The 144,179-nt window shown below is 36.9% G+C and overlaps 3 protein-coding genes across 7 annotated transcripts; 2 read left to right on the top strand and 1 right to left on the bottom strand.

The window, feature by feature from the left end:
• The first annotated feature begins 26,377 nt into the window (after window positions 1–26,377).
• Window positions 26,378–125,331, top strand: LOC136765490 (carbohydrate sulfotransferase 9-like). 2 transcript variants are annotated; one of them, XM_066719591.1, is made up of 3 exons: window positions 26,378–26,561; window positions 117,514–117,551; window positions 123,671–125,331. In XM_066719591.1, the coding sequence occupies exon 3, from the start codon at window positions 123,707–123,709 to the stop codon at window positions 124,730–124,732; it is 1,026 nt and encodes a 341-aa protein (XP_066575688.1). In that variant the 5' UTR covers window positions 26,378–26,561; window positions 117,514–117,551; window positions 123,671–123,706; the 3' UTR covers window positions 124,733–125,331. The 2 variants fall into 2 exon arrangements, with proteins under 2 accessions (XP_066575688.1, XP_066575687.1); XM_066719590.1 differs by lacking the exon at window positions 26,378–26,561 and adding an exon at window positions 84,350–84,437.
• On the bottom strand, window positions 50,500–52,192 carry LOC136712349 (E3 SUMO-protein ligase ZBED1). The gene is made up of 3 exons (XM_066688883.1): window positions 51,724–52,192; window positions 50,992–51,620; window positions 50,500–50,892 (listed from the first exon to the last, which is right to left on the bottom strand). Exons 1-3 carry the CDS (start codon window positions 52,190–52,192, stop codon window positions 50,500–50,502), a joined length of 1,491 nt encoding a protein of 496 aa, XP_066544980.1.
• A 1,203-nt stretch (window positions 125,332–126,534) lies between the features above and the next one.
• Window positions 126,535–134,077, top strand: aqp4 (aquaporin 4). 4 transcript variants are annotated; one of them, XM_066719586.1, is made up of 5 exons: window positions 126,535–126,650; window positions 129,601–130,015; window positions 130,417–130,581; window positions 131,221–131,301; window positions 133,159–134,077. In XM_066719586.1, the coding sequence occupies exons 1-5, from the start codon at window positions 126,556–126,558 to the stop codon at window positions 133,429–133,431; spliced, it is 1,029 nt and encodes a 342-aa protein (XP_066575683.1). In that variant the 5' UTR covers window positions 126,535–126,555; the 3' UTR covers window positions 133,432–134,077. The 4 variants fall into 4 exon arrangements, with proteins under 4 accessions (XP_066575683.1, XP_066575684.1, XP_066575686.1 ...); XM_066719587.1 differs by lacking the exon at window positions 126,535–126,650 and adding an exon at window positions 128,055–128,188; XM_066719589.1 differs by lacking the exon at window positions 126,535–126,650 and adding an exon at window positions 128,095–128,442.
• Window positions 134,078–144,179: the final 10,102 nt, after the last annotated feature.

The raw sequence follows: 144,179 nt of genomic DNA, 5'->3' as shown, positions 1-144,179 counted from the left end.
CAAAAGCCAGTATCAGTTTTAAATTATGTATTAATATACATTACATTTTAAAAAGAGGAACTAATGATCATGTGAAACTGTCCAAGGAAAATGTATCTGAGTAACAAAAAAATGTTCCCCTATTAGAAGAATGAGGCCAAAAATGCTTCTGAGACTTAGCTCTTGTGGCAGAAAGGTTTCTAGCTAGTACTTGTAGTAGAACATTCATTTTTAATTAGGGGGCGGCAAGTCCCTTCACACTTGAAAGAAACAGCAAACCAATTACCTTTGCACCTACAGGGGAAGGCTAATGTATTCTTTTTTTAGTATATTAATATTTAGAATTAAAACAAAGACCAAACAAATCTTCATCATCTATGCATTATGATCAGTATCTAATTGATACTGCATCATTGCTGATTTAACAGATGAATCACCTCCCTTCAAAAGAGGAATATGTGCAACATTTGCCTTTTTTATATTTATGGTCAGGCTGAGGTAGTGATTTATTTAATTTATCATATTTAGTTTTGAGCTAATGTACCTAAGCTGTGTAGATGCACATTCAGGCAAAAGGCACTTTACAGCATTATATTAATTAATGATTGTTAAGGAAAAGAAGGCTTTTTACACAAAAACGTACATATGTATGTATGTATGTATGTACAAATTACAAATATTAAAAATGTATATAGCAATGTTATATATGTAAACAGAATATCTTTAGAAAAATACATACCATAATGAGTTATACAGTGTATTACTTTATTTGCTTGTATTGAAAAATATTAAGAATACTGAATGTACAATTGCATTTTCTTAGGTTATATATATATATATATATATATATATATGTCATAATAAAATATTCAGAAGACATCAAAAAATGTATTAGGCCCTGCTAAATTAGGGAGTAAATTAAAATTACTTGATTAACCACATTTTTCATCCAAAATCTCATGTCAATCAAGTCACTCCAGCTAAACTGATAATTAAGTAATCAACACATCAGACACAGGCCACTTATAAAATATAACTCCTCATCATAGCTGTGGCCAATGATGCATTTAAATACTTCCTGAATTCATAATATGCAGGGGTATGCTTCAGATAGTTGTGTGATCAGAGTATTTGGATTTAACTGCTTTTTTAAGATGGGTTTAGAGCCAGCAATATGACTTGTCCAAGCAAAACAAAGACCTATGACATAAATTACTAAAAATAAAAATCTGTAGTTTACAACCCCAATTGTGAACTGATGTCAGTGATTAATTGTAATGAGGTTTGGCTTTACTCACTTGACTGAGGGAAGTATGGTCTGGCAGCCGTGTCCAGACTGTTGAACCCCTCCCCCCCCCCCCACACACCCCCTCCCCCACACACACACACACACACCTTTTCAGAGAATGAGCCAAGGAGTTGCTGTAGAGGCACATCCTGGGCAGGTGGTGGGATGTAAATGGGGTATTTATACTTTTTTGGGTGGAAGTGAGTGATCCGAATCAGAGATGTCTACTAACAAAATTGTATTATGAATTATTATTATTATTAAAGAGCCATGTGGACTACTGTACCTCTAATGCAGAATTTATGTGCATAATTTATGGTGTGCTTGTGTATCTGATCTGTTGTATGATTGGTGAGCTTCTGTGGTCCAACGACTAAGTGATTTGATCATGGGGTCTGGAATTCCTTATTGAACTGTGGAAGAGGTGGCTCCAATTTGGACGAAGTAGCCGGAGAATTGTTTGTCGATGAAACCAGCTTGGCTGAGAACTTGACAAAGATGATGATGGAACCAGTGCCGAGTTATTATATGTCTGTTTTTAATCAATGCACAGGGTGCGGATGTGGCTCCTTGGGAGAAATGGAGTTGCAAGAAGGAGGTGAGAGGTTCATATGGACTGAGAGTTGAGTTTAGCTTGAAATAGGGAATTCATTAACCTTTTCCTGATGGGTCTTGTGGTGGGTACAGCACATACATACCATTTGCCCATCAGAGCTTACACATCAAGTCAAGTTTGTTGAAGGTGTTCAAGGTCATCTTCTGGGAGTTAAATTTCAGCCAGAGATCACTCACCCTGTCACACCCTCTCAGAGTGGAGCTGAAGAAACACTGGGACACACCAAGCATCCCCACCACCCCACACAGGCCACCTCCTGTGGTAGTATCCCACCAAACCCAACAGGGATCTCACCTGGGCTTTTGTTGTAGCAGCTGGCTGGTCCAATAAAGCCTGGACCTTAGACACAAGTGGCTTTACTTTTCCTTTGCCCATAATAAACCCTAAGTATTTTATTTCCTCATTTCCAAAAGCACACTTTGCAGTGTTTGCAGTGAGCCCCGCCTCCCTCCAAGATTGAAGGATGGCTGTCAGTCTATCAAGGTGTTCCCTCCAGGTGGAGCTGTAAATATACGCTGCAGCGTATGATCGATGTGGGAGTAACACCTTGTCCGTCAATCTCTGAAAGACCAAACAACATTGGTGCAGAATTGGAGAAGACCTTCTTTCTTTCGACTCCTCAGTCAACGGAATGTGCCAATACCCTTTCGTCAGGTCCAGAGATAAAATAAAACAAGCCCGTCCCACATGCTCCAAGAGTTTGTCTACCCAAGGCATGGGATATGCATAAAACTTTCAGACAGCTTTCACTCTCCGGAAGTCAATACACAGCTGCAAAATGCCATCAGGTTTATTTGACGGTCACAATCGGACTGCACCATTCACTCTGTGAAGGCTGTATCACCCCAAACTAGAGCATATTCTCCACTTTTCGGGACCCTGTATGCTTGCAATCTCACCCTGGAGTGATAATAGCATGTTTAATAATGTGAGTTCTACCGTGCACCTCAGTAAACCCATCACTAAACTACACCTGAGTGTAGAGCCCAGGCCAAGAAAAATGATACAGGAGGTGCTCCTGAGTTTTTTACACCTCTAAATGCCCTAAACAAAGGAGATCATGTGCTAGTTGTATGATCTCTGTTCAAAAAGTTTCAGGAACAACCAATTATATATATGATCCACCATCCCATTTGCCTAGGTCACTCTGTAAAGCATGTGCTCAGCTAAAATAAAGTGTGGAAATGTCTTATTTTCAGCCTTCCCCTCAATATACCTGACTTGTTCCCTAGCATATTTCAGAGTTTGGTCATTCCGTTGTTCTAATGCCTAGTCAATGTTTCTGTTCCAAAATTCAGGCACGTGGAGTGGAGGAGTAGTATTGACCTTCATGCCTCCACCAGCATCAACCCTTGTCCCCCAGGTCACACTGCACAGCAACTCACTTACTATTCCGTTTCACACACTGACTTACAATATGATTCGACCCCCCCTTAAACGCATTAATGTCCCTTCCAGATGCTCCGCCCGGTGCTCATACTTTGTTTAACGTGGACGTAACCGAGGATTAAACATGTCGGATTGAAGTGGAAAAATGTCTCAAATTGTTTTACAGGCTCCTGCTTGTGTTGCTGACTTGAAACCTCAGCCACATCTTTACGTAATACAGTGAAAGAAGTCTCACCCCAGCAACACAGGGTACAGCAACGCTTTAGCCACAGCCACTTAAACATCTGCTGTGCGACCACCAGTAGTGCTCCTAGCTTTAGTAGTAGGGAGTGCTCTGGTTTTCCCATGTATATAGGAGATATCCACTTTATACTGTGGCTCCCAGCGTACCCCTTCTAATACGTCACGCTGATTAAATGTTGGTGCACACCTGGAATCCACAAGTCACAGGTCTGTTTTACATTGTTTAAGCTGAAATAATATGGAGACTGTGGAGTAAGGAAAGAGGTCTGATACACAAAGGTGAATGAGAGGGCTGAAATGAGAGGTGGAGGCGGTGAATTCCAAGCATCTTGGGAAACCAAAGAAGGATAGTAGGAACAAAGCTTGTAGAGTTTTGTCAGTGACAGGTGAGTGGTATCCGTTTCTGCAGTGCGTTGTTCGTCTGTTTTGATGGGCAGGAGAGAATGGCCAAGAGGTGTTTCTGATTTTTTATTCCATTAAGGAGAAGGTTTAATTGGGTGAGACATTAATAGGCTTGGTGGGCCTCATAGCAATTTATAAAGTTATTGCTTGATAAATGTACTTTAGCAGAAGAAACTCTATACTCTCTAACATTTACTTTAACAGAAGAATTGTCATGTTAAACTGATGTAGGATGATATTGTTAGTGAATTGAATGAAGGAAGGGGTGTGGAATGATTGGGATTGAGTGGACTGGCAATAGGATATCATTTGTAAGATAGGTGAGGTGCTTTTACACTTGCGTAGCAGACTGGTTAAGGGAGTCTGCTTAAGGATAAATAAATGTGTGGTGACCTGAGCAATCATTTATGTGTACCGACTGAGCTGCTGTGGTGCATGATGACCATAGTTTGTTTTGAAATTAGATCCCCCCCAAAAAAGAAGCTGCGAGAAAGCCAGCATAGTGCTGCTGGGGTAAGGGGGAGGGTGGAGAGTAGAGAGAGCATGAAAGGGGCCAGCATAAGAGACATTTCTAGGCATAAGTGGCATAAGAAGCTGGTTAGGGTCCCCAGCTGCTAAGGGGCCCACTAGCAAAAAAGAAATAAATTGAAGATATATTCAATCATGTTCTATAATTGATTTTCAAAAAAGATCACTGTTATCAGTTTTCAAAGAATTTACAGCTTTTGTTTATGATTAAGTTGTTCCCAGGGGCAATATGTAATAATTTATGCACTGGAAACCTTAACGGTTTGGGTGTGGCAGATAAGAAAGAAAAAAAATCTTCTAGGATTGGGATATGACCAAATTATAATGTCGGAAAAAAGACCAATAACATACCAATCTGGGGGAAAAAAGTGTAAAAAAAACAAGCACAAGAGACAAGTAGTGTAATATTATTTGGTTAGGCTATGTTTTGATTTTATTGCTGTACAGGAGCTCAGTAGCTTGCTTGCATACTGTCTAAAATAACTGTTTTAACGATGATGACATTAAATGTGTAGCTAAACCAGATGGCTGGCTGTATGGGATTTTTTTCTGGTTACTTTAACTGCACAGTCCATGTTCACCTTACCTGGCACCAAATAGCATTTTATTGTAACATGGTGGCTGTGTATTTGCGAAGTTTTACATTGAATAGGATCTGCAAGAGGATTGTTCAACTCTTTTTTTTATGCTTTACTGCTACTGCAGCATCAATGATCAAGTTAGTTAATTAGCTAGAAGGTTAACATCAGGAAATGGGATTTGGCAATTGTAGCTTGGTGTAGATAAGCGGTTCTCAAACTGTGGGGCACGCCTCCCAAGGGGGGCGCAAGAGTGTGTCAAGGAAGGCTTGAGCTAGTTTAGATATGTTTAATATATATATATAATTTTTTTTTAAGTATTATATTCTAAAATAACTTTAATAAAAAAATAACACAGACAAACAAAGCTGGGAAGCACACACCCCTCCCAGTGGTAAGGTAGGAATAATGAATATTATACTGAATTAATCTATCATTGGTTTGTGTCATGTTTCTTAAATGGTTGTAAAGTTGTATTTTAGTTGTTTCCATTTCTACTGTTTCTGATTTCAAAATGTATACTTCTGCAACTCATACTGATCTCTATATCGATCACATCCCTACTTTTTTATTCATGATTTTGCAAAATATTGTATTGTTTTAGTAAACTATGAGGAGGCACAGTCATTTTTTGTCATTGCTCAGGGAGGCTCATTTTGACAAAGTTTGAGAACCCCTGGTTTAGATATACTTATTTAAACCTGCAAAGTGTGTAATAAATATCAGTAAGGACCTCAGTTGTCTGACAGACTTCAGACTACACATGATGGGGTGCTGATGACTATGACTAAATGGGGCAAAAATGTATAAACCACCAAATGTATGTTGTTGTAAAAAATGTGATTGGGGAAAAAAGTGAGGGGGGGGGGCAAATCAAATCCTGCTTAGTGCCCCCAAAAGGCTAGAAATGTTCAGAGAGCCAGTGAGAGAAGTTGGGGGAATTCGGTAGAAATCACAGTGTGATTAGTTGTAGTGTTGGATATGGGCCCACCCCCCCCAGAATGGCCCACACCGAGCAGCAAACTGGTTGGAACAGCGGGCAGAGTGGAGGAAAGTTGTGTTGGGCAGGATAACGTAAGAAATCCAAGAGAGGCGTAAAAGGTACAGGACAGGAGCAGAATGGCAGTTTGATGGATGGGTGGGGTGGAGGGCAGTCCTGGGTCCTAGTAAGAAATGGAGGAGGGGAGAGAATTACATAATTAGAAAATCAAATAATTGGTAGGGGGTTCTACTTCTCAGAGCACCTGGAAAGAATTGTCAATTATAGATTTGAGTGGATGAGACGCAACTTGGCTTTCAGGTGAGAAATTAAGTTCTTGGAAAGGTCCATTATTGGAAATGGGTAAAATATTGACCCCTTTACCAAAACCTTAACTCTAACCTCACCCCAAAAACCTAAAACCCTGAACCTAGACATTAACCGACTTCTTTACCCAAACCCTAACCCTGTTCTACAAACCCCAATCCTAAACTCAGGCCCCAAAACACTCATTCCAAACCCCAACCTCATCACACAAACCCAAACCCCAAAACCAAGGCCTCTGACCTTGCCACCCTAACCCTAAACCTAACCCCACCCTACAAATCCAATCCTTAAACCCAGGACCAACATCTTATCACACACCCCTACCCCAACCCCCCAAACATGCCCCATAAAATAACCTTAACATCATACCCCTTAACAAAACCTTTCCCCCTTTCTTATTTTAATATATATTTATTTATATTGTTTGATATATGTATATACACGTTTTAAAGGATACAAAAATACCATCACAATCTGGAAGTTCCAGTGCACTTGGGGGAGTTGGACTAATCAACCCTAACTCCTTCCTATAAACACAATCTTTAAACCAAATTTTGTTTCCCCTGCCAGAAAAACTAAAATCCTAAGCCCAAAGCAGACCCTAGAATGACAACTTTCTATAAAACCTAACCACAGGATCCCAAGCAAACGTCATGTAACATTTCATCAAAGATCTGTAAAACAAGATCAACTCCAACCACCCTGGTTTGCAGACTGGTGGCTGGAGAGTTACAGCCACCAACACAGCGATAACATTATCTTCTACAAAATTTAAAACAGAACAGATGGCACCGCACAAGATACCAGGACCCTGAAGAATTACAAAAAAAACTACAAGGGTAGGACTTTGACTCTTACTGAATTACAGAACAAAGACTATTTTTAGATTTAGGATTTTTGCATGCTTTTATTTATTTTAAAACACTGTAATGGATTGTCCCATTTAACAACTTAAGTATTCTTTTAAAATTGTTTTAATTGATTTTAAATTATCTTTTTAAACAAATGTTTTTAGGATTTCTTGACAAAATCAAAGTAAAATAAAATATTGTCTTTTATCACACGTTGTCTCGCCACATCCACAATATAAATGGACAGAATACAAATTGTACGAATGTTTTACAGAATTATACAAATCACCCACCATTTAGATATAACAATCAATGCCATTTACAAAAACCACTTACCCATAGGATTTCAAAAACAGACAAAAGCACTAGGACAATACATTACACCAGCCATCCCTACACTAGACACACTGGAACTACTAACAGCAAATGCAATAAACTGGATCCACACAAATCTACAAATACTACAAATACATTACAAAAACACATTGAACACACTATTACAAGACATCTAACAATACAAAGGGACAGATTGGAGGGATAAATTGGACCAAGCTATCATATGGTCAAAACTAAATTATGGAAATAGACTAAAACAGGAAACCAAACATAAAACCAAAGACCAGCTCGAAACACACTTAGCCAACCAAACACAAGCCACACAATCAGACAAACAGACACACAAAACACTAACATACTACAAGGAAACCCTCTTAGCCACCCCAGAACATAAGCAACATACACAAGTGCCCAGAATAAACAGACTTTACAGTAATGTGGTAGTTCCAACTTCACAATGCATTCACTCATCCCCAGTAGAAGAAAGCCCTACACCCACAAGATTACCATACCCAAGTCCCCTACCTCCCCGAACTATAGCCAAACCTAGACACACTATAGTACCAGTTCAGATTCACCACCTCACACCCCCAAAAATAACAACCCCAACTAACATTCCCACAGCAGATTCAAGCAACATAGACTCAGACCATTAAAACAAAAAAAACTAAAACATAATCATCAAACCAGCAAACAAAGGGGGCAAAATTGTCTTAATGGATAAAACACAATATTTACTAAAATCATATAGACAACACAACACAGAATATTTCCAACTACAAGAACCCATTTATTGACAAAATCAAGCCCACATATGAGACCTCTTACAGACACTCAAACACAAACAATACATCAACAACAAACACATACAATATCTACAGGGCAGCAATGCACCCAGACCCAGACAATTCTACTTATTACCAAAAATCCCAAAAACCCAACTACATGGACCATCGCACATCAAATTCCAATAGATAGAACCATAGTTTCAGATTGCAATAGTGAAACATATTAAATTGCAGAATACATAGACAATTTCCTAAAGCCCATTTCCCAAAAACACTCCAGTTAAATTAAGGAGACTTATGATTACATTAATAAAATTAAAAACATAACACTACCACAGGATACCTGGCTTTTCACCATAGATGTCACAAACCTATACACCAACATAGACACAACAACAGGATGAAAAACAATTTTAAAATGGTTTTAACAATATCCAGATAACAACAGGCCGCACCGTCAAATTCTACAACTATTACAAATTAGTTTAGAATGTAATGACTTTGAATTTAATAATGAACACTTTCTCTAAATAAAAGGCACAGCAATGGGCAAGCGGTTTGCACCAGCCTACACTAACATCTAAATGGCGATTGGGAACAAATGATCATCATGAAACAATGCACTCTGTTAAACACTCATTATTACAGATATATTGATGATATCAACAGAATTCAACACATTCATCCATAAACTCAAACACCATCACCCCAACATTACAGTAACAAGCACTATCCACGAGACCCAAATTAATTTCAGTTTTCGATCACCAACACAGTAGACAGCAAAGTTTTTTTCAAAGAAACTGACATGCATGCACTATTACACAAACATAGCTTTCACCCTAAGCACACGTTCAGAGGTTTCATCAAATCACAATTGTTAGGATTTCACCGTATCTGCACAGAACATACAGAGTTTAAAAAAGCTACCAGAACACTATTTAAGGATACCATAAAAACACCAAGTTTACACCATCTTTTAATCTACAGCAAATGAACAACAATATTCAGCCAGGCATCTCACACACTCAAAACGTTGTATACCTTACCCAATGTAAAACCTGCAATCTAATGTACATTGGAGAAACTAAAAACTATATTACCACAAGAATCTCCCAACACTTCTACAATATCAGGAAACAAAAGGACACAATTACACACATAATCCAACACTTTATACAATCAAAAAAAACTGCATCAACAAATCAAACATTTGATGTCCCTGAATGCTGTGGGGACTTGAATACAGCAAATACATGCAAGAAAGTATGGAGCCTTGTGTTGATCTAGATATAAATACATTGATTTGACAGAGACTGCTGTGTAAGCAGCTGGTATATCATTCATTTTTAGTTTTCTGTTTACTGCACCTTTTATAGTCATTGTTTTGCCCTGATCCAACATCCTCTAGTGCCTCCTGCCTCAAATACTATAGAACTGTTTTGTTCTCTCTTAAGCTTTTCTGTATGTTTTAAATTGAAAAGATTGGAAAAAAGATTGAAAAGTTTTAAACTCATAGCACTGCAAACACTCAACCCAATATATCATATCCACACTGAAAATTCTGTTGTTGAGCTTAACTTTTAAACACAGTCCCATCCACCGAACACAATTTTGGCATATGACAAAAAAGTTTCACAGAACCTAATATTTCAATATCTCTAGCTTCACCCCCTGCAGTCACGTTACAGCTGAGAAATGGTTGTCTACAAACACTTGCATGCTCCTTTACTGTATTCTATATTTATACTGCAAAGGTGAGAGTGATAGTTCTGCTATTATTGGAGCATTTTATCAGGCTTTATTTTATACTAGGGCCACTTATAGAAATCCTGCTGATGTATTTTCTTCCTGTTTGTCGGGGCAGATATGATTCAGAGAAAGCTTCAACATTCATACCAGCTCTGTGATATAGAACGGTATTTACTTCAAAGAGAAAAAACATTACATTTAAAGAGTTTATAGTCATTAGTAATATATGAATCAGTAGTTTTTAGACTTTATCCCTTCCTTGCTTATTAGATGTAATGGGCCATACACCACGTTATTTAACTCAATTCAATGTTTATTCATGTCTTCTTAAAATAACTTTCCAGCCACAGGGCACTGTCAGTGCTCAGCATGCCTTTCATCAGGACCTCCTGTTATTTTAAAATATAGACATTAATGTTGAATTGAGTTACATAACTCGTGGAGTGTAGCATTTTTTTGTAAAATTATAATTATTGGGGGTTGTAATATATGATGATATGTTATTGGATCTGTCATTTGAGTACCAGCTGCAAAGCATCTTTTCTGTTCTGTGGGGAAGTAGTATATACAGACATTGTGGGGAAGTATGCTGTTGAAGAGGACTGTAGCTTGGGCATCCCATACCTGAGATGACCTGCCTGTAGATAACTTGGGATCACTCAGTTCAGGGACTGTAAGTTGCATCCAGTTGCATCAAACCCTTATGACAGTATATGTTTTCAAGGATGCTTTCAATTAATTATAATACATGGATTGTGTATGCCAGGGAGTTTCTATTTCTTCATTAATATTTCTTACTAACCCAGTCCATGAATTTATGTGGAAGCAATTCTTGTTTAAAAGGATCTGACTTTATTTTTTTGCCCCAGCAGGAGAGCTATCCACATTCATACTGGTACTGCATCAGTAGTGAGATTTAATAACCTTGGTAAAACCCTCCATCGTCTAATCTGACCTGCCCTCCGAATTAACCCCAATAACTTCCCCGGGGATCTTTGCTGTTAAGTGAAGTAGCATGTTTATGTTCTACCAACCACGATAACCTTGATATACCCCAGTTGCCATCCGGGAGGTGGTGATACTTCAGTTGTTCTAAAAGTTCCCTGTGGGATTCCCATCCATTTGTTAAGCTCTGAGGCTTTTGTTACTCGATTAATGGTGTGACTGGTAGTCGTTGCTGTACAGTCATAGTAATAGTACTGTTAAAGGACAGGGGCTGCATTAGAAGTGATAGTGATAAGGGTAATAGTGTGTAATTACCACAATGGTGGTGTTCCCAAGATCAGAGGATCATATTCTAGCAGCTTCTTTTTCAGTTTCAGTGGAGTACCAATGACGTTGGTGTGATTGGCTGAGCGGACGAGGCTTAGAACTTACAGTTGTTTGTTTGTTTGTTTGTTTGTTTAGAATATAAATATGACTTTCTCATAACCTCCCTGGATTCATTTTAATTCCAGTCATTGAAATGCTATCCTTTCTGCAACCCTGATAATCTGAATGAAGCTGATGAGCTTTGAGTAATCCGCATTACTTCTTGAGCATTGAGCCTCAATGAAGCTTATTATGTATGTTTATGCATGTAGAAAATCCTGCCCACCCTGTACAAATGAGGCCGATGGGACTCTGTATGGAGGGCACAGAGTAAATCTTTGAACACAGCCATTATGCATAGATGTTTTTCTTAGCAGAATATAATATAATTAGAAGTTTTTGACCTTATCTTTCTCCCCCGTGCATAAAAAGAAACTGTCTTCCATTATAGGGGTGTAATGGGGGAATTTCTAGCTTTTATTTACACATTATTCTGTTTAATGTATAGCTGTCTAGCAAAAAGATTGCAGAGGTGTAGAAAGGAAAAGAAAACATATTTTTATGACAGCAATATGATTTGATATCAGTATATACAGCTTTTAAAAATAATGGACCTGTTACATGTATCAGTATATATAATAATATTTACACTGATATATGACATTTCACCAATATATTTACAAAATATTTTATAATATATGATATTTCAATGCATATGCAGTGAACACAAATTATTATATTAAAATCCTTAAAAGCTCATTTTAAGTGCTCCAGTATCATATCTATTTTTCAAAAATACAGAATAATGACAAAACACTTTGGAGTTAAAGGTGTTAATTGAAGTGGAAATGTAAAGAATACCAAGCTTGCCATCTACGGTGTTGTGGCCGTCACTTGTCACACAATTTCAATTAGGGTAAACTTGATTCTCAGAACTTGACAACTTTGGTTATTGTGCTTTTGCCTGTATGAACCTACTCAATTTGTTTAAAAAATATCTCTCAGTACAATAACTGTTCATAATGCATTACACTGTCCTTGGGAGAGCTAAACTGCTAAACTGCTTACTTAAAATAATTAATTCAGTTGGGTGTAAAAATAATTGTCAGAAAGCCTCTGACCTGACAAGACAGTTCACCTACATTTTAGTCAGACAAATGAGCACCACAGATGGGAGATGTTTGTAAACTGATGTTCTGTCCCTTAAAACAAATTGTTGCAAAATTGAATAATTATTTGTTATTTGTCTCACAAATGGTTGTATTCAGAGCTGTTTTAGACATCCAAAAAGTGTGTTTAATTAATTGATCTGTATATATTAATCATCAAACCAACAACTCTGATTAAGGATTAACCTTTTATAACATTATAATTTTTTTCTTATCATTTGTAATATACCATGTTTCACGAATTCTGAATGAACAAGGAGAAAACATCTAAATATAACAATAAAATGTCACTAAAATAATTAATTATAGTATAAACTGTTTTAATAATTATGTTAAATAAGATTTTGTGTGGATTTATTGAGTAAAGAAGCAGGGGTTTATGCTTTATATTTTTATACTAAGATTATGTAAACTGGAGTTCTTTACCAGCAAGTGTTTGAAGAATATTAGCGAATTATAGCATGGTGGGTTTACAATAATTGTCCAATTAGTATGTAAAACAAACATAGAAATATGACTTTGAAGAGAATCACACTATTTTTAATAATTGATTGTAACTATATTGAACAATGATAATTGTGTTTATACTGCTCATACAGTTCAGTCATACTCTATGTGTTCATGAGCATGTTTTCAGTAGTATAACGCCATGATTGCACGATGCTGGGCTTTTGACATGGGCGGGGTCTAGGGAAACAGATGCAGATCGTGCAAAGGGGATGATTGATTTTGTATAGTGAAGGGGTGTGAATGAACACAAAACAAACTGAAACAAAAGCCCTTGGTGGAGTCTACCTCACTTCTTGCCGTCCCTCTCTATACAAAACACTAACAAAGTGAGACAAACAGAGCCAAGCAAACAGTCTGAGACAAAATCCCAAATGTCCATAAGCAAAGGTGAGCACCATGTAGTCCCTTGTGCAGCAGACTCCTAGGGCTCTGCACCTTCCTCCCAGGTAGAGGATTGATTTATTTCTCTCTGGCACTCTTCTTTCCTCCTCACCTTCGAGATCCTAATCCCCAACAACCAGGATGTGTTTGTTTCCTGCTTTTAATCAGAACCTGGGCCAATCCTAGGAGCCCTGGAGGTCATGTGCTCCCACAAGATGAATACAGTACAGTAGTATAACCCATTTTTTCATCAGTTTTATTTTAAATGTGTGTGTATATACTGCATTCATTATGTTCCTCCATTCATTGATCCAGGTTTTATATATATATATATATATATATATATATATATATATATACACACACACAGACGGGTGGCAGATTAAAGGAAAAACCTGGATAAATGAGTGGAGGAACATAATGAATGCAGATGCCTCCAAACAGGTGCACTGCATGATACAATTAAGCAATTAACATCCTATCATGCTCTGTGGCATGTATACAAATGTTGAGCAGGTCCAGTTGACCTCGATTTTGGATCAAGATGGCAAAGGAAAGGATCTAAGTGACTTTGAAAGAGGGGTCATTATTGGGGTACGAATGACAGGAGACTGCTGAGCTGGCTAGTGTTCTCAACAAGTGGGCGAGTGCATGTGTGGGACACCAAGAGAACGATAGAGGCCTGACTCTGACTACTTGACCCCTACAGTGAGGGGGTCTGGAGGCTCTGTTATGCTGTGGGGGGCATTTTCCTGGCATGGTTTGGGTCCACTTTTCTCCTTAGAGGGAAGGGTCACTGCAAATCATTACAAAGTTATTCTGAGTGATCATCTTTATTCTATGGTGAAACATTTCTATCCTGATGGGAGTGGTCTCTTCCAGGATGACAATGCCCCCATCCACAGGCCTGTTCCATCCCTCCAGTAGAGTCCAGAGACTCGTAGAATCTATGCCAAGGCACATTGAAGCTGTTCTGGTGGCTTGTGGTGGCCCAACACCTTACTGAGACACTTTATATATATAGACAGGCTCTTTCCAAACAGTTTCTCCAGTTAAAATTGACTGAAATGCATGACAATATACTGGAGCATCTATGTATATATGTATAATACATGTAAATTTAACAACATGCACGTACATATTTAGATTTTTTAAGACAAACTAACACCTATTTAAAACCTGCAATGTCTGTCATGACATGAATCATGATATAAAACAATACAAAATAAAAAAACTGTCCTCAAAGAGTTTTTTGCCCACATTACTTTAATTACCAAATGCCACTTACCAGAATCAAAGAATCCCCTACTGTGAAAGTGTGTAAAACTGCCTCCTATCCCTTCACTTAACAGTCTGCTCTGCTCTCTCTGATTTTACTTTAATTTAATTGGGATTTATTTTAATCCCAGTGACACCAGAGGTGGCCAATTATATTCAAGAGATGTTCGCTATCATTATTTTGAGAAAAAAAGCCCCTTATACTATATTTACTTTTTATATATTGTGATTTTTTTTTCTAAATAGGTAACATGAAACACTTTATATGTTTGATAATGCCACCTCTTGACAGTGCATGGAAAAAGCAGTTTATATTATTAAACAAATAAATGATTCTATGACTTTTCTTCTATATTGATGTTCTTGGATGTAAGAGATAAAGCAATAGTTAAAACGTTCAAACTAACTGATTTCACAGCTAGATGATGTCAAGTCCCTGATTCAAGAGAGGTCAAGACTATTCATACCTGTATAAAACATGCTTCAAGACCAGCCTTAAATTGTTTAAGTATGTGTTTATTGAAATGAAGCATAGTATAGAGTACATACTTTTGTGAGCAATGAAAGGTAAAGTATGCAGAAAGTCTCTAACAGTTTGTGCTTCTACCATCTGTCTCTTTAATTTGGCTGTCTCATTTAATATCTGGATGGTGCTTTCATTCTTACCTGTGTGTAGACGTATTCTCATTATCAGCTCTGGGACTTCCCTCTGGTCCATTGCTGATTCGCTTTCATGCCACCTGTAATTAGAAAGGAAAAAAAGTGTAACATGCACTCAGATAAGTGATGGCTGTATAGCTGAGAGAAATCTAACTTCATTTGCACCTCCAGTTTCATTTTCCCAAGAGATCTTCCAGAGACAATTTACATCTCATTTTAATCATGACACTTTACCTGAGAAATGGAAAACATGGTCTAAAAATAAAAGGTTTAAATAAAATGTGGGAGATGAATGATTCTATGTTATACCTAAACTGAAACATAACATGAAAACATAGAGCTCTTTTAATTGTAATGCATTACATTAAATTTCAGTTTTATGCATCAAATATTTATACTTAACCCAACTGCTGATTTTCTGCTCATCATGGTTGGAGACCTGGACTCAACCATGTTGGTCAGATGGTTGACCAAAGAGAGTTTGAACCCTGGACATTGGTGTAACTTAACCCAAGACTCGAGGGAAAGCTTTCTTTCAAGAATTAGGTTTTGGTGTAAATCACAGTTTCAACTTTATTTAAGAAAAAATATATAGAAATATACGCAAACACAAAATTAAAACTAATTTGTGCTTTGAAGTGGTAATGTAATCACAAATCACAATCCACTCACTTAACTGTGCCAGAAAGTCCCTCAGATTTATGCTATGCTGGCTAATAACATACGCATTTAATAACAGTTGATTTTCTTCTGAAACAGAAACCTTTCATCAGACTTAAAAATGGATGACCATACAGTACAGCATAGCAGGCAATAATGATTAAAAGAAAAATGAAGTGCTCTTGGAAAGTAATATTTCACATAAGAATAATAGGACCTAGGAAGTGCTAGCTGTGCATACTTGGTACAACTGACTGATCCTCAAGTCTTTTAAAGTTCCCTGTTATACTTTCCTTGTTAAATCCCTAGATAACCCTATAACCCACAGGTTTAAAATGTCTTTAAGTTCATAGTATCTTTTTCTTCCACAGAAATGTTCTGAAATTCTGCCTGTGCTGAATGTACAAAACCGAAGCCATGTTATCAGTTATGAAACCCAGAGGAAGCCTGGGGCAAGTGTGGCTTACAATGTGGTTGTCTGATCCAGAGGGAGTGCAGATGCATTTTACAGAGAGAACAAGGGAGACAGATGAGGATAATTTGCAAAGAATGTTACAAAAAATTGAACTGTTCTGAGAATAAATGGATTGGGCTTTTGGAGGACTGCATTGTGGCTATGGTCCTGATTTAGGAATTAAGTCACCAGGACTTGCGGACAAGGATCTGTGTACTGTCTGTGTAACAGGGCTCATCATGTTTTTAAGCGTGTTACACTGAAGTCACACCCCTGAGTCTTCAAGGCTGCCCATGGTTTGGAAACAGGATTTGGCGATTCATGTTTCTTTGAGCTGTGCAGCTCAGACTCTAAGGCTTTGGTAGTAGAAGTAGAAATACATTATTTTTAAATCACCAGTATTTCAGTCTGCTTTGAAGAATACAAATAAACAGGCTATATTTATTTATGTATGTGTAATGAGGTTCATAGTGTACATGAGCTTGTTACAAGTGACGTAAGCGCTCTGTAAAATCAGTACAGTGACAAGACTCCCACATCGGGAGACCCAGTCTTTTGGTGTAGCACACTTATTGCTCTTCTAGTTGTAGCTGCTGCAGCAGGAGCTCGGACCAACATCGTCTACATTGGTACTGTGACTGGGATTTACATCAGACTGATTTTTATCAGTCGCTGATGTTGCTGCAGACATTTAAGGAGTTTCCATAGCCGGTGTGGTGGGAGCTTCCCGCTCAGAATTCGATCCATGTCGCACAGACACTCCTCTGAGCGCTCCGCACCGCACAACTCCACCCAGTAGAGTGATAAGGCCAAAACACCAGGTCTCTCGATGAGGGAAACTTATCACTGTACTGATTTAGAGAGGGGTTATGTCACCTGTAATGAGCTCATGTACACTATGAGCCCCGTTACTTATGTATGCATTATGTATTCACTTTCATTCATTTATTTATTCATAGTTTTTATGTTATCAATATGCATTACATTTGTAATTGCTACTGAGTTCATACTGGTTTCCTCTACTAAATTGAAGTGACATGCTAAGCCCAAAACATTGTCTGCAGCCCTTTTCCATGACCCTCTCGCTAAAGATTTATGCCTTGATTTATTTCAATAGATAGATAGAGACAGATAACTTATACTGACTGATTCCTTTTATTAGAGAATTATACACACACCATTTACATATAACTCCATTGAGCACATAGCTATACTTGATACTTGATAGGAACTATAGCAGTAGTTCCCAACCCTGGTCCTGGTTTTTGTTCCAACCAAGCTCCCAATTACTTAATTGAACTACTAATTTCCTTTAAGAAATAAATACAAAATATTCAAAAGCATGTCTCTGCAGAGATCTTGTTACAAAGCTTTACTTTCTTTCAAAGATATACTGCAGCACTGAAATTGTCATCTCTAATTATGTATTTATTGAAAAACAAAATACATTACTGTTACATTACTACTCTGTTATTCCGAAAGCAGATGTTGAAAACAGTTAGACTTGTTCTTTATGGAACCTGTGCTCTGATTTGTTTTGAATATTTTGTGCAGACAACATAGTTTAAAGAGAAACCCTTAAGACATTCCATTCACTTGACCAAAGTTCAATCACAAGCTTGTCATAACATGTAGAAACTCAAATGTCAGGCCTTTTTTCGGATGACGGTGTTGATGTTACCTAACCTACCTGTTGAAGTATACATGCTGGTAAATGCTTTTCACATTTTAAATGATTATTCAGATTTTTCTGTTATTGTTTATTTTGCTTTAATTATAAATTATATAGTTAATTATATAATCTTGTCCATAAAATAAAATAAATAAAATAAACTAATAATTTAAATATTTCAAACCTGCACACACTGGTTATTTCACACTGTCTTATAAAACAAAATAGTAGTGAATACACTCTCCTGCAGCAGATTTAGGTATGTTCCTAATCTACTATTATGTTTCTTTTATAGTCTTTAGCACTGAATGGCATGCTTTTACTGGTTCCTATGGCCTTACATGAATGCATAACTCTTACCCATATCTTATAAACAGTCACACTAATTCCTTTTCAGTTTATTCCTTCAGAATTATCTTGTTTTTAATCTGTAGCAATTTGGGTAGACCCACAGTTAGTTAGAACATATAGCAATTGGATGTTTTATGTTAATATACACCAGTGTTTATTTTGGTTATGTACATCCTACTATGAGGGAACACATTGCATTACACAAAAGTGTATATAAATACAATACAACAGCTGATATGTTTTACTGGTCTTTTACCTCAGTAACTCTTACTATTATGTCTTTTAATATAAATGCACATAATTTATATGGATTTATGAGGAGTGGTTACCATGGCTCCACAGACCCACACTTGCTGGCAGCCTTTTGTTCCGCAGAAGCTTTTTCCTTGGAAGCTTGCCATCAAGTGTCATTAAAATTGCTTTTACAAATTAGACTGCTTGATGCTAGCCAAGTTTGCCCCAGTTGTTTCTTGTAACTTGACTAATGGGTTTGATGTGTCCATGCAGACAAAGTTTGCCCCAAAAGTCTCTTGTAACTTGGCCCTTGGGTTGATAGCTTTACTTTAGATGACTGAGCTCTTTTTGTAATTTGGCGTGTTTTCACTCTGAGAGGGTGTTTTGATACAGATAGATATTATATTTTTGATGTGTAATTATCAAGTAGTTGAATGTCAATTAATTATCAATTGTCTATTTAATATTAAACTGGGCACACAATCCGTAGCGTTAACATATTTATAAACAAATTGACCAAATTAAGCAAATCATATAAATGGAATCAAGGACTTAAAGAATTTTAAGATTAAAATATTACTTAGAAAAATTTGAAAGAAGAGAAAGAAATAATGTAATTATGTTAGAAAAGTGAAATTAATCTAACCATGAACATTTATAAGACATGAGCAAGTGATGTTATAGTATAAGTCTGAAATGTATTAAAAGATAGGAGAGTCATGGGCTCCCTGACATTATTGGTATATTTACTCAGGTTTACTATTTGGCCTTTTCATGCCCTATAAAAGATATCACCATGTAATATAATTTGGCTTGATTTCTATATATACACATCCCTTGAGTAATACTTCTGTCAATAGACCTGGGAACTATTACACACATCTAATCAAACATTTATCTATTCTTATTTATTTTGTTTGCATTACTACAGAACTCACATTTTTTATAATCATAAAATGAATAGAATATTTGTCATAACAACTTCCTGTTGTCAGATTGTCCTGTTGCAGAGATGCGTATACTGAGAAATGCATACTTGTTTGAAGATTGCATTGTGAATCAAGGGAAATTAATTATTGTATTCTTCTGGGTATTCCTATCTTCTATGGATGGTTTAGCTTTCTGTTTAATGAATACAAGTGATGGCATGAAGCCAGAATATAAAATCTCTAGCAATAGTATCTCAATAGCAAATTATTATTGGAATGTGAACACTTTTGGGATCTTTTTTAAATAAAAAAAATGAAGAAATGTCTAACACTAAATTGGATAATGTATGCATTTTGGACTAAGTATTCTGTAAAATTATAAATAAAAACGATTACATTTTGTTTTGGGGAAAGCATGGCAGTATAATATATTTTTTGAAACAAAACACAATTTAAATTTAATTAAACCAAACCAGCTGATAACATCAGATAAATTATGGAATAAAGTTGGGCGATTTGATTTGCATTATTTGAAAATATGTATAACATTTACATACTTTATTATTTGATAGAATATTTCTTAACAGATTTATTAAGATAATTTTAGAATACTGTACATTGGCCAGACACACCATATGCACAATGATTAATTCCTGATTTTAGGATGTAATTAAAAACAAAACAGTTAATTGAAGAAATAAAATTAACTGCAATGCTGTAAAATTATAATAGGTGGCTATTTCTATGCTTAAAAAGTTACACTATGGATAACAAGTCATTATACTGTAGAGCTACAGTGCAGATCTTCAGCAGATTGTATATGTAAACTTTATGGTAAATGTTCCAAAAGTTCATGACATTTTGAATCATTATTTATTTGTTTTATTAATTATAATAATAATTATTAATGTTGTTGTTGTTGTTGTTGTTGTATGTGCTGTTGATTGAAACAACAAGAGTATCATCTCTTCAGCTGGGTAAAATAAAGTACAGCGGGGCATTACATGTATAAACTTCATGACCGTGAGTTTCGATTGTATTTGTAAGATCTGCTGCACTTTCTTTCTTTGTAACAGATGCGTATGGCATTTTGTTTTAATTCTGAAGCTTGCATGTTTGACTTATTTTTAATAGTTATTTTGAACCATCAAAGAAGTGTGACATTTTCATTTTAAAACTGAAATATATGTGTGTTCTTTGCCAATAATGCAATATTCAGCAAACTGCAAACTATGAAGTGTGTTATTATATAAAAAGGTAATACAGTTTTGCCCTGAAGCATCAAATTTAAAGTCACAGCTTAAGCCTTTTCTTAAGCAAAATTATTTTCAAATAATTTTTAAAAAGTGTTTACATTCACTTTTTTATGATTCTAAACATATGTATTCCCCTGCATGTTTCAAAAACACATAGAATTATATATTAATCTTAATGGATAAACTTCTACCAATTACCTTAAAAGTGTCAGTATTTTATATTATCTACAAAGAAACAAATAATGTCAATGGATATATCAGACTGATTAGTATGGAGCATTATAAGGATCAAAATTAAATCTTCAATTAATAAATCAATTAATAAATCAATTCATTAATTTATTGCGCTGTTTGCCAAGTGATCTTTCAATTTCATTTGGCAAACGAACTTCTTTTTAATGCTTGTCAATCACCCGAGGGGGCGTGTTTGTCCTTCTGTAAGCACCAATCGCACGCAGGGGGCGGGTCCTCTCGATGGCGCTGTGATTGTGGGCGGGGCTGCGGGACGACTAGTGTTGACAATATTTAACAGAGTCCGTTTTGACCCGTGATAAGTGCTTTAAAGTCTCCTAAGTTAATGTCCAAAAAGCATATGTAATATAGTGCTGTAACCCATACATATTTTTCTCAATGTATACATTTATTTTAAATGAATTGCAATAATTCAGTCATATAGACTACACCTAATTAGGACAGTTGTGTGCGTTAGGAGGGACTTTACTGTGTATGTGCTGGTGTAGTGGTTAAGAAACAGCTGAACTTGAGGTTGTGTCCTAATTAGTTTGAAGTGTGAGATTCACAACAAGACAACTGTTAATTAAACACACACAGAAAACAGAAACATTAAGTGCTCCATCAAAACTGTAATATTAATTACAGTACAGGAGTTTGGACAACTCCCAAGTAATGCTAGAAAGTAAATAGAAATGAATTGGCCTAAACCCACTTGGCCTACAAGGGAACAACAGCCTAGTGGTGAGCCCCCTCCCCCTCTCCTATTTGACGGACTCAAGCAGCTGCTATCAAGGAAGTGATCGAGGATGGGGAGATGGGAAGCAGAGCATTCTGGGAAGTGGTGCTTCTTACCTGATGCTTGTGTCTGGTGGAACAGGTTTGTTCTTCCTGCTGGACTTTAATTTAAAAAAGCTATTACATACAAAAAATATGCACTTTTTTAATTATACATTTGTATAAATATAACAATGTATATGCTTGATTGAAAATGCCCTATAGGCTGTGTTTTGCTGGCACTGTACTGTGAATGTTTCTTATCAAAATACCTCTTTGTGTGCTGTTCAGTCCAAATTATCTCCAAGAACTTATTTACATCTGCACTCTCCTATTAAGCTCATTACATAGCATTTCAAAACCTATAACATCAGCGCATCCACTTAAAAATGTGCATAGTAAATGGTCATCTTGGAAAACGAATCCACCACCATGACAGCAAGAAAAGGACACAAGCTGACGCTTGAAGATATCGTCTCAGTAGAATGCAACCATGGCATGACCCTGACAATTGTGAAAATTTGTTCTGCCTGTCATAGTGCTGCCACGCCTTATCAATCATGAAAACTATTGCAGAACGGTGATAATATTCTCTGACCTATACCATACCTTGCCATGCTCAGCCTCGGACCTCTAGTATGAACCTTGACTCACTTATTAATATCAAGAATATAAAGGTTTGTGTGTCTGCTGGACCACAGTCCTTCTTGTAGGACATCTTCACCAGTCTACTTGTGCTTGTGCCTCTGTATAAGTTTTATTCCAGTTTGATGCATGGCTCAGTTGAAAGTGAATCATATTTTGTGAATATACATTAATAAATAATAAATAATTGATGCATACATTCATTCAAATCGTGAATTTGTTAAATGTATTATGCCTTGAATTGCACTGTATTATTGCATTTTGTATTGTGCTTATATTTTGTAATTCACCCTGGACAAGGGCATCTGCTAAGAAATTAATAATAATAATAATAATAATAATAATAATAATAATAATAATAATACACACACATACATAATAATTATTAATTATACATTTAAATTAAATGCATACAAAAGTAATACTACTTAAAATTGGGGGCCTGAATGAAACCAAATCAATATATAATGGATTGCAGCATAATGCATTTTGTTACAAGTAGTAGTAGTGCTCTGAAAAACAGTAAAGAATACACTGCCCTTTTTATATAATACAGCTGTATAAAACACTGCTTTAAAATTAATAAAAGCAGCATGTCTTTGGAGATTGTCATCACACACATCAGTCAGTTACTACTGCAGAACAATTTACTTCCTACACACTTTCTGTTGGTTTACCTTGCATTGTTTTCTTGTGAATTCATAATGTAAATTATTTTGAATGAAGGCAAATATTTGGATTTTTAATGATGTATTCTTCTGCAGAAAAATGTGTAGTTCATTTGAATATCAAGACTGTACGTCATGAAAATGAATGTTCCAGTGCCACAAAACAAGTGATTAGACGGCATATCATTTTGTTCTTGTTTGAAACTAAATTTTAGGATGGTATCCGTTATCTTATTAAGCAAATGAGTGTGATTTTCTTGAAAGATAAGTACATAAGAACATAAGAAAGTTTACAATCGAGAAAGAGGCCATTCGACCCATCGTGCTCGTTTGGTGTCCATTAATAACTAAGTGATCCAAGGATCCTATCCAGTCTATTTTTAAATGTTCCCAACTTTTGGTCGATGCCTTTCATGATTTTGAAGACTTGAATCAAGTCACCACGTAGTCTCCTAACTTAACTCTTTACTACCTAGGGTATGTTGCCACTGAGATAACTGAATACAATATAATGTATACATTAGAGATTACAACAATCATATATGTTTAAATACATTTCTATGATTCTGCACTAATCTACACATTATTGTATTGTATTAAGCATATATATATATATATGTATATATATAGTGAGGGAAAAAAGTATTTGATCCCCTGCTGATTTTGTACGTTTGCCCACTGACAAATAAATGATCAGTCTATAATTTTAATGGTAGGTGTATTTTAACAGTGAGAGACAGAATAACAACAAAAAAAATCCAGAAAAATGCATTTCAAAAAAGTTATAAATTGATTTGCATGTTAATGAGGGAAATAAGTATTTGATCCCCTATCAATCAGCAAGATTTCTGGCTCCCAGGTGTCTTTTATACAGGTAACGAGCTGAGATTAGGAGGACTCTCTTAAAGGGAGTGCTCCTAATCTCAGCTCGTTACCTGTATAAAAGACACCTGTCCACAGAAGCAATCAATCAATCAGATTCCAAACTCTCCACCATGGCCAAGACCAAAGAGCTGTCCAAGGATGTCAGGGACAAGATTGTAGACCTACACAAGGCTGGAATGGGCTACAAGACCATCGCCAAGCAGCTTGGTGAGAAGGTGACAACAGTTGGTGTGATTATTCGCAAATGGAAGAAACACAAAATATCTGTCAGTCTCCCTTGGTCTGGGGCTCCATGCAAGATCTCACCTCGTGGAGTTTCAATGATCATGAGAACGGTGAGGAATCAGCCCAGAACTACACAGGAGGATCTTGTTAATGATCTCAAGGCAGCTGGGACCATAGTCACCAAGAAAACAATTGGTAACGCACTACGCCGTGAAGGACTGAAATCCTGCAGCGCCCGCAAGGTCCCCCTGCTCAAGAAAGCACATGTACCGCCCGTCTGAAGTTTGCCAATGAACATCTGAATGATTCAGAGGAGAACTGGGTGAAAGTGTTGTGGTCAGATGAGACCAAAATCGAGCTCTTTGGCATCAACTCAACTCGCCGTGTTTGGAGGAGGAGGAATGACCCCAAGAACACCATCCCCACCGTCAAACATGGAGGTGGAAACATTATGCTTTGGGGGTGTTTTTCTGCTAAGGGGACAGGACAACTGCACCGCATCAAAGGGACGATGGACGGGGCCATGTACCATCAAATCTTGGGTGAGAACCTCCTTCCCTCAGCCAGGGCATTGAAATGGGTCGTGGATGGGTATTCCAGCATGACAATGACCCAAAACACACAGCCAAGGCAACAAAGGAGTGGCTCGAGAAGAAGCACATTAAGGTCCTGGAGTGGCCTAGCCAGTCTCCAGACCTTAATCCCATAGAAAATCTGTGGAGGGAGCTGAAGGTTCGAGTTGCCAAACGTCAGCCTCGAAACCTTAATGACTTGGAGAGGATCTGCAAAGAGGAGTGGGACAAAATCCCTCCTGAGATGTGTGCAAACCTGGTGGCCAACTACAAGAAACGTCTGACCTCTGTGATTGCCAACAAGGGTTTTGCCACCAAGTACTAAGTCGAAGGGGTCAAATACTTATTTCCCTCATTAACATGCAAATCAATTTATAACTTTTTTTAAATGCTTTTTTCTGGATTTTTTTGTTGTTATTCTGTCTCTCACTGTTAAAATACACCTACCATTAAAATTATAGACTGATCATTTCTTCGTCAGTGGGCAAATGTACAAAACTCAGCAGGGGATCAAATACGTTTTTCCCTCACTGTGTATATATATATATATATATATATATATATATATATATATATAGTATTTATATGAAGTACTTTTAAAAAGCTTCCTAGTGCATTACATATTTCTCTGAATATTTATCTCAGTCATAAAATACAGAAATACTTTCCAAGATATATCATAATTAATTACACTTATCTGTCTATCATAAATCCTCACCCCTGCTCTCGGGTTAAATCAACACTTCAACAGACCTGCCAATAGCATATCCCCAATGTGTTACATTATGGCAGCTTTTTGTTGGCCACAAATTTCTTGTGTCTCGCCTAATGGAAATGTGCCATCAAGAAAAGCATATTGGCACAACATTACGATTGGGAACTGGTTAAAAAAACTAGATACAATCCAAGCTGTGGTTTTGGAGGGCAACATGGCTTCAGGTTTTAATTCCACCTGTTCCTCCTAATTACTTAATTGAACCAACTATTGATTTAATTGAAATATAGGCAGGGCTATAGCTTCTGTTTCCCAAGATGTGTGAATCCCACTCCATTTTAGTGATTTGAGCTATCTTTAAATGAATCATTGAAAGTCACCATATTAATTGGGTTTACATATGTCTGTGCTTTTGCAGTTTATTGGCTTGTGTGGTCAGCATAATGTAAATTAAAAGGAGACATTTAAAAAATAAGTAATCCCATCCAGTTTATTTTAGTCTAACATCTAAAAATATTTTTAAGGTGTCTGAAAATCTTGTAGGTATATGATATATGTTAGGATGTTCTTAAATGCATTTAGTTATCTGATATGTAGGCTTGCCATTTATAATACAAACATAACTGAAGTTATGAAAAGTGGGAAACTCCTCCTTTACTTTGCTATTTGGTATGTGTGGGAGGGTTCAAAACAAAGGGACCTCTACTCTTTCCTTATCCTCAAGAGGCAAGGGCGCACCGCATATAAAGAAAAGGAAACCTCTAACGCACACAAAAGGGCAGCTGACAGTCACTTGATGAAACCTGACCGTCACTTTTTGCGGCATTGCAGTGCCAGGAGGGATGTCGAGCGGCTCCTGTGAAACGTCAGAGGCAAAACTTTCAAAGTGCCTGTGTCGTTAATTGAACAGGAAGCTGTACCTGTAAGTGTCCGTCCTCAGTATTTTTACTTTGTATTGATAAAAACGCGTTTGAATCTCAGTAGGCTGAAGTAAATACAATGAAAGTTTCCATATGCGAAGCGAATATTTTCAAATCATCCGATTTTTTTGTTTAAACTGTAGTGTATTCCTCTGCATCATGGTTCACGTTGTAGATATTTCGACAAACTTGTAATAATACGCATTGCAACTGCAAAAATAGGTCTACTCTTTATTCAGAGTTTGTTTCCATCAATTACAACATGATTTCTTTAACTTCATGTGCCCCATTTATTTATTTACTGACTATAAATTAGGAGTCCTATATTTTCTTGAATGAACTTTAAAACAACCCTTATACATGTATTGGTGTGTTATTGAGTGATTGCGTAGTGTTCCTGTTGTTTCTGTAGGGAGGATTTGTATTTTTTTTTTAAATTCAAGTTATGTAATGTAATGCTTCATAATGAGAAGCAATAGGAGTGAAATCATGGCGCATTTTTGTAGAATTTATACAAATGGAAAGACGATTTAAGTCATTGAAAAATATACATGGGAAAATTGAATCAGAAACATTGGAAGGTACTGAGAAGTACAGAGTTATTATTGCATTTGTTAAGAAAGTAAGAACACAGCAACCATCACTGCCTGCAGCCAAAAGTATAAGTATGTTGAGGAGTCCCTCATGGTGATGGTTAATTTCAGCTTGTTGTATTGGTCCAATAAAATGAAAGTACTCTGGCTATCATGCTGTGGTTCCCAACTGCAGTTTCATTAATTCCTTCTAGGCTTGCAGAATAATTGGTGGTGGAGCAATGTTCCAGCAAGATAATGAACCTGCTGCTCTGTACATTAGAGCAACATAATGCTCTGGAGGAATGTCGGAGAGTCTTTGTACAATATTATCCATGTATTATGCCACAAAAAAGTTATAAGGCAATACATTAAATGTCATCTTGAAATGCAAGCATCTGTTTTTAAAGTGATCTGGGATAAATGAATCAATTTAAGCTCATAGCAACCATAAAAAAAGATCTATAAAATCTCAAAGACAAAATCTATACAGAATAACTGTTACCCAAGTTGCCCTTGGCAACACATGCCTTTTTAACATGTTTCAGTTTTTTGGAGCAGCTCCTACGTTAATATACTGTAAATAAATCCAGAGGGATGCAGGGGATTTTTATTTTAAACCAGGAAATTAATTTGAAGTTTCTCAGTTCCTGGCTATACTGTTGTTAGATCTATAGCTAAAAGACAAAATAATGATTGAGGATGTATAATGGTAAGGCAGTCTTTGACAATGAGAAGTTATTTCCATTCTGTATCCTTATGGTCAGTTTTGTACATAGAGGATTTACATTTTTATTTTGAGCTTGACCAAGATTTTTAAATCTAATTTGTGTTTAATATATAATGTGTTGTGATGCTGTGCCAGGCCGCATGGTAAGAACTGCCATGCACTTCTTGAGACCCTGGGGGAGGTGAATTACCGAGGGAACACCTGATTGAATATTCCCTCTGTGAATGTCTCCCCTCCTTGATAAAACAGGAAGCAAAAGGCTTCCTATTGAGCAGAGCCTGTGACCAAGAGAGAAAAGCATTTGGATCATGGTAATGGACTCCATTTGTGGATAACGGACTTTGGTTTTGGAATATGGACTTTATTGATTGACAGTGTTTTGTCATATTTGTGTTTATTCTTAGTTGTATATGTAGGACCTGTGTACGTGTTGGACTTGAAAAAGAGTTGGTTTAAGAGCACCAGCACATTGTATAATAAATATGTTTTCCCCTACATCCATGCCTCTTTGAACCATGCCTTACAAGATACTATGTCCAAACCCACATGGTGTCACCATATATACAGTGGCTCTCAAAAGTATTCACCCCCCTTGGACGTTTTATTGTGTTACAACATGAAATCAGAATAGATTTAATCAGGAGTTTTTGGATAAGAAAATAACAGAAAATGTCCATAATGTCAAAGTGAAAAATCCTGGAAGAAGACATGCTTAAGTCTGCAAGAGACCTGGGATTTGGGAGAAGATTAATCTTCCAGGAGGACAATGACCCCAAACATACTGCCAAAGCCATATTGGAGTGGTTTAAAAACAAAAAGGTCAATGTCCTGGAGTGGCCCAGTTAAAGCCCAGACCTCAATCCCATTGAGAATATTATTTATTACAAAATATCAGAGCAATACAAAGTGCATTAATACAGTGTAATACAGTATAATACAATAATAAAGTGCAGTTCAGGCATAATACATTTTACAAATTTAGAATTTACACAAGTGTATACAAGATACAGTAACAATATATAAGGTCTTACATCCTAGATTGTAGAAGCTGATAAGTGCAGACAAGATGTTAAGTCAAAGTTAAGAACTAAGGGAGAGGGAGCAGAGGGGAAATCAAAATAAACAATACAATTGCTAGTAATGCAAAGGCAAGAATATGACAAAACGTTGTACAAGAGCAATCTTACAGGAGAATGAATGACAAAATTACAAGTACAGTCTGAAAAGATGTATCTTGAATAATTGCCGGAAGGAGGTCAGAAACTCTGCTGTTTTGACTTCAGTGGGAAGGTCGTTCCACCACTTAAGGGCCAGGGATGAGAAGGAGCGGCTCTGGAGCAAGGGGAGTGGAGAGTTACTCTTCTGGCCCCAGAAGACCGCAATGGTCTGGAGGGGATGTATGGAGAGATGAGTGTCTGAAGGTCACTTGGTGCACTATGGTTGAGACAGTGGTAGGTGAGGGTCAATGTCTTGAACTGAATGCGTGCCGGTATCGGAAGCCAGTGGAGGGAGCAGAGCAGTGGAGTAGCGTGTGCGAATTGGGGCAGAGAGAATATCAGACGAGCCTCAGAGTTCTGGATGAGCTGTAGCGGCGGGTAGTAGATGCAGGCAGGCCGGCCAGGAGGGAGTTGTAGTAGTCCAGGCAGGAGAGGACCAGTGACTGGACGAGTCGAGTAGTCAGTGAGGAAGGGACGGATCTGGCATATGTTGCTCAGGAAGAATCTACAGGTGCGTGTCACTGTGGTGATGTGCTGGGTGTAGGAGAGCGCAGGATCGAGGGTGACTCCTAGATTTTTTGCGGAAGTAGAAGGAGAGAGTGTGGTGGATTCCAAGGGGGTCGAGATGGGGAGGTCAGCAGAAGATGAGGAAGAGTGGGGGAAAAACAGGGGATCCGATTTGGAGAGTCTGAAAGAGGTGAGAATGAAGAAAAGGAAGCTTGATCGGTGTGCGACTTGGGCACGATGGGAGAGGAGGAGGGACTGTTGAAAAGCTTGCGGATGTCTGTGATCTTGGAGGAGAAGAAGGAGGCAAAATCATCAGCAGAGAGAGGAAGTAGGAGAGGGGAGAAGAGGGAGGAGAAGGTGAAGTAGTGGAATATAGAATATGTAAAAAGAGTTGAAAATTGCTGTTCACCAAAGGTCCCCATCCAACTTGATGGAGCTTGAGCTATTTTGCAAAGAAGACTGGGCAAACATTGCTGTGTCCAGATGTGCAAAGCTGGTAGAGACTTATCCACATAGACACATCGCTGTATTTGCTGCCAAAGATGCCTCTACCAAAAATTGACCGAAGGGGGTACTTATGCATTCTGTTATTTTCTATTTTCTATTTTTAATTAATTTAAAACAATTTGCAGATTCTATTTTTCACTTTGACATTATGGACATTTTCTGTGTTGATCAGTGGCAAGAACTCCTGATTACATTCCTGATTTCATGTTGTAACACAATGAAATATGGAAAAGTCCAAGGGGGTGAATACTTTTGAAAGCCGCTGTATATATATATATATATATATATATATATATATATATATATAATATAATATAATTCTACTAATACTGTACTATAATACATACTTCAACATTTTTTTTTTCATCATCATAACAAATGTTTGATAAAGAACTACTTTGACAGGGAATACAGCTATTGTTTGGAATTTCAGAATGCCTAGCCTAGCCTACTAGTCAATTCAAGAATAATTTATGTTTCTGGTGTTTAAGTTTGTTTCAATTCTTTACCTTTTATATAACCTACATCAAAGCAACTATTAAAAAAATGGATGTGCACTTACCAATCAAGTTTAAGTAAACAAGTGACAGCAGTTTTATGATCAAACAATGAAGAGGATTTTAATTTTCTTTATTATGACCACATATCCTGATCTCTTGAGCCCTGATCAGTAGTTTGCATACTTAAAATGCACAGAGCTGTTCTATATTTCAGATTTTCAAAGGTACTTTGTTGTACATTTAAATCGAAAACAAGTAGTAAATAAATAATAGTAAGCAGGAGTCATTTTGCAGATTGCATTTTTTTTTTTGTAAATCTGGTTCCTATTTCTGTTTTGGGTAATGTATGTAACCATTTTAAATATTTTTACAGGATTATATTAAATAAATGTTCTCATATCAAACAGTTGCCAGCTAGTTTTCTAAACATTTCCAAAGTTGTTGGTAGTTTCTATGGATTCATTTATGTTTTGCAAGGTAAGGTACAATACAAACATAGGCACAAAAATATTATAATGGCCAACAAGATAACATAGCCTATGCAAAATGCACATTGTGATTTCAAGTTTTGTGTTTTTGGATTTATAGTAATAGTTATTCTTAATATTGGACAAACACCATTAATTTTCTATACAGTTAAAGCACAAGGGGGTCAGTTACATTAAGCAGACCATTATTTGGACCTTATTTAACCTCTTAAAGTACTCTTAAATTCAAAATTTTAACCCCAGTATTCAGTTTGTATGAAAACTGAATTATGATTATGGTAATGTTAGGCCTGTATAATTCTACCTTGTATAACTATATTAGGTTGCAGGATTTTTGTTTTTATTATTATTTCATGTTATGTTTAAAACAATATTTAGAAATATTTGTACGCAGCATTTTAAACCAAATTATTCAAAAGCTTCATTGTTCAATTTATTTATATTTTAAGAACATAAGAAAACATAAGAACATAAGAAAGTTTACAAACGAGAGGAGGCCATTCGACCCATCGTGCTCGTTTGGTGTCCATTAATAAGTAAGTGATCTAAGGATCCTATCCAGTCTGTTTTTAAATGATCCCAAATTTTCAGCTTCAACCACATCGCTGGGCAGTATATATCTTGATATTTCTTGTTCTTATCCAATCAAGCTACAAAATAAGACCCAAAGACATTCAAACTACAAGTATTTCGTTAATCATTAAATATGCAAAACTAACAAATACCACATGCAGGCTGTCATGGTAAATACAGTGAGGGAAAAAAGTATTTGATCCCCTGCTGATTTTGTACGTTTGCCCACTGATAAAGAAATGATCAGTCTATAATTTTAATGGTAGGTGTATTTTAACAGTGAGAGACAGAATAACAACAAAAAAATCCATAAAAACACATTTCAAAAAAGTTATAAATTGATTGGCATGTTGATGAGGTAAATAAGTATTTGATCCCCTATCAATCAGCAAGATTTCTGGCTCCCAGGTGTCTTTTATACAGGTAACGAGCTGAGATTAGGAGCACTCTCTTAAAGGGAGTGCTCCTAACCTCTGCTCGTTACCTGTATAAAAGACACCTGTCCACAGAAGCAATCAATCAATCAGATTCCAAACTCTCCACCATGGCCAAGACCAAAGAGCTGTCCAAGGATGTCAGGGACAAGATTGTAGACCTACACAAGGCTGGAATGGGCTACAAGACCATCGCCAAGCAGCTTGGTGAGAAGGTGACAACAGTTGGTGTGATTATTCGCAAATGGAAGAAACACAAAATATCTGTCAGTCTCCCTCGGTCTGGGGCTCCATGCAAGATCTCACCTTGTGGAGTTTCAATGATCATGAGAACGGTGAGGAATCAGCCCAGAACTACACGGGAGGATCTTGTTAATGATCTCAAGGAAGCTGGGACCATAGTCACCAAGAAAACAATTGGTAACACACTACGCCGTGAAGGACTGAAATCCTGCAGTGCCCGCAAGGTCCCCCTGCTCAAGAAAGCACATGTACAGGCCCGTCTGAAGTTTGCCAATGAACATCTGAATGATTCAGAGGAGAACTGGGTGAAAGTGTTGTGGTCAGATGAGACTAAAATCGAGCTCTTTGGCATCAACTCAACTCGCCGTGTTTGGAGGAGGAGGAATGACCCCAAGAACACCATCCCCACCGTCAAACATGGAGGTGGAAACATTATGCTTTGGGGGTGTTTTTCTGCTAAGGGGACAGGACAACTGCACCGCATCAAAGGGACGATGGATGGGGCCATGTACCATCAAATCTTGGGTGAGAACCTCCTTCCCTCAGCCAGGGCATTGAAAATGGGTCATGGATGGATATTCCAGCATGACAATAACCCAAAACACACAGCCAAGGCAACAAAGGAGTGGCTCAAGAAGAAGCACATTAAGGTCCTGGAGTGGCCTAGCCAGTCTCCAGACCTTAATCCCATAGAAAATCTGTGGAGGGAGCTGAAGGTTCGAGTTGCCAAACGTCAGCCTCGAAACCTTAATCACTTGGAGAGGATCTGCAAAGAGGAGTGGGACAAAATCCCTCCTGAGATGTGTGCAAACCTGGTGGCCAACTACAAGAAACGTCTGACCTCTGTGATTGCCAACAAAGGTTTTGCCACCAAGTACTAAGTCGAAGGGGTCAAATACTTATTTCCCTCATTAACATGCAAATCAATTTATAACTTTTTTGAAATGCATTTTTCTGGATTTTTTTGTTGTTATTCTGTCTCTCACTGTTAAAATACACCTACCATTAAAATTATAGACTGATCATTTCTTTGTCAGTGGGCAAACGTACAAAATCAGCAGGGGATCAAATACTTTTTTCCCTCACTATTTAAAGTAAATAAGCAAATAACAATGTCACTACTTTAGTACATATAAAGATTCCCCATGCACTTTTGCACAGATTCATTGTCAGTTGTCAAGATTATGGTCAATTAATTCTCTTCCTGAATGATTCCCTGCCCAGAATTTTACATTTGAACTTTACGTGAAACCTAAAATAAATCTAGTGTCAAGGTCAGTTGTGTAGAAATATGGGTTTTACTCAGAATCAGTGATATATAGTCTTCCCCTAGAAACACTGCTTGTTCTTTTATTGATCTTCAGCTGTCAATAAATCATAACAAACAAGCTCAAGTTACTACAGATTTCTTCTTGCTGAGGTGGGTTTTGTGAACTCAACACAAGCAACACGTAGAATGACAACAGAGTGCAATATTAGCCCAAATATAATGCATAATTTAATATAGGCAATCTTATTAATAAAATATACATTCTTGAATTTCTTGTAGTAAGTAAAATCTCTACACTTTTTTTGGATGTCTTTTTATGCAGATGAATCATAATGGAACTTAAACACTGTATAATAGATTAAGGGGAAAATCAACCTTTATTATACAATCTAGTATTTACCATTTCCTCATAAAACCAGACCTTTCATGTCTTAAATTCCATGAATGTGTTTCCCGTATAACAATCAACAAGCAAGTATTGCCATTTATTATATTCTTGTGTTCCCTGGTGTACTTGTTTGCTGATGTGACTTATAAACACCTCAAGCTTGCTTTTCAAATTAACCTTAGTTAAGGCTATATATAGGAAAGACAAATATATTTTTCATTTTGAAAATATGAATGTGGTTATCATGAAATGGTTATGTTTTACCAGGGTATAATAAACAACTATATACTTGTGGGGAAGTAATTAACTAACATTATTATGAATAACCGTTAGTCTCCTTTGATGTTACAGCAAACTTGGAAAATTGCATTTGCTCCAGAGGTGAAGACATAAACCGATTGCTAAATTAAAAGGAGGACAAACTGCTCTAAAGGGATAGTCACTGCGATTTCATAGAGAATGTTCTCAGAACTGGGGAGATTCACAGGTTCGCTCTGTCACCTAGGCATAATGGGTTAAGATAAAGTAGTGAATTTTAAATGGTAAATACAAATGAAAGTAGCTAAAGGCAACTGATTACATTTCCCTTTATTGATCTCTAATCCTCACACCTTTCAATCCACTTTCCACAACTGAATTTTCAAAGACCAATGTGAACAGCTTAGTCAAGATTACATCTTTTTGTCTGACTTTCCTCTTTTAATACTTTCAGTGTGTCGGTGAGAATCTCAAAGGCTGTGAATTTACTTCATATTGTTTACTCCGGAATTTATATTAACTGTATTACTTTTATTTCAGTGGAATCAAAGCGTTTTCCCTAGTCAGTGAATAGAGGCTTTCATATTCCTTCAGTCAGCTAATAGGTACATTACTCCATAGTTACATACATTATGCTCCATAGTTAGGAATCTTAGTGGATATCGTCTGTGGATTTTTTTCTCCTCCTTCAACCTTTCTGACCTTAGTTTACAGTTGAAAAAAAACTAAATCTAAAGCAGGCTGCAAGTTTCAGGAAGGAATTTTTTATTATTATTATTTTTATTTCAACAATTTCCATTTGACTCATTTTTATAGGAATCCTACTTGAGTATTTTGTTGTTTAAATCTATAGGCAAGATATATAGGGGATATTGACTCTTCCATTTAAGCCTATGATTGGTTGGGGTAAGCATCTTTCAGTTTCGCCTAGATTGTTTAGAATTCCTCCTACATGGCTCTAAGTTGAGAGAGATTTTATATTTTTTGTTTTCCCATACCAGTTCATTCAAACAAATGAAAAGTTAAAGAACTAAATACATTCCATAGTACTTTGACCATTTGCTTTAAAGAAACAAAAACAATAAACAGTATTATAAATTGCTGAAATATCTAATTTTGCACATAGCTCATTGGAATCCTTAGGTCAGTGTTTCCCAAATCCTGGTCCTAGTAGATCACTTATCATTCAGTAGACCACTCTTGATCACTAATCACAGATTCTTTAATTGGCTTGGTATATTACAATATATAATTGAGGTGAGCTGTTTCATGGATCAGGTGTCTGGAACTGAACCAGCTGAGCCATTAATAATTTACAAGTCATATTAAGGGAGTGTTTTCTACAATATAATTAACACCTGTGTCTGTTCATTAATTGGTAACCTTGGTTAAGAGTTGTTCAGACATGTTTAAGAGAACGGAAGTTTATTAAAAGTTGAGGACTAACTACACATTATTCTGTTTGCTTAGGGTCTTGACAACAACATGCCTAGAGCAGAGTGTTCCTGAATCCAAGGACTGGGAGCAGAACAAAGGCTAACAAAAAACTAATTAAGAAAATGATTAAATAAAGGGCTAAGTAATTCATAGCAATTAGGAGTTTGGTTGGAATGAATACCAGGAGATGCAGGGGTCTCTCGAGAATAGACCAGGGGGTTAAACTCGCATCAAGGGCTTACACCTTAGCTCTCAATTACTTAATAGGTATATTAAGAAGTGTAAGTTAGCTTGAATCTAATGTGTTTTATACATAGTCACCTGCATAAGGCCTAGAAAAACATGATATCCGTCCAGCGAATCGAATTATTACTTTAATTAAATAAGTGTGAGCAAATACCATGTGACATTTGTAGACAGGGATTTGCTCCCTTATTGAAGATTAGCACAATAAACCCCTCATCTTTCACAAAAAAAGTGTATAAATACAGTATTTGTATACCATAGTAACAGGCTCAGAGATATTAAAGATTCAGATAATGAGCCCATTAGTAACAGGAAGCATAAGGGTTTTAGCACTGTTTTATTTCCCCTCTCTCTTTTCTCATTAAGATACAGATTTTTTTTCTCATTAAAAAGTAGCACATGAAAATATGCATCAGGTTTTAGATGACCTCAGTTGTCCTTGGCAACTCAGTTCACTGATGGGAAGTGAAAGTCTCAGAGGTCTGGGACTGGTCACAAGTGCACCTCTCTGAGTACTGGTCCTGACCAGAACCAGAATGTTTCAATGCTCTTATCTGCACAGGGGGTGAATTGATGGCATCTCAACCAATTTAACAAAACAAAACATAATGTTGAGCAAGTTTAAACCATTCAGTGACTTAATTTACATGTGTGCTATATTCTACATCCTTTAGTATTCCTAATATTAGTATTGTGGGCAATTCTTCTGAATATATGTGTCTCCATACAAATGTAATATAATAGGGTTTACACTCAGATGGGAACATTAGGATTGTTGCCATTGATAACACTGTGTAACAGGGGCTATTATTCCCCACAAACTTTGCTTTGTGACCAGGATAGTGATATTTTGAAATGTACCTATATCCAATGAGAAACCGGGCGAATTTGTGTCTTTTCGTTCACATAAAGTCAGAAAAAAACAACATATGAATCCAAATTAACATGTATTTATACTAAAGTAATACAAAAATGACTACAAAAGATTTAGAAGTGAGTAGTTTTTCACTGTAAATGAACGAAAAGAGACAAATTCGCCCGTTTTCACATTGGAAATAGGTACATTTCAAAATATCACTGGGCTGGTCACAAAAGCAAAGTTTGTGGGGAATAATAGCCATTTTTTATACTTTTGAGGCATAAGCAATTAGGAAATAACACTTACTACCCAGGAACAAAAATTGAAACTATTTGAAAAAAAGGTATTTCCATGGCCTAATAATTCACCAGTAATCCACTGTTGTGGGTAGCCTATTAGCTATGTTATTCTGAACACTTGTTCTGAATCTACTGTTTAGTTATTCAAATCTGGAAATATTAGACACTATGCTTTTAATCATTTGATGTGTATGGAAATGCACAACAAGAACAAACGCTATTTTGTATTATGATTAATAATAATCATCACTACCATCATTATTATTATTACTTAGGAGATGCAATTATTATCCAAGGTGACTTGTTTTTAGCAATGATTAACATGCATTGTTCTACATTTATAAAATATTAATTGGGTAACCACATTACTGTAAAAAGGAGTCTAACATTAACATGGAGAAAATGTATGAATATGGGAGATTGAGAGATTTAAAAGTGTAATAATTATAGATGCATTTTAAGGTGGACCAACAATACTACTACTAAAAAAAATATTTTAAAATAAATCACAATTTAAATAATGCATGTTTTTTTCTAGCAGATATTCTGCGGAAAAACAGTTATTTGATTAATCTATGGCATGTAATTCCCAATTGCACCCTCTTGAAATCTTTAAACCTAAGAATTTTGAGCTTCAATTTTATTTAGAGACGAGTAAAAAATGTGCAGTCTTAAGTGGCTTACTAAGATTTTCCCCCTTTCAATCAGTTGCATTTTTGATGAGAATAAAATATATAAATATATATACATAAACAGTATGTTTGATCATAATTTGCAGGTCAGGTTGATCACAGAAAAATACAATTATGTTTTGCTTGTTTTCAAAAAGATCATGCAAGAAATGCTAAATACGAATGGCTTTTATTAAGTCTTTTTGCTCAAATACTCAGCATGAAGCCTGTTATGCCGTTAAAATCCATTTCAATAGTGTAATGTTTATTGCAGTAAGCATACCTGCATTTGAATTTCAATGCTGCCAATAACACCGTTCCAGATAGCAATCAGTATGTTTGTCACAGTTTTATGTGAACTGCCAGCATGTTAGCATTTTGGATTCTTAAAGCACAGTAGGGATTATCATGGTACAATAAATCCCAGAGATAAGAGAGCTTAATGCAAGTGAGATTGTGAGTATAATCTTGGATGAATCGGGGCAATACTAAGTGCTGTCAGGTCTTTCCAAAAGGTTTCTGGCAGGAAGTTAAAGTGTATTCTCTAAGCTGCTAATGCCTGTTAGTCTCCCTTTTATCAAGTCGGTTGCAAGTTTTATGGGTCCTTTTTAACTTTAAAGTTTGTCACAAAAATGTCTTTGGTCACTTTGAAGATCCCTCTTTTTTTGAGGGTACAGCATATATGAATAGCTTTTTCTCCATATCCTGTTTTTCTATAATTTTAAATAAGTTGCTTTCAGTATTTTCTTCAGTCATCATTTTGAATGGACATTTAAGCTGAATTTACATGAACAACACTTAAATAAATTGCAAAACTCTATCATAGCGACACATAGTTTTTACATTTTTTAAACTCATCCTACACAAAACAGTTTGAAATGTACTGGAATTATCATTACATTCTTGGAATCCGTGTTTTGACCTACTACCCCTGTCATATGCATCTTTGTACATCAATGTAAGCAATAAAATATATATATATATATATTTGATTACATCATTTTTTAATGATTTAATATTATAATAAGGAGAACTGGATGCATTCTGAATGACATTATTTCTAATTTTACAAAAAGAAAATGTAGTGACAAAGTGGGTTGCATGTGCAGAAACATTGTAGTAAATACATATTGCATCTTGAAAGTTTTTGTTCAAAAGCTGTCAAAGTAGTTTTGAATTACAGGTAGATAAAATGTCATTTTAGGAAGCTCTCCTGTTAATTCAGTTATTAAAAAACGTTTAGTTTTAGCAATGGTAGATTGTTTAAAAAATGTTTTAAGAAATATATATATATATATAATTTCTTAAAACATTTTTTAAACAATCATATATATATATATATATATATATATTAAAGCATTATGGACTATGATTAAATCCTACCATCCATATTTTACTTTCAGCTACCTGCATGTGAAGAAATGTCTACTGATTTCATGACACAGTTTCTAAATCCAATTACCATCTCGGTGTCATGAATCCAAAGTCAGTGTTTCTTTCCATACTGATACTGGGAGTTTTTGGCCTTCTCTGTTTCATGTATCTGCAAGCCAAAATTCAAGAGACTCATAAAGGTAGGATAATATTTAGCTATACCTTATTATATGTTGTGTGTTAATGCTTATTTTTCAATGACAAAGTGCACGAGAAAGTATTTTTCTGTCTGAAATGTTGCATCCAAAGAAATGACATATAGTAGGATTACCCGTGTGTGTATGTGTATATATATATATAAATATATATAATTCAAGACACATAATAGCATGTCATTGTTATTGAAAAATTAACATGTTTAAACAGGACTGAAGCTATTGTGTTCAATATTAATTTTAGCAGGAACACTGAATTAGAACGCACACAAGACATCTCTCCAGTGTAGGTCAAGCAATTGTAAGGTTGAAATGGAATTGATCCATACACTAAGGCACATTTTCATAATGTAGTATAGTTCACAAACGATAGGTGTAAAAAAATATGGAAACAATTATTTTATAGTCACAATCAACCAAATGTAAGTAAGAGTGTATACTGTATTTTAAATGGTCTGGAATTTTTATATAATTTACTTTTTCACTTCTGTTTTGAAATTACTAGTTAATCTTACAAAATGCAACATATATTCATCATAAAATACATAGTTATATATTTGTAATAAAATTAAACATTAAGCACTAATTCATAAGGATACTTCAGACAAACATCAAAGGTTTGGCTTCTGAATGTAAAATGGTAATAAGAATGCAGTGAGTGAAACATTCATTGTCATTCTTACTGGTGTGAGTGTGTTCCACATTCATGGATTTTGTTGTGTTACAACCTGAAATGCTGATGCATTTAAATATGATTTTGTTCCCCCATTGATTTACCCAACCTACTCCACATTTTTTATGTTTAACCTTCAATAAGTTCAGGTACAATTGCCTTCAATTGCCAAAATTCACACAATAAGTTGAATGGAGCCCATCTATGTGCAATAAAAATGCTGCACATGATTTCAGATTAAATACACCTGTCTCTGTAAGGTTCCACAGGTGGGTAGTGCATTCAAAACAAAGATACTACCATGAAGACTTTCAGAAGAACTCCGGGATAAAGCTGTGGAAAGGCACATATCAGGTGAAGGGTATAGAAAGAATTCAGAGGCACTGAATATCCCTTAAAGCACAGTCAATTTGACCATTAAGAAGTGGAAGGTATACAGCACCACCTAGAATCTGCTTAGAGCAGGCCACCCGCCCCAACTGAGCATCCATGTAAGAAGGGCATTGGTCAGAGAAGCCACCAAGAGGCCAATGACAACATCTGCATTCCATGGATGAGATTGGAAAAAACTGTCCATGTCTCCACAATAGCTCAGGTAATCCCTAAATCTGGCCTGTATGGAAGTGTGGCAAGAAGGAAGCTATTTCTTAAAAAAGCTCATGTAAAATCCTGCTTGGAATTTACAGAAAGATGTGGTAATGGATTTGGTGGTCTGATTAAACAAAAAATGGAACTATTTTATCTAAAAGCAAAGCTTTATGTCTGGCATTAACTGAACACAGTACATCACCCAGATAACACCATTCCTACTGTGAAGCATGTTGGTGGCAGAATCGTGTTATGGGGGTGCTTTGCATCAGCAGACACTGGGAAGCTTGTCAGTGTAGAGGGCAAAATGGATGGATCTAAATATAGGCAAATCCTTGAGGAAAACCTGCTTCAGACTGTAAAAGATCTAAGACTGGGACGGACATTTACCTTTCAGCAGGACAATGGCTTAAAAACAAGAAAGTGAATGTCCTACAGTGGCCCAGTCCAAACTCTAATCTGATTAAGAATCTGTGGCAAGACTTGAAGATTGCTGTCAAGCAATGATCCCCATTTAACTTGACAGAGCTTGAAAATTTTTGCTAAGAAGAATGGACAAATATTGCACAAACTGCACACCTGGTAGAGACTTACCCCAAGAGACTCACAGCTGTAATTGCTGCCAAAGGTGGTTCTACAAAATATATTGAAATATTGACCCAGCGGGGGGTGGGGGGTTGAATACTTCACTAACCAAGACATTTATTTTTCATTAACTGTTCTTTCAGAATAAAAATTATTTTCACCGCTTCAAAGTGTTGAGTAGGTTGTATAAATCAAAGGACAACAAATCCCTTTGGTTAGGTTGTGACACAACAAAATGTGAAAAATTTCAAGGAGGATGAATACTTCCGTTTGTGTGTGTGTGTGTGTTTAGTAATTCATTATAAAATATATATTATAATGAATCAGCCTTTGATGATCCTCTTTCCTACTGTTTTGATTTTCTTGTGCATGTCCAACAAAATAAACAATAATACATTTACCACATTTTGAACTTTTTATGAATCTACAGCAGATGTTAATGTTTTATGTATGTGTGAAGTCAGAGTGTCCAGATGTGGCCAGAAACCTTAAAATAGGGACAACTCACTTGTGGCAATCCCTCAAATTACCCCAATTGTGCAGTCTCCCATGTGAAGTCACAGCAGTGGCTTTGCAGTTAGTCTGGTTTCGCAAGAGACTGTAGATAGAGATATATATTTACTTATTCGTAATTTAAACTCAATCTTTATTGAAATCTAATGTGTATAACCTTTTTGTGAGTAATTAAATATAGATTATTAGAAAGAATGAACAGGTTCTTTAGATTGTATGTAAATAAACTCCCATCTATCAGTGATAGAAACATTTTCTTTGAAACAATTTTCTATTAAGTAAATAATTAAAAATTACTGAATGGGTATTTATTCTCATAACAGTATTTTAATTGTAAGTTAGGAAGCTTTTGTAGTTTTCCATTATTAAATTGCACACAAAGTAAGCTTTGATGTAAATATCAAATGTTGAAAGCGTTTTTATTTTTCCACTGAGGATTATTTAATTCTGTTGAATTAGCTTCTTTTAAGTTTTTTAAATAAAATATAGATTTCACACACCCCTAATGACAATGCCTCAATGCATACAGTATATTTCAAAGAATCAGGAAAGATTGTGTTTTGCTCAATGTTGCCGTCTGCCTAGAAAAATCAGGACAATTTTTTGTATTGGCCTGTACATTTAGGTAAATATTTTGCTGTGCAGTTCTGAATTGGAAAGTGAAACTGACTGCTCTTAAGTAACTACTCAATAGGTGGTAATTTTCAGAAACTGTATTTTTAAATGTCCATGTCTACCTACTAATTTAGAAGAGAATGAGTCCAATGAACTTTCATGTTCATGTTACCATGACTTCTCCAGCACTTTTAATTATGTGAGATTTTTTTGATATTGATATTGATTTTTCTTAATGTATGAATACACTGAGAACATGTATGTTTGTGTATAACATCTTGAAACATCTGTATATCTTAATATATGACAATCTATATCCAAATGGAATAAACACAATATGATAGTCCAGGTTGTATTTTCATGCTAGAATAACTGCACTTCAGCCGTAAGGCATGGTGTTTTACTGTGCCCTTGGGCATGTTTTATTGCTTATTTAGTTTCGATCCTGCTCATACTGTATGCTGTTATAGGAGCAATATATATTTTTTCAATTGAATAGATTGTCTGAAATAGGCCTGGAATAAATCACAACTTTTTGCTCACCCCACTAATTGCGGATTCTAAAAATGTCACTTGATAGTGGCTTTCTGTTTGCCAGAGGCCTCTTACATCTACCCATTGGGAAGCCACCATCGAATGAGTGTAGAATCTGTTCATGTAGTATAGGCTGTAATCCTGTATATAGTACACACTTCTATTTATTTAGTGTGAAACCTTGCAGAACAAAATATAATTCATGGAATAAAGTAAACCTGTTATTTACAACAGAACTGCATTTTGTGGCATTCAGTCCTGACAAAAGTCTGTGCTATACCTGCATGGAAAAACTATATAATAGTTATTACAATTGTGATTTACTACTTGGATTTTTCAAGTGTTTTATTTTCTGAAGCATTTTTTAAGTCATACCATGTCTACAGAATATTGTGGTGCACGCCAAGACAGCAGTTGATAGAAGTAGCAGTCATAGTTGTACTAGAACAGAATTTGAATATTGCTACAGACAATATTTATACTTTGGAAGTTATTTTCATATTGGGCAACTGCACTAGGTTTTATTTTTTAATAGATTTTTTTTTACTTTAAAGTAGAGGCCTTTGTTTATTTCGTCCATGTCAAACTGTCCATGTATCATATATGTGTGAAGGACAGAATTCGCATAAACTATTATGTATATGAAAGTATATTAAGCTTCCCAGGAGAAATGTAAACATAATATATTTTCTTCTACTCAAAATGTGCTTCAATTTTAGCACATATTATAGGCAATATGTCACACAGGGTAGACAGTATATCATGGTCTACTTTGCTAATGTGCCACAAATGTATGCTTTTTTCAAAGTCTTGAACTCCTCTCCTTCCATCTTTTCTTATATTATATCAGTTGGGTTAACAAAAGGTGACTGAATGTCAGTACATTGAATTCAAGGAGTGTTGTTTGTCTTTATAATTTAAATAGTTTGACTATTTGTTACTATTGAAAATTGGAATGATATTGCTTGTTATAAAAACCTTTTAATTTGTACTATGTTTCCCTGTTTGTGCATTAATCTGTAATGAGGGTTAATATGACAATCAGATGCTTATTTTGTTATCTGACATAGCTGAATTTTGAATTTTCATTAGGAGCAGGTTGCTCTAAAAGTAACATATTTATGGGTTTACAAGTTAATGGTAATCCATGGCATTTTCTTATTGGATTCAATATATTTTAGACAAACTGAATGAATGACCTTAATAAAAGCACAGGGCATAATACATAAAGGAAAGTAAAAGAGTATTGAACTAAGATACAGCAATGTAAATCATTGGGCCGTTTTCCTAAAAGTAAAGCTATTATGAAATAAAGGATTTCTAAAGGTAGTATAGAAATAAACAACATCAGAAATGATATCTGCAAGGACATCCGTCTTAATTCCCTATACTCCATCTCAGATGGTTTTGGCAGTTTAATCTAAATCTATCAAGAAAAAACAAAAACAAAAATCCTCTTGTGCTATTGAAATCCATGTAGCTTATATCTGTCATAGAAAATTATACAAGATCATCTGTATTTTGATGCATAGCTTTCTTTTATTTACATTTTAAAATTATATATTTGCATAGTAGTCCTGTCGTGGGCCAATCAATTGCACCTACTTTTTAATAAAAAGGGAATTACACAATAGTGGTATTCATCATTTTCTCACTGTGCTTTGGCTGCATCTTTCAAGAAATGCATTGATATACAGAACCAAATCAATAATTTGACCTACCCCTGAATCAGATTACAATACCCCCTCACATTTTTATTCAATAGCAGTGTAAAGTGATTTCTGAGATCAAATTTAAATGATTAGGTACAATTTTGTATGTTAGAATTCATATGGAGGTCAATGTTTTGATTTGGTCTCTGCCTTAGTACAGTGAAAAATGTGTCACATTGTGCAGCACATACATTCATATATAACATCTAAAATTGTAAATTTCTTAAATACCAATGCAGATTAGAAAATCTTAAATTATAACAATATAAGTTACAATTTGTAATAAAAATAACAACAGTTTATGCTTATAAACAGCCATTCAAGTAATGCAGGTGTAACAAAAGTAACTTCAACCTCTGGTATTTTGGCTTGGAGTTAAAACAGGATCTTGACTGCTCAAGTCTTGTGCGATACAAGTATGCTTCCATTTCCATTCCATTTTAAAGCTTTATGAGAAAGTGATTGAACCTGTACTTGAAGACGCACTGTCTAAAGGTCTGAAGGTGTGTGCTGGCATCTCAGTCAAGGCTGTTGAAGTGTTTTTCAAATGCATATAAACTCAACCAATGAAGCTGTAGAGTCTCACTGAATTTTCTGAACACTAATGTATTTGTGAGCATTGTACGTTTGTGACCAAGGATGTACACGTGCAATTGAGAATAAGGAAATAACAGTTATTGCAGAAAAGGAAAAGTCTTTAAATCATTTTTACTGAAAATGTCAGGTCATTCTTTTTCCATGAGGCTAAAAGCACTAAAATAAGAAGGTACCTGACAAGATGATTGAATGTAATAGGTTTCTTTTGGAGATTCAATAGACATATAAAATAAAATCATTGGAAAACTTGAGATATTTATAAGATATCATAATTGTACAGCCTTTTTGTTTAATCTTGACTAAGAAAAATAGCTTTAATATTGATTCTCAAGGGCAGATTGAATGGTAAAGCAGAGCTATCCTAAGACTCCCACCAAGACTCAGTCCTCAATTATAATTTGTGCAGAAGACCACATCATCTTGCAGATGCATTCAGAAGGAAGCTGTATGTCATTTTTTGGTCTATAAAATGCCAGAAGACTTTTCTAAGTAAACAGTATTATGTATTATGCCTTTCATAAAAAAATATATTGTCATGTAATGCATTTCACTGTTGTAACCAGCAATATTTCATATTGGGATGTAATGGTCCTGCATTCATAACTGCTTGTGTTTAATCTTATGTTGTTTTTGAACTGTATACTGTTTTCGTGACTTCAGCCCGCACCTTCTTTGCACACTGCTTGTCCAAAGCGCGGACATTAGTCATCCCCACAACGGTAGGACTCTAATTCAGCTCTGGCAAGCTATAGGGGTCACCGATATGCGACAAGCAACCAATTCTGGTTACAGCTGGCCATGACAAAGCCCATATTTGAACCAGTTTAAACCTGTGCTTTATCAGTAGAGCCAATTGAGAGCCCAATATATATTTTTATTTGTATTTTGTGTGTGCTGCAGGCTCTTGTGCACAGTGTACTGATGAAGAAAATGGTTTACACAATGTTACTTAAAATATGTCACTTGTTTACAGGTTGTGCAACCAGAAACAAATACTGTCCTTTGGGATATTCTACCTTTTTAATATTATTTTTTACTGCTTTAAACAGAATGTAGAGAGTTAAATAATTATTCAAAATATGACTAATTTCAATTTTGCTAGGTGGTTTTGATATCTAAATGTATAACTTTTTTCAAATTAATTTATTTACATTATACCATTCAGAGGAACTTTCTGTAGAAAAAAATTGTAAAAATGGTCACAGTTACTGACTAACAGCCAGAATTGATAACTATAATGTGTGACTCTAATAAGTGACATGTCCAAGTGGACAGTGCTGTTCATACTTCACCCCAAACATGCTGAGATGTATAACAATATTACACACTCCTTGCAAGTTTCCCAGTATGTAGGCTAGATATGGGCAGATACTATAAGCATAATAACTTCTTTTAGGTCTTGAAATGATTATGTATTATATATATATATTTCCTTCTCCAAAATGATTTTATATTCACAATCCTGAAAGCATTGAAGACATGAAATATAATATAATTTGTATTGCATAATGCTTTTACAAGGAAAGAACATTATATTTTACAGAAATTACTTCAATGAAGCATGAAAGCAAAAAAAAAAAAAAAAAAACATTAAATATTCCCTAAGATGGAAATGTATCAGTTGGAGCATAAAAAAAATGAAAATCAATTCTGTCTTTATACTAATAATAAGTGTAATATACGAAGTGTGCAGTGGCAAGTCAGAAATACGGATGTTTCACGTTATTTCATACGGATTAAAAATAATCGCTAATACACTGCCAATGAGTAAATTTTGGTTGTCTATCCTGGATACAGCACACAGTTTATAAGTGTCATAGCTGTCAGCATCTTGTCATTCTGTCAAACTGCAGCTGAATCTCTGAGAGTGGTTTTCAGTTTCAAAGCTGTAGCTTTTATTCTGTCTAGTTATGTTGACAGGGCATTTATGAGGATCAGCGGGATGTCCGTGTGATACGTCCTCGATGCGAGCCAGTCCATAGAAGACAGTAGGACCCTCTGTCAGGATGCGATGAAGGTGGAATAAGCATCCTTTATGCTAGTCATACTTTCTGTAATGACATCCAGGAACATTAGGTGCATTAAATGAATGCATTGGAGCAACATGCTTGGTCTTTTGACAACTGTTTTGTAATGTGTGTAGTTATTGTGTGCATAGTTTATACTGCCACTTCATCAGTGTAACTTATCTCATGTCATGTTTTTTCTAAATCTATTTTGGAAATATCCAAATAGCTAAAATTTCTAAATACTTAATTTAAATGCTTAAAAATGCTTTGGCTAGTGGTCTGTTTTAAAATCCCATTACAGGATTACTTACATCATGACTTTTATGCAATAGTGTGAGAACCATGCTATTACAAGGTGAAAACATTCAAATTCAGAGTTCCTTTGTGCATCAAAAATGTTCATTATTCTATTTTATGGACCAAAAAGCAGACACAAAGCATTAAACCTTAGCTTAATATGACATGGAGGCATTAGAGTGCTGTGTTCTGAATGGAAAATCGAAGCATAACATTGATACACAAGGAAACTGAAGTTGTGAAATATGGTCTGCTGTAACCACTAAGACCAGAAATGGCTGATTTAGTGTTTACTAAATTCAAGCCAGTACAAATAGAAACACTTAAGTTGCATGATGAATTACATAATTCTAAAATTAAATGTTAATGTTTTTCTTAGAACATATGTATTAGAGCCATCTGTTCTTAAAAAAATAAAATAAAAATAAAAACAATGTTTGCCTCTGATATCTGTCAATAGAGGGCACCACTGTCACCACCTCATTATGACAAAACATCATAGTATTGTATTCCACTGATAATTGGCAAACTCTCTCAAAATTCTCTATATTATTGTATATCTTCACTATATGAATAGTTTGGTTGTAGAAGGAATATTCTTACTAGTTTACAGTTTTTCATTGGAACAAGTGATGTTCTTAAATTAATGTTCTTAATTTTAATTGACAAGACAAACAACTCTTGACACTAGTCTAATGTGAAAAAAACGGTGTTAGACAATCTTTATAATGAAAGCTACTGTGATTCTGTTTTTGCCAAAGAGGAGAGAACCCCTGCTGGGTCCCCTGTACAACACATATGGACTAGACTATGTCACAGTTCATGGGAACTGTAGCTTCATATGATCAGTATTGTTACTATAAATATAACTGTTTTGAAAGCCTTATATTTTATAGATATTTAATTTGAAACCTGCTCTTTTATTGAATGTAGATGATGAATGCCTATAGGGATTTCGGAATGATGATCAAATTATATATATATTTCTACTGCACAAATCCAAACTACCCTAGTACAAAATGCAGATCAGCAAGCTGATACCTCCATCCCAATTACTTGCTTCATACATATCTCTATAGAGTCAGGAGCACTTTAACCACATAAAATATTATGAAGCAACCTAAATAGCCTCTCAGTGATAGGAGCCATAATCATAATTAAAATGTAATGGCCATTGAAAGAGATGGGAATGTTAAACTTTGAAAACATTGAGTGGTACTAAGTGAAGGGATGGAATAATGCAAGCTGACAGACTGTGAAAGATTTTTATTTAGCAGGATCGGTACTGGTTTGCCCAAAGGCAAATGAGATGAAAATAAAGGCAGCACCTGTGTCTCACTGACAAATGTATCTCAGCATAAAAGTGTGAAGTGTCTTGCAAATGAATGGTCCTTATTGCATCTTTACAAACTGTTTTTATACATTGTATACAGTACTTACCCTAGTTGGGTAGTAAGTAGAATGCACAACAAGAAAAAGCTAAAAAAAAATAAAAACAGAAAACAATTCCTAGGGATGAGACTGTATGTGCAACTATGTTTTTCAGTATAGTTTGTGTATGGCAAGCCGACTTATCATTTAGAGATATCTTTAATTAATTTAGAGAGATATTTAATTCATTTAAAGATATCTTCTTATATTTAAGATCTCTTTAAATGCTTTACAAATATGTGCAAATATTTCAAGATATCTCTAAATCATTTAAATAGATCTGCAAGTAATTTAGAGATCTGCAAATTACTTCCTATATGTAGCCCAAGATTATCAATTCCTGTTCACTTGTTCATTAATTTCTATGAGGCCTGAAGCTCCCATGAGAAAGGTACCATGAAATGTCCCTGTCAGGACTCAAACATAAGTTCATTCTGATTGGCCGTGAGGAACTGAATTACCATTGGCTCTCATTCACGCCCTGCTATTGGCTGCACCTTCTGTTTTAAATGTTTTTGGTGGATTCTGCTACATCATTAGACTGCAAGTGGGTAGACGAAGATTATAAACTTTCGTTTTAGACAAAAGTAGTTAATTATATACATTTGTAATCATGCTAAAATCACTAGCATGAGTACACACACACCAACATACACTTTGTATATTATCCTTCCTTAAACTACATCGAATATTACTGCTTTAATACTGAATGTAAAATTAATTTTAAAAACCCATGTGACATCTAAGTCAGAGTAAAGTTAAAATTAGAAACATAAAACCGTTTACAAACAAGAGGCCATTGGACCCACTGTTTGCTCATTGGTGTCCACCAATAATTTAATGATACGAGGGTCAAATAAATTAAAGGAGAATGCATTTTTTTAAGAGTTGGACCAAATAAACATTACAGAAACACAAATGTATAACAGTATCCCTGTCAGGACAAAGTGTGTTACAATATCCCTGTCAGGACAAAGTGGGTTACAATATCCCTGCTAGGACAATGCATAATACTATAACGATAAATAGTTACAGATATAGATGTGTGTGTATGTACACACACTACATGATACACACACATACATATATTGTGTTTGATTTAGTTTATATTTGATTTAGTATTGCACACCATTTACATTGTCCATAGCGGCTTTGGGAGGAAAATGGAAGAACAGGAGAAAACACAGGGAGAACATGCAGACTCCACACAGACATTTACAAGTAATGCTAAACACTAGGGCTGAATGATTTTGGAAAATAAGCTAATTGTGATTTTTTTACCAATATTGCGTTAGCGATTTTAATATGCAATTATTTTTTAAGCTCTTTATCTTCTGTATTATTCAACAAAGATGAGCAATAAATAACTGTAAAAATAAAAAAAGGAAAAAATAAAATAAACAACAAATATCTGCCTGTACCTCTTTGAAAGTATTTTGGTAAATCAAAGTTAAATGTAATATAAACATGTGCATTGTACTTTTTAATTAAATCTTAAAAGAAAAAGAAACACTGTCTGAACATATCTGATCCAGTCAGTATCAGAAACAGTATGGCACTGCCAGCCATAGTGATCCTACTGTATGGTTCTCAGTAGCTCACAGGTTTTTTGCGAGGAAAACCAGCATATCGACTTTTGCTGGTTTTAAAGACAAGCGAGTGCAAGTCACTATATTCCCTCCGGTGCTAAACAGATGCTCTGAGGGGGAACTTGTGGCTGGTACACAAAGATACTTGCGGGCTATCTTGCACAGTTTTGGAAAGTTGATCTTGTGCACCTTCCACCAGGCCAAGGGATCGTCCTCTCCATCAATGACAGGGGTCAACAGGTAACTGTTTAACTCTGCTTCCACAACATCTTCAAGTTGCACAGGCAACGCAGAAGAGGCCACACTGGTTTTGAAAAGGCTGCCAAGAGACTTCTTTGCCTTTTCCCCGGAGGTCTGTGCACTTTGAGGCTTCTGTATGGTTTCAGTACGAGATCTCTTCTCCTGCCAGATGGAAAAAAAATCACATTAGTTGTGCAGTTGAATTACATATAAATATGTATGTTTGTGGAAGTATCATTCAAGGACATAATTATTATTAACCTGGTTATATGTACATCTTGCTGATTCTTGCATTTCCGTCTTCAGTCGGGTCTTAATGGCAGGGATGTTGTCTGCGCTGAAGAACCTAGGGTCCATGAATGACACAGCATCCAAAAGCTCCTGGGTGTAGGGGCCACTATATTTGTCATTGAGATATGCCAGGACCTTGGTTTTAATCGAACTAGTCAGGTCAGTGTCCTCAGCATCTTCAGCCAGGACTGATGTGGCCAGAAGGTGGACAACTGGCTTGAGGTAAGAGATGCTCACATACTCCTCTCCAGAAAGAGCATCTGTAAATTCTAGGAGAGAATGCAGTGCCTTCTGACAAGACTCCAACACTTCAATATCCTGCCAGGTTGGGATGAGGGAGCGTGCATATCGGTCACCTGACAATACATGGGATATAGCTTTGGCCTGTTCCAGTACACTGGCAATCATCTTTTCTTTGGTTCCCCATCCTGTTGGGCACTCAGTTATGAGGGTGTGCTCAGGAAGTTTGAGCTCCCTCTGTGCCTCAGTTATTGCTGCCTTCTTCTTCAAACTGTGGGAGAAGTGCTGCACCAGCTTCTTGCACAGCCCTATTGCTCTTGACACTGATGATGACACTCTGTCATCTTTGATCGCATTTTCTGGAAAAATAAATACATAAAAATTGTGTAATTAATACAATTTGAGTTGTGTGATACAAGGCTATCACTATTAACACACACAGTCATACACACACAAACTTACCAATGGCAAGATGTAACCTGTGCCCGAAACACTGGAGCCTGGTCCATTCATTAAGCTGTGCTGCCTTCACCATATTTGCTGCGTTATACGTCGTAATGCAGACAAGTTTCTCTTTGTGGAGATCCCAGCTGGCAAGCCCCTCTCTCAGGCCGGCTGCAATATTTTCCTCGGTGTGGTCGTCTGGGAAGTAGGCAGTTTGAAGGCAGTGAGCTTTGAGGTCGAAGTCTTCAGTAATAAAATGCACCGTAAGACTCTGATAGGACTCCGCTGTACGGCTTGACCACATGTCACTTGTAGCAGCGAAAAACTCCTTTGTTTTCAGCTCCTCCGCAACTCTCTGTTTGCATTTTTTGTGTAGCTCCAGTATGGCGACCTGGCTAAAATATATGCGGGAGAGCATGCTGTACCACTTATCCAGTGTATTTATCAAAGTCGTGAACCCAGGCTTGGTCACCGTACTGAGGGGCATCATATCTTTCGCGATGAACTGCTGCTTACTGCTATGTTACTGCTTGAGTAATTTCCATGTGCCGTTTTGAAGTATGTGAATATAGAGTTAGGCTTTGAAACATTTCGGTCAGTGATCCCTGTCGGGTGGTATTTGGCTTATTTGACACACTGGTGTTCGGCATTTTAGCCATGCAACTACCGTACATGGCTTTGTGTTGTTTTTTTTAAGTGCTGAATCAGGTTAGTAGTGTTGCTCCGTGAGAAAGCAACGTTAGCAAGGCAGGTTTTGCACAATACTTGACACTGTGCAGCATCTTCTTTTTTAAAGCCACAATATTCCCACACAACTGCCTTGTGGGGGGGGGGGTGTATTTTGATAGAGCATTCTAGCCCTGAGTTGGAGCTCTGATCTAAAGAAGACTTCTCCCCCAAATCGGCCCATGAACTGTTCTACGTCAAAGTGACAGATTTGGGAGTCGGCTCACCTAGAATGGGCCAAATGGCTTAGAATCCCTGCTGTGAAAATGTCTGGGGAATATGGCATGGAGGTAATAAAACCCTTTGAAGCAGGTGAGAGCCGAAATCCCGAAACAGAGCTACAAACCCAGGCCAACTGGGATTTCAAAAAGATGGCATGGACTGACATCAGGCATAAATCGAGTCTCCTCCAATAGGAGACTGGGGGCTGAAACCGGAGTCCAACCTCGCACACTCAAGAACCAATCGCCTATGACCTAAAAGGACATAACAAGGTAACGCACAGCACTTTCTCTCGCTCTCTCACCTGAACGGGTAACTTGCTGCCACAACTCAACTTGTAGCTCTGTTGCCAGAACCGGAACTGGAAACTAACTAAGTCTTTACCGGCAACAGAAGAGTTTAACTGGGAGAAGGAGATTGATCTGTATGAAGAAGAACTTTATTAAGTAAAGAACTTTAGAAACTGCGCCTGCCCGCCTGTGCCCACCTGATCAGTGGAGTTCATACAGCTGGACAATTGACTAAGTCGACTGTAATACAGAAGTGTTCAATCATTTAAATAGCTGTTGAGTCTTAAGAAACTTGACCCTTGGAAACGAAGGGGCCCTGCTTTCCTCAAAGACTTTGTCTTCAAGTAACTATGGTGGAAAACCCTGCTTGCTAAGAGGACATCCTGTGCACAACCTTGGAGCCTTCAAACCAGTGGAAAATCTGTTTGGAAAAGACTCTACTTTCGCGAAACCCCAACTCCCAGAAGCATCGACTCGGGAAGTTATTGGACAAAGCCGAACCGGACTGCCTTTGTTCCAAACCACACGGACCTCGTCCCACTCCGTGGAACCTCGTGCCATGTGCTTTTATCTGATCCCAAAGGCAGAGGGGCCTCTCTGCGATGAAGTTCAGATAAGTTTAACAGTTTGGAGTTTATTATTCATGACATTTGAGAAATCAATTAGAAATGTAATTCTGTGAGTCATAAACTTTACAATGGGTAATATAATTTAGTATTTTCTTAAATATAAATGAGTGCTGCATTAAACTGTTTTGTTTGACAATTTTAGAAATAAAACCTGTCAACGCCGAGAAATACCTTCTCATTCCTGTTTAACTGTTTAGTCTGAAATTGACACACGTTAATAGACACTAGATTATAGGTGGCCCTGCCTATCCTTAATCATTGAACAGTAATCAATTAGGGAGAATTGTGGTAGCAAGGAATGATAGAATCTTTCTCGGCACCCAAACGTAAATGAGACTGATATATATAACGAGAAGTTATTTGACATAAATACTAACCTGCATAGTTACATTTGATGTCCGACTAACAATACTAATGAGAGACTCACCTTCGTCTTACTAACCGGTATTGTAGTCAATGTGTTTGTAATTTTGTGTAACGTTTTGTGTGTCATCATATGCGATTCCATGTTCTTTGATTTGGTCATGGAAGTCATTTGTCTCTGATTTGTTGATCTTGTGTGAATTTGAATTAGTTTTTCCCTTTTTGTATAACTAGTGTAGTGCTACATTTTATCTTTGTTTTTAATACATTTGAGAATTTATATTTTTGGAATTGGTGTCTGCGTCCAATTATTGCAGAGATTGAGTTCTACAAGATTGTAGGATTTTTGATAAGGTGATACTTAAATTCACTTCTTTAACTGAAATGTATAAGTGTACCTTACGCTACAACACTAAAGTTTCTGTAGTGTCAGGTTCTGTCGAGCCTGAGGCCAATGTACAACAAGTCAAGGTACAGTGTAGCGTGCCTCTCTCGCGTGTCATGTGTCCAAAGTGAAATTGCAGCCTTTGCGGTTAAAAAATCTTTTATCATATTGCGATATTATCGCAAATGCAATTAATCGTTCATCCCTACTAAACACACATGGAATAAACCGTTTACAACGTTAGGTATCAGTTACTGCAGACCTGCAGAAAATATTGCAAACTGCAAGTTTTTGTTTCTGGTTGAAAGCTTCCATCTGAAGCAAGTCAAAAATATAATTCATCAGAGAAACTTTGGATGTTACATTCCCCAGATGATAGCTAATCGCTGTTTATTTTTTGTAGGTTATTTTAAAGCAGTAATATTCAATGTAGTTTAATGAAGGACAATATACAAAGTGTATGTTGGTGTGTGCAATCATGCTAGTAATTTTAGCATGGTTACAAATGTACATAATTAACTACTTTTGTCTAAAATGGCAGTTTAAAATCTTCGTCTATCCGCTAGCAGTCAAATGATGTAGCAGAATCCACCAAAAACATTTAAAACAGAAGGTTATTCAAGCAGCCAATAGCGGGTCATGAATAAGAGCCAATCATAATTCAGTTCCTCCTGGCCAATCAGAATGAAATGATGTTTGAGTCCTGGCAGGGACATTTCATGGTACCTTTCTCATGCAAGCGTATCGGATTGAGGAAACAAGAAGTGATAATCTCAGCCAACATACAGGAAGTCATTTGAAGGTCTCTCATTGACTTGCAGATATCTTAAAATGAACAGGAAGTAATTTGGAGATATCAAAATCATTTAGAGATCTTTAAAAAGCATCTTAATTAGATATCTGTATTGGTTTAAAGATATCTAAAGTTCAATTCAAGATATCTTGAAAGAATTTAGAGATCTCAAAATATTTAGAAATATCTCAATGCATTTCAATATATCTTTAAATGATAATTTGGCTTGCCATAGTGTGTGTGGTTCTTAAGAATCTAACTGAGAATGAGTGAAATCAATTGCATAGGCCCTCATTTGATGATTTACAGTTAAAATGACTATTGAATAATAAAAAATACCCTCCATAGAGGTCTGTTTTTTAAAGGTGTAGAAAGTATGGATTGTCCACTACAGGAAATGTCTTGAAGATTAGAATTCATAAAAAAACACTATACAGTGCAATGGCACTCTAAGGAAACAAAGAAGCAGTGAAGGACGCACCTTACCCGGGGACCCATATGCACTACATGCATACATCTAAAAATGATATTCACAACAATGAACATGCATTACCATCAAACATGGAACAAAAATTATGATTTTAACTGTAAACTCCAAAGTTGCAGTAATGGCTTGCAGCTATTTACAATGCACTTCCGAGTCCATGATCTCTCTGAGGATCTCATCTGGCCGTGTCTGCCTCTGTGCTCAATTTGGTCTGGCACAGCACTCAGGGCACAAAGCCAACTTGCTACGGTATATATACACATGCATTTAAGGTGGAATTAAGAGGAAAATTTAGAACAAAAAGAAGAACTGAAGGGCCTCAGTTGTGTTTGATATAACCAGATATATAGGGACTGGTCCTACAAGTGGTACACTCGCACACAAGTTTTGTCCCGTCAGGTTATGCTGTGCGTGCACAAATAATGACTTTATGGTCTGATACATTTCTTGGGACTAATAGTAGTTACTAAACCTGTCTAAGAGTGCTGAGGTTTGGGGAATTGCTTAAAGGTGGTGGACAGCTATGATTAATGCCTCCCCTATTTGTTTATTCAAAAGGTTGAGGTGAGGTGTAAGGAAAGAAAAGTCATTTGTGCCCACTACACATGACAGCTAGCTTGCTGACCTCTAACATTTGATACTACTGGACAACTATGTATTGACTATAAATCTGCAATTCTGAGGCACAAAAATATATGCTTGCCTGAGTGGATTTTTATTGGAAAATGTAGGTGTTCACCAGACCATTCTGATGCCTTTCTCAGCATTTGTTGTAAGAATATTTTATTTTACATTAGTGTTCCTTTTGTTTGCCAGAGCTGCCTAAATATGGACAAAGTTAATGCATGGGTAGCTTCTATCCTTTCTCGTGTTAAGCACTTGGGTATGACTGATGTGGTTCCATTTGTGAGCAATTTATCAAGCTACTCAAAGTGTTAATCTCTCTGGAGCCTTAGGTACTGGTACTTGACACAGAGTTGTGTTGCACTAGCTGGTTTCATATGTGTTATCCTAATACCGCATTTTAAAATCAGAGATCATAATTGGAGTCTTGACCTATCTGAAAATGTTCTTTTGACTTTGTGTTAGAAGAGCACAGGTGTGTGTGCCAAAATTCAAGGACAAGGGTGTTTTTTTGTTGTTGTTTTTTTTGTGGCTTGAGCAATATGTCATAAGTAAAAATAGAACATATATGGAAACTAATACATTGGCCTTACCTATGAATCAGAAACAGCGGATGGAAGTGAGGTGTGATAAATATTTTAAAATGTTGATATTTATTTTCTGAATTGTTCTCTTACAACTATAATGCCACATCTTAGTCAGAAGGTACAGGGAGAAATGTATTTCAACAATTATTTTCGATAACAAAGTTACAGATAGCTGTAGAGGTTTGGAAAAAAGTGCACTTTTCTGCAATTTTATTAAATCCATTCTAATGGAAGATCACTGTACAAATACAACGGGTGTGCTATACTACATTACATTTTAAGACATGAACTTTAACTGTGGTCACTTAAGTACAATACAATAATGTGTAGGCTATTAGTGAGATGAGAAAAATCTAATATATTAACTACAAAAAATAGTAGCACCACTCATTGTAGCACCACTCTCTACTTTCTCTACTTTCTCATCCTTGCCCAATAAATTTACCTTCTTCCTTCAGCCAATTCTCTTGATTGACCCATTTAGTTAAAAAAATTAAGCGCCTTGGTAAAAGGTGCTATATAAATATTAATTAATTAATTAATTAATTAATTTAAACCAACTTTTCAGCACTTCATCAGGGTACACAAGTGCTGAAACATTGGTTTTAATTAAATACATTATTTTTGAGTTTGTACTCCCGCGATTTCCCTCGTCCTAAGTTTTGTTTTAATTGACTGGCACCTCATTCACAGTATTGGTGTGGGCACTTTTCTTTGTTCAATGGGAGAGTAAACCATAGTATTGGGGTTACTGAAGCAGCAAAATAAAATTAGTATCATATATCGTAATATACAACAAAAATGATTGAATTAAACTCAATGAAAAGTGATTGAGTTTCTGATGGTTTTTAATATATATTGTGGCACTGTGGAGGGCTAATGTGGGTTTAGGAAACGCATGGCAAAGTAGTGTCAATTTATGTACAGTGCTTAGTGCACTCAATAAAACCAACATACATAAAACACAACTACATATTTAACAGGTCCCTCACTAAACTTTACAGTCACCTCCAAAATGATTGGCACCCTTGATAAAGATGAGCAAAAAAGACTCTTTACCTGTGTTGTTTATTTTATACAGCCTTTTTTGCTCATCTTTATCAAGGGTGCCAGTAAGTTTGGAGGTGACTGTAACTAATAAATAACAAACAAGCAGCCAACAATCCAAATCACAATCCAATATAGTCCATTACTGTATCTTCAATCTTGTCTCTACCTGTCTCGCTCACTCTCTCTCTCTCTCTCACACTGGCACACCTCCCCGCCACTCCCTCATCAGGAAGCTGATTGGGCCAACCAATAGATAAATAAACAACAACAAATAAAACAGATGACACAGGCTGGTCAAGGACTTCACTGTGACATGGAACAATTCAAAAGCCACAAGCCACAAGCCATGCTTGCTTCCCCCAGCTCTCGCCTACTTCTCCAACACCCTCCAATGGGAGGCTAAGGCCTCCTTATATAGCAGGTGGCTGGGGTTGATTGACCTTTATTGATCAATTACCCCAGCCACCTGCAATCCATGAGCAGGCAGGGAGGGACAATTAACCCCCTCCCTGCCACACACCTCCCCTCACCGCCATCGGCCGCCATCGGCCACCCCCTCCCCAGCCGGACCCCAACACCGAGGGGAGGGTGGGAGGGCCGAACAGGAAGGCACCTCCTCCCCCAGGGTCACTCTGGCACTGTCCTCCCTGTTCTGTGACCCTGGGCGAGGCAATGGTCCCTCTATCCGTCCGGGTTCTACCTCCCCTCCAGATTCTAACTCCGAGTGAGGTAATCTCCCTGGCAGTGGTGGTGCCCCCTCAGGGCACAGTAGCCACGACACCGGTACTTCATCCCCGGGCGGCGGCAGCAACAGGCTGGCGACCCCGGGCGGTGCGGGCGCGTCTTCCCCGGGTGGCAGCAGCAGCAGGCTGGCGACCCCGGGCGGTGCGGGCGCGTCATCCCCAGGTGGCAGCAGCAGCAGGCTGGCGACCCTAGGTGGTGCGGGCGCGTCATCCCCTGACGGTGGATGTGGAACCAGCAGGTATTCACCCTCTGCTGGTGGAGGTGGGAGGGGCACGCAGTCCTCCTACGGCGGTTGAGGCAGAACCAGCAGGCATTCTTCCTTTGCTGCTGGACGCCTGGGCGCTGGACGCACGGGCCCCCCCCCTCTGGGCGCTGGACGCACGGGCTCCACCTCTTCGTATTGCGTGGGGCATATGGCCACCGTGTGCCCATATACCCCACAGCCAGGGCACAACTCCATCTCGAGGTTTACCCTGTACACCTCCCAGCCATCCTCCTGCTCAGCAGCCCAGTCTGGGGGCCCAAACTGACTGGGGACGCGGGACCACCACCACCTCTTCTTCGCCTGCTGCTGCCTGCTCCTCTTCCCCATTTTCTTTTTTCCCCCCCCAAAAACTAAATTAAACCTGCAGTACTGCTCCTTCCCACTTCTGACACCATATGTGGTGGGGTGGCCAGCAAGGGACGCTTGGAGACAGACCACAGGTACAAAGTAAGTCTTTAATTAAATAAACACCAAACAAAAATCAACCAGAACGAGGGCCAACCAATAGATAAATAAACAACAACAAATAAACCAGATGACACAGGCTGGTCAAGGACTTCACTGTGACATGGAACAAATCAAAAACACCACAAGCCATGCTTGCTTCCCCCAGCTCTTGCCTACCTCTCCAACACCCTCCAATGGGAGGCTGAGGCCTCCTTATATAGCAGGTGGCTGGGGTTGATTGACCTTAATTGATCAATTACCCCAGCCACCTGCAATCCATGAGCAGGCAGGGAGGGACAATTAACCCCCTCCCTGCCACAATATATATATATAATATTCCTGCCCTGCGCCCTATGTTTGCCGGGATCGGCTCCGGCGTCCCCCGCGACCCACATGGATAAGCGGTTTCGAAAATGGATGGATGGATGGATGGATGGATGGATATACACTCACCTAAAGGATTATTAGGAACACCTGTTCAATTTCTCATTAATGCAATTATCTAACCAACCAATCACATGGCAGTTGCTTCAATGTATTTAGGGGTGTGGTCCTGGTCAAGACAATCTCCTGAACTCCAAACTGAATGTCTGAATGAATGGGAAAGAAAGGTGATTTAAGCAATTTTGAGCGTGGCATGGTTGTTGGTGCCAGACGGGCCGGTCGGAGTATTTCACAATCTGCTCAGTTACTGGGATTTTCACGCACAACCATTTCTAGGGTTTACAAAGAATGGTGTGAAAAGGGAAAAACGTCCAGTATGCGGCAGTCCTGTGGGCGAAAATGCCTTGTTGATGCTAGAGGTCAGAGGAGAATGGGCCGATTGATTCAAGTTGATAGAAGAGCAACTTTGACTGAAATAACCAGTCGTTACAACCGAGGTATGCAGCAAAGCATTTGTGAAGCCACAACACGTACAACCTTGAGGTGGATGGGCTACAACAGCAGAAGAGCCCACCGGGTACCACTCATCTTCACTACAAATAGGAAAAAGAGGCTACAATTTGCACAAGCTCACCGAAATTGGACAGTTGAAGACTGGAAAAATGTTGCCTGGTCTGATGAGTCTCGATTTCTGTTGAGACATTCAGATGGTAGAGTCAGAATTTGGCGTAAACAGAATGAGAACATGGATCCATCATGCCTTGTTACCACTGTGCAGGCTGGTGGTGGTGGTGTAATGGTGTGGGGGATGTTTTCTTGGCACACTTTAGGCCCCTTAGTGCCAATTGGGCATCGTTTAAATGCCACGGCCTACCTGAGCATGTCCATCCCTTTATGACCACCATGTACCCATCCTCTGATGGCTACTTCCAGCAGGATAATGCACCATGTCACAAAGGTCCAATCATTTCTAATTGGTTTCTTGAACATGACAATGAGTTCACTGTACTAAACTGGCCCCCACAGTCACCAGATCTCAACCCAATAGAGCATCTTTGGGATGTGGTGGAACGGGAGCTTCGTGCCCTGGATGTGCATCCCACAAATCTCCATCAACTGCAAGATGCTATCCTATCAATATGGGCCAACATTTCTAAAGAATGCTTTCAGCACCTTGTTGAATCAATGCCATGTAGAATTAAGGCAGTTCTGAAGGTGAAAGGGGGTCAAACACAGTATTAGTATGGTGTTCCTAATAATCCTTTAGGTGAGTGTGTATGTATGTATATATATATATATATATATATATATATATATATATATATATATATATATATATATATATACACTCACCTAAAGGTTGGTTAGATAATTGCATCAATGAGAAATTGAACAGGTGTTCCTAATAATCCTTTAGGTGAGTGTATATATATATATATATATATATATATATATACACAGTATATTTTGTGGCACTGTGTGGAGTTCTACACATTGCAGAGGCTCTGTAAGGCAGTGTCTTGGAAACGCACAACAGAGTTTGGTGTGCAAATACATGACTATTTATTATATACAGTGTTCTGTGCCTAAACAAAATAGACAAACCCTGAACTAATAAAATGAGATTCACAAGACAAACACACTTGCAAACCAATCAAGTTCGTAATCCAAAGTCCATAAACACAATCCATTACCATTGTTACTTCTCACTGTCGCTTTATTTGTCTCCCTCCTAACTCCTCCTCCTTCCCCTATGGATTAATCTTCCCCAGCATCTGCGGATGAGCAGCATTCCCTGTGGTGGTCTCTCCATGTCTTGGCCCACATGGTATCACAATATGGGGAGGAGCTATTAATTAATATTTTAAAAGTGTTTTTATCTTAGTGGTTCACTTAATCATTTTCTGAAAAGGTTGACACAAAGATGTTCCTCTTTATGACAAAATGCACCGTCTCTGAATATCATGAAAGCTTGACACTGATGCAGGTACTGTCAGTGAGAGCTATACTGGGAGCCAAGAACTGTGGACAGCATTCCAGTTCAAAAGCAGCTGAAAAGTGGACTTCACCAACAAACCCTGTAAAGAGATAGTCTGGGATCAGGAAGCCAGCGGGCAAATCATTAATATGAATGAGTTTTCAACATGGTTTTCATGCCATCTGACATGTCAAAACGTAGATCCATTTTTAGATGTGATAATTTCACACTGGTTTGAAATGTTAAAGTGGTGGCTCTGTTTCATACGTTGCACTTCTAAAGTACGTTGATGAAACACAATCTGCCTTTGAAAAGGGATTGGGACAGACTGGATATAGGCATTTCAGATAGAATGGAAGGCTTACCAAGAAGCTTTACTTCTTTTCCCTTAGGAATGCAACCTGCATTGATGATGTCCTTCATCTTTTGGTTTGAAAAGATGCATTTTGATCACCAACTTGAAACCAAACACAAAGACTACCACAAAGTCTAGTTTGCAAAACATCAAATGTTTGCTGGAATAGATATTTTGGTCACCTTGGCACAATTCTTTAATCTCTCAAAGTATTTTTTTTTTTGTCTGTGTGTCCTTTATAGACTGGGACAGTTTCATATTTTAAGAAAAGCAGTAGAGAGATTTTTTTTCCTGTCCCTTTCTTTTCCCTCTATGGGTGCATCTCATTTCACTCTGAGCTGCCAGTGCAGTCTAAGGGGGCCATCTGTTTCGGCTGCCTTTGTGAAACTGCTGATCTTACTTTATGACACTGGACTTTTCATCTTGGAGCAGTACATATCCATCACTTCTCCCTTGGGTGGTACTGTGGCATCAAAAACAGTTGACTTACACCATTCAAAGGAAGTTTTTTCCTTTGTTTTTTTTTCCATATGTATGTATATTTTATTGTACTCAGCACTGTAATAATTTCACCTATTGTGCCAGTATGTATCATCCCCAACAAGGACATGAAATGGGAATTTGCTGAATCACAGGAAGACCTGTTAAATGTCTTCTAAAAAGAGAATTATCCATTGGGTCCTCCCCCATGTAAACATTTTTTTCAGTGTAGTGTATGGGAATAATCAGCAATACACTCTGTACACTAAAATAGACTAAGGGGAACATATCTGAATTTCCTATTTTAGACTGTATTGGGGCTGAGACACATCAGGTTAAGCAGCATTTATAAAGAATTCAACTTTAGTCTGATTATTTACAGCATCTAGCCTTCAAGACTTGAACCAAAAGCCGTTTTGTCTGGAGGTGGAAACCCTAAGCTTACAAAATCAGAGAAAGAATATATAGTGAGGATTTTAGTAATTTATTTTATTCATATGACAGTTATGGCCTGCAAAGGTTATCCATTAAGGCAGGTCAATTCCTCATACAATAACCTCTATCTGTTTCACAGATAGAAAAAAAAACTTGGTTTTATACCACCGGCAAGAAAGCTCTTGGAATAATTTAAATGCACAAAAACGGTCATGGTCTTTGCATTTCCTCCAGGATAGGATCCTTACCTGCAAAATGGCTCATTTTTCAATCAGTAATTCACAGCTATGCTTTGACACCAGTAGCATTTATCCCAGGGAGTCTACTTATAAATCAATGTATTGAATTCCTTTCAAAACCTGTGACGACCCCTCTAGCAGTGGTCGCAAGGTCAGACTGGTCATTAGTCACAGGTGTGGAAGCCATTCTTCCACAAAAGGAACTCTTTCACATCATTGGTTTGCAAGTAGTTCACTAATGGAGTTTTTGAGGCTGAGTACTATAGATGTAGGAAATTGCCCAGTGCCTTTCATTATTAAGAAAGCTATGAGTTCAATCTGTTCTTTACAATGTCGAAGAGTGTGAACTCAATTCAGTAAAGTGTTATAATAGAAGTCCCTTCTTTGATAGTAAATAGCTTAAAAACCCATTTTAAAAGGCTTTATCATTCTACTTCACATTTTAAGCTGCCCAGGATCTTTGTGAGTGGCTGTGGTTTATATGGCTTTGTAATTATACTCTTATACTTTTTCCCCTTTACTACAGTTTTTAAGTAGGTTCAAATTGCTGTCCACTTTCAATAAGAAAATACTGTTTTGTTTACAGATGCAGTTAATTTTGTTAATCTGGAGTTCTGTTTAAGAATGTAACCTCTGACCTTCATCTATTCTCTGTTGTGTTGATTGTAAATTATCTCTTTTGAAACATAAAAAAATGCATTTCAGATATATTTTTTAAATAATATACACAAAGCATAAGTAACATACACCGATCAGCCATAACATTATGACCACTGACAGCTGAAGTGAATAACACTGATAATCTCGTTATCATGGCACCTGTCAGTGGGTGGGATATATTAGGCAGCAAGTGAACATTTTGTCCTCAAAGTTGATGTGTTATAAGCAGGAAAAATGGGCAAGCGTAAGGATCTGAGCGATTTTGACAAGGGCCAAATTGTGATGGCTAGACGACTGGGTCAGAGCATCTCCAAAACTGCAGCTCTTGTGGGGTGTTCCCGGTCTGCAGTGGTCAATACAGATGAGCTACTGTAGCTCAAATTGCTGAAAAAGTGTGGTAGAGCAGTTGATATACAGTGTCAGTACATTGGTAGTATATGCACTTTTGGATTGGTCATTTTGGAGACAAAGGAAAAGGGGGACAGAAAAATTACTTTTACAGGTTTTTAGATTGTGTGTTAAAGAGAGAGGAAATTAACCGAATTAAACCAAAAGCAGCCTGTGGGAAATGCAGTGTTGTGATGTGTGTATCATGCTCCTTTCTGGTCTTGCCTGAATGCCATTCCCAGACATTACTGCTATTAATTTGCATGTTTCTTCATTGAACCCAGTCAGCCACCAATGAGAATCCATCTTTATCTGATATTAAAGAGACTGAACAATGTGCACTACACTTGTAGTACATAAAATCAATGTGCATTAACAACCCAATCTAAATGAATACACCAAATGTGTTCTAAACAGGTGGGTGCTCTATGTATCCTTAAATCATATGTCACACTATGACCTGAGTGTGGGTAACGCAAGCCTCCAGGCCTGCATGTGAGTTTAACTGAATGACAAGTAGGCAAGAAAGTCTTTGAATTTATGAAATTAAATTGGTGCATCCAATTTAAACAATGCTAAATTTATGATAATAACAAACAAAACAAAAAGGATACCAAAACAAATAAACCACAGCAACAAATTAATGCAACGGAATAACTGACAGTCTTTTTAGTTCACTTTCTCTACGGTTCAGGAGCTCAGCTACCATCAGACTCCAAGGGTGTATTGAAAATAGGGACTGACTATATATACCAGGAGTAGTCAGTAGGCAGCCCGCGGGCCAAATCTGGAACGCCAGATGCTTTTGACTGGACTGCAAGAATAATTTTAATTCACTTTTTATCATATATATTTATATATATATATATACAGTGAGGGAAAAAAGTATTTGATCCCCTGCTGATTTTGTACGTTTGCCCACTGACAAAGAAATGATCAGTCTATAATTTTAATGGTAGATGTATTTTAACAGTGAGAGACAGAATAAAAACAAAAAAATCCAGAAAAACGCACTTCAAAAAAGTTATACATTGATTTGCATGTTAATGAGGGAAATAAGTATTTGATCCCCTATCAATCAGCAAGATTTCTGGCTCCCAGGTGTCTTTTATACAGGTAACGATTATTAAAGGGAGTGCTCCTAATCTCAGCTCGTTACCTGTATAAAAGACACCTGTCCACAGAAGCAATCAATCAATCAGATTCCAAACTCTCCACCATGACCAAGACCAAAGAGCTGTCCAAGGATGTCAGGAACAAGATTGTAGAGCTACACAAGGCTGGAATGGGCTACAAGACCATCGCCAAGCAGCTTGGTGAGAAGGTGACAAATGTTGGTGCGATTATTCGCAAATGGAAGAAACACAAAATAACTGTCAGTCTCCCTCAGTCTGGGGCTCCATGCAAGATCTCACCTCGTGGAGTTTCAATGATCAAGAGAACGGTGAGGAATCAGCCCAGAACTACACGGGAGGATCTTGTTAATGATCTCAAGGCAGCTGGGACCATAGTCACCAAGAAAACAATTGGTAACACACTACGCAGTGAAGGACTGAAATCCTGCAGCGCCCGCAAGGCCCCCTGCTCAAGAAAGCACAGGTACAGGCCCGTCTGAAGTTTGCCAACATCTGAATGATTCAGAGGAGAACTGGGTGAAAGTGTTGTGGTCAGATGAGACCAAAATCAAGCTCTTTGGCATCAACTCAACTCGCCGTGTTTGGAGGAGGAGGAGGAATGCTGCCTATGACCACAAGAACACCATCAAACATGGAGGTGGAAACATTAGGAGTGGGACAAAATCCCTCCTGAGATGTGTGCAAACCTGGTGGCCAACTACAAGAAACGTCTGACCTCTGTGATTGCCAACAAGGGTTTTGCCACCAAGTACTAAGTCGAAGCGGTCAAATACTTATTTCCCTCATTAACATGCAAATCAATTTATAACTTTTTTGAAATTCATTTTTCTGGATTTAATTGTTGTTATTCTGTCTCTCACTGCTAAAATACACCTACCATTAAAATTATAGACTGATCATTTCTTTGTCAGTGGGCAAACATACAAAATCAGCAAGGGGTCAAATACTTTTTTCCCTCACTGTATATATACACTCACCTAAAGGATTATTAGGAACACCATACTAATACTGTGTTTGACCCCCTTTCGCCTTCAGAACTGCCTTAATTCTACGTGGCATTGATTCAACAAGGTGCTGAAAGCATTCTTTAGAAATGTTGGCCCATATTGATAGGATAGCATCTTGCATTTGATGGAGATTTGTGGGATGCACATCCAGGGCATGAAGCTCCCGTTCCACCACATCCCAAAGATGCTCTATTGGGTTGAGATCTGGTGACTGTGGGGGCCAGTTTAGTACAGTGAACTCATTGTCATGTTCAAGAAACCAATTTGAAATGATTCGACCTTTGTGACATGGTGCATTATCCTGCTGGAAGTAGCCATCAGAGGATGGGTACATGGTGGTCATAAAGGGATGGACATGGTCAGAAACAATGCTCAGGTAGGCCGTGGCATTTAAACGATGCCCAATTGGCACTAAGGGGCCTAAAGTGTGCCAAGAAAACATCCCCCACACCATTACACCACCACCACCAGCCTGCACAGTGGTAACAAGGCATGATGGATCCATGTTCTCATTCTGTTTACGCCAAATTCTGACAGAAATCGAGACTCATCAGACCAGGCAACATTTTTCCAGTCTTCAACTGTCCAATTTTGGTGAGCTTGTGCAAATTGTAGCCTCTTTTTCCTATTTGTAGTGGAGATGAGTGGTACCCGGTGGGGTCTTCTGCTGTTGTAGCCCATCCGCCTCAAGGTTGTACGTGTTGTGGCTTCACAAATGCTTTGCTGCATACCTCGGTTGTAACGAGTGGTTATTTCAGTCAAAGTTGCTCTTCTATCAGCTTGAATCAGTCGGCCCATTCTCCTCTGACCTCTAGCATCAACAAGGCATTTTCGCCCACAGGACTGCCGCATACTGGATGTTTTTCCCTTTTCACACCATTCTTTGTAAACCCTAGAAATGGTTGTGCGTGAAAATCCCAGTAACTGAGCAGATTGTGAAATACTCAGACCGGCCCGTCTGGCACCAACAACCATGCCACGCTCAAAATTGCTTAAATCACCTTTCTTTCCCATTCAGACATTCAGTTTGGAGTTCAGGAGATTGTCTTGACCAGGACCACACCCCTAAATGCATTGAAGCAACTGCCATGTGATTGGTTGGTTAGATAATTGCATTAATGAGAAATTGAACAGGTGTTCCTAATAATCCTTTAGGTGAGTGTATATATATATATATATATAATATTTTTTGTTTTTTTTTGTTTAATGTTACAGAGGTTTGTTGCACTCAGCAGTGCTTGTTATTGTGTGGAACCTAGTCGCAGCAATTCCTGGTTATTAGCCAATAGGATGTTACGTATAATATGGGCTGTCCTATATAGAGCTTGTGTTCCCTTTAGTTAGTGAGTTGATTGCTCGCAGATTCCCTGTTCGGGCGTCTCTGTACACATTCTGTACTGGGGCAAGAGCGGCACTTTGTACTTGTTTAAAACAAAACAAAAACAGGTATTCTGTGTTCCTGATTTCTATAAATAAGCTGCTAAAATTTGCATAATTTGTCGTGTGGACATATGTCAACATCTGCCATTATTATTATTATTATTATTATTATTATTATTATTATTATTATTATTATTAATAATAATAATAATAATAATAAATACTTGAATCTAATGAGACACAAAATGCTTGAAAGTTTCTATTATGTTTATCTATATGACTACAATAATCTTAAACAAATTAAAATTAAATGGTCTGAAACCATTTTAATACTAATATATACATTTATTTAAACATTTTATTTTTGTACTTTGTCAAATTAATGTACTAAATATAAGCAACGGGGTATATTACAAATTCACAGAATTGTGTGTGTGTGTTGGAAAGGGTCATTTGAAGGTGTGAACCCCCCCCAATGTCTGGAACTTGACTATACCTTGACCAAGAAATTTGGACCCTGACACAAAATAATTGACTACCCCTGATATATACCATTCAGCTTTCCCCTGGGGGTTGGAAACTACATTACACCCTCATCATCCGACACCAAAGTGGTTATAAATCCTACATACAAGTCCTAACAAAACATCTAATATAATTACAACTAATCTAAATTCCACATACACTTGAAATGTAAAGCCTATGACAATACAAACTGATAATAAACATCTTAACAATTACGCATGCCCACAAGTTCAACTCCTAGAAGCGTTAAAATAGTATAAAATTGGCATGACTGTGATGCAAGAGCAAATTATTCATACATTTAGGATGTGTACGTAGAAGACCTAGTAGAATTGTGATTTGCTGATTAAGTAACTGTCCATGTCAGTGTAGAATGTATAGATGGTTATTTAACTCAATTGGACTTATGTAGACAGGCCTCTTAGATCCTTTCTCTTCTCTCGCATGCTGAGATAATAAATGAACTGCTTTAGAAGAGATTCATTATGAAGAAAAAAAAACATTCCTCAAGAGGAAAAATCTGATAGACTAATTGGGTAGTTAATGTATTCTTTTTTTTTTAAAGCAGGTTTAGTACAATGGAATGTTGCATGGCCCCTTACAGATAAGCTTTGTACAAACTTGTTTCTGGCAGTGTGGAGGTTTCTCCTGCTTGAAAGGATTCACATTTACAGTAATTATAGAGACTACCAATAGTTTTAACAATTTGTCTCATCTGTTGCTGGGTGCTTTGTGTCATATGCATTCCATGAAATTCCCAACTTTAAAAGAAGAGGTTGAATGCACATATGAGTATTCTCTTCTTCAAGCTCTTTTAATTGCTCGACCTCGTGTTGCTTGCCAACGACCCTGTTTTGATTAAGTATGTTTGGTGTAGTATGTATGTATGTATAAAGTGGCTCCCAAAAGTAAAATTGTACTGAACGTTTAATTTTCTCTCTGAAAGAAAATTCATATCTCCTGAACCTTTAAATTAGATCTGATCTTTTTGTTATATTTTCATAAACCGTATGCAAACATGTTTAGGGTGATCATTTGTGGGGTACTTTTAAGCAACTATAAATAATTAATTGTTTCTACTCAGTGGTAAAAAGTTAGAAATGCTCTGAGGAACAAAATGATGCTACAAAGGAAGTTAGAAAACAAATTTTCACAACTTGGAAGAGTGTCATAATCTCCTGCTTCTTGGCCCAGGTCTTTTGGTATAGCATGGTTATTGCTCTTTTGGGGATGCACTAATCAGGCACTGAGAGGTATGCCTGTGATGAGTGTTTGAATCTGAGGTCTGACAACTACACCATATCAGCCAGATTAAAAAAACAAAAAAACAATATATATATATAAGACCCTAAGCATTTATCTATAATAAATATTGAATTTCTGTAAAAGATGTGGATAAAAGTCCTAGAAAAGGATCCAGAGACTTCACACATTATCTCTGTGTAGGGTTTCATCTAAGAGCAGTTTCCATTTTTGGGATTAAGAACATAAGAACATAAGAAAGTTTACAAACGAGAGGAGGCCATTCGACCCATCGTTCTCGTTTGGTGTCCATTAATATCTAAGTGATCCAAGGATCCTATCCAGTCTATTTTTAAATGTTCCCAAACTTTCAGCTCCTACCACATCGCTGGGGAGTTTGTTCCAGATTGTGACAACTCTCTGTGTAAAGAAGTGTCTCCTGTTTTCTGTTTTGAATGCCTTGAAGCCCAATTTCCATTTGTGTCCCCGGGTGCATGTGTCCCTGCTGATCTGGAAAAGCTCCTCTGGTTTGATGTGGACGATGCCTTTCATGATTTTGAAGACTTGGATCAAGTCCCCACGTAGTCTCCTCTGTTCCAGGGTGAAAAGGTTCAGTTCCTCAGTCTCTCAGTAGGACTTTCCCTTCAGACCTGGAATAAGTCTGGTTGCTCTCCTCTGAACTGCCTCTAAAGCAGCGATATCTTTCTTGAAGTGTGGAGCCCAGAACTGCACACAGTATTCCAGATGAGGTTTAACTAGCGCATTGTACAGTCTGAACATCACTGCCCTTCTTTTAAATTCTACACTTTTGAAAATATACCCTAGCATTCTGTTTGGCTTTTTTATTGCTTCCCCACATTGCTTGGATGGAGAAAGTGAGGAGTCTACATAGACTCCTAGGTCTTTCTCATGCGTTACTTAATCTAGATCTGTACCTCCCATAGTGTAATTATAGTGGACATTTTTGTTACCTGCAGTTCTTGTGCTGACGTTGTTTCTAGAGGCAGTTTGGCTGAAACTTGGTAGTGATTGGTCGCAGCCGAGCACTGACGATTTTTACGCGATACGTGCTACAGCACTCGGTGGTCCCGTTCGGTGAGCTTGTGTGGCCTATTACTTCGCGGCTGAGCTGTTGCTGCTCCTAGATGTTTCCACTTCACAATAACCGCACTTACAGTTGACCATGGCAGCTCTAGCAGGGCAGATATTTTACGAACTGACTTGTTGGAAAGGTGGTCCTATGACGTTGCCATGTTGAAAGTCACTGAGCTCTTCAGTACGGCCCATTCTACTGCCATTGTTTGTCTGTGGAGATTGCATGGCTGTGTGCTTGATTTTATACACCTGTCAGCAATGGGTGTGACTGAAATAGCTGAATCCACTAATTAGATAGTGTCCATATACTTCTGGTCATGTAGTGCAGATTCTCTGAAGAAAGGCCTAACAAAAAGTGACACATTATATTTTGGAGAATCAGTAAAATGTTTAGGATAGACCAAGGTGTTTTTGTAAAGGTTATCAATGTATTAATAATGTTGTTATTTATTTATTTATTTATTTATTGGCAGATGCCTTTATCCAGGGCATGTTAACACAATAAGCAATGTAAGCATTATGAAACTTCTGTAATACAAATCAATACAAACTTAAATTTTAGCATTACAAAAGTGCTGTAGTAAAATCATAACAAAATTACAATCAGTTTGCATCCTAGTTCCATGAGTTAACAAGTGCAGATAAGTTGTATAATAAGTTAATGTGTGTTATGTATTTGTGCTACAAACTACACTTTATTTGAAACCTGTAGTAGATTTGTAGTTTCTTACATTCTTTGGTGTTTCACTTCTTTTCTGAGATACACCCTGATGTAATATATTCAAGCACGGCACGTACCTGGTACACAGGATACATACACTCACCTAAAGGATTATTAGGAACACCTGTTCAATTTCTCATTAATGCAATTATCTAACCAACCAATCACATGGCAGTTGCTTCAATGCATTTAGGGGTGTGGTCCTGGTCAAGACAATCTCCTGAACTCCAAACTGAATGTCTGAATGGGAAAGAAAGGTGATTTAAGCAATTTTGAGCGTGGCATGGTTGTTGGTGCCAGACGGGCCGGTCTGAGTATTTCACAATCTGCTCAGTTACTGGGATTTTCACGCACAACCATTTCTAGGGTTTACAAAGAATGGTGTGAAAACGGAAAAACATCCAGTATGCGGCAGTCCTGTGGGCGAAAATGCCTTGTTGATGCTAGAGGTCAGAGGAGAATGGGCCGACTGATTCAAGTTGATAGAAGAGCAACTTTGACTGAAATAACCACTCGTTACAACCGAGGTATGCAGCAAAGCATTTGTGAAGCCACAACCTTGAGGCGGATGGGCTACAACAGCAGAAGACCCCACCGGGTACCACTCATCTCCACTACAAATAGGAAAAAGAGGCTACAATTTGCACAAGCTCACCAAAATTGGACAGTTGAAGACTGGAAAAATGTTGCCTGGTCTGATGAGTCTCGATTTCTGTTGAGACATTCAGATGGTAGAGTCAGAATTTGGTGTAAACAGAATGAGAACATGGATCCATCATGCCTTGTTACCACTGTGCAGGCTGGTGGTGGTGGTGTAATGGTGTGGGGGATGTTTTCTTGGCACACTTTAGGCCCCTTAGTGCCAATTGGGCATCGTTTAAATGCCACGGCCTACCTGAGCATTGTTTCTGACCATGTCCATCCCTTTATGACCACCATATACCCATCCTCTGATGGCTACTTCCAGCAGGATAATGCACCATGTCACAAAGGTCGAATCATTTCAAATTGGTTTCTTGAACATGACAATGAGTTCACTGTACTTAACTGGCCCCCACAGTCACCAGATCTCAACCCAATAGAGCATCTTTGGGATGTGGTGGAACGGGAGCTTCGTGCCCTGGATGTGCATCCCACAAATCTCCATCAACTGCAAGATGCTATCCTATCAATATTGGGCCAACATTTCTAAAGAATGCTTTCAGCACCTTGTTGAATCAATGTGACGTAGAATTAAGGCAGTTCTGAAGGCGAAAGGGGGTCAAACACAGTATTAGTATGGTGTTCCTAATAATCTTTTAGGTGAGTGTATATGTACTGTGAAAGCACACCACAGCCCAATATCTGTATACTGACAGATGGTAAAAGATAATACATTTCCCCTACATTGCAAAGTTGTTCTACTCATGATGCTCTATTTCAGGGGAAATCGGAGAGAATATTTCAATATCAAGACTTTTTTGCAATTAGGTTACTCCCGCAGCACATCTTGTGTATTTGACATATGTTTGTGGTCTGCATTATTTATAACCTGCTGGTGACCAGAAGTGTATTTTATAGGAAAATATGTGTCATAAGTCTTAAGTTCTAACAAATACTAATACTTAAGTTTAACAAATACTTTCATCCCGTGTGAGATCAATAGTGTAGTTCTGTAGATTTCAAGCATACTGTTTCAAACAAACACATGAAGAAGTCTACCATTTACACACAAGCTGCATATTATTGTAGAGGTGTTCACATTGGATTAATATATAACAATACAAATTTTGTTAAATTGCTAGTATAAAAAGTTGGGGTTTGATTTAACATTTCATTTTGCTTTTTTTGTTTTCTTGTCCTTTCATATACAATGATTTTATTGCAAAAATGTTAATAGCAGTCAACTGTTGTTTTCTATGATAATAAATTCCATAATACTAGTGGTCTATAACATCTAGCCATCCTCAGTCTCAAATTACATTTAAATTCTGCAGATAATACTGGTCAGTTTTTCTATGGTGAAATAAAATCTTTATCAAGCTCAGTTTTTTATAACAATGGTCTTCTTTGTCTGCTAGCTATATTATGTTCTATTAAAATCACCTTCATGGCTCAAGGACATTGGAATTCATTCTTTCTCTCTTGGTTGAAAACACTATTAATATATTGTATCAAAATATTTCTATTGTAGTTGAAACAAAATTATGTTTTAAAGCTACCAAGAAATTGAGATTGCTGTAAGATAAAACTGTTGTCTTATAATGTTTTCTTTCAGCTACAGGATCAGTGACATCTAACAGGGTTTTTTCTAACCTTTATCATTTCATTTTTTCACATTCTTTTTTTTTCTTTTTAAGCGATCTTACATTTCAAGTAAACCTGAATCTTACGTATGTATGTATAGGTGCTTGTAAATAATATTGTTGACAGTTTAAGGCCATTTTAGCAGCGTTGACATTTTATTTTGTCAACACACATCCAGATGATTAATCACTTGTACTCAAGAAAAATCTTTGAAGTTTCAGTGTAATCAGATAGTGTCTTGAATAAAAATGGATGTGCTGTGAGATAATGAAATCCACTTCTTGGAAAAACACTCTCATTCTTGATTAGAAATCATAGGGATATGAAAAGCAACCACATTCTAAAGACGTTTATCATCCCAGGATTTTTGAAATAAAAACCAATTGAGTAAAATATAAAATTGCACTTATTTTTTTCTGGGTCTGTATTGAATGTACTGGTAACGCTTTTGTAATAAGGCACTGTGATTCCTCATTAATTAATATATGTCATCATGTCTAAACATAAGAACTCAGATGACGAGCATGACATATTCATGTCTTTATCCTGTGGTATTCATATTAAATCATGAGGAATCACAGCACCTTATTATAAAGTGTGACCAATGTACTTTTATGCCCATTTTATTCTGTCTTCATCAGACCTGTGACCAAATAAGTAAAATATTTTAAACTATGTGTAAATGTGTCACTCTAGCACATGTTAATTAACGTCTAATAATTATGCCAAATTCCAATCAAGTTAACCTTCTGTACTTATAAGCCTTCTTTTAATGATCAATTAAACCTTGCTTCTCGTAAAACAACTAGAATTGTCCCAGTTCTGGTCTTCATTGATCTTCTGTGTTACTTATGTATTCTCACACTGGTACAAAAGGTGCTCCACATCCTCTCTGTGACTGAGCATTCCTGTTATTACTTAATTAATTGCATGGTATACAATTAACCAATTCTATTTTGTGTTAATGTTACACTTTAAAAATATAGTAAACATAGCTCAAACATTTCATTTCATTACCCATCAGTACAGTGATAAAACAAAAGGAAAACAATTAGTCTATTTTGAGAGACAGCAATACATAATTAAATTGTATTGTTTATTTGTTTATTTTGACAATGTAGGAATGGTAGGTAGGTAGTGGTAGTAACTATATATATATATATATATATATATATATATATATACACTCACCTAAAGGATTATTAGGAACACCATACTAATACTGTGTTTGACCCCCTTTCGCCTTCAGAACTGCCTTAATTCTATGTGGCATTGATTCAACAAGGTGCTGAAAGCATTCTTTAGAAATGTTGGCCCATATTGATAGGATAGCATCTTGCAGTTGATGGAGATTTGTGGGATGCACATCCAGGGCACGAAGCTCCCGTTCCACCACATCCCAAAGATGCTCTATTGGGTTGAGATCTGGTGACTGTGGGGGCCAGTTTAGTACAGTGAACTCATTGTCATGTTCAAGAAACCAATCTGAAATGATTCGACCTTTGTGACATGGTGCATTATCCTGCTGGAAGTAGCCATCAGAGGATGGGTACATGGTGGTCATAAAGGGATGGACTTGGTCAGAAACAATGCTCAGGTAGGCCGTGGCATTTAAACGATGCCCAATTGGCACTAAGGGGCCTAAAGTGTGCCAAGAAAACAACAAGGAATTTTCGCCCACAGGACTGCCGCATACTGGATGTTTTTCCCTTTTCACAACATTCTTTGTGAACCCTAGAAATGGTTGTGCGTGAAAATCCCAGTAACTGAGCAGATTGTGAAATACTCAGACCGGCCCGTCTGGCACCAACAACCATGCCACGCTCAGAATTGCTTAAATCACCTTTCTTTCCCATTCAGACATTCAGTTTGGAGTTCAGGAGATTGTCTTGACCAGGACCACACCCCTAAATGCATTGAAGCAACTGCCATGTGATTGGTTGGTTAGATAATTGCATTAATGAGAAATTGAACAGGTGTTCCTAATAATCCTTTAGGTGAGTGTATATACATATTTTAGAAAGTCTATTATCTCTGCTTTTGAAAATGATGAGTATAAACAGTATAATGAGTAAACACATTTGTTTTACATTTTGTAATGTATTGTTCTCTGTATTTTCTATGTAATTCCAAATTAAGTAATTACTGCCAGATTTGTTTTCTTCCTTCCTGATGTTAATTGCTCTACTGCATGTTCAACCTGATATCATTTTATTTTATTGTTACTATTTTCATATCAATTCCAGCTTTATCTCATGCCACAATGACAGCTCAAACTGAAAAAGGCTTCACTTGAAGGCCTCCTAGCATTATTTAATTTTGATGGTCATAGTTCTTCTTGCTTTCATCTCAGCATGAAAGACTTCTTTAACTTCCTCTTGAGCAGTTCGTATGAATCCCCAAGCTGTGTGACATTCTGATTTTCAGCATTGTTATGTGTTGTCTGGAAACACAGGATGAAATGATATCAAACGACTGACTGATAGTCTTAAGGTATCACAGGGTTTCTGATAAACACTGCTACAAAGACCTACACAGCTTGGGGCTGCAAACAAACACACAAGGTTTATTTTTTTCCCAATTGTTTTATTACTTAGTTTTCCTTTTACACAGTGAGGTTAAACAAGCTTTGGCAAACTATGGAGGGCTAAGTTGACTTTCTTCCACAGTCTGCAATGTTTGATGGGAATGAATGCTGTCTCATCTCATCTTACACGTAATGCTGGGTTTTATTTGATGATGACAGGTACACAAAGAATAGTGGCTTGGAACTCAATGTGGGAAGCACACAGGGATTTCCAAACATTGCCCATTCAAACAAGTTGTAAACCATCAAATGAAGAGGAGCCTGTTGAAAATGTAATTGCCAAATGTGATTCCCTGCCTTTTCCATCAATTTCAATCTATGTGTAATTTTCAGTACTCATCTTTGATTACTGAAAAAGCATCTTTTGGCAATCTGAAACCTAGAAGTTCCTTGTACATTTAAAATATGGTAATTGCTGGACTTGGTTACAGGTAATGTGCTGTATAGCATGATTTGGATAATGTTGTGTACTCCTAATTAAGGAAAATTGAATCCTATTTCTTTTCTTAGCACATAAATTGATGTCACTTATTTCCTGCTAATTACTGATGGGCAACTACATACATTTACGATAATTTATCTGGCACATTTTATGAATATAATTTAAATACATGTTTTACTCCATATTAGTATTTCTGATATGAAGCAATTTAAAGGGTTGTAATACTGCTACTAGGAGTATTATCTAAGTAACTGGAAAAGAGACTATTCAAACAAATATATTGGTAAGGAAAATGGTTAGGGAAAATGTTGCATTGTTAGAATTAGTCTAAGTTGTTTGAGCAGTGTTTTCATAAGTGATGTATTAGCAGGCCTAGTGAGCAAGAATAGCTTTCAGATAGCAAGGTTTTGGTTGTGCACAGATTTATAAGAATTTAATGTATATTAAAAATGGATGAATTGTTGAACTCCTCACCAACATAACATAAGATGTATAGGTTAGGGTTAGGGTTAGGTTAGCTGCTGAATAAATATATGTTTTTTTGTAATATGCAATGTTGTAATGGACTAGTTTTCACTGGATTATTTAGTTGCAAGTGACACAATAACTCACTGTTCTATACCTGGATTAAGCAGTTTATCCTTGTTTAATTCAGTACTGAGGGTTAACAGCGTCTAGAACAATTAAGTAATGAAAATAGACTGCACTTCTAACCTGAACTCCATCTCTGTTGTATTTTCATTTAAATGTATTTTCACACATCAGTGCTTTCAAACTATGTATTTATTAAAGCTTGTGAAGCACTACTTGTAACACTGGTTCTATTTTTGGATAACATGAGAATACTACCCAAAGGGGGAGGGATCTATGTCATTAACATGGGACCTCTGTGAACACAAATTTATAACAAATGTAAAGAGTGAGGAAAGAAACTAAAGAGCAGAACCTCCATGGTAGGTTTCTCAGACGGGACCAGTACAAACCAGATGGTCTACATCTAAACTAATGCATTGGTAGAGCGTATGTGCAGAATCTTTTAAACTAGGGACCAGGGGGGCAGGGAGTTCTGACAATGGGAGATGGGAAAGAAACTAAAGAAAACAAAGGGAAACTGCTAGTAAGAAAGTCCTGAAATGTTTGTACCTCAATGCCTGGAGTATAAGGAACAAGATGTTAGACCTAGAAGCCGCAGTGCTGGCGTGTGACTATGATGTTGTAAAAGTGACAGAAACATGGCTAACAGAAAATTATGGGGATGGATACAAGTTGAAAGGATACAAACAGTTTAGGAGAGACAGGCAAAATCGAAGAGGGGGTGGGGTAGCATTATATGTCAGAAATTACATTGAGGCAGAAGAACTCAAATTAGATCCTCATAACGAAATAATCTTTGTGGGTTAAACTTTTGAATAGGACCCCGTTCACACTTATTAGGCTTGCCCTGGGCCGTCTCAAATTTAGTCCTACTTTTTTTAGATACCCCGTTCACATTTGCGGTTTTAGGAGGCCTAAAACTGCTGTTATACAATCCACTCGAAAGCAAAGCACATTTAGTAGGACATCTATGCATTAGTTATCAATAGCCTATTGAGATTTATAATTTGAAAATGTCTATTACATACACACACACACACACACACACACATACAGCACATATAATATACATATTACAGTAGTAGTACTTTAGAAGTGTCTGTCTTTTCGGTGCTGTTTGCTGCAGGTCGATCTGTCCAATGCAATCCAAGCTGCTGCTCAGTATTTCTTCAGAGTTCCTCTGAAAAACGTGCAACCTTTTCTCTGGACTCCAATGCGTTTGTTGTCATTTTTAAAGTCTGATCTTTGCATTTTTATTTGTCTTTTAACTTGGTCGGGCGAGTGATTGATACCCATTCAAAGAATCCAGATCGCTTCTATAGTTATATCCTCATAGACACAGGTGCTCGTACACTGTCTTTTAACTTTATCTTCCATCCACATTGTAAACAGTGCTTTAATTTCTGCATCGTCCCAGTTGTTACCTCCAACGCCGGCATCTTTAATTGTACTGCTCAGCTCAATATAATTGCATTTCGGATTGCATAGTAAACAGCTGGTCTCGTTTTAAAATGCATTGATTTGAATGGAAAGCTGATTCGGTTAAATTTATATCGTTTTATTGCAAAATCCGAATAAGTGAATAAAGCTACCTGGTCTGGTTCACAATTTCACAATGCATTTTACACCTGAAAATTGCATACTGTTAAATTTCAGACTTCAGTCAGAAGAAAAAACAATTGCAAGTTTACTAGCTACACACTTTTATTTTCATTGACTGAGTAGACTGTTTACATTATAACTCAACTTTTTTTATATATACAGTGAGGGAAAAAAGTATTTGATCCCCTGATGATTTTGTACGTTTGCCCACTGACAAAGAAATGATCAGTCTATAATTTTAATGGTAGGTGTATTTTAACAGTGAGAGACAGAATAACAACAAAAAAATCCAGAAAAATGCATTTCAAAAAAGTTATAAATTGATTTGCATGTTAATGAGGGAAATTAGTATTTGATCCCGGCCCAGGACCGCCTTAAATCTATGACCCCGTTCACATATGAGTTAAGGCCCTGGGCCGGCCTAAATCGCAAATGTGAACGGGGTCTAAAAGATCCAGACCAATCAGTCTCACCTGCATTACAAAAAATTATTAGACAGAAAATAGAGGAGCATCTTAATGAAAACCATATTGTTGGAGATAGTCAACATGGGTTTAGACGAGACAGATCATGTCTTACAAATATATTTGAGTTTTCTAACATGCAACTGCAGCTGTAAATCACATGAAAGCATATTTTATGATATACCTAGATTCCCAAAAAGCTTTTGATAAGGTTCCACACCAAAGACTGATCCTCAAATTGGAAGCTGTAGGCATTCAGGGTAATGTAAGTAGATGGATAATGAACTGGTTGATGTATAGGAAACAGAGGGTGTCGATTAGAGGAGTCACTTTTAACTGGAGTGAGGTTTTTAGTGGAGTTCCACAGGGATCAGTACTAGGGCCTTTGCTTTTTCTAATCTATATTAATGATCTGGACTCTGGGATAGTTAGCAAACTTGTCAAATTTGTAGATGATACTAAAATTGGTGGCTCAGCAGATACAATCTCGGCAGCACAGGTTATCCAAAGGGACTTAGATTATAGTCAGTAGTGGGCTGACACCTGGCAGATGAAATTCAGTGTGGACAAGTGCTAGGTACTACATGCAGGTAACAAAAATGTCCACTATAATTACACTATGGGAGGAATAAAACTAGATGAAGTAACGCATGAGAAAGATCTAAGAGTCAAGAACAAGGGAAGTAATGTTAAGACTGTATAATGCACTAGTTAGACCTCATCTGGAATACTGTGTACAGTTCTGGGCTCCACACTTCAAGAAAGATATCGCTGCTCTAGAGGCAGTTCAGAGGAGAAAAAACAGACTTATTCCAGGTTTGAAGGGAATGTCCTACTCGGAGAGATTGAGGGAATTGAACCTTTTCACCCTGGAACAGAGGAGACTACGTGGGGACTTGATCCAAGTCTTCAAAATCATGAAAGGCATCGACCACATCAAACCATAGGAACTTTTCCAGATCAGCAGGGACACACGGACCTGGGGACACAAATGGAGATTGGACTTCAAGGCATTCAAGACAGGAGACACTACTAAAAAACAGAGAGTCGTCACAATCTGGAACAAACTCCCCAGCGATGTGGTTGAAACCGACAATTTGGGAACATTTAATAATAGATTGGATAGGATCCTTGGATCACTTAGACCCCGTTCACATATGAGATTTAGACCGGCCCAGGGCCACCTTAGCTCATATGTGAACGGGGTCTAAGTGATCCAGGCAGCCAAAAGGCAACCTAAATGTGAATATGAATGCTAATAATAATAATTTTATAAATACTTAGTTGTATCTAGTCAGACCAGACTAGATAGTGAAGGGTCTTGGTGATTGCAGTGCTCAAGGCTACTGCCCACACTGGTCGGTGCCCCCGCAGCACACTGCATGTCTTAAGTCTTCATTTAAATAGCCAACTCGTCCCGCACTATCTTGTCCAATGCAGCCAGCTGCATGCCCATGCCACGCACACCCCTTAAGTGCTCCCAAGTGTTTTTTCTTCTATCCTCAAAGATTGAGCCCAATTCCAAGGTCTTTCAGAGGTGTGGTGCTTCACACATAGATATCTGCGCAGAAGAATTCTACACAAGGATTCTTCCTGGTGACAGACGCTTGTTTCCGACCCATCTTGGATGGGAGACACCTGAACTGCCGTGAATCGGATGTACCAGTGGTCACCCAGGTCTGTTGAAACTCTGGGTCTGGCCCCTGAGCGGTACCTCCTTAATGCTGTAGGGCTGACTGATGCTGTTGATGTTGCCCCTGCACCATCTCGATATTGTATTCAGCGCTTTACAGGCAAGGTGGCCCACTTGGACAAACATCGGTGCAACCTGGACAAACATGCATGAAAACAAACACGAAAAAAAATAGAAAAACAAAACTTTAAAGCACAAGCACAATTGTAATAATTTTGGCTCTGTACACCACCACTATGGATTTGAAAGGAAACAATTAAGATGTCCTTTAAGTGTAGACTTTCATATTTAATTTGAGGGTAGTTACATCCAAATTGGGTGAACGGTGTAGGTGTGGCCAAATCAACTATTTGGTACATTCTTAAAAAGAAAGAACACACTTGTGAGATCAGGAACACCAAAAGGCCCGGAAGACCACAGAAAACAACTGTGGTGGATGACAGAAGAATTCTTTCCCTGGTGAAGAAAAACCCTTCACAACAGTTGGCCAAATGTTTTGCAACCAAGTATTGAAACTCACAATTTAATTCATGATTATGTTCGTTTGTTCAAATACTTTTGAGACCCTAAAATTGGGGAGACCACATATAAAAATGGGTGTAATTCCTACACCGTTCACCCAATTTGGATGTAGCTACCCTCAAATTAAAGATGAAAGGCTACACTTAAATGAGTCTTGATTGTTTCCTTTCAAATCCATAGTGGCGGTGTACAGAGCCAAAATTATGACAATTGTGTCACTATCCAAATATTTATGGACCTAACTGTATATCCCAGTAGAGCAGACACTGCTGTCTTGCTCCTGGAGCATCGGACAGTGGGTGCAGACACTGTGGACCTGCAGCCATTCAGTGTTGTTTTTTCTTACCAGAAGAACTTAGCCATTTGCCGTTGCTCCTGGTTTGTTAAGAGTGGTGTGCAGGTCCCTGTTGATCCCCTGCCCTCTTTTTCATTATTATCATTATTTTCTGGTTTAAGTTGAGGCCTTCTCTTTAGCATGCTAGGCCTCAGGGCAAGTCCACTGCTTGTCTCCCTTGCGAAGGCTAGTGATACGGTAATACTAGTTATACAGCCGCTTTGGGCAGTAATCACGGCTTGAAAGATAACGATAGCATGCAAAAACAACCCCGGTTACCTGAAAAAGAGAATACTACCCCAAGACTGGAAGATCAAACAGGAGGTCTCTTGACTTCTGGTGAAGAGAGACTGTTACAATGTATGTATGGGGTTTTATACTAACAGAAGGGGGCTGTTTGAATGACATGTACAGTGGCTAATAGGCAGCCTTGTTATACAAAATGCGTTCACCAAGGTACCCCTTTTGGTAGTATTCTGTTTTTCAGATAACTGGGGTTGCATTTGCAACATATCGTTTATATTGTTTAAATTTGTATTTTTCAGGTCACAGTATCAAACAGAGTATGCATTCTATTTTTATTTTCATTTTTTATTTCAGCCAGGGAATTCCCTTGTGACTGAGGGCTCAAACACATTTTGTCAGTTGTTAAAAACAAGTGACCCAAAAGTCCTTGTGAGTGTGTGAAGGACAGGCACTTGGGGGGTTTGTTATGTTGTGTTTGCTCAGATCCTACAGCTTCCGTGTTCTCTTTCTATCACGTTTCTCACTCCTCAGCCTGTGAGTGTCATTGAAGAGATTGAATTTCCCTTTCTTCTGTCAAACGAGCCCAAGTAGTAATCAAGTATCACAGATACTGACCATCAAAGGTCATATGGAATGATGATAGACTTGCTGAAAAGCATTGTAAATATAGTTAATTTCAGGTGTGTAGCCCCCACGATTGGTTTTTGACAGTTAAAATAACTATTGCTATTGACTTTTCTCTGATTTTCTTTAGATTTTTATGCAGTTTTATTAATGACTTTAGTAATCCTATTTTGTTTGTAGATCATATTGATAGAATATGTAATAAATGTAGTTTATAGAAAAAGGCAGTCACAGTGTGGCTGGTGCTGTAAAAAATCACGTAGTGAAGGAGCTTTTCTCATCTAAACTATATATAGTTTAAGCGAGAACAGCTCCTTCACTATGTGCTTCAGTATAACTACACACACAGAGACATTATATATATATATATATATATATATATATATATATATATATATATATATATATATATAAAAACACAATTGTAATGTAAATGTATTCACACCATTAGTTTTTAGAAGATTTTTTTTCATTAATCTATACTTATTTGTCAATGATATTTTCAGAATATATTAGACTCTATACTATATTGGAAAAAATGTATTGATTACAGTTGATTAAATTGAGTTAAGCCAGTGTGAATATCTGACTTTGACTGCATTGATTTTCTATGAGTTTCTATTGTCTGAGTTTCTTGGTGTGTTTTTTCTTTTTTATTATTTTTAATGTGTTCTTGTGTACCTTTTAACAATTTCAAAGCTTACTTGTAGATAATTAATAAATATGCAAATACATCTCAAAGGGAACACAGACAAGGTGGGCTTTGAATGACACTAGCTTTAAGAATTACCAGTAAGTAATTTGTTTTATCTTAGACATTGCAGCTGTCTTGAATTTGTGAATAAACAAACAAAAAGGAATACATTATTTATTCTATACGTCTTTGCATGCAAATGGAATTCAACTTTCCCAGTATCTTTATTTATTTTATGAATGTATGGATATGATACTGAGGTAGCAGTTTGAATACACTTTTCTTTTGCTATTATAAACATAAATGTAATGACAGCACATCTACTTTGGGATACAATAATCAGCAACTAAATGTTTTAAATAATATTTTAATGTATTATTTAATTGATTTATTTATTCAGGGAGAGCTGAACATGTTAGAACTTTTCATGAACAGTGGTGATTTAAATCTTTCTGATTATTCAGTTGCAAGTGTTTTTTCTTCTGTTAGTGCACTTTAATGCATCTTTTAAGTAGATATCTTACTTACACATGGCAAAAAATGACTAAATAACTGTACTGCTAAATAACATTTTTAGACCATTGGTATTTGAAGCTCAACTGTACCTTGTTTCCAAGGCCTTTTAGTGTAATATAGAGAATTTCTTAATTAAATCTTTTTCCTCAACTCTATTAGAAGTTTTGTATCTGAAAGATCACAATACTCATTATCTTACGAGCTACCGTAAGCCCCCAATCTTTTCCTGCATCCTCAAACAAAGGAATTGTCTGTCTTAGATTAGTATTCCTGTGTAACCAAGCAACAGACAGGTTTAATAATAACTGTGTAGATTGAGAAATGTGAAAGACTGTGTGCACTAGCAATGTGATGCATACGAGAGACGAAAGGAGATAACCCCAGAAGTTCAGTGCTTGCTAAAGTAATTAGAGGTCTGTTGGAAATAACTTAGCTGGGCTCTCATTGCCAAGAAGCAGTGTTGAGAATATTCATTTTGAGCATCGAAAAAAGGTAAGAGGTTGGTGTTAAAATGAATAGTACTGCACTAGTTCATGTGGAGGTTTAGACATGACAAATGACTTGAGTATCCTTTCAGTTTCCTATGTAGGTTCACAGTGCTCTGAGTGTAAAACCAAATATAAGTGACAAATACTGAATTGATTTTTCACAAGTACTTCTTTAAATAAAAACCCCAAATCCTGATAATGTTGGCAAAATTCTAAATTTGTGTAAATTTATTTTCACCATTTAAATTTCTTAGGACTAGGACTGAGTTATGGGTAGTGTTAGGCAAGGATAAGGGTTAAGACAAGCTATGCTTTAAGGTTCTTACCTTTCTAATGGTAGCTTATATATACACATTGAAATTATAACTCATTGTGGAGCATTCCATTTTGCTTTAATGACTTAAGTTTGTCTGAAACATATTCCCTTGTTTCTCTTTTTCCATTGCCGGGTAATTAGAGTCAATTTACAGACAGTACTTGTCAGAGCTGGCTTCTGGTTGAGCAGCATGCACAGACATTGTGCACACAGTCTCCAGTAGTTATCCCTAACAGAGCAATTAAGATGTAAGGTCTCTGCAAATTCCTATCAGTTTCCTTGATGTAGACAGACCAGTGTACTGCTAAGGTACTGGGGTGTGTTAAGATACCAACTTCCATTGCTCCCTAATTAGTGATTGGAAATAGATTAAGTTAAGATCAATTTAAGCAAATGAATTAACATACATGAGTTATATTAAGGAAGTATTATTAAAGGAAAACTACCTCATGACTATGTACCCTTGGTGATATGGATTAGCTTTATTAAAGACAGCTGAATTCTATATTTCCCTGTTTTAGTGTCTTAAAGGAAAAAATTACTTGAAGTCATAACTTCTAAAAATATGATACAAGAATAGCATGTGAAGCTTTCAAGTGTGGAGAAATGCTCAAAAGATGAAACACTGTAGTAAGTGATGTTAAGTACAGTAATGATGATAGAGGGCCCAACGGAGTCTCTTTAATTAAATTGCATGTAGTTTAAGGGTATATTACATTCCTATCATGAGTGCAATGGCAAGGAAGTGAAATCGCCCTCTGCTCCTGCTGCAGATATTATTTCCATCTGTCTTAAAATGTAGCCAAAACAAATTCTTCGCAGCACAGTTTCCAAGCACACAATAAACCTTCTCTCCATGAACTAAATTTAACCTCAATTATTTGCTTTCTTTCCCACTTGGGGAAAGCAGCACACAATATACAGACTACTGGGCTTTACTCAAAGGTTTTATCATTTAATTGAAACCAAAATGCATCTCATTAAGCACCAAACACGATCTATCTCCGTCCCAGCAGCAGCTACGTCTGTTTCCTTGTCACCTTGATTATATATTTTTTTGCAACAGAGTTGCTCAGGGCTCAGAAGAAAGTGATCTGTGGTTATGATAATGGCATCTTTTAGGGCTGCTTCTTAACCAATCAAGCCAAAGAGGGGAGAGAAAAAGCTTTCCTGCTTAACAAAGAAAACAATATTGCTAAGAGATGTTTTGTACAGTAAAACATGGTGTGCTTGAATTCTTTTTAAATGGTTTTACATTTTTGTCCTTGTATATTGCAAGTATTTACAAGTATGGCTTAACTCAGAAGGCAAGTTGTATTCGCAAGGTCAGCCCCAGCATACTACACAGGTTAGGACTCAAGGACTACATGCCCTTACAAAACCTTGTATGATGTTAGTTTTGTAATGACAGCTAAGAATCTCTGTCTGAGATGCCAGCATCTTGTTGCGGTTGCCAAGTTTATTATTAATAGAATCAGTGAGAGTCATGCGTCTGCTAGGATGCTTAACTGTTCCAGTGCAGCATCTGTTCCTCACAACTGAAGGATGTTCGTGGCGTACTGACATGACTTAACTTGACTATAGAATATTGCACTCAAAGTAGCTTGTGCGTATGAAGAGAGGCAATGAAAAACATGAAATATGTGTTTTTTTGGTCATTAACCAATCATCCATTTGTTTATACTTTTTTTCACTGTACTAATAATGCACAATGATTGAACTGCCTTGTAAAAAAAAAGCATGATTGATGCAGTTTTCTTAAGATGTGTGTGCATTGTATTCTGCCAGTTCTTGAATGCTTCTCTGAGACTACATAGTGTAACAAATACCTAGCATGGCAAATCTCACATCAACACATCTTTTCAAGTTATTTTAACTGTAATGATTAATTAGCTCAGCAATCAATCTAAACCAAAACAATGTGTTGTTTAGCAGAATACACCAGTTTGAAGCATGTGCTACAGTAAGAATTGCAGATTATAAATACTATTATTAGAACTGAATTTGTGTCATTTGATTGTTAGTGAAGCTGACCTGTTTATAGCATTTAATGCTTACTGAATGTGATTCAGCATCTATAAATAGTACTTGTATGCATTTATGCTGGTATCTACAATAGCCTCCAAACTTATTCATAACATGAATACAATTGAGCTAAAAGTTGATTTAGCATGATAGTTATATCAGTCAGTTAGTAAACAATGGTATATCTTTCTATCAGTATGCATTAAATTAAAATTAAAATGTAGAACTTGACTAGATGACATAAGACCATCCTTCAGGAACATAGGAAAAATCCCTGCTAACACATAACGTTGCCACAACATTGTAGCAACATAATTTATGTTGTAGCAACATTGTACAACATTGTGACATACATTACAACGTTGTCATTTAAATAGTTAACTTTCCACATGAGAAATTCCCTTCATGAACCTATGTGCTCCACCTCACACCTCGCCCTAAATATTGTTGTGCAGAGTGTGATGTGCACAGATGTGGTGTTGAAATTAGAAATGGCAAGACGGTGTTTAAAATGAAAGATTGTTAGCACAGGGTGTTCAAGTAAGATAACAACTTTCACAAGATGGGATAAGGGGTGGGTGTCCAGGGAAAAGCAAGCGGGTCAAATAATTGGGATAAAAAGGATGGTCCTGCTGAGACCATCTTTAAAGTGTTGACACTTTAGAAACACTGCTATATTAGTATATCCTTTCAAAATGAAGGTCATCCTGTGTGAATTATCCCTCCTTTTTTGATTATCACTGTCTTTTCTGTGGGTTTCATACTGAAAGATATACTACAGGAAAATTTGTTACAAAGTATTATGCATCTTTGCTCAAGGTCGGATTTGCTCGTTACATCAGCTCTCCACACTTCCCCAGTTCGCCTACAGAGGTCATCATCACCTCAATTCTAACCCTGTCTCTCACATTCCCCAGCACAATGAGCTATCACCCAATTAATGTTCCTCAGCACCATGTACACATGCACCATCAACCCTCTACTCCCATTGGACCAGCACTACACATCCCTGTCCCCTGCTTCCCTCTGATCTGTATTTACACCCCCTGTTAGTTATATTCAATGCTAAGTCTTGTCAGTTTACCTGCAATTCTAAGTATTCCTCCTGAATACTGATCTCAGCAGATACAATCTCGGCAGCACAGGTTATCTAAAGGGACTTAGATAATATTCAGTTGTGGCCGACACCTGGCAGATGAAATTCAATGTGGACAAGTGCAAGTTATTACAGGCAGGTAACAAAAATGTCCACTACAATTACACTATGCGAGGAATAGAACTAGATGAAGTAACGCATGATAAAGATCTAGGCGTCTATGTGGACTCCTCACTTTCTCCATCCAAACAATGTATATTGGTATATTGTCAAACGTGTAGAATTTAAAACAAGGGAAGTAATGTTAAGACTGTACAATGCACTAGTTAGACCTCATCTTGAATACTGTGTACGGTTCTGGCCACCAGACTTCAAGAAAGGCAGTTTAGAGGAGAGCAACCAGACTTATTCCAGGTTTGAAGGGAATGTCCTACTGAGAGACTGAGGGAACTGAACCTTTTCACCCTGGAACAGAGGAGACTACATGGGGACTTGTTTCAAGTCTTAAAAATCATGAAAGGCATTGACCACATCAAACCAGAGGAGCTTTTCCAGATCAGCAGGGACACACGCACCCGGGGACACAAATGGAAATTTGGCTTCAAGGCATTCAGGACGGAAAACAGGAGACATTTCTTCACACACAGAGTCGTCACAATCAAGACAAGCAGGACCAAAACACACAACGATGTGGTTGAAGCTGAAAATTTGGGAACATTTAAAAATAGACTGGATAGTATCCTTGGATCACTTAGTTATTAATGGACACCAAACGAGCACGATGGGTCGAATGGCCTCCTCTCGTTTGTAAACTTTCTAATGTTCTTATGACTGTTTGTACGCATGATCAATCAACCTACTGCCTGTGACCCCAACTACAGCGCCCTTGATGAAATACTATGGAGGCTCACTTCCAGCGCTACTCCAGCAGTGACTCCCTGTAGACCAAATGGTGGAACGACCTTCCCACTGAAGTCAAAACACCTCCATGTCACCCGCTGCAGCAAGTTTCTTCTTTGTGGCCAAGAAGGACGGAGGACTGCAACCCTGCATAGACTACCATGGATTAAACACAGTTTCAGTGAAATACCGCTACCCGCTGCTCCTGGTACCTGCAGCCCTGGAGCAGATTCGAGGAGCCCAGTTCTTCACCAAACTGGACCTGTGCAGCGCATATTATCTGATCAGAATCAGAAAGGGGGATGAATGGCGTTCATAAGGAATAGTGGACATTATGAATATCTGGTCATGCCCTTTGGTCTTGCTAATGCTCACTCTGTCTTCCAGGCATTTGTCAATTACATACTGATAAGTTTTTTACATCATTTTGTTATCATGTACATTGACAATATCTTGATTTATTCCCAGACCCTCTCTGAACACATCTCCCAGGTCTGCTAGGTTCTCCAGTACTTGTGGCAGAATTAACTCTACATCAAGGCAGAGAAATGTGAGTTCTGCCGCCAGAGCATTGGTTTCCTCGGTTACATCCTTGATGCTGATGGAGTCCACATGAACCAGGAAAAAGTGAGTGCTGTTACAGAGTGGCCCCAGCCACGGACCATCAAGGATTTGCAATGTTTCATGGGGTTTCCTAATTTTTACAGGCGCTTTATCCGGGACTTCAGTTCTGTGGCTTCCCCCCTTACTTCACTGCTCAAAAGCTCCACCTGCACCCTGACCTAGACAATTGCAGCCACTGATGCCTTTGCCCAGCTTAAAACACTCTTTACCACTGCACCTCTCTTAAAGCACCCAGATCCTTCCATCCCCTTTGGAAGTAGAAGTAGTGCTTCAGAAAGCGGTGTAGGGGCAGTTTTGTAGCATCATCATGGTTCTCCGCCTAAGCTCCATCCCTGTGCCTTTTTCTCCAGGAAACTCTCTAGTGGAACATAATTATGACATTGGAAACTGGGAGCTCCTTGCCATAAAATTCACCTTTGAGGAGTGGAGACACTGGTTGGAGGGTTCCCAACATCCCATTTTGGTTTTCACTAACCACCGTAACCTGGAATACATCTGCTCTGCAAAGAGATTGAATCCCTGTCAGGCACGCTGGGCTTTGTTCTTCACCCGTTTCAACTTCACACTCACTTACCATCCAGGCTCAAAAAATGTCAAGGTGGATGCCCTTTCTCGTCAATTCAACTCACATTCCATCTCAGGCTCCATGGATCCAGTTCTACCTCCTTCCTGCATTGTGGCTCCAATTTGAAGGGACATTATGGAGCACATACAACGAGCCATCGCAACTGAACCCTCACTTTCTAATAGTCCTGTCTCTCCTCAATATGTCCCCTCTTTCATACGGTCTCAAGTTCTGCAATGGCTCCACTGCTTCCAGACATCGAGGCATCTGTCTCACTCTCTCCCTGGTTTTGGTGGCCTTCTCTCCTACAAGAAGTCACACATTTTGTTGCAGCCTGTCTCTCATGCGCTCAAGCCAAGACCCCTTGCCAACTCCCAACCGCCTCCTGGAACCTCTCACCATTCCACACAGACCATGGTCACACATTGCAATAGATTTCCTGATTGATCTTCCCAACTCCAATAGCTACACCACTGTCCTGGTTGCAGTGGAGGAAGCGTAAGGAAGTACCTGTCGGCTCACCCCCCTGAAGGGGTTGCCTACTGCTCTTTCCACATCAGGATGTCTTTTCTCCCAGGTCGCTTTTACGGGCTGTCCGATTACATCATCTCTGACCGCAGCACCCAGTTCACCTCTCGAGTGTGGTCCGCCCTTTTCCATCTGATTAATGCCAATATCAGTCTCTCCTCAGGTTACCACCAGCAGTCCAATGGCCAAATGGAACAACTTCACCAGGAGATCAGTTGCTTCTTCCGCACTTACTGTAGCCGTAACCAGACTGAATGGAGCAGGTTTCTCCCACGGGCTGAGTATGCCCAGAACTCTCTCATCTGCTCTTCCACAGTTCTCACGCCACTCCAATTTGTGCTTGGTTATCAACCCCCACTGTTTCTTAGCATGGATAACCATAAGATGTCCCCGCAGTAGATGACTGGTATTGTTGCAGCGAGGAGGTCTGGAAGGTTGCCCACGTTTGTCTCCAGTGTGCAGTTCGGCGCCAGAAGACTCAGGCGGACCATTACCGCAGACCTACCCAACAGTTCCAACTCGAGCAGGAGGTGTGGCTCTCTATGCTGGACATTCGGCTCTGGCTTCCCTCGAAGAAACTCAGCCCCCGCTTTATTGGAGCTTATAAGATCGACCAGCAAGTATGATAGTTGTCACCGTGGAAGGTGAGGGGGGGTGCCCGGGCTAGGGGTACTATTGGCGCAATACATAAGCCGCTCATAATGCGCAGTCTGGAGATTCGAGGAGAAAAATAAAATTGAAGAAAATATAAAACCTAAAGTAACATATTAAAAAGAAGCAACGTATTACTGACAACAAGTGATAATATATGTCACTAAAATGCCTAATAAGGATATCCATTCTATTTTTGTTTGTTACATTTCACATTGTCTTATTTGGCTCCTTGCCCTGTAACTGTGCTTAGTCCCATTTTCAAGAAGTAAATTATGCAATCAGGCGTATCATATATGTCCTGCCTCCAAATGGCAACTAACCAATCAGACATGAGAGAGCTTGTGACAGGAGGCCATTGACCCATCGTTCTCGTTTGATGTCCATTAGTATCCAGTGATCCAAGAATCCTATCCAGTTTATTTTTAAATGTTCCCAAATTTTCTGCTTCAACCACATCACTGTGTGTTTTGGTCCTGCTTGTCCTGATGTGGGGAGTTTGTTCCAGATTGTGACAACTCTCTGTGTGAAGACGTGTCTTGAATGTCTTGAAGCTCAATTTCCATTTGTGTCCCCGGGTCCATGAGTCCCTGCTGATCTGAAAAAGCTCCTCTGGTTTGATGTGGTCGATGCCTTTCATGATTTTGAAAACATGAATCAAGTCCCCACGTAGTCTCCTCTGTTCCAGGGTGAAAAGGTTCAATTCCCTCAGTCTTTCCGAGTAGAATTGGTTGCTCTCCTCTGAACTGCCTCTAGAGCAGTAATATCTTTCTTGAAGTGTGGAGCCCAGAACTGTACACAGTATCCAGATGAGCTCTAACTAGTGCATTGTACAGTCTGAACATCACTGCCCTTGTTCTCAATTCTACACTTTTGACAATATACCCTAACATCCTGTTTGCCTTTTTTATTGCTTCCCCACATTGTTTGGATGGAGAAAGTGAGAAGTCCATGTATACTCCTAGGTCTTTCTCATGCGGTACTTCATCTAGTTCTATTCTTCCCATTGTGTAATTGTAGTGGACATGTTTGTTACTTGCATGTAATACCTTGCACTTGTCCACATTGAATTTCATCTGCCAGGTGTCGGCCTACAACTGAATATTATCTAAGTCCCTCTGAATAGCCTGTGATACCGAGATTGTACAGGTAGGGGAAAAAGTATTTGATCCCCTGCTGATTTTGTACATTTGCCCACTGACAAAGAAATTATCAGTCTATAATTGTAATGGTAGGTGTATTTTAACAGTGAGAGACAGAATAACAACAAAACATCCAGAAAAACGCATTTCAAAAAAGTTATAAATTGATTTGCATGTTAATGAGGGGAAATAAGTATTTGATCCCCTATCAATCAGCAAGATTTCTGGCTCCCAGGTGTCTTTTATACAGGTAACGAGCTGAGATCAGGAGCACTCTCTTAAAGGGAGTGCTCCTATCTCAGCTCGTTACCTGTATAAAAGACACCTGTCCACAGAAGCAATCAATCAATCAGATTCCAAACTCTCCACCATGGCCAAGACCAAAGAGCTGTCCAAGGATGTCAGGGACAAGATTGTAGACCTACACAAGGCTGGAATGGGCTACAAGACCATCGCCAAGCAGCTTGGTGAGAAGGTGACAACAGTTGGTGCGATTATTCACAAATGGAAGAAACACAAAATAACTGTCAATCTCCCTCGGTCTGGGGCTCCATGCAAGATCTGACCTCGTGGAGTTTCAATGATCATGAGAACGGTGAGGAATCAGCCCAGAACTACACGGGAGGATCTTGTTAATGATCTCATGGCAGCTGGGACCATAGTCACCAAGAAAACAATTGGTAACACACTACGCCGTGAAGGACTGAAATCCTGCGGCGCCCGCAAGGTCCCCCTGCTCAAGAAAGCACATGTACAGGCCCGTCTGAAGTTTGCCAATGAACATCTGAATGATTCAGAGGAGAACTGGGTGAAAGTGTTGTGGTCAGAAGAGACCAAATTCAAGCTCTTTGGCATCAACTCAACTCGCCGTGTTTGGAGGAGGAGGAATGACCCCAAGAACACCATCCCCACCGTCAAACATGGAGGTGGAAACATTATGCTTTGGGGGTGTTTTTCTGCTGAGGGGACAGGACAACTGCACCGCATCAAAGGGACGATGGACGGGGCCATGTACCATCAAATCTTGGGTGAGAACCTCCTTCCCTCAGCCAGGGCATTGAAAATGGGTCGTGGATGGGTATTCCAGCATGACAATGACCCAAAACACACAGCCAAGGCAAGAAAGGAGTGGCTCAAGAAGAAGCACATTAAGGTCCTGGAGTGGCCTAGCCAGTGTCCAGACCTTAATCCCATAGAAAATCTGTGAAGGGAGCTGAAGGTTCATGTTGCCAAACGTCAGCCTCGAAACCTTAATGACTTGGAGAAGATCTGCAAAAAGGAGTGGGACAAAATCCCTCCTGAGATGTGTGCAAACCTGGTGGCCAACTACAAGAAACGTCTGACCTCTGTGATTGCCAACAAGGGTTTTGCCACCAAGTACTAATTCGAAGGGGTCAAATACTTATTTCCCTCATTAACATGCAAATCAATTTATAACTTTTTTGAAATGCGTTTTTCTGGATTTTTTTGTTGTTATTCTGTCTCTCACTGTTAAAATACACCTACCATTAAAATTATAGACTGATCATTTCTTTTTCAGTGGGCAAACATACACAATCAGCAGGGGATCAAATACTTTTTTCCCTCACTGTATATATATATATATATATATATATGACTGTACAGGTAGTCCTTTAGGTTAGGTTACATTATTGTATTTTTTTTATTTCTTAGAAAATAGATACATTGATTAATGAATGGGTAGAATTACTGGAGACACCTGTACATTACTGTATTTTTAAATAATGAAATGTTATATATATATATATATTAAAATTATTATTTTTCCTTTTTTTTTAAATTCACTATTTACGATTGTCAGTGCATCACTGATTGGCTCAGTAATGCTGCCCTATATTGTCTTACAGTGTGTTGTACTGGGCTTTGGCGATCAGGTGACACAGTACAGCAGTTTATAGGTCATGGGTGGGAGGGACATAGATTCAGTAGAGGGGCTGCTGTGATTGGTCACCATGGTACCAGCTGGTAAAAGTCACATTTGTGTATGTAATGGGTGAAGCACAGATATAAAATTACACTGCCCATTTCCCTGTCATTACTGTGCAGGAGTGATATTTCAGTCTGCCGTCTTGGGTGAGAATAAACCACATGCCTTAAAGCACTGTAACCAATTAAAATAGCTTTTTAATCCCTGCACTCGGCTGCACTAGAGAGATTTTCATACAGACAGTATAATGGGTACGCAACGCTACTTTAGGGTGTGTGTCAGTAAGTATCAGGACCTGAGGTAGATATGGGCTCTTGGTACATCCAAAAGAAGGTAGATAACTCTTAGGAATAATTTGGAACCATGGCACTGTGGTATTTTGATAATGTTTTTGAACACAGTATTATTATATTAAGATTAAATACAACCACAGCAGCCAGATGCAACATTTTAACTATAAATGTACATTCATATACTGTGAACAGTATATTATTTAAAGTTGGTGAATATTGATTACTTTTGGATGTTTACTTACCTGCTTGATTCAAAATGTCTGCAGTAGAGTGTTCTTAGAACTCAAGGTTTTGAGTTGGATTTGTGTATTGGTTTAATTTTGTTATTACTCATACAAGTGCTATATCTGCTTTTGAAATGACCACTCAAGCACTTTAATAGAGCATGCTCTTAAAATGTTATTTTGATTAAGTTAAAAACGATACCTTAAAACAAATGTGTTAGACTACTACAGATTTCTGTGTGTTACAATATAAAGGTCTTTCACACATACGCAGGCTCTCCTTTTCCTCTCCAGGCCTCATTGTGAGGAAAAACTGTCAGACTGGAACAGTCAGTGTGTAGATGTAAATAAAACGAGAGTCTGGTAATTAGAGTGTGTGGGAGTTTTTTCTGTCCCTAATCTGAAATTGGTGCATGCAGCAAAGGTGTTTCTAAATATTATATGTCATGAAACATTTATAAAAGAAATATGGATTACTTATTCATGCTCTTACGAACTTCAGGTAGAAAACAATTCTGCATATTCTAGGTCCTGTGCAAACAAACTTTAGAATACCCTTTGCAGATAGAGAAAATTACAAAAATAATACATCTGATTCATACAATGCATCGACGAAGAAAGTGTCATGTCATTTTGCCTATCAGCTTGGCACATATAATCACTTTGGTGCACCTCCATCATAGGAAACAACTTGCCTTGCTGTTTTTCTTCACAGAATCATAATTGCTATGTGGTCATTGCCTTATCTCTTTCCATAGTAAGGAACACTCTTCTACCATTTTTCAGGCATGCCATTGAAAAGAACGGGGCAATAATTTGATTCTTGTTCAGTATTTTGAAATGCCTCTTTTTTTTATTTCCCTCCAATTAGTGTAGGCTCTGAAAGTTGACCGCTGCCTTCTGACAGAGAGTGGAATATACACAGCATTAAAAGCAGTAGCACAGATTAACTGCCTGTAAACACTCACTGTTATACATATTTATTCTAAATGCATAATACAGTTTAATAGCTTAGATGTCAAGGGTTAATAATATAAAAGGCCTGTGCTTTGCAGTCAGTAGGTGGCAAAATTCCTTGACCGTTGCTTAGAAGAAAACGTCTTTGTGTAGCTTTTTATGTCTATGACGCTGATATTGGGGCTTTGACTAATGCTTGCTAATTTAGACCTCTTTTCTCCCCAAGTGTTACTTACAAAGCAGTTAATCCCTATAGGAGAATTTTTAATACTCCAGTCAGGGCAATTTGTTCATGCTATGTCTGAATTGTGTTGTTCCCCACCAGGGCCCCAACAGCATTATTTTCATAAATAATTTCCATTTGGCTTATACTAGTAAGGAACAAACTTGGCATTTCGGCTGTTTTTCAATAAAGCTCTGGGCTCTCCACAACTTAAGCGAGTTTTGTATCTGCAGCTTTGTTCTTGGCAAAGGGGAAATCACTGGATGATCAAATAAATAAATAAATAAAATTAGGCAGAATGAGGAGATGATGAACGTTGGTCTTCAGTTAGCACAGAGAGAGTGTTGTTCCAGTTCCCTGGGATGTGTCCAAAACTAGACAAAGGTATAGATACAGGATATTATGTGCTCTGTGCAGCTGCCTGTGTTTGGTTTCTACAGAATTTCTTTTCGTTTGCGAAAAATAGCTGAATTACAGTGTCAAACTGTAGTCCAATTTGGAGAGACCATGGCAGAAAATTGAAAGGAGAGCTTTTCACTGCAGGGGAAAAAACAAACAAAACATCTCATCTCTGGATTTCATACTTTCCGTGCTGGGAACACATGTCGTTCTTTTCCAAAGTAAACAAAAGCTCTCAGAGATTATAGTCAGAAAATGATTAGAGCAAGCAGGACATGCTAAAAGCTAATTTCCAAAGACATACATCAATAACATTTTCTGGTATCCAGTGCTTAGCTTGAGGTTAAACAGGGTTAAGATACATATTGATAGGCTGCTAGCATAAGTTAAAATGGCACAGTGTTTAGAGGCAGAACTGCAATGATGTGTGTCGCCCACAGTGATCGACAGAGGTCAATGAGAGGCAAATCAAACTAATTGAACCAATTCCAGACACTTTGCTCAGTAAAGGGTGAGCTCATGCTAGAATCAGAAGAGTGTAGCAGCAAAGAAAAACGCTACTGTCCCTTAAACCATACCAGGATTTACTGTAAACTCATCATAGTTGGGCATATCCTAGTTTTCACTTGCTTAACTTTTTGTAAGATTATTGTAAAACTATGAAGTTACTTAAACCGAATTTATAAGCTTAAATTTTAATTTATGAGTATTTTTAATTTAGATATTTATATAAAATAGCCCTTAAAGTCTGGTACAAAAGGCATTAGTGAGGGGACAGTCATCATCTGCATTAATAAGGAAACGTTACCTCACATAAAGCCTGAATTGAGCCTTTAAGTAAGAAAGAAGTAAGAAAGGATATTGCTTCAGGACCCATAGGTTTAGAGGGATGACAAGCAGCTTGTATAAGTTGCCTTCACATTTCTGTCTAATTAGAGTTTTTTTCATGATCAGGCATGTCTGTCCTAGTTAATATTTGGACGGTGAGCAACTTATTAGATCTGAGGTACATTTGGTGAAGAAAAATGTGTAAATATCGGTTATGTATTTCTTTTGAATGTGGAATGTGAACTAATTTAGCAAACAGGGACAATTATATTTCCCCTTTACATGCATAAGATGAAACATAGGATAAGTACATAGGAAGTGTGTCACTCCCGTGTTTGCTTGGAGAAACTTTTCCTCTTCTCTGCTTCCTCCTGTTCTGCACTGCCAGTCTTTTGTGGGCTTAAGCTTTTTAAGTATATGTTCTGATTTCATAGCCAAGTTACAGGCTCTGTTCTGTTCCTCCACTGGTTTTTCAGTGTTTGAAGTCATTCACAATGTTATCAATTTTTTTTGGTGAGGGTAGCTGTAATCACATGCCAGGCTTCCTTTGATCTCGAGTTTGTGTAGGTGGTGATTGCATCTGGCATGCGTTTTGCAGTTTCTGTTTAAAGAGCATTATACTAGCTTGCTTCTTATAAGACTGGTTCACAAACTCACAACCATTTCTGTATTTGCAATGCAATCCATTTCTGTATTATCAAGTTGGTGTCCATGGTTTCCTAAGTGTGCAAATTGTATTCTACATGCTTTAAGCTAACCTTAGAAGAAAAATGTTGTCACTGGAGTGCTTGTGAGCTCCCAATTGATGTATTTCTTTATTTATGTTGTTTAGTTTTTTCGCATGTCAAGATATTGAAGAGCATCGGCAGGCTATTTCTTTGTAACATGTTTAACCCAAAGAAATTAAGATTCATTTTGAAGGGGAATAATATGAATGTTCTATTCACTGTCATGCTGACGTTTTCCCCACTTAAACTTTTATTTTGAAAGATGTTATAGCTAGCTCTGACTCTCATGAAAAATTTAAATGCTATGTTCACTTTCTTCAGCCTTTCTAACTGTGTCATAAAATTGCCTCAGGCCATTATTGAGTTTAACATTTATCACAGTGTTAAAGTCCTATGTAATATTCCCTCTTTTTTAACTAGTCAATAAAACATCCTCTGTCCAAGATGTTATTTTGTTCTGTGTATTATATCAGCAGATTTGCTTTCCTCAACTTTTGTTCAGTAGTACTGTCTAAATGCATGATCAGTAATGGAGAAAGGATAGCAATGAATTTGTAATTCAAAATATTATAATACATATTTTACAAAAGGTGAGGCACTTGAAAGAGAAAATGATGCAATGTCCTCTTCGATCTCACTTCTGTATTAACTATGTAATATTCCATCATATCTCCTCTTTAATATTCTCAATCAGTAGCGTACCCAAATATTTTAAATAATTGTAACTAATGTATGAATCCTTCCTGATCACAAATGTTGTAATGGTGATGTGTGTTTTCACACCACAGCAGGACTTGGCAATTTACATTTTAGGTAACAATTTCAACATTGCTTCCCATACCTTTGATTAAAGCTGAGACAGTGCTCTGGTCATCAAAAATTACAAAGCAAACAAAAAAGTATTATGGAAGTTGTATATTTATGGTGTGGTTTAGTAGAAGTTAAATGTATTCAAAACATTATGGAAACCCAATTAATGAAATCTCATCATGTAAGCCATTATGGGTTGGTAGCATTGGTGTATGTTTAGGAGCTATTTGATTTTATTGCATTTTGAGTGAGAAGGCACTTTAAAAAAAGTAGACATTTTATGCCATAGACTAAATATGTAGCTCATATTTCTCCATGGGGTATAATATCTTATCTTTATTTGCTTATAATAATGACCTAGTCTTGTGAACATTAATTTTCCCTTCATATTAGTGTAATATGTCAAGGCTCTTCTTCATATGTATGTATAAAAAATTGAACTGTTCTTTTTTACAGTGTGCACACATTATGGTTATTTCCCATCTGGGACTGCCACTGCCAGACATGGGAAGCAATGAGCCCTGTCCATGTGCTCATTTCCCTGGGAAGGTTTCTTCTGTGATATGATTTCTTGCATAAATTACATTTCTGTAAATCATTTCAAAATATACATTACTAACAATCTATTGTTTAAAAAATCTGTAGTAACGTGTTTATGTAAATTACACGTGATTAGATCGAAAGCCACACATTATGTACGTGACAAGTCATGATTGGGAATATGTATTTAATAAATCCTCAAACTTCCACCTTTGAAAATACTTTAGTATCAGAAAAAAGTTGGAAAACGGTTTCTCTTTTTAGACTCGCAATGTGTTTCAACTCCAAAATACAGTAAAATAAGTATTTCCAAATCTATTCTTATTGTACTTTAACCACTAACAGTTTTGAACATTAAAATGTAAATGTGTGTATGTATATATATATATATATATATACTGTATATTATATAGTGATGTTGTGCAGTGGGCGAATTAACGGGGGAAGCACCTGACCTACTGCTCCCCCACAACTGACTTTCCTCTTTGGATCACCCCCTGGTGAGGAGAGGCCGGAGGAGCATCTGGGGAGGAGAGAGAGAGAGAGAGAGAGAGAGAGAGAGAGAGAGAGAGAGAGAGAGAGAGAGAGAGCACAACAAAACAGAAACATCACTGTGGTAACGACCTTTGGCTTGGTCTTATGGACTTACAGACACGGACTTGGGATTGGTAGCTGTTAGTATTTGTTTAGAGAGGGATCTGTTTTACATGTATAGTTAGACTCAAAGAGGAGCTAGGTTTGGATTTGTTTTTTGTATGTCTCTTTTTTTTGCATGGAATACCTGTAAATAATAAATCACTGCCTTTCAACATACCCCTGCCTTGTGTTTCCTAAAACCCGCCTTTTTGAGCCCCCTTCACTGTGGTTAATCCCCCCACAGTGCCACACAATATATATTTATATATAATCCTCATCAGCCTATATCGATTCATCACCTCCCCAAGATGTTTCCACTTGCTTCGATCTATAGTTTCCCTTCTCCATGTCATGCCTGCAAAGTCTATTATTTGATCTCCTCATCTTTTATGTGGTCTTCTTCTAGGTGTGTTTTAATCTCTTGGGATCCATTCAATAGCTTCTTTTGTCCATCTGTTTTCTCTTGCAATGTGTCCGGCCCATTGCCTTTTTCACCTGTTTTAGTTTGTTCTTAGATCCATTCACTTTGTTTTCTCTTCCAAGCAATTATCTTTCCTGCTTCTTTGTGTCGGCTTCAATTTCTGTAACATTTTTGCATTTATTGACCAGGTTTCATGTATGCATTGATCAAACACTTTTCAGGCCAATGAGTATACGTGTACATATATAGGTATGCTGTTAAGATGGATCCATCTGGAAATTTCCCTGATATCCATCTAAGAAAGGACACATTTTACATAAACCACTGGCTTGAGTATAGTGTATCCATTTTAGGCGAAAATATAGAGCCAGGTATATTTTACTAGCATTGTTATGTCCGGTACTGTCATTCAGCTGGTATTCCTTATAAGATTGCATGGAGTGTTATCATGCCTGAAAATAGGAGAATAACATATAGATAATTATTCTTTAAAAGGAAAGTTATACTGTGGGAGAAATTGCTAGGGGATTTAATTAATTTTACAAACCGTTATTAGTAAAGGCAAGATTAATTGATCATGTGAACATCCAAGGATATTTCTTTCCTAATCGACATTCTACCTGTGCTCTGTGTGATCAGGGCACTGTGCCCGGGGAATGCAAAACCAAAAGGAAAACGAAGCAACTCTGCCGCCATGCTTCGAAAAGATGTGACATTGTTCCTATATGAACTTCACCTTCCCTGTGCCAAACATACCCAGACATCATTCAGAATCCTTCAACAGCAGCATGAGGACTACTGAGCAGTAATTAAGAGATACATTCATATTTACAATAACTCTTTGATCCTTATTAGTATTAAGATTAGCTGTGGTTTCTTTGGTTTATCACGTTATGGCATAGACCACTACAAGCAACACGTTGAGACCTCTTTAAGGATCGGACACTTTATAATGCATTAATGCATTTCTACTTCCTGTGCCTTGCCATTCATGAGGTCTGATCCATTAATGTAGTCAACTTACTTGCTAATTATCCTCTGTGTATGGGTGTATATGTTCGAATTTCCCAGCATTTATACATATAGTAGCCTACACTGAGGTGATTTATCAGGCAGCACGCACATTTATCCCAGTTGTAAAAGAATCCTTCACAATATAGAAAACTATGACAGACGACTAATGAACTTCTGAATGTGTGTGTAGGTGTGCGTTTGGGAATTTATTACCCAATATGGCTGCAATCTGAAGAACACGTTCCAGACTCAGGGTCCACCTATGCCAGACTTATAACTGTACTTACACAGTAATGTTTAGCATAGACCCATTCTGTTGAATTTGACATCTGATGTGGCACAACTCCTTTGAAGTGCCAAAGCCGAAGGGTGAACACTGAGTGATGCAGCCTTTCGTATGCAGCCCAGCCATTCACCTGTCCGTGTCCCCTGTCACCCGTGGATGTGTAAGATCTGCTCTCGGTAGAATCAGTTTCACACTCAGGAAAACTCTCACCTTCATAACACAAACTGGCACCTTTAGGCACAGATCCTTGAAAAACCTAGTGTGATTTTCCAAGTGGCAGTGGTATTGAACGCTTTTTTTTTACATATATGTTTTTTTTTTATTATTATTCTTATCTCATGTTTAAATTGAATGTGTAATCTGAACAGATAAGGCCACTGCTTAGCTGCTATCAGTTCCACTTGGATTGAACCCCCCAGGTATTATGTAGGTAATGTGCTATTAAAGCCAGTGGAAAGATTTTCAGTTAAATAGACACGATAATAAGAAAGGACATATTTACAAGATGCATTTTCAGCAGTGAGGCATTTATGGATTACAGTATAGGCCATGTTCAGGCTAATTCATATTGATACACATTATAAGGATCAATGCATTTACTTATTTAATTTTAAGAATTCAAACTGTTAATTATTAAATCATTGGGATTGCTTTGATGATAAAAAAAGCATTGAAGACAAACAAAAATGTTATCGTATTTTCCTCATAATTATTTCCTAACATTTAACATCTTTTAACTTACATAACTTACATCAAGTAAATGTGTCTTATTAATACAGTTTGAGAGGCAAATCTAATTCTTCAGCTACTTCAATAATGTTGCATCTGACACACTTGTGTGCCTTCAAAAAGAAATATTCAACTTCCCCACGTGTACACACTCTCATACTGCCACACATGGACAGCCTCCCACACAGAAACACAACTGTTATGTGGAGCACTGTCTTATGTTTTTTTATTTGCATATCTTAGTTGGAGTGTGAGCCTTCCCATGCTAGTTTTATGCCAGCTGCATCCCTAATTTTCCCTTTTAAGAAAATATGGTGACCCGTTTTGTACTTTATACTCTTGGGTGTATTAAAGAGAATAGCAGTGGCACTGCAGTATGTCTTCTCTTGTGTTCACATGGCTCTGATGTTAGAAATAATGTTTTGCCAGTCTGGCTTGAAAGATTATAAAACACTGACGGCATTTGCGAGAAGCTGTGATTTAAGTCAGTGTAATTTCAAAATAATGAAATAAATAATTGCTTATACAGTACAGAATAATTTTGAGAGCCTTGGGTTTTTGCAGCAAAAAGGCTGTGTGGTCTAAAATGATACAGTTTGGAAATATTTGTTCGTTTTTCTCATTCTCTGGTTATTTGCCCTTGGGGGGTAATTTAAAAACATCCAGCCCCTTAAGGAACATGAAAATAAAAATAAAAAATTGTACCTTTTTTCCATTTAAGGGTCTAAGGTTTATTTAAACTCAGTGGCTTCTTCCAGTGGATATCCCTGAAGCCAATTCAATTAACCATCTCAATCAGTCAGTTTAGATCTGAGCTAATGGATTTTTGTTTATATGCAAGTAAAAAAAAAAAAAAAAAGTCCCCTTCATTAGCAAAACCATTATGGCCCTGGATTTCTTGTGAAGTGTTTATGAGAAGTTAATAGAGAGGAGTTATTGTTGAACAGATTCCTGGTGTTTTGTTATAAAGCACACTGGCTCCCTCTTCAGGCAACGTGTAGAATGCTTATTCATGTGTACGGCAAAAGACTAACGCATGTTGACATGAAGTGGCAGTGTAACACTACTGATAAATGTGTTCTTCGGGGCACTGCACCAATAAATAATTAAATAGTGGCCGCACGAGAAAAGAAAAGGAACTTTAACATAGATGGAGAAAGATAAGTAAAATAAACAATTGATTTGGATGATCTGTAACATCTTTAGTCATGCTGTGCACTGTTTAGTTTACTTGCCTGTTATGTATATGATTTTGTACAGGACTTCAGGAATCCTGATTCATGACACCAGTGTCTTCTGGTTATTGTCCAGAGGGGACTGTAATATATTATATGTACCTCTTGTTGAATTGAATTAAGCAGATGATTAGGTCAAATAAATAATGGAACAAGAGTGAGAAGACCCCTAGCACCCAAATTGTGTGCTGTCATTCTCTATTTACTACAGTCAGACTTAAAGAAAGAAGAAACCTAGCTGTAAGTTATATCTAAAATCTAAATCTTAAAATAAACAAACGCTAATACCTGCGGCCAAGATGTATGTTTTCATCATTCCTCTAGCTCACGATTTTAATCATGACCAAATTCTTACATGTCCATTGTCTTTATTCAAGAGAAACATATCATAAGTGGTTGCCATGGTATCCTGTCACTAGTGTTTATTTTCACCTTTGCCTTTCTTGCCTTCAGTCTAGTATATATTTATGGGTGTCATGTTTCTTTGTTTTGGTTATTTTGTATTGAATTGACAAAGAACCTAGACTGTTACAAACTGTTTTTTTTTCTATATGAGTATTAATGGCTGCTGATCTCCCCCACATGAATTTCACTCATGTGGAAGTTTACTAAAATATAAGAAGGGAAATTTGTATGTGTCACAGTGACAGGATCAACATTAAGAGTACACAGTACCTCATCAGTATTGATTCCTTTTAAGAGAACCCAAAGACCAGGTGAATTGGTGCATTCAGCTGCCTGCTTACCATCTTAAAGAGTGATCCCTTTAGGGCAGACAGACTTCTGCTCTTTGTAGCCGAGTGAAGAAAACTTGCTCTGTGTGCTTAACATGCTCAAGAGGTAAATGTAGCATTTCTGCCCATAACCTTGACATTTCGAGGATGCTCTGTAAAATAAATTCAAGTTGTATAACATTTATCTATCTATATATTTTTCTTTGCTTCATTTATTTTTAATCTGTTATTGTATTTGTGTTGGAAGGGTAGTCATTTCGATTTTCTCTCAGATCTTGCATTCTGTTTAAATAGTACAAAATTTAAGCTGATGAAGTTCTGTGTGCAGTCCCCAAGTATCTCTCCTTTACATTAATTCTGTTAAAAATCCAAAATTGAAACTGGTTCATTGACATTATGACATCTGAATAGGTCTGGACTGGAAGGCCTTCCCAAGAAGATGTTTCCACTTGCTTCAATCTACAGCTTCCCTTTTCCATGTCTCGCCTGTATTTTTTTTATTATTATTATTTTTCTATCTCCCCATCTTTTCTGTGGTTTTCTTCAGGGTCTTTTTTCATCTCTTGGGACTGTGACACTGTTGGGGGTTTGCCTGCAGTTGAGGATGCTAACCAAAGGGGGAGGGGTCTATGTAATTACAATTGAACCTCATTGAATGCATAGTGTCTAACAAAGCTGCCTATTGGCCACTGTGTGCTGTCACTCAAGTAACCCTTCTCTGCTTGTATAAAGACTATGACGCACAGTGGAGCAGCCTCTTTTTGGCTTTCATCCTGGAAAGGATCATCCTCTCTTCAGACCCATGAACACAAAAGCTTTTCTAAAGACTGTTTTAATATTTATATGATATATTTATCACTTTGTATTGTGCTTATATTTTGTAAGTAAGTAATAAGTCATAATAATAATATATTGAAGCAGTGTATATATATTGCAGTAATATATATATATATATATATATATATATATATATATATATATATATATATATACTGTATATATGGATGCAGGATTGTTTAGTTGCACAAACCATGTCCACTGCAATTTTCTGTTGTTGGAAAGGAGAGGAATAAATCCATCTTTACTGTTTTTCCCACAGCTGTGGACACAGCAACACTGCATGTTGTCTATGGAAACTATAATTACTATCAAGGAGTAAGAATGTGGATTAAGAAACACTTATACTGAACATAATAATGACTCAAGTTTGCCGCTGGGAAGATAAATCAAAGATAAATTGTTGTTTTTCCACTGTCCTGGCAGTTATTACACAACACATCCTGAAACCCTGAAGGAGCATACAAGCTGGCTTTTGACATCCACATTTTAAATTTTAAACATGTTAATGTTGCTTGTATGATAGAATCAATCTGGAAGAGTGGTATACATTTTATACACTATAGTAACATGTAAAAACTAATTAAAACCATAATTTTAGGAATCCTGACAGTTCCTCTTCAATAATAAAAGTCAATAATTTAAAATCTGCTTCTTTAATATGCATCAGAATGTAGTTGGATATAGTGCCACACAACTCCGAACTCAAGAAAAAGGGCCTATTCACCCCACTTTCCAATGAATTATAAAGGAGAGGTTAGTTATATATTCAAGGATTAAAAGATATTAATAAATTAAGGAGAATGAAGAGAAAGGCCTGTGATCTCATCCTGCAATTAGCAACTCATTAACGTGTTCCTCCCCAATATAAATTATATCTGACAATTTAAAATGTTTAACGTGATAATGTTCAGAAATCCCTTAAGTGCCTCCTGTCAAAAGGATATACGGGTTGCATATTATGGGGCCCTCTGGAAATCTTCCTGAAGTACAAGAAAGCAAAAATCAGCATAACCTATTGATTTCAAGGGAGTTTAATCAACCTTGTATACAGACAGACAGACAGACCTACAGACTGTGACAGAGCCTGGGATGTTGTAATCGACGGCCACTACAGAAAGACTGGCTCCCCCTCCTTACTACACCATAGCCCACTGCCCAGCATATTACCCACTGCCCAGTGTACCCGCGGGTTGTATCCAAGGCATTCATCCCCAATCCTGACTCAATTGTCCCACACCCCGCTCTTTGTCACAATACATACAGACATACATAATTAAATAAAGAGCGTTGTAGCAAAGCGCATAGTTTACATGCACAGTCCTCTTGCAAAAGGTTGTGCCTGTTAGCCAGTTAGATATCATACATTATACACATACAATACCAGTAGGTATTATACCACAACATGTAAATCATGTAAAAACATGTCTGTTTTTTTTTTCATTCTGCCACATTTATCTCTCTGAGCATATTCATGCGTTTTCACTCTCATCTCGTGCTTATCCCCAGTTTCAGGGATGTGAATATCACACTGCAGGGGAGGCTAGCGCCTGCATTCCAGTTTATTTGCTAGGTTATTTAGGTACCCTGTGACTGGTTTTATCCCCTTTTTGTGTAACCGCAAAACAATCCCCAACCTTCACATTACCAATCACACGTTTTACTGCAGGCACCGTACAACATTGTGTTTATATTTTCCCATATTGCTTTCTTCTGGAGCTAAAAAGTTCACACATTGCTTCCTGTCACTGTTCCACGCTGCTCTTTTGACCAATCTTTACGGTTTCATTTCCATTCAGTCAGCCTTTCAAGGTTTCTTCAGTTGAATGAAAGCCTTGTAATTACAAATACAAGATAACTCACTGGCATTTTTCTTTTATGTGGTGTGATTTGCTGTGGAATAGAAATGGACTGCAAGTTGAGTGCTGGTTGTGCGAATAAACCAAGTATAAACCTTTGACCTTTCAAGCAATCAATCTGTTTTTCATTTAAGTTAGTTTAGTCTAACACTGCCTCAACTACATAAGTTTGCACAGATATATATTTTTCCTGCATTCTGAATTGTATTCTCTATTTTATTGTACACTCTAATACATTTGAGTTTTTTTCTCTATGTAAAGTTAAATAATGTATTGCCTTGCAGTTTCCATCTCTAGATACTATTTTTCTTAGTTCTCCCATGGTTTTAACATTTACGCACTTTGCTTTGCCAAGGTTTTCCATTGTTGCATTATGGTTCATTATACTTCTCAATGCTTTACCATGGTGGAACACTGCTTTCTTTCAATTCACAGTGGTTCTACTGTGGTATAATACAAGACATTTTGATAAGGGGAGTGTGCTTATTATATTTTCTCTCCTTCCAAGCTTATCCTGCATAGCTTTTTCAAGCTACCCATTTAAAGCAACTAAGCAATCAGCTGTTGTTTTTATCCCACATTGTCAGAAGGTTCTCCCATCTCTGCTCTTGAAAGGCACACTGTAACAATGGGTAATACTTTAACTGAATTAAATAGCCAGCAACACAATCTGAAATTTATTATATTAGTATTTTTTTACTTTTTTCTGTTGCTGCATCATTTGTATAGCAACAAATCAGATAGTGTACTGAATAATTCAGAAAATAACTAAAGTGCTTATATTGTATTTTCAATGCACATGAACTCACCAATCTAAAGCCAATGGTATATCAACAAACCCATTAATACTATTTGTTCATAATATTCCTCATAAAAACACAAAGATTAATCTTAATAATATGTTAATACCATTCACATAAATAACACTTGAATGGCAACAAGATAGTTGCACATAGTGCTTCCCATCTTTCCGTACATATGTTCTTGATTCCTAGATCTCTGTACTCGTGCAGAATGGCTCTCCTGAAGTAGTATTACATTTTCCAGGTCCACCACTAGAGGGCTCTGTAACCTTATTAATAGTTAGTTAACAAACAAAGTTAAAGGAAATTCCTTTCATTAAAAGTCTATGTAGTAGCTGTCCAAATCTTTTTAAAGTCTGTGAAGAAAATGCCACGCGTCAGGGAAATTACTATTTTGAAGTAGAATGATATGGATAAGCACAGGCCATCCACATCTGTGAAGTGTGCCATCTGCTCATCTAGAATTTCTTCAACCACTGCAGTATGGTAAATTAACCATTGGTTGCTCTCTGACATTTATGAATGGAAAGAGAAATGTATAACCAAGAGATGACCCTGCTCTTTCGTGTAGTTATGTGTATAGGGAAGATGATCTTTCAGGGGCCATCCTTCATTTAATTGGCTGCCTATCAGGAGAGATGATGCCAGGGAGCAAGCAAGCAGGCGACCCTACCCTGCGATGACCTGCTGCCAGTGCAATCTGAATCCGAACAGACACATACTGAACTTCTTTTAGCTTTACCCAGTACTCTTTAATTGGAGGGTATCTGAAAAACACATAGTACTGCCATGGTTTATAAACCTGTGGTGCATAAACTGACAGTTAGCACAGTGATTTAATATTGAAATATGCAGGCACGTGTATTTCTATTTTAGACAACTGATAGTCATGTGATCAAAACCTCTCTGCTTCCATGCCTGCTTGTTCTGGGTTGCTGACCACGAGTGGATACTGAGAGGGAACCCCTGTACTTGATCTCTTTGGTCCCAAAGGCAACGGAAGAAAAATGTGCTTGATGCTGGTTAGTCTTCATGCAACAATCTGATCCCTAAGGTTCAAAACAATGACCTGGGGTGTCAAGGTCTAGCCAAGCAGAACTGTTGCCTTCAGGGCTTGTTTGCTTGGCAGCATTTGCTGATGGGGTTCAGAGGGGAAAACCGAAATAATAATATTAAGGTGAGGTAATTGGAAGAAGAATACTGATCAACTGTTGAAATTAGTAATCTTTATAACTATGTTACGTTGCGTTACGTTATAAAGTTCAGTTTTTCTTTCTCTCAGTAAGCATACTTCAACACATACATACATAAGGTATATCATTCTAATAACCCAGAACTATTATTATTATTATTCAGGTATTTTAAGATGGATACAGTTAAAGTTAAAACATTTTATCATTTCCTTCCCATGTTTGCAATGCCCAAAAGGGATATCCTAACTACACATCGATAGTTTGCGAATGCAACCCCGGTTATCTGAAAAAGGAAGCACACTTCTGTACACTTTATATGGATTTTTACCATTGAGAGAATATAGCTCCAGTTTCTCCCTTTACTTCCTTTGATTACATTCAGTTTGGCCTAGAAGTGCAATTTCTTACTGATTAAATCCTAAAAAGTGTATTGAAAGATGATCCAGTGGACAGGTTTGTTTGGAAAGGGTCAAGTCAGATAGACCAGATACCATTGTTGTAGCTGTGACTGGTGTATTATCACCTGGTTTAACTGAATGGGGATTGTTTTATTTCTCTTGAGATGTTTGGTATCAACGTAATGAATCTTAAATGCATTTTAAAGCAATATTACTTGTATAAAAGCATAAGTAATAAATGCAGGAATATCCAAACAAAAAAGTTGAATCCTCTCTTTTGTAATGTACAGGTACAATGATTTCTACAGAGGATGACAGCACTTATTGAATTGGGTATTCACTACAGTAAGTGTAGCATGTATCTGTGATGTCACACTTCTAAATTTAGTGCTTTATTTATACCTATGAAGTGTTTACACATTAGAATGCTGCTTAGGTAATGCTAAATATGTATTGGTGGGGGGTTTAAACTGTCGACGCCCTGTAAACTGTGTGCAGCATGAAATTGAATATTCAGATGGAAAGGTGATAGGTGAGTTTTTTTAAATGTTTTAATTAGTTTGGAAATGGCAGTACTATGTCTTACTGTAAGTGTTAAAGACTGTAGGCCTTGATTATTAAACCTTTACCCTTGTGCTAGCACCTCCTTTTCCTCGTGAGGAAAAAAGGGCAAAGTGAGGAAGTGTCACATAAATATTTGAGTGCTACTTTAAGGTAACAACAGCAAATTACATGTTCCTGTTTGTATTGGGCTATTGGATTTGTGCTTTTATCATTCAAAAGAGGTGTGGTAAATGTAATATAACATTAAAAAAGTATGAATATGGCTCTGTATGTCTGATTGAAGAGGTACATAATATTAAACTTGAACTGTCTAGTACAGTTTTAAAAAGCTTGTAAAAGTTTTCACTTAATATAGTGTGAGAGTCTGGGTAAAGTCACAGCATTTACAGGTCTCAGTTCTCATATGAAAGGCAAAAACGATGGCAGTTGGACCCAAATTCCAGGTTTTGTTTGTTTGCTTTTTCACTGAAAGTAAAGTGATGTCTGAGGGACGACGAGTAGTCTGTTATTTCCAGAATATTTCTGTTATTCTTGTTAAAGAATTAAACATTGTTAATAGCCCTATTAGAATGTAAATTGAGACTTCAAATGAAACTGTTTAACAAGATAATTTTAAGAAATGTAGAGGATTGTTTAGTGCTTTATGGCTCCCTGGCTAGTTTACATAAATAATAAACAACATGTGCAAGGAAGATCTAATTTTGATTTCTTAAAGATAATTGTGTTCAGTCAAGGTAATTATTGGAGGAAACAAACAAAAACAACACGAATGAATAACCAAACATAACATGAGCTACCAATTAAATGCCATGGCTTATATTAAATCTTAAAAAGAAGAGCTTATTTAAAATATCAGTACTCTGTTGTCTGTACTGGTAATTGCAGATGCATTTTAAAATCATTTCAGCAACCATTTCTCCACCATATTTTGCATATCATGAACTATATCAAAAGGTTTCATCAGTGTTTAAGTTGTGATAAAGAGAAGCCAGTCTGTTTTCATGATTCCTTCAATCTTTTTTTTGAATAGCTTAATTATTTTTCAACATCAAATCAAAACCAGATCAAAACTTCAACCCGCCCTCACAAAAAAAAGTTCTGATTTGATAGAAGGAAAAATCCTCACACAAAAAGCCTCCGCCGAAAACTGGAACTGTAAATTGTGACTGGTGAGTGTGTTAGGTTTACAATTGATCTGAGCCATAGTCTGCTTATTGTTTACTCAAGTGTGAAGAAAAATAAAAAATGGTATTGTTGAGTCAGTACTCATTTTGTTGTGCATGATTGGATATTAAATAGCGATCTGATTCTGATTACTGTCTTAATACTATCTTGGGCCACATTCAATAACAATTTTGACCTAGTAATAACAAATATCGATATTGATTATATGTTTAAGAAAAAGAAAAAAGTATCTGTCAAAAAATTAAGGTACCACTGAGTATAAGTTAGTAAGTTTCTATTAGTAGATGGGTATGGTCACCTGTCAAGCTAAGCCACCTGTCACTGATTTATGTTAATGGCCTTTCACTGACTCTCAAACTGACCACATTATGAGCCCAATCTTTGAATGATCAGGCTTGACTCACAACTAATAGAGTATAGCATAAGTAAGGTAGGGAGCGCTGGTAGTGGTTCTCATATATATGTGCATGTTTATTTATTTATTTATTTATATAATATAATAATTTACAAATCTCTTCAGAACTATTCAGGAGATATGTTAACTCTTGGGAGCTGGTGTTCCTGCAGCAGACATATGGTTCTAAAGCTTACAGTTTGACATCTCAGTGCTTCACATGGTTCGTCTTCATATTCCACTGGGGCGGCTGAAAAAGAATTACTTATTAGTTTGGGACTTTCAAAGTATCTATCATTTATGTACATACATTTACTGTCAGCAATGGGAAGGAAACTAAGCCTTTCGGGCTGAGCTTGTACTGGTGCCCAATATAATTAGTAACTCGTGGTGTAAGAATTCATTTTTTGGACTCGCCTCGAAATTGGTAACCTGCTATATATGGAGGTTTTATATATTTTCCAGCATGGCTAATCTGGCCTTATGTAACATGTGCCGGCTTGTGCGATGCATCTCCCACTGGTGCAGCTCTGTGTTCAGTTCAGGCACCGAAGACTGACAACAGCCTTAATTACTGTGCTCTGCTTTGTACATCCACAGTCTACATAGAGAAAACTGTTTATCAATTTCTGAAAAACTCCTGGGAGTTTAAGTTACTTGGTAACGCAAAGCTGGAAATTCATCTGCTGTTTGTCTTACTGCTTGACTTAAAGGTACAGTGTGTCGTTTTACCAGAATATGGTAGGCTGTCTCTGTCCTTGTCTTTTATACCGTTTTCAGAGGGGACCACAATTATTTTCATGATGCTTCTCAGACCATGCCAAGAAAGGGCAGACCTGCTGGACTCTCTTGTGATAGGGATGTTTGCACACAGACAACTGTAACTATTTCAAAATAGAAATTGGGTGTGTGTGTTATCATTGTCTGGGAGTATTGACCAGTTTAAAAGGATTTACTTCAAATTTAATTTAATAATTTAATCTAAATATATATGCTTTGTAATTTAGCATTTGTTTTAAACATTCAATCTTTAGACTGTTGTATATAACATTGGCAATTGCATTAGACCACCTCTTTAAAGTGTTTTAGTTGCCTTTGCTCTCCCTGCTTTGCTGGGAAAAGAACAAACAATCCTTCTACATATATTCCTTGCCTTTATCAACTGTGTTAAATGGAGTTCTAGTAAAGCATTTCTCCTTCAGGAAGTTATAAAGTTCAGTTAACGATTTTAATTAAAAAAAAAATGTGGTTTTCATAAGCACAAATAACAAATAAATACATTTCTGTCATAAATGCATGATTCACTAATACTCAAGAGAACCTAGTAAAAAAGTTTTTGCCTGATTTTAAGAACAGATAAGGTCTTTATTTGTGAACAGTGGCACAGCTGCAGAAATTGTTCAAATATCAAATGGATTGATTTACATCTCAGATAAACTGGACCTAATCTGTGTACAGTTATTAATTAAACATTCTATTACAAGGATTGTGTTTCTCTTGTAATGTGTAATATGAAGGAATGCTAATGTAAAGTCTAACATGGTGATTATTGGGACAATTCATCACTCTACTTCCTGCCTTCAGATCTCTGGTACAGTTGTTATTGGCTATATTTAGTCAGGCTGATACTGGTTTCTACATTTCAAACTGCACACACCAAACGTTAATCCACTCCACTTGACTTTTGTTTGGTTTTATTTTGTTATAAGACTGTCTCGCCAACTCAACACATGCCATGTAAGACAAGAAAGATGAAAGTAAATACCTGAATGATTTAAGTGTATATTTGAGCATCTGAGTGTCGAAAAAGGGCTTTTACTGTTTTTTTAATGAACGTTCTGCTGAAAGCTATTATCGGATTTGCTCCGTTACCTCAAATTTCTCAGAAACTGTCTGGAAGTCGGGACATTTTTTTAATGATGCGATTTCCCCGTCACATGAGCTTTCAAAGGTTGTATTGTCTGATCTGATTTGGATCTGCTGCTGCAGTGTCTGTGATGAAGATTGGGACTGACAGGTGAGTACAGAGACAAAGAGGGGGATAAAAGGTGTTCACCAAGAGCTGTTGCTCTGAAGTGAAAACAATTTAGAGAATGAAGCCATCCTTCAAAGCATGGTAAAAGTCATCAGATAATATTGGGGTTGTAGGGCATGACATTATATTCATCCTTTATCTATGTATTTATTGAATAGAAATTTTAATCCTAAAATACTGAGCTTTTATCATGCAAACATGACCGAAACTGTTTTTGTGTTATGTTGTAATGTTGAGAAGTCAACTCTGATTTATTTCAGCTGTATGATATTATAACAAATCGATTATTTTAAAGCATAATATGTAATTAAACAAAACAACTTTTTATACCATAGAATACTTAATCAAGTTCTGGATAATGTGTTTACAGGTAAATACCAACTTGGTATACCAACTTGATGTAGTAAGCCCTTTGTCAAAAGAACTAAACTCTTATAGAAATGTACTTTTTTCAACTATAGTAAGCATGCTTTTGCATGCAAAGCAACTGCAAGTTGCTAACATATTACCTCAAGAAAGTAAGATTACCTGCCAAATTCTTATTTCACAAAAGGCCATACAGTAAACAATTTGTCAAAAACAGTTCAAATATGCGGTTTCCAGTTTTTGCAAAGTGTTACAAGAAGAATAAATAAAGGTTTTTATACCAGTATTTAATAGACTGACTTAATGGGATTAATGAACCTTGTATGTTTTTTGTTTGTTTGTTTTGTTCTTACACATCACTGGAGTCTTTTCAAGTTGTTTTCGTCCCATCCTGATCCCAAACAGCGTTCATTTTTAGCACGAACACTGAGTTTCCACTCCACTGAGAGAGCTGTGTTGCAAAACTGCATTAGTGGTCAGATCACTCATAGATAGGCCCAGATTGCAATGTTTTGCTGCATTTTAAGTGCATTTATGAAATGCTCTTTCACTAGAGTGTTTTTAAAATGCTCTTAGATGGTTAATATTCTTTCCTGAGTTCGTACTGCAAATGATCAGATGAGGTGTAAAGAGGCTGTCTTTGGCAAAACAATCCAAGTTCCCAGGATCCCTTGAACCACACAGGAAATGTATCTGCATCATGATTAGTAGATCTGACAATTAAAGGTCTGTTTTCATTTCAAGTATAATTATTGAATACAAGCTCAAGAGGGCATTGAACTCCCTTACAATCAAAACATATGGAGATGGCCAAATTTTCTTCATTTTGTTCAATCAGAATCAACTCTGGGTTCTCTTTCATGTCCCATGTTTGGAGGCGAAGCCAATGATTTGGCACTATTTCAGATGAAGAGATTATGCAACTCTGTGGGGGTGCTGCCTTTAGTATAATGTGGGAAACTTGACCGTGTTCGGTTTAATAATTAGGATAGTTGTGGCACACTGAAGCATAGTAAATCAGTCTTAGCAAAATATTTTGTATGAATAGTATTTTTTTTTTACTTGTGTCCACACCACAACCACAATACATGTGTTATGTAATATTGCAGCTTTAAAATCATGGCTTTAGGAATTTGGGAAGTTTGGTAATCTGCATATTCTGAGGATTTGTTAAATTAAAATAACAAATACTTGCAGATATGAAGTGTTTTTGTTGTTGTTCTTTTATTTCTTACAAAAAAAATTGTAAAATTGTTTATTATTAATGCCTATTTACCAATAATGAATCAAATGTGACTTTTATTTTAACTCTCACAAAATCTGTATTGAAGATTACTGTATTGAATTATTAAGATCATGTTTTTTTAGGAAAACAAGGAAATGCTTTCTGTTTTGTGATAAATTAGCTTGGCTCCCTAGAAAGATGTGTAAATGCCATCCCTGAGAAATACAATCTTAAGCCAGCAGAAAGGTTCAGTCATTGCTTGCCAAGGAAGAGATGCTGCTTAATCTTGGTGACGGTGGCGGCTACAGGAGGATGTTTTTAAGTTGGAGTTGGACGCCACCCAGTAAATTAGCTTAAGGGAAGCAAGAGGCAGAAAGCATTCCACTAAAGTGGCTTGTGTACAGTGAAATAAAAAACATCCTCTAAAGGAAAATGGTCAATTTTCACTGTGATTTTGAAGAATGCCTTTATATCTCTATGGTGCTACATTTTCCAAAGTGTTTATTAGAGTTACAGTGACATACTTACAGTTTATATACAGTATGGTTACAAAAAGCCCCCCAGAAATTTGACAACCCATTCTTGTAGATTGTTTTATAGTAAATGTGTATAATATGTCATGATAACTCTAGTTCAAGTGCAGACATTCTTAATTTATTTCACAATTTAATGATGTATTAAGTTTAGTATAATGGTATTACCTCATATTTAATATAAAATCAAATAATGTCCGACTCTGTTAGGCACTGACAATACAATTTCACAATACAGATAAGGATTTCTTTGGCAAATATCTTCAAATTAAATATGTTAACTCTTAGGGATTGCCTTTGAAAATCAAACGCATTGCTCTCATTTTTATATCAACAAAGATTAGTTAATTCTCAGATAAACTGCGTACATGCAAATGAGAATTTAGGGAATTAAATAGGGCTTTAATTAATAACGCAAAACATAACTGATCTGTACGAAGCTTGGGGGTATGGACTATATTTAACATGGGAAACCATTAATAATATTAATGAATTATTGTGATTAAAGTGAGCTTTATATCTAATTAAAATCTACAAAATTGGCTTCATATCGGATTTTTTTCTAAGGACTGTATGATAATATGTAAGTATAAAATAATTTAAATGATAATAAGGAAAGAACTGGTATGCAATTCACCTAGATTAATTGTTTTATAATAATCAATTTGCAAATTAGAAATACATTTAGAACAAAACAACAGTAGAAGAGCAATATAATTAGGGAGGAATTACTTTAAAGTGTGTTCTTGAAAAATACATATATTTGAATAATTCTGAATATACATAGAAAGTAGGCATTTTCAAAATATTAGTGTGCTTTAATAGGACAATGGCTTGGTAGCCAAAATGTATTATTATATTTTTTTAGCAGATGCCCCTGTCCAGGGTGACTTACAATTGTTACAATATATCACATTATTTTTACATATAATTACCCTTTCACACAGGTGTTTTTTTACTGGAGCAATATATGTGAAGTACCTTGCTCAAGGGCACAACTGCAATGTCCCCAACCTGGAATTGAATCCATGACCCTTATGACCTTCTGAGTTTAGAGCCCTAACCCAAAATCAGTTCCCCATTCGCTCAAAAACTACTCTCAACTGGCAGCTCCCTTTAGTAGCTTTGTTAAATGCCAATATTATGTTCATTCATGTCATTTAAACATATTTCATTTTTTATCTAATCTCCTTTAAGCTACTTATCCGATTTAGACAAAATGACTTCCTGTTTTAAGGGGTCACACATCACTCATGTCATGTTACTGGAAACACTGAAGTGCAAACAAATCCTTCAGTTTGCCAAATGCAGTGTAATGCCTGATAGTATTTTACATTGCTACTTTTTAAATTAGCTAAACATATTTAACATAATCAATTAACAAATCACTTTATACATTAGGCTCTGTATCCATAGCTTCTGAAAGACTGTGGGCTTATAGTGCTGCCACAAGTGATACGTTGGTTACATGTTTCTAAAGTACCACAGCAGTACTACAATGTAATATTTTATAACCTCACATAAATGCAGGGCTGTAATGTGTCACACTGTGTGGTGGTATACTTTGTTTAACCTGCAGTGCAAAATAAGATATGCATTTCCAGATACCAGTAGATTATAATGGAAAATAATGATGTATGGAAAATAGATTAAAAATACAAGCTTGTCTATCTGTCTGTGTATACAAGCACTTTCACTGTCTATGTGATTTATTGAGAAGAAGGTTAAGAAAATAATATGCCTGTAATTTGTTCTCTGACAGATGTGTATAATGAAAGGATAACTGTACATGTATATGAATTTTGATGGCTAAAATAAGCCTTTTTTATTTTACAGCTTTTGGTCATAAAGCCAACCTGCTGCCCAGCCTTCAGGTATGTCTGTTGCAATACACTACATTTTCTTTTATGATTCTTTTGCTTGTCTTCAGATTACAATTGTAATATTACAATCATTGCATTATTGCTTTCTCCTGTGATACACAGTGGGACCAGAAACTATGAAAACAAGGTTGTGACAGGCCAGAGGAAGTCAACCTTTTGTGTTTAATATGACAAATATCACCATTTAGTGAAATCATGAGGACAGGAATGTACATTCAATCATACTTAAGCTGAAGCTTTATACAAGGCAAGCACATGCACTAGATGTAAAATACTGCGGAGGAGTGTGTTTAGCTTGCAAACTGTTATAGCTTAGCAGTAAAAATAGCAATGGAATCGGGAAGTACATACATAAACTGAAATCTGTTCTATAAGTGGATATCTAGTATTAGGTCAAAATAGTTTGTTACTGCCTTATATTGACTATACATCAAAAGAAAAATATTAGCAGCCTAGTTCTATGCTATAAGATTCTACATTTTGTGCTAAGAGTCCTGTTAGACATGGTAAAGTTACATAGTTTTCTGTATAATTCTGGATTTTAGAATGTAATAGATAATGATTACACAATACGGGACTTAAAATGTTTCTTTCCAGTACTAATAGGTAGCCAATATTTGACCCTGCCTTTCGGCCAAAAGATTTGAGAACTGCAGTACAGTTTGTCTGTGAAATCAACCAGTAAATGGCATGAAAGGAAAAAAAAACACACTGATTGCTGCACTAAGGTTTATAGATGTAGTTACTGTGATTGAACCAAACCTAATGAGATGAAGCTCCTCTTTGCTTCTTCTTGAGCTTTCACACATCAAAAACAATTAATCAAGTATTCAGACAACATCAGCTCTGTTAAGAAAGTATTCTAAAATGTACAGCAATCGTTTTAGCTGGAAGTGACAATGCTTCACAATTATAAATAGACAGCCTAGTCCTGAATGTTTTTTTTTTATATTTCTTTAGGTGCTTCTTTAGCTACTTGCCTTATTTTGATGTCATTTGATGTTTTAAGACAGATTTCTATGTAACTCCACAGAAGACCTCAGCCCAGCTCGAGGTGTCTTCCTTTAGCATAATTATGTCAGTGTCCTCCATACATCTGCCCAACCCCACACCACATTTAGCTAAGTGTATTTGGCTATTACTTTAGTGTAGGCTTGTCTAAAAATGTTTTCAATTTCATTAGCCAGATGCTGCGTCATCTGTAAACCACATTCATAGCAGTGTTTAAATTTGAATCTCAATTAAAATGTATTGCAGCATTTTAGGCTTTCTGCTACTGGATTCACAGTCGCAAACAAAACAACAAATAATGAGTGAGTGAATCAGGGGAGCAAGCAACAGTTTTTATTCTCAGGCAGCTGGAAAGGAACCACAAAAAACTCAATTTCTCGCTCTCTAAACTACTTTTCCACGGCACGAACCAGGGCACCCCAATATATCTCCTTGTCCCCCGTGACCGGACCCCCCAAGGTTTACCCGGAAAACTACAATAATTCCCCTTAATAAATCAGATACCCAAACAATCTGCCCCACCCCCGAACACACAGTACAGACAGACACACACATACTGCAGTCCCTCTATTCCACATGACAGTCCCAGATCACTGCAATATAGACAAAGTATTGGAATCTTTTTGCTATTAACATCTAAAACACACAAATGATAAAACTTGCACCTGAATAGATTAATATAAGAATAAATACATAATTTGTGATAATATGTTGTTAAATAAAGTTGTTTATCCTCTGTAAACCCATAAACCCATAAATAATGAGGCCTGTGACTTGGATGGAGAAACACTGTGCTCCAAATATTTACCTTGCTTTTTCTATGCGTCTCCCATTTAATGAATCAAAGCCAGAACATTAAAATAATGGAATTCATTTTGCAGCCAGGAACACATCAGGGTTAAATCTAAGAAGTGAGAAGGACAGCTTTTCAATGTGAATCTCAGCTCAGGGTTTGTTATCATCACTGCATATCAATCATCAGTCCCCTGCTAAAGGGATTTTGATGCCTGTCTTTTTTCCCTCTCATCTAAAACAAATTGTGAAAACTATAAAAACCTGACTGTCGATACATATTTTCCCCTTTAATTTATAATCCTCGCACACGCCTGTGACAGCTACCAGCAATGCATCCGCTATCTTCGAAGATTGAAGTTTCTGTATCGTTGTGTACTGATTTTCATGTAGTAAAAACAGATGCTACATTGTGGGTTGCGGAGCTGTACTGGAGGCACTGAGCTGAGTGGGTTTTACAATTCATCTGTTTCTTTATGTGAGCTGTTTGCATCTCAGTCTTTATGCTGTTGCTGTTACCTACGTAAGCTGTGATCTTACACATAGCTAGAATTATATTTATTATTGCCTAGGAAAAAATCAGTTTCGAGGTCTTATCTCTACCCCCTGTAGTAACATTACAATAGAAATAATTACTTGCATCACAGATTTTTTGTTTCTTTTCATACACCATCTCAGCGTTTGTTAAATATTGTTCAGGGCTGCTTTTTGAATGATTTAGTACTGTGCAAAAGTGTCTGTCTTGAGAAATATCAGTACTTCTAAGGTCTGACTGAATGCCACAGCAGACTGGTCCCCACTGGTAGAAGTGAGCTCACTGATATCTACAGCTGCTGACATCTTTCTGTAACAATGCTACTTATTATGTAGTTCTGGAGGCATATTTGCATATTTATGAATCATTCAAAATGCCCTCCTGAAAACAATATTTTGTGACACGGAATTTGAAAACATTGAACTTGAGACCGCAATAAAACTGTAAACATTGTTTCTGTGCATGTTTTTAGCTTGTTAATTAATCTCCTACATTGCGGTTCTCAACCGTGCCGTACTGGAATGTGTATCAATGGTTTATTCCCTTCAGCTTAGAAACAAGTCAGATGAAGGAACCATCTAGATGAGCTATGTACAAAGAAGCAGCTACCCTTAATTTCTGAAATGACACGCACTTGGGCTGGGGTTGTGTAGGGAGTGTAACCCCTCAGTTGATTATGTATGCTGTGTATTTAACATTGCCTGTCAAAGCCTTTCAATTTTCAAAAGCAGAACAGCGCAGTGCAGAGGAATGTTCAATTGGAAACTGAAGATATGTACGGTTTAATTGCATCCATTTGTCTATAGGGACTTTTGTTAATAAAACGTTTAGGAACATTTAGTTTATGTCTGTGCTCACGGTCACTGGCTCTGGTGTGCACTTCAAGAATAGGTTGACATAGATAAAGAAAATCAGGCACGACTTTTCCATTAACACGTTACTGGAAAAAATAAATAAAGCCGTTTAAATAAACACTCAAAATACGATAAAGAGTTCCTAGAAAATACCCTTGACTTATTTTGTCTTTGAACCAAAACTAACTGCAATGACAGTGTGTACCAAGTAGTATATCTTGAAGGTTATAGTTTCAGAAATCAGCCCTAAAATCCTTACATTTTATAATTCATAGGCATTGTATTTACATTTAATGTTTTGGAGGATTGTACATTCAACCTATCAAAAATATATTTACTTGCACAATATCTCAATTCAAAATATTGAATAACCAATTCATAATCAGTTACAACTAACTTGTTATATGCAGCAACTCTATTTGGAAAACTAGAATTTATGAAAAGCAGAAAAGTGATTAAGTCTAAACTGAAAAAAATAAAAATCAAGATAGCTGCTGGATTCCTGTAGCATGCTGATGCTCATTAACTCCCAAATATTAAAATATGACAATCATTTCTTAATGGGCATATTTTATGGGTCTATTAGCTAAACAAAACAGGTTCGTCATATGAGTTGCCATAAACGGCAGACTGCTAAAACCTCTTCACATTTTTACACTAATGAAAGTGACAAAATGCCTGAACATTACAACAATAATTCTGGAAATGCAATATTATTCACAGCAATATATTTATATGCATATATATATATATATATATATATATATATATATATATATATAGTTATATGGGCCTGTGGTGCCTGTGCTTCATCAATATTTAGGGACATGGGCTCTACTCCACTAATGTTTCAGCTTTAATTTGTATATTGTTTATAAAAACACAATGGTAAAATGCCTTAAGTGGGGAAACCATAACATTTTTTTTTTTAAACAATTTAATTTAAAAATGAAAGCCAGCATTTTTTTTTCTTAACTGCAAGAGCCCCTTTAAATAACCAATATCTGATGACTCTACAGACAAAAATAATTTCAATTTTGTATTGTTTTTCTGCTGGTTCCTGCTGACTGTCTATCCTGTCTAAGTCTTGAATAATTTGTATTATTGTTGTTGATTGTTTAACAGCAGACTACATTGGATAATTGTCTAATCTTTAAAAATATATTATTGCAAATATGTGTACAAAGATCCTACTTAAATATGATATTAATTACCAATGGCAATAAAAAACAGATAATTAAAATACAGAAAGGAAAAGAAGCAAAAAGACAGATTCAACTAAAAGTCAAACTTTCACACCAGCTTGCAAACTGAAAAAACTCAAGAGAAAGGCCCTGTGCCACAGGATAAGAAAAGAAGCTTTCAAAACTCATGGCTTTCAACGTTTATGTGGTTGGGGTACAATAACGAATTTGACCAAGCTTTTTGTTCTGTGTGCAAAAACAGCTTTGAAAAGAAGCTCTTTACATTTTCTACAAAAGCCTAGCCCAACTAACATTAATTTCATCTGGATTTCAAGACTGGAGACTTGCATTGCGGGGGTATGGCATCACATGAAAATCAACCTGTCACAAGGAAGCATTAATGAAGTTTGCCTCTGTGCAGTCTCTAGTAGACTTTTCTGCATTAAGGTCTGCCAATGAGAAAGAGTGCAAATCAGCAAGAAGTGCACAAGTTTTACTAGCATTCAATACCTAATTCAGCAAGGACTAGCATTGCGTGGACATAATGCAAACTGAAAATTAAAATTCATTGAAGCTCTTGCCGCTATTATCACCATGGCTATGTTTATACTTATTAACAATATCCACAGTATAATTTAACTATACATCATTTTGTTATGTTATTGCCCCCCTGTCATGAAGGAACTAAATTAACAATACACAAAGGTATTGATAACTAGTCCAGTGCTTACAGAATAATAAGATAATATGTTTTTTTGCTCATGAGTCAGATGGGAGTCCTGGGTGAACTGCAAAAAGAGGCAGGATGTCTGTGCACTTTACTAATTAAAGCAGTCAGAGTGTCACTGTTTTGAGTGACAGCACACAGCAGCCTATAGGCAGCTTTGTTAGACAAATCATTCATGAGTTCCCCTTGGTAATGTGCAATGTCCCATCCCCCTTTGTGTAGAATTCTCGACTTGAAAGATAACAGTTTTCTGATTGACTGACACAATGACCTACAGTGTATAAGTTATTTCCATTGTGTATATTATACCAGGTGGGTATTGTAACATGCATTCACTCAAATATATCATTTTTGATGTAGTGCATACATCAATTTTTAGGATTCTCTGAGCTATGAAACGCATACATTCATTGAATTGCACAAACAAAAACATAATTAGTTTCTCATTTTCTAATGAATCATGGCTTCATTGTTGATTTCCTCATTATATTTTTTTAAACTAGTTTACCCTGATTAGCTACACTGACAGGAGAATGGCAATTCAAATACAGTTTACAAAGCCAAGTTGAGAAAAATGCAACACCCTTCTTATTGGGTATAGGCTACATAACTTAATGGATAGCCAAAATCACACATGGAAATCCTAAGCAGATTTTAACTTTACTTTAATTGCAGCAATTAATTATCCAATTTAGACACATACACCACTGTAAAAATGGAAAAGATCCTTTACCTTTCCTAATCTTATCAGACGTCTGAGGAAATGCAAAAACTAGAACAACTTTGCTTTGGGGGTATCAGTATTAGTCTGTTGACTACATCAGTACAGTACATTAATACATGCAAAACAAACTGATAATACAATGATACAAATGATAAAAAAGTATGTTTATAATTTACCTTATAGAAGGTTCTCAAGCTATTAAGATTTGCATTGCTTAAAGTTTGTATAGACAAACTCATTATACCCTTATCCTGACAAATGTTTTTTAATCTTTTTTTAACAGGGTTTTCCTGCTCCACTTGCTAAAAAAGCTTCCCATATGGTTATGCACAGACCCTTGGGCTTGTATAAAGGAGAAACATTTAAAGAAGAAGTTGTATGGATGACAATTAATTATTCTAAAGAAGCATCTGATAACAGACAAACAGCGTTCCAGCAGCAGCATCCTCTGTTTAAACCATTTGGCCGCCCAAAGAAATTCAACAACAGTTTGTCTCACAGCTCAAAATGGGCAGAGACACACAAACTGCAAGAGATGCGCAAGTCTTTCCTCCAAAACTTCTGCCAAAAATATAACCGTAACCGTAACCCAAAGTTAGACCTAGCACGGATGGTAAACCGAATATATGTAGAAGAAAAACGCAAAATCTTGTACTGTGAGGTGCCTAAAGCAGGCTGTTCCAACTGGAAGAGAACTCTGATGGTGCTAAATGGCCTTGCTGTGTCAATGGATACAATTTCTCATGATGCCGTACATTACGGAAAGCACCTAAAGAAGCTGGACAGCTTTGATGTGAAAGGCATCTACGAGCGACTGAACACATTTACCAAAGTCATTGTAGTCAGAGATCCAATGGAACGACTGGTATCTGCATTTCGTGACAAATTTGAACACCCTAACAGCTATTACCACCCAGTATTTGGGAAGGCAATAATTGGGAAATACAGAAAGAATGCTACACTGGAAGCCCTATCGACAGGATCCGGGGTAACATTCCCAGAGTTTGTGCATTACCTCTTAGACAATCATCGTCCTGTAGGAATGGATATTCACTGGGAGACAGTTAATAGACTCTGCTTCCCTTGCCTTTTACATTATGATTTCATTGCGAAATTTGAAACTTTGGAAGAAGATTCAAACTTCTTCTTAAGACTCATTGATGCTCCAGAGGGTCTGAAATTCCCAGCTTTTAAAGACAGACATGCAGACGATGAAAGGACTACTTCATCAGTAGTTAACCACTACATTATGCAGTTGCCCTTTAAAGAAAGACAGTGGCTTTATGACTTTTACTATTTAGACTATTTAATGTTTAACTATACAAAACTACAGATGTCACATTAATGTGTTACAGATCTAAATAAGTGTAATGATTGATAAAGCATGTTATGAGTGGGAATTGCAAGAATTCTGATTTTCTGGTGTTGTTGGTGTTTTTTATTTCCAAATTGGGATTATAGATTGATTTTTAAACATTGTATGGTTTTAAATTGAAAAGATTGAATGAGATTTTTAATATTTGAAGAAAGAAATCAGGTTTTATTCTGAAATAAACTGATAAGAACAACATTCACAAAGAAAACTGCTACACTAGTAACATAACTATTAACAGACATTCTTAAATAGAAAAATCAATTGAGGGCTATTTTTCCATTTCACTTTTTTCTTGTCTATAGAAAAGTTATGTGTAGTGTGTGCAGTCAGAGTCCCTGCTCAGATTTGAGTTGCTGTCTCTCAGGCACCTGCACGTGCCTGCACAGCCCACCAGCAGAGTGACAGTCTTGTTACTCCAAAAGACCAGTCCCCTGACCTGGAGGATTTGTACACTATACTTTGTTCATAGCAGGATTATGTCACCGTAAAGAGCTCATACACGATGAGCCCCATTACATATGCTTGTGTTAATCTTGATCTTTTTAAATAAACATATAACTTCATGTAAACTATAGTTGATTATATTTCTATTTGACAGATAGAGGCAGATGTTTTCTCACTGTACTGTACATATTCATGGAAATTGTCTTCTAAAGAATAGTGGTTTTTCTTGTAGGTAATTCCTGTATATGAATAGGACGTTTTGACATGAGTTTGTGTTTTATTATGACAGGTAAAATTTTAAAATTTTGCAGGGGAATAAAGCTGCTGTTTTAAGGTACATGTGATGAAGTATGATCACCATGGGTTTTCCTTCTCTTTTGTTATTTTATACTTACAAAATGGAAATACAAACAAGAAATGTACATTCATCCACTCACGTAACCATATGCATACCCTCACCTTTGACAAGATTGCAATGTGAAACTTGCAGTCCCAAAGTGAGTAGAGCGGTGGGGGAAGCTTGATATTCAGGATCATTTTACTTGCCTACATAAACAGAGTATGGTATCTGCCCGTACTGCTGCACGGTTATCAGAGGAATTAGTGGAAGCTGCCAGCACTGATACGTTGGCTGCAGGACTTGGCATCGTGGAAACATTGTGCTTTATCATAAGCGTTAAATTCCATCCATTTTTGGAGGTCATAAATTAAAGGTATTCCATTACAAATACCATTTGTTAAACCAATAATTCTTTAAAATGGTATCTCTTCATTTAAATATATATCAACATGTCAAAGTAGTTTCCCTCAAGAGTAGAAAGACATTCTTTGAACACAGAAAGCATTGTGTCAGACTGATTCCCTGGTGTTCATACTACAGACAGAACATAACTGGGAACTATGTTCTTGGTAAAGTTCAAACTTTCAATCAATCAATCAATCAATCCTTTAAGCTATACAATTATTTTCATATTAACCACCTTAAGGCACTGAACAATAACATTGACATACTATCTTTTCCCTTATATGTTTATGTCTGTGTTAAAGGTCACATTGGACTAATAAATCATGCATGTTATATGCATGACAGATGTCTGTATGCAAGCATAATATCAAAACATTAATAGACAAATTTGTATTTGCACAGGAATTTTATTATTTTAAACCCTTTTAGCATTGCACATCTTGATTGCAACTTGATTATGCAGGCATACACATCACATCTCATTACAAGTATGAATTTAAATCTATGAAGGTTTCGTTTCAAAAGTTTAGTGTGGACCCTAACCAACAAGTTCACTGGAAGATCTTTACAAACTCAGTCATGTAGGTTTCAGTAACCTGACTCCATGTTAACTACCGAGGGTCCTGACAGAACTATAAAAAGACAGAATCGACAGTATCGGGGAGACATGAGTGACAGACCAGCATCAGGACGCGTCGGGTGAGTAAGTGGATTATACATGTATTTAGTTACTTTTGCCTTGTTTTGTCTGTTTTAAATATCTAGGGGGAAAGCATACCATAGTTACCTGTTGCTTATATTGCATATTGCACATTATAAGTGCACTATATTTAAAAAAATGAAAATACATGACATGTATATTAATAATGCCTTCTAAGATGTTTGCGATCTTTTTCAATATGTATGGAAACATTGCATGGATTATTTATGTTTATACATTTATTTTGTATTATTATTATTATTATTATTATTATTATTATTATTATTATTATTTCAGTGAAGATATCGGTGCACATTCACATTCATTAACCCAGTAATTGACATTATAAATGCATGCCCGCAGTTTGTTTATGTGGACATTTAAAAGACTGACACGTTGGCAATAAAGTACAGAATGGATCTTGTGCAACTTAGGCCATATAAGGACAAAAGTAATAAATGTAACTGATAACATCATATCTTGTGCCGGGTGTCCCACTTTAAGACAAGGGGCCGGATTAAATCAAAACTGTGACCCGCCGGCTAATAGAAAACTACAGGACTGTACTCAGTTGCGGCTTCATTTTCAGTAAGATGCCACTTTCTTATAATCATAAATGTAACCGCTGTGATGGACAGGTTTGTAGTTTGCTATTAGCGGGTGGGTCAAAATAGGTCTCTTTTCATAGGACATATTTTACACATGAATACATATTTTAAACATGAAACTGATTTCTCTTAAGAATCGTACTTTAATTTGTAATCGGATTTTTTAGCTGATATGAATGAACACACAAAAATAGATTTAGACACATCTGAGATGCACATATACAGTTCTGGACGGATGTCAACGAAATTACATGGCTAATTATGTTTATATATTTAAAAATAGTGTAACATCTTGGAGAGGGGGAAAAGCGCACATCCTTTGCTGAGGATAAGATAGGAATTTGTCCCAATCAAACCACATAATTGCGTGGATATGCATGAACATCATGAAGAACTTGTCCCCCAATTTAGGTTATTTACCGGTTTATTAGTTTAAAATATGTCTTCGGATTGCCGGAGGTGTACCATCCGTGCAGCAGTAGATCAAGAGATGTATTCCTATTCATACATTGTGTTTGGAGCTCCTTGTTGATACAGAAGCCTGCTCTTGTCATGAAAGTACTGTGGTCGCGTTCATGTAGCGCAGATGTCCGCAGTTCTGCACGGATCTGTGCTGCTCCACCAATGGGATCGGAGAGATTTTGCAGATCTGCGCAGACCTGTGGAAATCTGTGCTACAAGAACGCGACCTGTGTTTAAAATTTCGGTCTGCACGGTGCCCTTTGGGCGTGACTAGCAGATCTTGCAATCTCCTCCCTCAGGGTTAGCTCTTGCTCCATCCTCTTGGGGAGATGTCCCTAAACTTGTATATTAAAACTCCCCTTGGCTACACAGGACATAATGTGTGGTTCATCTTCTGTAAGCAGAGCCACATCCTCCTCTTCAGCATCTAAAACATTGTCTAAACTTCATCAAACAGCAGCTTGCCTGTAAGTAAGGATTGTAACTTTTTGTTTTTCATTGTAAGAATGGATTGGACTCACATCAAACATCATTTATTAGTCATGATTTTTTAATATATATTTTCATTTGAAACTATCTGAAGAGAAGTAAAAGTGACATGGAAGGGGTTATTTTTGTGACTTTCTCCAAACTGACAGTCTGCAAATTAATCAACCACAGTCAAACGATATGAAAGGATCCTATGCGCCAGTTATATTGGGGAAAAACAAAACGTGTTGTTGTAAGTGGTAAGTTTACATGCTTTGACAATGTGTTAAAGCTGGACAATATGATCAGCAGTTTTTAATGTTAGTAATTTGTAGACATGCAGAGAAAGAAAAGTCTTGGTTAAACGTGTTCACACCCTTCATTTGGAAAAGTTTAATACATTGTGATGTATTGTTATCCATCTATTTATATGAATATTTTCAGAGGAGATTGAACACAGATTTTTTTTTTAGGAAACTAAAATTTTTAGTTGATTGAACTGAGTTAAGACACTGCTATTGTCTAGAAATCAGTTAAGGACATTTCAGAAATGTATATTACCTCTTTAAAATTAATTGTCAACAACTAACAAAGCTATAGGGTGTAATCAATAAAGTTTGCTCAATGCCATTGCACTGGGATACAGTATTGGTCACACATGTATCCTGCACATGTTTTCTGTTTTATCACTCATTCTAATTATGAAAAATGTGTTTGTAAAACGTATTAGATTACACTTATTCAGCCATTCAGTGCTATTCATTACCTCCTAGTCCTTGTCTGGCATCATGTTTTGGATGTGTTGTGCCAACCCACTCAAACAGAATTGATTTACATACCAATGGCGAGCAGATTGTTTAACCCTGATCTCACTTCAGTCTTAAACATTATGAGCCAGAAGTCCAAAAATGATTAACCTGGGAAATTAATTCCTCTATTGGTTTATTATCACCATCCAAAAGTGTTGGTTTGCCATGTTGTATTCTGGGAACCATAACTTAAAAAATAATATTTACTTGTCTCAGATTTATTCTGCAGACCTTGAAATGGGATTGTTTAACCACAACTTCAACTAGTTTGCAAGACTCAGGTTTAAAGCACCTTACTTTTACCTGGTCTTGTGATCTACTTCTTGATTTGAGATTATAATGTATTTACCGAGTTCAAAGGAAAATTACAGGAGTATTTCATGTTATGATTTAAAATAGTATATTATTAAAGTCACAGACTTTAATAAAATATAGTAATATAGAGAATATTGCTTGAATAGTACAAACAATATGATTATTTAAAACTTTATAAATATCTATTATGTTAATTTACATATACATTTAAAACAGTGCCATTTAAGATTTCATCATACAAAACCCATCCAGCCCATCATTTCATTTTCTCCTGTATTCTACTTTAGGAGGTGCCTGCCATCGTGTAATTGTGAGAGCATCATGGTGGCGTTTAAAGGCATCTGGACCCAGTCATTTTGGAGAGCTGTTTCTGGGGAGTTCTTGGCAACCTTGATTTTTGTCCTCCTCAGTCTTGGCTCTACAATCAACTGGAGTGAAAAGGCAAACCCACAGCCATCAGACCTTGTCCTCATCTCCCTGTGCTTTGGGCTCAGCATTGCCACCATGGTGCAGTGCTTTGGACACATCAGCGGTGCCCACATTAACCCTGCTGTGTCTGCGGCCTTGGTCTGCACTAGGAAGCTCAGCTTGGCAAAGGGTATATTTTATGTGCTTGCCCAGTGCCTGGGGGCTATAGCTGGGGCAGGAATCCTGTACCTTGTGACACCTGCTGATGTGAAGGGTGGCTTGGGAGTCACCACGGTAAGGTTTCCAGATGTCTTTGTGGTTCAGTTGAATGGTTAGAATTCATTATTAATTCAGATATTTAAAAATGCATACTGTTTTGCAGTATGGTAGAGATGAGTTGGGAGTAAAAAATAGGTTCCACTGACAAGATTTAGTCAGACACAAGTACATAGAAGGAAACAATGTCAGTTTAGGAATTTGGTATTTGGAGTTGGTGGTCTTATTGTGTTAATTGGGGGTTTATTATTCATTTTAGAAGTCGTTTGGGTTACTTTAAGCATTAAATTACAATAAGGCTCAGATCCTATCTTATTAATATAGGTGAAATATAATCTTGTTTCTGGATATACTCTTTTGTGTATGTAAGCACTATCAATGTAAGCATACCTTGTTTCCCAATTCTGCTTTCTCAACAGGTCAACTCTAAGATCTCTGTTGGTCATGCACTCGTGGTCGAGTTGTTTATCACCTTTGAACTGGTTTTCACTGTTTTTGCCACTTGTGATGCCAAACGAAAGGATCTCAAGGGCTCTGCTGCTTTGGCCATAGGTTTTGCTGTCACCATCGGACATCTGTTTGCTGTAAGTCTTGAGAAAAGGCTTGAAGTTCTCAATCTCTTGCTTTTGTTGCCATCACCACCTCCATAGCTACAGTTCATGTTTTGTTCAGTTTTTCCTTTTGAATCTCAAGTAGTGTGTGTTATCAGTGTAGATTGACATGATATGCTTTTGTAACCCAAGACAGAAATGCAGCAGCAAGTGTAAGTTAGTATTATAAAGCTGCTGTTTTCAGACAGTCCCTCTGAACAAGCAAAAACATCAAGTGTGGATGTATCTGTGGTTTCCTAGCAACTGTGGAAACTGCTGATTGGTACAAACCTGCCTGATGTGTCTTTCTCCTCTGAGAAATCAGTAAACAAAGGGCACAGATATATACACACAGGAAAAACATGTCATAAACTGTTGCTGTAGAAAATCCATGGTTTATTAACAATAAAAAATGTAACCCTTCACATATACTATTCTAACAAAGTATTCATGTCAGAAAGGAAATAGAAAGATTAAAGTGCCTTGGGAACACATAGACAGTTCTCTGTGTGTTTATGTACTAATAAGTATTTTCCTCCGGTTATTATTTATTTTCCTTAGTTCATTTGGTGACAGTGTGATAATCAAAAGCCAGGTCGTAACCAGTGTATTGCAATTGCATATTGTTTTCAGATCAACTACACAGGAGCAAGTATGAATCCTGCGCGCTCATTTGGGCCTGCTGTTATCACAGGAAAATGGGAAAATCACTGGGTAAGAACATAGTACACATTCAGTACCCATTATGTATAAAAGTACCTTGAATAAATGTGCCATTGTCTCTGCATATTGTTAGTGTTATTACAAGCCTGTTTCTGTACATATAATACAGAGATCATACAGATGTGAAAAACAATTAGGGACCATGTTGCAGCCAAACATTCAATGCCATTACAATGCCAATTAAAGGGTACTTGTAGTCAACATTAACTAAGGGCTAAATTGTAATATATATTAAGCCAATGATTATTCCAGTCATGCTTTTGCTATTTTTCATTAGCTGTGCAATTTTAAGGCCCTGTAAAGTTCTTAAACTGTGAACAGACAACACTGGGGACTTAAATGGTGAAGGTGCTGTGACATCACGTAATTGACTGTCCTATACAAGTGTAGAGGGAATCCCATGCAAACAAAGCTTTATACACAGCTTTCACCCTTTTGCCCATTTGCCAAGTTGAGGGATATCTGTATGAACTCCTGAAGGCAGAGTACCTGTATTTTGTGGAAAAACATTCTACCAGTGACAGAGATTCAGAAGAAATTGTTGCGAGAGCAGAAGCTCTTAATCCCAAGAATTGTCCAGTCTCCGGTCGTTGGTTGCACTTGTGGGTGGTGTGTCACAGAAAACAAACCATGAATTATTTTGTTCTTAAGAACACATCATGTTATGGAACCTCAATATGTTATTCAGGCCCAATCATTTTTTTATGTTCTCTTTGCTGCCTAAATGTGTCTGTATAGTCAATATAGCTATATTTTGGGTTTGTGGAAGTGTTTTTGTTTTTTTACATCCTGTAGTATATTGTCAGTTACTGGGATTATGTTGCTTTTGTTTATTTTGTTTTAAACATATAAACTTGGTTGTATAACACTTGCATAATTTATTGAATTAGGCATTTTAGATTGCTTTTTAATTTATGAACTTCTGCTAACGTGTTATAATGTTGTCCTGGAGGATTTACCGTGCTGTTGCAAACACAGCTATGAACTAGCAAGCCTTTGCACTTTCTGGTATTTTAGGAAAGCATATGTGATTACTTTACCTGAGAATCAGTGTGATTGAATGAAACATTATAGAACAACATATTAATATATCTGAGTTATGAGTGTAGTTGTACATGTCAATTATACCAAGAAAAGAAAGTCCCTATAAGACTTCACCAGAGAGTTAACTTGTTAATTAAAATACAGTAAAGCTATTAAGGAATGACTCTGTTCTCTTAAATAATAATTATATTACCTACAAACATTTGTTACATTACTGGCATTATTTAATAAACACATTAACAGTGATCATGTGTGTACAAAACATTCAGAGCAATATTTGTTGAATTTGCAGTTAGAAAGGCTTACCAACTAAAACCTTTGAGACTGTATGCTGAAGAAAGATACATTTGTCCCAATAACAATGATAAAGAACTGATATCTCCCTCTGGATGCTCCCCTTCTAACAGAGGCTTTATAGTATGAAACTAATGTGTATATGGTACTCTGTTAAAATAACCAAATGCTTTGATGGAGCCTTTTCAGAGAAGTGTGTTATTTTTAATGTTGTTGTTGGTTTCTTTTTAGGTTTGCATCAAAGTTTTATTCTGAATTTTAAGTGTTCACATGTTTTATGCATCAAGGACTAAAAATAGAGCCACAAAATAGAAGTGAACCAAGTTAAACTGCAAGTTTGCACAATTGAATGTAAGATATTGGTTAGAAATATTCCCAGCTAACAAGTTACTAAATTATACTTTTGCATTGAACGTTATGCAGCTAAGAAAATGAAGAGGCGTTTGTCTCAGATGTACCATGTTCTATATGAATGTTACATATCAGACTAATGTGATTTCTGTGCTGCAGGTGTACTGGGTAGGTCCAGTCATGGGTGGCATCATTGCAGCAGCTCTATATGAATATCTGTACTGCCCAGACCCTGATATGAAGAAGCGTTTCAAAGAGGTCTTCTCTAAGGGCTCCTACCCCTCTAGGAAGTATCAGGAGGTGGAGGAGTGCCGGAGCCAGGGAGAAACTGAAGATGTGATGATCAGGCCAGGGACTGTCCATGTTATCGATCTGGAAAAGGATGAGAAGAAAGACAAAGACCCTGCAAGTGAGGTGTTGTCTTCAGTATGACTAGCAAGGAGCACTGGGAAAGGAGACAGACCTGCTGATCTCTATCGATACTCTGTTTCAACACTCAAAGAGACAGACCTTCTGTAGACAAACAAACTCTTGTTTCCAGCTGATGAATAGGCAGACATTTTGAGCTCCAACCCATTGTATTCTTGTCCATAGCAGTCAGCCAATGCTGCAACTCATTTGGCATTTAACGGTGAATGGATTATTTATACAATGGAGTCAACTGTGGACCCTTAAATTAGTATGATCAATGTTTGATTATTTCACAATCCAAAAGCAGACTGTCTAGGTCACACATATACAAAGTATATTATGTCAGATATAAATATTTTTTTTTCTGTAACGATGAAATATTCAGGTACTTGCTTTTTTATTACTTACTGTTGCACATATGAGATCTATAGCATTAACATTAACAGTTAAAGACAAGCCAGGTAAAGATCTTATACTGTGAGATTCAGAGCTTGTAGTCTGGTTGTGCTATAGTCAGAAAGTCATGGTTTTCTCCTTTTAAGTTAAATGTTTTAACTTAATATACAGATATATGAAGTATGCTGAATTGCTGCCTGATTAAAAAAAACTAAACATCTACCACCACTTATGTTGCAGTGCTCATATAAAATACATATACAGCTCTGGAGACCACTCCAAGTTCAGAAATCAATGTTAAGTGGTCTCTTAATCTTTTCCAGAGCTATATATTCATATTTGATTTTATTTGTAATGTGTGCTGGAGCAGAACTGTAAAGGATTTATATGTTCTTGTTTGGTAATTGCATTAAAAATGTAGTTCTTGAAACAGGCATATTTGCATATTCATAAGACATTTGAAATTGTGCTCCAGAAAAATAGAATCTTGAAAAAGCTTAAGAAGACAAACTCTTGAGGGTCACAAGATGTAATTGACTGTACTTAATATCTTGTTATTGGCTGTCCTTAAGACATTTAACAGTACATTAACATAGGTCAATTAGCATCTGCATATTCTGTTTTTTGTTTTTGTTTTTTTCCTTTATAAGTACTCTGCTACTTTTAATTGACTTTGTGTTTGTACATTTATACACTGCCAGGATTGTGTTTTGTACCGTAATGTTACATTTCATTATTTATTTGTTCCCTTTTAGTGCATGTATTTGTGTTTTTAACCTTGACCGCAAAACCCTTGCCTTTGGGATTAATGCCTTTTGGGATTCATTTGCTAGTGTTTCAACTCAAACTTCAGGTTGTGCTCAGGACTGAAATAGTCTAAATGATACTAATAAAACTATACTCTAATTCAATTATATTAAAAGTAGTTTGACATAATGTGACTCAGTTCAGTACAATAGCTTTGTGTAGGTCCATTTCCAGTTTTGTAGACCAATGTCAGAATATTTTCACCAGCCAAGCCTTACTTTCAGGGAAACAGTTAATATTTAAAAATATAATCCTATTAAATACTTATTTATTTTAGATTCTTTATATTTTTATGTCAGCTTTAACATGGATTTATAATACAATTAGTATCTGTAATTGTTTTTGAGATCCTTGCATGAAAATTGTATTATGTATTATTTTTTGTATTATTGTTGTTGTTGTTGTTGTTGTTGTTTTCATGTCATTGTTGTTTTGTTGTTGTTGTATCAGCACTGCTTGTTTTCAGTAAATTGCACTATGAATGGAGGGAATTGTGACTTGGGAAGATATCAATGCAGTTATCATTCCCCAAGATTATGGGTAATATTGTTCATTTAGGCCTAATACAAATGAGTAATATTTAATTTTGTTCAAGAAGTGAGTGTCTTAGATGAACGTCTTGTTTGACCATGAAAATGTCATCATGTTTTATTAACTACTGCATAACAACTTTTTGTTATGATTTACAAGACAATTTTCACTTTATTACTTGTGCAGAAAATTATAAAGTTTTACTCACCTTAGGGGGTTTTGACATGATGACTTGATATGACTTGTATTTCCTGGTAAAGGAAGGGTTTATAGGGAAAACAGAGAGCAAATGAACGACTGAAACCCAGCATGTTTCATTCCATGGCCAATTATGCTGAGATATTTAACTTGGTTGCATTAATCTGAAGTTACTTAATTGAGCAAGTAACTTACAATAAAATTGAAACAGAAAGATTTTTTGTAGCAGAAGCAAACAGAAATGTCACTGTAACCAAATCTTCTAAAAACCTAAAACTGTATTTACCTAACAATTGTGAAATTGCTCTGTTTGAAATGATCAGAAATGAATTCCCTGAAAGTCAGCTATACTAGGCTTTCCTATGTTCTATCAGCTCAAATGCATTATTTGTTTTCTGTAATGTATCATTTAGAGTCGTACAAAATACTTGAGGATAATGTTGTTGTTGCCATACAATTATCACTGTCTTCTAAAATATTTTTATCAGAATGTCGGTTTTTTTGGCATTGCAGTTTGTCTTTTTTCTTTTTTAATACACATAACTTGGCTAACTGGAATAGGAATGCTGTCCATGATATAAATGTGTCTTTCAGTGCCCAACATCAGTTGATTAAATTTAAATTTAAATTCAGATGCTCCAACAATTCCACAAGTCATAAAGCAATACCACTTTATTTCTGCCAGGTTGGGAAGATGTTTTTGATGTTGTTCATAATGATCCTGCACAGAAATAAGATATATTAAAGTCAAACTAGGTTGCCAATATTTACACCTTTTTTGCTGGTTGAAAAGACAAATAATCTTAGGCCTGAAACCAATATAGGTGACCATGACACACTATTAAAAGTTTCAGTACTATTTGCATTAAATATTGACAACAAATATATAGAATGTGTCTCAAATGACTTATTAAATATTAATTCTAACAAGTTTTAAGAAGTTCAGCATTTGGTTTGTATAGCTGTTGTATTGATATAACCTTACTTATTTTAAAATTCAATTTAATAATTCAACTTCAGTTCACTTTTTTATTGCATTCAATACCTTTCAATACATCATTGTGTTAGGGGTGCTTATAGAAATTACCTTGTGCTTATTCAGTAAGCCTCACAGAGAGGTGCAGTGTTTTTCAGTAAATTTATTGGCTTTTAAATGTTCAAATTTGTGTATTTCGGAAACCATTTCTGATAAAGTTTTATAATTCAGTAGGTAGCCTGAAAAGCATTGTTCTTTTCCAATAATTTAATATGCATGTCAAACCGTGGTGTTGTTTGTTATGTTTCTTCTATTATTATTATTTTAGTAAGAAATATAGGTGAGCCTCAGCACCATCTTAGTCTTGACATTATGTTTTGTTTTTATTGTTTTATGTACATTTTTGTCAGTGAATTAAAATCAATAAACAGGCCAACAGCACCACCCACTGGGAAATCCATAAATCGAGCTGAACTTTATCAAACCTTTACAAATGTACTGACTAAGAAGTATGTATGGTTGATTTCTTTAATAAGTAAGTGTTTATCACATTTCTAAAATCGTAATATATGATTCATATTCATGCCCTTATTAATATAGTGTTGTATTGCTAATTAACACACACACATATATATATACACTCACCTAAAGGATAATTAGGAACACCTGTTCAATTTCTCATTAATGCAATTATCTAACCAACCAATCACATGGCAGTTGCTTCAATGCATTTAGGGGTGTGGTCCTGGTCAAGACAATCTCCTGAACTCCAAACTGAATGTCTGAATGGGAAAGAAAGGTGATTTAAGCAATTTTGAGCGCGGCATGGTTGTTGGTGCCAGACGAGCCGGTCTGAGTATTTCACAATCTGCTCAGTTACTGGGATTTTCACGCACAACCATTTCTAGGGTTTACAAAGAATGGTGTGAAAAGGATAAAACATCCAGTATGCGGCAGTCCTGTGGGCGAAAATGCCTTGTTGATGCTAGAGGTCAGAGGAGAATGGGCCGACTGATTCAAGCTGATAGAAGAGCAACTTTGACTGAAATAACCACTCGTTACAACCAAGGTATGCAGCAAAGCATTTGTGAAGCCACAACACGTACAACCTTGAGGCGGATGGGCTACAACAGCAGAAGACCCCACCGGGTACCACTCATCTCCACTACAAATAGGAAAAAGAGGCTACAATTTGCACAAGCTCACCAAAATTGGACAGTTGAAGACTGGAAAAATGTTGCCTGGTCTGATGAGTCTCGATTTCTGTTGAGACATTCAGATGGTAGAGTCAGAATTTGGCGTAAACAGAATGAGAACATGGATCCATCATGCCTTGTTACCACTGTGCAGGCTGGTGGTGGTGGTGTAATGGTGTGGGGGATGTTTTCTTGGCACACTTTAGGCCCCTTAGTGCCAATTGGGCATCGTTTAAATGCCATGTCCATCCCTTTATGACCATCATGTACCCATCCTCTGATGGCTACTTCCAGCAGGATAATGCACCATGTCACAAAGGTCGAATCATTTCAAATTGGTTTCTTGAACATGACAATGAGTTCACTGTACTAAACTGGCCCCCACAGTCACCAGATCTCAACCCAATAGAGCATCTTTGGGATGTGGTGGAACGGGAGCTTCGTGCCCTGGATGTGCATCCCACAAATCTCCATCAACTGCAAGATGCTATCCTATCAATATGGGCCAACATTTCTAAAGAATGCTTTCAGCACCTTGTTGAATCAATGCCACGTAGAATTAAGGCAGTTCTGAAGGCGAAAGGGGGTCAAACACAGTATTAGTATGGTGTTCCTAATAATCCTTTAGGTGAGTGTATATATATATATAATAATGTACACATACACATAGCTCTCAGTACAATACAGAAAGGGTCTCCCTCATTGGTCCTGGTGAGCTACAGTACAGTACAGTTGACGAGTCCTATTATGAATGCAGTCTCTTTGTGTGTGAAAATGATCTTTTTGGATTCAAAGTCTTACATCTATCATTCAAACAGCATTTGCAGATGATCAGATCTTTTTTCTGTTTATGGCTTTTTACTTTTCATTATAAAATATTCACTCTGCCCAGCCTGTACGCATCTTTGTGATGCAAAGTGGAATTCTGGAATTGTTTTCCTTTATTAATTTATTTTTGACTGCTCAGTGCCAGGGAGCTACAGTGCCTTGCGAAAGTATTCACCCACCTTGGCATTTTTCCTATTTTGTTGCCTTAACAACCTGTTTACAACCTGTACAACCAATTCTTTGGAGGGTTTGTTTCATTTGATTTACACAACATGCCTACCACTTTGAAGATGCAAAATATTTTATGTTGTGAAACAAACAAGAAACAAGACAAAAAACTTGAGTGTGCATAACTATTCACCTCCCCAAAGTCAATACTTTGTAGAGCCACCTTTTGCAGCAATTGCAGCTGCAAGTCTCTTGAGGTTCGTCTCTATAAGCCTCTATAAGCCTCTATAAGGAAACACTGCTCCAGCTCCTTCAAGTTGGATGGGTTCCACTGGTGTACAGCAATCTTTAAGTCATACCACAGATTCTCAATTGGATTGAGGTCTGGGCTTTGACTAGGCCATTCCAAGACATTTAAATGTTTCCCCTTAAACCACTCGAGTGTTGCTTTAGCAGTATGCTTAGGGTCATTGTCCTGCTGGAAGGTGAACCTTCGTCCCAGTCTCAAATCTCTGGAAGACTGAAACAGGTTTCCCTCAAGAATTTCCCTGTATTTAGCGCCATCCATCATTCCTTCATTTCTGACCAGTTTACCGATGAAAAACATCCTCACAGCATGATGCTGTCACCACCATGCTTCACTATGGGGATGGTGTTCTCGGGGTGATGAGAGGTGTTGGGTTTGTGCCAGACATAGCGTTTTCCTTGATGGCCAAAAAGCTCAATTTTAGTCTCATCTGACCAGAGTACCTTCTTCCATATGTTTGGAGAATCTTTGGCGAACAGCAAACGTGTTTGCTTTTTTTTTTTTTTTTTAAGCAATGGCTTTTTTCTGGTCACTCTTCTGTAAAGCCCAGCTCTGTGGCACTTGCTCAGTGGTGTTGCAGACTCTGGGGACTTTCAGAACAGGTGTATATATACTGAGATCATGTGACAGATCATGTGACACTTAGACTGCACACAGGTGGACTTTATTTAACTAATTATGTAACTTCTGAAGGTAATTGGTTGCACCAGATCTTAGGGCTTCATATCAAAGTGGGTGAATACATTTGCACTCACCACTTTTCTGTTTTTTATTTTTTAGAATTTTTTAAAACAAGTTATTTTTTTCATTTCACTTCACCAATTTGGACTATTTTGTGTATGTCCATTACATGAAATCCAAATAAAAATCAATTTAAATGACAGGTTGTAATGCAACAAAATAGGAAAAACACCCAGGATGGTGAATAGTTCCGCAAGGCACTGTATGGCTGGTGCAGGAATATCGTAACTTCTGACCACTTAATGATGTGAAAGGCAACTTGGGACTAGGGTAAGTTTTTTTAGATATCTTTATCATTAAATGTGTTGGATGTTGACAATCATTGCTTAATACATATAAATTGTAAATTGGCATCAATGAAAATAAATTAAGTAAACATTTTGCTCCACTAACAAGCTGTGATCATACAACAGTGGTTAAGGGATTCACAATGGCAGGTTAGGAAGTGCAGGTTGACTGATTTAGTTGGGTTGGGTAATTGGGTTATTATTGCTCCATCTGGAACAGTAGTTTTTGAGACGTTGAATCTCTGCATTGAAAATCAAATGGCAATTGCATTATTAACTGATGCTTTGATTATTAAATGGGGTTGGGGGTACAAGAGCTGGGCCTGATTAATGGCCTGTGACATGTATGGACAAATTAAAATGACCAACTCAGCTGGAGTTTGGTTGTAAACCACAAACAATCCATTCCACCGAAACCGATGTGATGAATGGTAATGAGGACAACAGTTACTGGCTAGTTAGAAAAACACACTGCAGTAATGAGAGGCAATTATGTGTATTCTATAATTTTCTAAAAATGCAGGACTGATTTTTTCATATGGGCCGTGTTACTGTATCTCATTACATGAATACATAAATAGATAACACAGTAACACAGAAAGAACAAGGCCCCAGCTAGTGTTTCCATTTGGCAGAATTTCTCTGAATTACTGAAATAGTGAATTTGCATCTGTGTTGTGCAGAACTTTTGTATGTATTAATTAACTCTATGATGTGAATTTTAATTTAACAACTGTATAATTTACAATGCACTACTGTAAGTACATTTCTAGACACTGACAGTGCATCAGACAAGACTGACCTTTACCTGATTGCCTTGGTTATATAATGGCAATAGCTCTTCTTTAATGGGGGAAGCATTGTAATTAGCCACTGCTTGGATGTGTTGACTGCTTCTTCTGATCGGCTTATTTGTCAGTGGTTTGCCTACCACCTGTAGGATTCCAGACTGAGTACCAGGGTAGGTTGTTAGTCCTGAACAGGTCTACATATTTTTGTGGCACCAGTAGCCATGTTTAAGTCAGGTTAAATCCTTGCAGTTAAAAACAAACCATGATTGTGTGTTCATGATCCTCAAATTACAGGGAAAAAAGTAAAAACTAGAAAATAGGTCTACAAGAATGATTAAAATAAAGCATGTCCACACAATTAAGAATTACAGATATTTACAATATTCAAATCTATTAGTCTATGATAAATCACTATATCCATATACTGTACAGCTCATACTGAAATGCATCAATTTATTGGTATTACTTTTTCAAAATGTCAGCTCTAAGATCTGTGTTGATCAGGCACTCGTGGTTGAGATGTTTATTACTTTTGAGCTGGTTTTCACACTTTTTGTCACAAATGCATCTAAGGGGTCTTCTGCTTTGACCATATATATATATACATTCTACAGCTTATTAGTATATGTTGTGAAAATATTTTATATACCAAACAAGTAATTCACAAACAAATTGATATAAATATTAAAAAGGTGATATTTTCAGGTGATCGTTCTCAATACGCAGAAGCACAGGGAGTGGCTGTATCATAGATATCCTGGCAACAATGGAAAATCCTGCTGCTTGCCTAACTGCCTGCTATCTTACTGTGAATGTCTTTGGTCCATGGTAAAATGAATTAACACTGAACAGTCAGAATTGATGATAGTACTTTAATATTTTATGAATTTCAAGTTATGACAAAGAATGTATCATTAGTCAATTATGTCTGATGTTGGACTCATAATGCATTTTTTAACATTTAACATGCGAAGTTTCCATCTTCTTCTGCAGTAATCAATGGCCAGGTGTCTGGATCTGTATATGTTCTTAATGGTCAAGTTGATTGTATTACTTTTCCTGAATTATAAACTTTAAAAAGAACAATAGCACCACCTACTGGCAATACATAGATAATGATGGACATTTGCAACAACTGCAAATGTACTTGTATTGCTTTTTCATTTGCCTTTTCAAAAGTTTGTACAGTTAGTATTTTTTCTTATTCTTCATATAGACTGGCTTTACACAACAACCTAAAGTTCTTACACTACAGTCCTTAACCCTTCCTTCAAATGAAACCAGAAAGTAGATGACAGTAAATAAACCGATTAATCCTACAAAATATGTCAAATTGAAATTAAAAAGCAGTGATAGGAATAATGCCAACTCACTTTATGGAAATAACATTTTGATTTGCAACAGATAACAATGAAAAAATATGAGAAACTAATGTTTCAGTGGTGGTTATTACTGCTGCCTCACAGCTCCTTGGTGTCTGCTTGTGTGGAGCAGGCTTGTTCTTGTGGGTTGTCTTTCTTCTTCCACATTTCAGAAACACACTTAAATGTTTTCCCCAAACTCCCCAAAGTTTTAAGAAGCAGACATATAAATTCAGAAATTTTAATTGACAACAGAACTGGGCTGCTGTTGGGGTGAGGACTGATTGGCCAGTAGATCAGTATGAAATGTGATTGCATGCAACACTCATGGATTACTGGTCAACTGGTCAGACACCTGGTGAACACCTCCAGGCCTATTAAAGACCTGGCAAAGGGGCAGTATACCAGCTGGGTTCTGTTTGTTTTCGGTCTCTGTTTAAGCTGGTTTTTAGTTTGTTCGTTGGGTGTCTCTGTTTTTAGTAGTGGAGTCATTTTATCATTATCCATTGTGCCTGTTTGGCATTTGGAATCCTTGCGGCTTTTCTTATTGCCAGTTTGCGCTGTGATGTAGGCTGTGATATACAGTATATATACGTTATATTATCCTAGAAATCCCGTTTAGTTGTATTGGATTTTGATCATTAATAGAATGCAAACTAGTAACTTATTTTTGCTCAAATATTGTGATAATTATTGGACTCACTCTCATGTCTTTGATACAATTTTGTTATTCTGCAAAAAAATAAAAAAGTAACTTAAATGTAAGTAACTTGTAAATAAATGATTTAACTCTGCGCTTTGATTGTAACACATCTCTTTAAAACATTATCATAACTTAATTTCAATTAACATAATTCAATTTTCACCCAGTCTGTTTAAATGTTGCATTTTGACTTGTATGTTAAGGGACAATTGTAAGAAAAATAAATTTACACTGAAATTTGTTTAATAAAATCCTAAAATGTCATAATTCATAATTATGCTATTATTTATCTTGGAAAAATGTGGTAGTGTTGCAATATAGTGTGTCTAATCATCAACAATGCAGAAACTGATTCTGTAGTTTGTATGCTTTCATTTGAGTGGTCCCACATGCTTATAGGCGAAATGGCCCTCTTGTGAGTATTTTGTGGTACATATTTTCTCTAATATTTTCCACATAGGCTAGTTTTTTCAAATGCACATTATTCCTTCATTTCATAAGGTATTTGGTATTTTCACCCAACAACTCCTCCAAATTTCAATGTGAGTGCTATTTCAATAAAATCTAAAAAGACTTCCCATATACTTTAATGGAGGAAAAAGGTCAAACATGTGACAAAAGTGACAAAATTCTGAATGCTCTATTTCTCCTTGTCTTCCGAAGGGATTGAAAAAGGGGATTTTGGGAAGTATGGGGGGGGGGTTGCACAGGAGGAGAAGGTGGGGGTGGGGGGGGGACCTTTTTTAAAGGTAAATAACAGATATTTACTTCAGTTTTTGCATTGCAAAGCAGGGCATCAGAAACATCTGAATATATTTTGTAGACATTCACTGCATCATAATAGATTCGCTACATGGGTCCAGGTTGAATCATTCAGGAAATCTCTGATCAAAGTGAATAGTGTTAGCATCTCTTCATTTTAATTTAATGCCGTTACAAACCAGCAATCTGTTTACGAATTTAAACTGCCCAGACTCGGGAAATGAACATTAAAGTCCATCTGTTGATCCCTTTGCACTGTATCCCTATACCGGTAAATCCTACAAATAAAATATTTATTCCATTTCAAACGTCTTCTTCTCATCTAGTAGAAACTGAATATGCTAATAAGACCTAACAACACAATGAGTGCACTAACAGGGCTCCTTTACTAATTCATGGCATTGTACACGCAATAAATTAACCCCTGCTTTGCATATACAATCACTCATTTGAAAATGCTGAATCTTATTAAATAATTAAAGGTCACCCTTAGCAAAGGCAATGTTCTTTAGTAAATATTTTACCATGCACTCACATTTCAAAGAGACAGAAAAATTAGGTATAATTATATCATTGAGTTTGATAAGGGTTGTTGATCAGCGTGATTTCTACAGCAGTCTGGATACTTACAGCAGTAGTGATTGGGTTCGTGTTCAAATATAGTCCTTTCAAAACATAGTCAACATTGGATTTAGTCACGGGTGTTTTAAATATACT

The sequence above is a fragment of the Amia ocellicauda genome, chromosome 2, assembly GCF_036373705.1.
Source record: "Amia ocellicauda isolate fAmiCal2 chromosome 2, fAmiCal2.hap1, whole genome shotgun sequence".
Taxonomy (NCBI): Eukaryota; Metazoa; Chordata; class Actinopteri; order Amiiformes; family Amiidae; genus Amia; species Amia ocellicauda.
The sequence above is the reverse complement of the archived record's forward strand: the minus strand, read 5'-3'. Positions and strand labels throughout refer to the sequence as shown.

Bases quoted from the DNA above. Each gene is read 5' to 3' on its own strand.
- LOC136765490 (XM_066719591.1), top strand. From the start codon at position 123,707: ATGGTTATGCACAGACCCTTGGGCTTGTATAAAGGAGAAACATTTAAA.
- aqp4 (XM_066719586.1), top strand. From the start codon at position 126,556: ATGTTAACTACCGAGGGTCCTGACAGAACTATAAAAAGACAGAATCGA. The intron at 130,582-131,220 runs GTAAGTCTTGAG...TATTGTTTTCAG, and splicing joins CCATCGGACATCTGTTTGCT to ATCAACTACACAGGAGCAAG. The intron at 131,302-133,158 runs GTAAGAACATAG...TCTGTGCTGCAG, and splicing joins GAAAATGGGAAAATCACTGG to GTGTACTGGGTAGGTCCAGT.
- LOC136712349 (XM_066688883.1), bottom strand. From the start codon at position 52,192: ATGCCCCTCAGTACGGTGACCAAGCCTGGGTTCACGACTTTGATAAAT. The intron at 51,621-51,723 runs GTAAGTTTGTGT...TTATTTTTCCAG, and splicing joins CAGGTTACATCTTGCCATTG to AAAATGCGATCAAAGATGAC. The intron at 50,893-50,991 runs GTTAATAATAAT...TCCATCTGGCAG, and splicing joins CAAGATGTACATATAACCAG to GAGAAGAGATCTCGTACTGA.